Genomic DNA, 121,810 nt, shown 5'->3' on the forward strand with positions numbered 1-121,810 from the left:
TACTAATTCTTCCCGGTTTGTGAGCAGCAGGTCAAGAAGAGCTCTGCCTCTCGGAGATGGATAGCATCCAGATCTCCTGGATGCTATCCCTCCAGATATGACTTCCCCAGGGACCGCTTGTACCTGATACCATGGGGTCCCCCCACAAAAAGTTGACCCCCCCCCACACTTTCTGGCCCTATCAGGGCCCAGGGATCCCTATGGCAGGTGCCCATGACCCGTCCAGGAATTTTACCACACTTCTCCTTTTCTGCACCCACTGGAGCTGTTGGAGGATGAGGATATTGACCTGGATCCTCAGGTACTGATGGGACTCTCATCCTCGTCTCTGGATGAAGCAGTCACTCCTTCCTCTCCATCTCAACTGGACAATCATAGGCAGTACCAGGAGCTACTGCAGAGGATTGCCAATGACTTCCAGTTACGGCTGGAGGAGGTCCAGGATGCTCAACTCCAGCTCCTGGATATTTTGCAACCTGCAGGCCAAAGTAAGGTAGCACTTCCAGTTAACAAGGCCATCATGGAGGTAGCTAGATTGGTCTGGCATACTGCAGCATCCTGCACCCCCACCCATAGAAGAGCTCAGAGGCGCTATTTTAACAACTATTCCAGGCTGATGGACTTTGAAGACAAGCTTCCCCCGAGGCCAGAGCCCAATTTCAGTTCTTCATAAAGTAGGGTAAGTTAATGGCAAGATCATCCTTTCAGGCTGCGGTGGATGCAGCAGATATGGCATCTGGCCACTGGTATAGTCAGAGGAGGGTTTCTTGGCTACAGTCTTTAGATTTCCCCAGGGAGGTACAGAAATACCTCACAGGACCTTCCCTTTGATGAGTCGAATCTCTTCAGTGAGAGAACAGATGAGTCCATACACGCGTTGAAAGACTCGAGATGGACTCAACACTCCCTGAGGATTTACACTTTGGCCCTAAGGAGAAAACATCAGAGACGATATATAGGCCACGGTCACCCCTTCCTCAAGTGTTCTACTACCAGCATCCCGCCGAACATCTGTGGAAACATCAAAGGGTTCAGAGGCCTCACTTCTTGGCCCCCTTTACAAAGATGACCTGTACCCGTTCCCGGCCACCTGCAAAGAGCTACAATCGATGTCTTGGTTGAGACCTGCCTACCAACACTGATGCCACTTACCTCTTTCCCCATTATTTTGAAGGTCCGTTTCCTACTCTTTGATCATCTCAGACAGCTGGGTTTTGGAAATGATCCAACAAGCATACTCCATTGAGTTCCTCCCTCTCCCCTCTCCTAAGTCCCCTTCCCAGTTCCCCTTCAGGAACTACTCTCATGAGTTGATTCTTCATTAAGAGGCAGACTCCCTACTACAATGTGGGGTGATAGAGCATGTCTCATCTCAGTATTAAGGGAAAGGGTTCTTTTCCCCATATTTCCTCGTCCCCAAAAAAGACAGAGGATAGACACTCATTCTGGACCTTCTGCAACTGTGGCTCTTGATATGAAGGATGCATCCTTTCATGTAGAAATTCATCCCTCTCACAGAAGGTTCCTGCAATTTATGGTGGGCCAAGAACAATTCCAGTTCAGAATTCTTCTCTTTGGCTAGCAATAGCATCCAGAGTGTTTACAAAAGTTTTCTCTGTGGTAACAGCCCAAATGAAATGTTCTAGTTACACAGTCGTCCTATAGCTAAACGACTGGCTCTTGGTAAGTTGCTCCTGCTGAGAGGTCAAGTTGGAGTCGGAGTTTCTGCTACATCTTCTAGCAGCCCTGGGTTTCTGCATAAACAAAGAAAAGTCCATTTTATGACCCATGAGGATGATAAACTTCATCAGAGCAACACTGGACTCTGTTTCTGTGAGAATTTTCCTTCTCACAGAAAGATTTCAGATAATGAGCAGCCTGATAGCACGGATTACTCGTAGACCAAGAATTTCAGTCAGAATGTGCCTCTTGCTTTTAGGCCGTATGGCCTTGTGCACTTATATGATACCATACATCATGCTTCATCTATGATGTCTACAGTCCTGGCTCTGGTTGGGCCACTCACCAGACAAAGATCCCATCAACTCTAGAGTGACTGTTCCCAGCAGAGTCACTGTGTCCCTCACCTGGTAGCTGAACCCAGAGAAAGTGAGAGTGGGTGTTGCCTTCAACACTCCCACCCCAATGCCACCATCCTAACAGATGCTTTCCTTCTGGGTTGGGAGTGCTCATCTGAACAACAAGGTACCTGGACCACACGGAAGGCCAGACTGCGCATCAGTATTTTAGAACTGAGAACAATTTGCCAGGGTTGCAAGTGGTGTCAGACAGTATCACCACAGTCATTTACATAAACAATTTGGGTGGAGCCAGATCTCTTCCCCTTTGCCTGGAAGGAGTCAGGCTTTGAAACTGATACCTCCCAGGTGCTCAGAACACTTCAGCAGCCAACCTGAGCAGGTGCTTCTCTGCGGCCCATGAGTGGGAGATTGACATCTCTGTCCTGAGCAAAATATTCACTCAGCGGGGTACACCTCAATTGCCTCTCTTTATGTCCCAAACAGAAAAATTTCCCTGTACTGCTCCAAAAAAGCTATGGGCTATGGCATGCAGGGTGATGCTATCCTGTTGTCATGGACAAATGATCTCAGATATTCCTTTCCTCTCATTCCCCTACTACCACAGGTCCTGAGAAAGATCCGTCATGACAGGACTAGAGGCATTCTCCTAGCACCCAGTTTGGTTCCCAGAGTTCCTGAAAATGTTAGCCCTCTCCCAGTCAGGATCTGCCTCTTCCCGGAACCCCTAACTGTGGAGGCGGGTAGAATCCAGATTTCTCCATCTCATGGCCTGGTGTTTGAATGGGCATTGGAAAACAGAATGCTCCTATTCAGCACCTGTTCATTCTATCCTTACCCAAAGTAGGAAAGATTCAATTAGGACCTGCTACCTAGCAAAATGGAGGTGTTTCTCTACCTGGAGGCAGCATCATCAACCTTCTCCAGGCACTGCAAATATTCTGGTCATTTTAGAGTATATCCTGGCTCTAAAAGAAATTTGGGCCTTTCCATTAGCTCACTGTGAGTCTATCTCACAGGAATTAGTGCCTGCCTTCTGCCGGTAGAATGACGTTCTGTTTTCACCCACCCAGCTACAATAAGATTCATGGGGGGCCTAGTCAGGACCTTTCCACCCGGGGTCAAACCTACACCTCAATGGGACCTCAACTGCATCCTGTCAATATTCACCAGACCACCGTTTGAACCTTTGGCAACATGCTACATGTCGCACCTGTCTATGAAAGTTGTATTTTTAATTACTATTACTTTAGCCAGGAGGGTGAGTGAGTTTGGGAGCCTTCATGGCAGATCCCTTTATCCTTTTGCCTCCATCCAAAGTTCCTCCCCAAAGTTATTTATGAATTCCATGTCCACCAAAGTATCCACTTACTTGTCCTTTTTCTGAAACCCCATGCTTCTGCAGAAGAGAAAAGACTTCATTCCCTTGACATCCGACCTGCCCTGCTGTTCTGCAAAGGACCAAACCTAACAGAAAATCACCAAAACTTTTTCTCGACATGGTAGAAAGATTGTGAGGTCAAGCAAGATCCTCTCAGAGAATCTCTAAGTCGGTTTCTGGGTGCATCAGTAGGTGCTACAGGTTAGAACACATACCTCCTTCTGAAGGCACATCCCATTGGGGCGCAAGTCACATCACAAGCATCCCTGCAGGACATTGCAATACTAGACATATGCAGATTGGCCACCTGGAGCTGCAGCCACATGTTTGCTAGTTCAGCCTTCTGCTGCAGATATAGCAGTGGGAACTGCAATACTGCAAGCATCTTTGCAGCTGGCTTCCTTGTACCCCGCTCCAGCCTGAGCACTGCTTGTAAATCACCCATGTGTGGAATACACATAGCGACCAGCACTTGAAGAAGAACTAGAGGTTATTTACCTGTAACTGGAAGCTCTTCCAGATGTATTGTCCCTATCTGTATTCTACTACCTGCTCTCTGTCCCCTCTGCTTTGGATTTTGTTGGATTTGTGGTAAGAAGAGAAACTACACTGCCTTGTTTGTCCTCAGTTGGGAGCATGAGGAATGCTACTGTACATGTGCAGCCCAATGGACACTGCTTGTTAGAATTTTTGGACTTGGATACATGGCGCACATGTGTATCCGTGTGTGGACTACAGATAGGGACCACACATCTTGAAGAACTACAGGTTACAGGTAAGTAACCTCCATTTCCAATAAAAACGTTAGTACACAATAACATTATGAAGTTTTGGGATGTTCCCTGGAGGATTTTGATTCCAGTCAAAATTGTTTGACATTTTGGGGTTGGCGTAATCCTATTCTCACTTGTCATGTAATATGAACTTTAAGGGAAACTGTACACATTGATCAGATGAGCATGCTGACATTTTGAAAGATAAGCACCTCTCAGCATTAAAAAACTCAGACATACATTTGTTGTTTCCTTTGGTATCATCTTTTGAATTGGCAGATTTCTGGGTTGTGGGTTAAGACTTTGAATTTTTTTGAAGGCCGTGATAGACAGAACAAACTGAATGGAACTTGTTTATCCAAATTATGAAAGGGGCCTGTGGTATATGCATGTATCCAGGCAATAAAGGGCATGTTTTTGGGTGCAACATGTATTTAGATGGATAGACCTTTCATTTGATTGACATGCATGCAGCTTTAATAAAAGCTGTCGTTGCTGTTCACTTTTGCAAACTGACCTCTTTGCAAGAGGTGAACATGAATGGCTGGAGTTTGGAATGTCAATGGAATGGTATGATCTTTGACTAACATATGAGATACGGGGGTCAGATTTTAACTCCCGCTTTGGTCCCTTTGTATGGGGGCTTGGGAGGGTGAGGGAAGAAGTTGTCATCCCCAGCCGACACAGATGGCTCCTACACCATCCTCATTGCAGCCTACAGTATAGGGGATGTGCATGGCCAGAGTGTGGTATACTCTGGCTATCCCTAGCTGGCAGATGGTCCCTTCAGGGGATGGGAGCTGCTCTAACCTGCACGTGGGACCAAGCAGAGAGTCAGGGAACCATAACTAGATCCCTGAGAGTGACCCATGTAAGCTGGATGCATCAGGGAATCTGGTATGAGATTTTTGTTGTTGCTGTGTCTGCACCAGGCCATTACTGACCAATCTTTCAGGTTCAATGTTCCTTTTCAATATACATATACCTAGTGAATAAGTTCTGGAGAAAGGGGTTTGATTAGCCGTGTTAGAAAATTGTCTTATTTATGCGGACTAGGGAGTGATCAAACAATTGCACTCATTTTTGGCTTAACAGAAAATTTTAAAGAAGTGAGGATTGTTGTGATTTAATTTTAACTTAATTATCAGTTTTGCTCCATACCTTACTGCAATGTCACTAAATCAGTAATGCTGACCCAGGAATCACCTTACATAGCCCATCGAATTCTTTTTAAATGTACGATTGATTTAAAATATTCTGTGAACTCACTATTTGTGCACAACCTGTATATTTTGCAGTAGACACAATTCTTCTAGAAAGGACTTCTCATGAGTGTGGATATTTTACTTACTGCTATCCTCCTCCACTGAAAAAACATGGCTAATTTTAATTCCTCCCTTACCTTACCTCTTCTACATCTGGCTGCTCTGCAATAGCTTTTTTTCTTTCTGTAGAAAGTTGGAAAATGATTCTCTGATGCTGTTTTACGTTTGACCAGCAGGGGAGGCTTGTGCACAAAAAGTGAAATTATTCATGTCTGGAAAACGTATAATGTAATATCATCAGATCTGTGACATTTGTAGTGTCTTAAATGAACCGACTTTTTTGACTTAATCTAAAGTTGGCAGACATTTTGTAAAAACAGCCACTACAAAAACTGTTAGACATTTGAGCGCTGGCCTGAGGCTACCATCAGGCCCTTCAGAATGATTAGTACCCTCCTCTGTGAACCCATATAGCATAACTTTGCTGTACAGTATGGAAGCTGTAATTGTTGCACACACTTTTATTTCAGAGAGTTCTGTTTTTCCCCCCTTTCTAATCACAATGTGAGGGCTTGGAGAAGTGAGATAGGTTTTGCAGGTCTTTTAGGCCTGGAGCCACAACAGGATTTAGATGTGCAATGCTCAGTGTTGCAACATGTAACTTTCAGGCTTCCTGTACAATGCATAGGGAGAGTTAGGTGCCTAACCCTCTATCCTTGGAAGCAGTGACTCTGAAAAAGACTTGGGGGTTGTGGTGGATAATCAGCTGAATATGAGATCCCATTTTGATGATGTGGCCTAAAGAACTAATGTGATCCTGGGATGTATAAACAGGGAATCTCAAATAGGAGTAGAAAAGTTATTTTACCTCTGTATTTTGCACTGGTGCAGTTGCTGTTGGAATACTGTATCCACAATTCAAGAAGGATGTTGATAAATTGGAGAGGGTTCAGAGAAGAGCCACGAGAATAATTAAAGGACTAGAAAACATGTCTTATAGAGATAGATTCAAATAACTTAATCTAGTTAGTTTAACAAAGAGAACATCAAAGTGGGGTAATTTGATTACAGTCAATAAGTATCTACATGGGGAACAAATATTTAACAATGGGCTCTTCAATCTAGCAGAGAAAGGTGTAACACAATCCAATGGTTGGAAGTTGAAGCTACACAAATTCAGACAAGAAATAAGGTGTAAATTTTTAACAGTGAGGATAATTAACCATTGGAACAATTTACTATAGATTGTGGTGGATTCTCCATCGCTGACAATTTTTAAATCAAGATTGGATGTTTTACTCCAAGATCTGCTCTAGGAATTATTTTGGGGAAGTTCTGTGGCCTGAGTTATACTGGAGGTCAGACTAGATGATCACAATAGTTCCTTCTGGCTTTGGAATCTATGAGGAAAACAAGAAGTAAGGAACACTCAGAAGCCAGCCAGCAGGCTGAGCAGGAGCTGCCGAAGCTAGCCAGTAGGAGATGCTGAGGAGAGAAGGGTATGGCCTAAGCCCTGCCCCACCAAGGTAGTTGGGCACCCATATCGTCTTGGGTAATCACAGCTGTGAACCCTCTCTGGGAGCTAGGTACCTAAGCCAGGTCAGCCCTTCCTCACAAAGACAGAAAGACACCCCCCCCCCACACACACACCTCCCACCCCCATTCATAGCCAATAACCTGTGACTAGGGCACTCACCTATTTGCAGATCCCCACTCTGCCTTAATTGGAACAGAGACTTGAGTCCAGGTTTCCCCTATCTGGAGGAGAGCCCTAACAATTGGGCTATTGGCTATACTGGGGTGAGTTTCTCTCAGTCTTTCCTGTTGAAGCTCTTCCACTTTGTATATGTTAAATATTCACTGTAGCAGGGATTTGAACTTGCATTTCCCAGGGAGTGCTCTAACCACTGGCATATACAGTTAGTCTCGTCCTGACCCAATGACTTGTTCATGATTTATACAAAGTGGACCAGCTTCAACAGGAGAGACTGAGAGAAGACCTGTGCCAGAATACCCAACAGCCTGGTGGTTTGGGTGCTCACCTGGGATGTAGGAGACCTGGGTCTCTGCTCTGAATGAAGCAGAGTGGGGATTTGCAAACAAGCCTAGACATCCCAGGTGAGTGCCTATCCTGTGGGCTATTGGTTATTCTGGGGGATACACATGCACATGTGATCATGCCAGTAAGCCAGCCCCAAAAATTCCTGAACTGGTCACCTCTGGCTGTCTTGTATGTGAGGTCCAGTCTGGTAGGCATGCTCTGAGAACCCTTGTTGGATTGAACCCCACAGGTGAGGCAAGCAAGGGAACACCTAATCTGAGAACTCTGCTGGGGCCTAGGCATGAGCTAGGATGACACTGAGCTGCTTAGCGTTGTCAGGACTTGGGCAGTTTTGCACGTACTCACCAATTGAAATTTAGTGCGCCTAGGGGACTTCACTGGTAGGAATTTAGGCACCCCCAGGGTTAGATGGCAACTGAGTGGGGGTTTTGAGGATCTCAGTGGCATGTAAACATTGGACGTAGGTGCCTAAATCTCTTTTTGTGGATTTAGTACTTAGTGCCCAATGGAGAAGACTGCAGTCCTGCCGCCCTGGTCTTATGGTGCACCTAAGAGGAGGGCCGCTGACCACAATGACTGTTAAGGGGCTTATTCCTTCATCCACTTACTTCCCTGGTCCTTCTCACATGAACAGAGAGCAACAATACCTGAAGTCCAAAGGTGCAAACAATTCAATGTTTATTGGGGTGAATTTCCAGCAAGCATGATTCCAGTTTCCTTCCTTAATGTCCCCATTCCCAGGTCTGACACCACAGAGCCTTACCTGTGTCCCTGTTCCCATTTCTGCCCTTAGCAAAACATGATTCCAATTTCCCCACCCCCATTCCCTATTCCCATTTCCCCCCTTAGCAAAACATGATTCCCATTTCCCCCACCTACTTCCTGGTTGACTGCAGACTATATAGTAAAACTTGAGTTCTGCTTAGCTATACCTTAACCAATCATTTTCCTGAAATTTAACTAACCAATCCTAACATATTGTAACATGATTATGTAAGGTTTCAGAGTAACAGCCGTGTTAGTCTGTATTCGCAAAAAGAAAAGGAGTACTTGTGGCACCTTAGAGACTAACCAATTTATTTGAGCATGAGCTTTCGTGAGCTACAGCTACAGAAACTGCAGTTTCCACAGTATGCATCCGATGAAGTGAGCTGTAGCTCACGAAAGCTCATGCTCAAATAAATTGGTTAGTCTCTAAGGTGCCACAAGTACTCCTTTTCTTTTTATGATTATGTAACCAATTATATCCCACCACCTTAATTAGTTTACACCCAGCAAAATTAATTATACAGCAGACAGAAACAATCACAGAACCAGACAGAGACCATGCAAATAAACAATAGCAAAGTGGGAACTATAATGACAAAACAATACAGAAGTGAGGATTTCACATCCCAGCTATTGATAAGTGAGTTCTTGCCAGACAGGATACTATCAAACTAAGTTTCCTTTTACATCTTCTAGGCACTTCCCTTTCTCTGGAGGCGATAGGCATTATCAGGACAGGATTGTAGTCCTAACAGCCCAATAGCACCTGATTTCAATGTGACTGGTTTGGAATGTGAGGATGTGACCGTTTGCTTCCCAGCTTATGGCTGCCTCTGCTGCTTAGCCAAAGGCCTTAGCCCAAGAACAAGGCCTCAGACTGTCACAGTAAGAGAAGGCCCTTACGCTGGCAGACAGTGATTTTGATTCTTTCTTTTATACCTCTATAACTAGCTAAGTGACAAGAATACACCTAAATTCTTAGAGTATAGGCCTTTACAGACAGGCCTGAATATCTGTATCCTAACAATGACTTGGGACTTGCAGGTTAATTCCCAGCCAGAGTTAAGGATGATCACAGGGTGGTATTTCTACCTGTGAGCTAATTTGGTCTGCAGGGACAGGATTACTCTCTCTCTCCTCAATCCTGACACTACAGTAAACTCCATTCATCCAAGGAGATTAAAGTAGGATATAAACAAACATTAAGATTCCTCACCCTGTGGAACCATTTTAGTAAATAAGCTAAAGGCCAGCCAGGGTCATTGACTTGCCCAAGTTCAGGGCAGGATTGCCAACCCCTAGCATTCGGGATTCTGCACAATTATCGTATGACCCCACCCAGGTCTTATTCTGACCCTGCTGCCTGCACTCTCCCCACACCACCAATGATCAGCTAGACCCATTGGAGAATGAGCAGGAGGATGTGGGAAAGGAGCTGCCCTCTGAGAGCAAGGATCTTTTTGGGACTCAGGAACCTGTTGACAGCCAAGTGGAGAGGCAGCCCCAGTCCTGCCCTGCTACGACAGACCCTGATTCCTACCCTGAATCAACTGATGCCGAATCCCAGCCAGAAACCCAGGCTGGGAGTGAAAAATCAGATCCCATAGAATGAACTTGGGCATGTAAGTACCTATTATTATTGGCGGATGTGAGCTAGGAGTCCCATTTCCCTTCCCCCTTTCTGCTGCTTCAAAATGGCTTCCCCCAGCGTGGCGCAGGCACAATCTGTGGTCCCTCCTCCTGCCCCGCCCTGTGGCAGATTTGAATAACAAAGCATTCATTTGTGCAAAATTCAACAGTTTATGGAGGCAGAGCTTATAGGGAAAGAAATGTGGTTCGTTTTTGCAGTTTACATGAGGTCTCAATGCACATTGCATGGCTGGTCAAGGCACAGACAATGCTGCTTCCCGTGGGTACAAATGCCCTGTAACGTACACTGTAGTGGACAGTCATTGCAGGGCCCTATCTATTTTCCTCTGCACTTTCTCCGAGTCTGCAGGGGAGATATAGCAAAACTTTTAACACTGAGAAACAGCTTGGTTTTGTTTTGCACATTATAGGGAATAGCCCCCCCCCCATGTCCCCAGTATAGCTTGCAAGCCCTTGCAGCCCTTGGCCCTGCAGCACTTCTGGGGGCCAATCCTGGTGAATAACTTCACAGCGTATCTTGGTGGTCTGTCCTTTGCCTTTTAAATAAGACCACCTCGGCCTCTTAGTTACATGCCTCAGCGTAACATCATTGAGTGTCAAAACAGCTTAAAGATGTAGAGGGGATTACTGGCCCTCTTGCTCCCCATAATCTCCCTCCTTTACGCCTCTGAGGCCATAGTAAGCCAAAATACCCTCCTGCAAAACATGCTGCTGCTAGGCCAGTGGCTCTGCAGTCCCTTAATTTGGGACCCAGTCATGCTCTTCAACCCCCAGACAATGCTAGCTAGTGGGACCAGCTGCACTTGTAACCTCTGTGCCCCTGCAACAGTGCTCTCAGAGGCTCCCATTCACCTCTCAGATCCAACCTCTGGGAACCGGCAACACCAGCACCTGGGAGTCCAGCTCTTTTCAGCCACAGCACTCAACCCCAGAACACATGCAGACGAGAAGTGCCAGAGACGAGGTGTGTACTCACTCTTAACTTCAGAAAGACCCTATCCCACCAATTGTTGTATTTGAAATGTTCACTGTTGTACTCTGAGATTTGTTTGCACTGTTGCAGAAATTAAAGGTTTGCATATAGCTGGTGACTGAAGACGACTGATTAAATATATTTTCAAATACAAAGGTATATTCTTCCATTGTCATTAAAATTTTATTATCTGTTTACAATACATCCACTATAAGTTGTCTTTGCACTTAACACAGAAAATCCTTTAAATAAAGCTGAAATAATTCAGAAGGCTTTACAAAAGCACATAGGGAAGTTTAAACACAATACCCCAGTGCACACAATGTCTGCATCCCAACATGCCCACCACTGGCTGACAGGTTTATGCAGGAGACTCAAACTATGAACAGTAGGCATCCCTGACAGAATACCCCCTGGTGTTTGTTCTCTGTGGGATGTGTTGCTGGCTTCTCAAACCTCCAAGCAAGTCTTTGCACCTCAGCCATCAGCAAAGTTTTCCTCTTTACTATCACAACGATTGTGTAAAACACAACATGCAGTGGAACATTTTTTTCCCTGCTACTTCCAACCTACTCCATTATCAGCGCCATTTGCTTTTCAAATGGCCAAGTGGACACTCGACCACTGTGCTGCAGCTACTCAGGCAATAGTTAAAGTGTTCCTTCCTTCTGTCCAAGCAGCCTGTATGTCTCTTCAAATTAGCCAGGGCATCAGGGGAATAAGTTGGGCCTCCCAGAATAACCAGACCAACCTTCACACCATTAATGTCCACGTTGCTCCTCGGGGCAAACAGTCCTTTCTCCATTAATTTAAATAGTACTGCATTCTGAAGGATCCTAGCATTCTAGACCTCCCAGGTCACGTGCATTTATGTCTGTAAACCTGCCGGGGTGGTCCATCAGTCCTTGGAGCACCATGGAGAAATACCCCTTTCTGTTATACATTCTGTACCCTGGCTCGGGAATGATGGGGACATAGATTCCATCAATTGCCCCACAAGAGTTTGGGAAGCCATGTGTGCAAAGCCATAAGTAATCCTGAGCATTACCCAGCCTCAATACCTCCGTTAGACAGCACCTTATTAATGCCATAGCAGACCCCATGAGAATGGCCTCAGCAGTTGATCTCCCTGCCCAGAATTGGTTGGCTACAGACCAGTAACATTCTGAGGTGGCCAGCTTCCAGATGATAATGGCGACCTGTTTCTCCATGCGTACAGGACACCACGTATTGGTAGTCTGTCACGGAAGCTTCAGGGTCAGTTCTGCACAGATCTCAAAAGAGGTAGCCTTCCCCATCCTGAAGTTCTCTTGCTTCGCCTGGTCTTCCCAGCTTTGCAAACCAATCCTCTCCCACCAGTCTAGGCTGGTTTCCCAGTTCCAGAAACAGTGCTGAATTCTGTGTAGGTGATCCAGAAACCAATCCTCTTGTTCCAGCACCTATTTCACCTGGTGTTGAGTAATATTTAAAGAGGAAAATAACCTGTTAAGTGCTATTATTATTATTACATGCAGTGTAGCTGTAGCTGTGTTGGTCCCAGGATATTAGAGACACAAGGGGGTGAGGTAATATCTTTTATTGGACCAACTTCTGTTCGTGAGAGAACAAGCTTTTGAGCCACACAGAGCTCTTGTCTCGTTGTTACTGTTGTTGAGTTTGCTTGGAGTTCTTACTTATCAAACTCAAAAAATAATTCTTTACTCTTCAAACTTGAGAAAAGGGGGAGGGGAATGGGCTGATAGTGAATGTGCTCGTCTTGCTGTCTGAACAGAGAAGGATTAATTCAAGCAGCCCCTCTTAAACATTTTGTCATATGTGAAGCAGCTCATTATATTCCCTCTACTGGAACTTATAAATGCAGCCACAAAATGGGTGGGCAGAAGGGGAAAGATCACTTCCTTTTGCAAATTTAGAAATCTGATTATCTGGCACTAAAGTCTGAGCTAGAGGAGTCTTTGGGAGAGGAATTGCTCTAGTTGGGGAGACTGTACAAGTCTAGATAAGCAAGTAGGAACAAGAAAGCTCTGGTGTATGTAAAAAGAATCCCCTGCTCCTTAAACACAAGACTGCTGCTGGCTGCTTAGTAATACAGCTGCAGATTGGGCAGGGCAATCCCCCCTTCTCCTTAAGCATGCTTAGGGGAAATCAAGGATGCTTGCCCAACCCCCTCCAAACAAAAGAGAAAGGAATAAGGTATGCAGATCAGTGAAACTCTTGATGGAAGTGTCACAAGAACTGAGCTTATATAAATACAGAAATCTAGGGAATGAAATCCTACTCATTGAAGCTGACTTGCCCAAGATAAAGGAAGATAAGCCTTGCAAAGGAGCCTGAGAATTTTGGTTAATGCAAACAACTGATTTCACCAGAATAGCTCTGAAAAGGAAGCCAACACCTGCAGGCCAAATATTTAATTACTTGGCTGCAGTAACTAACTTCAATGCAAACATTGTCAAGGCAATGTTTCAATGTCTAGGCTGTCTTTAGGGAATTACAGGCTTTCTCAGTAACATCTAATGTATTCAGCGAATGTCCCCATATTGTTAATTGCAGGGAACCTCCTTCTGCCTCTGGTAACAGTCAATTTAGTGCACATATTCTGGCTTCAGTCACTGGAGGCTGTTCTAGTTTAAAGTCAGTGGGAGCTGTGCATGCACACTAGAGAGTGAATTTGCCCTTCAGCATGTAAAAAGGCTCTGACTCACTATTATTAATTATTTGTATTACCGTAGCACCTAGGAGCCCCAGTCATGGACCAGGACCCCATTGTGTTAAGTGCTGTACAAACACAGACCAAAATATAGTCTCTGCCCCAAAGAGCTCACAATCTAAGTAATTACAACCGAAGCATCTATTAATAGGCAAATTGGTGACTTTTGCTGTGTTTGAAACCTTTTCCTCCTCTGTATGGATAACATATGAATTATTCAGATACTATGGTGATAGGAGCTTATAAGAACCTAGCTAGCTAGAATTAATGTAGCTTATATAGTGCCTTTTGATCTGAAGATCTCAAAAGACTTTGTAGATATTAATTGCTTACATTTTAAGCCCACAAAATTTGAAATGAGTTTGGGATGATGTCCCCTCCAGTAGCCCTTTCATTTCATATTGCTGTTCTAGTAATGGCCAGTATTTTGAGTTATTTACATAATGACCTCCACTAGATGGTGAACAATGAGAAATAAGTTTGTTTTCTTCTCATTTCCTTTCCTGTCTGGTCAACGGTGACATCTAGGTCACCAAAGGCAGCTCTGCTTTGCCTAGCAGAGCAGAATCCTACTAGCAATACTGCTTGGGAAAATCAGCCTGCAGACAGTGATGAAGTGAGATAGTTTCAACGCTTTTCCTTGGACTAGAATACGTTGCCTTTGTAATGCACCAGCAATTCCCCCAGCCATAGCTGAAGTCCCAGTGTTGCTGCCAAATCTTTGTCTCATGCTGAGCAACATACTGCTAGCAAGCCACAAGGCCAGATATTATGCTGTTGCTGTAAGATCAATGTAAGTGAGCTTCTCATTTCCATATGTAGTAAGATCTCTGAGCACAAAATCAGGTATCAGTTGTCACCCATTTAAATGCTTGTTTGTGAGCATGCATGTGTAGTGGAGGCTTAGTGACCTTTCTTTTGATAGGTTTCAGAGTAACAGCCGTGTTAGTCTGTAGTCGCAAAAAGAAAAGGAGTACTTGTGGCACCTTAGAGACTAACCAATTTATTTGAGCATAAGCTTCCGATGAAGTGAGCTATAGCTCACGAAAGCTTATGCTCAAATAAATTGGTTAGTCTCTAAGGTGCCACAAGTACTCCTTTTCTGTCTTTTGAGGTTTGCTCAATGTTGCTGCAACCATTCTAATAGTTTAGGGGGAGATATTTAAAAGGTATAAATGATAGTTAGATGCCTAACCCTTATTGACTTTCAATGTAGGGGAGTAGGAGAAGGATTAGATATTTCGCTTCCATTTGTACCTCTGAAAATCACCCTTTTAGATTATATTTTTGGATAAGGGTCACTCTTTCTTGCGGGATGGGAAGGCAGTTGTTCATTCCTTGGTGAAGTCCTGGCTATATATTCCTCACGTCTCCCCCATCTCATTTTAAGCTTCCTTATCTTCAGATCTTTGTGTTGCAGCCAATGTGTCTCCGACTGATGACTCTAGTCTACAGGATTCCCTTCAGAGTCTGTCTACGCTGTTCTTAAATTGGTTTAGAGGTCATTGATGAAAAACAAAAGGCAGCCTGCTCCCAACAAAGTTGAACTTCCAACTCTGCAGCTTCCCTAGTCCCCGCCAGAACAAGGGACAGTAATGAAAGTCTCTTAAGTCAGTGGGCACAACTTCCAGTGACTTTTAGAGTAGTGCCACTTTAATCCAGGGAAGAAGTTGGCCCTAGGGATCAATCACCTTGAGGAGCAGAGCACAGGCATTAGGCCACCAGCTTGGCAACTTTCAGTCTTTTAAGTCATTAACTCCTTCACGGTAGCAGCCTCTACTACGTTGCCTTGTGTGCAGATGAAAAGCAAACTGTCAAAACACAGTGGAGTATAAAATTAACTCTAGTGGCTATTTTTCCTCTAGCACAATCTCTAACTGGCTGAAACCCTGCTATCTCCTTCAAAGATTTCCAAGTGAAGAAGGTCTTCTAAAAATAGCTGTGACTGTTCATTTTTAACATGTACTTTTACTCTTCTGACATCAAGGCAAATTTTATAAAAAAAACCCCAAAGCCAAAAATGAATTACCCTTTTCTGTGCTGTTGTAAAAATATTGATAACAGCGGAAGGGCTGGGACAACAAGTTTGAAATACCCAGACTCTCAAGAGCTTCAGCTTCATATCCCAGTCCTACATCCTTGGAGCTAGGTACCTTGGGCTAGACTTGCTTGTGCACTCTGGCTGCTCTGCACTATTCTAGTGGCTCTACAGCCGGCAAGGCATACGCGTGGAAAGCTTTGCTGGGATAGCTGTATCACTACACTATACTGGCAAATTGCTCCAAACTGTCATTTGGTGGTGCAGCTTTTTCCAGCTTTCCGAGTGAAATAAGCTATTCTGGAATAGTGCATTTTTGCTGGCACAGTTATGTTGGTCATACGTCACACCTCATCACATCTCCGATCGACACAGCTGTGCTAGCAAAAGTTAACAGGAAAGAAATGGCCTAAGCAGCCATAAACCCAGGTTATCTGTCTGGTTAAACTGAGTTTATGGTTGGTTTGTGTCACTGGATTGGTGCAAAACTAGAGCATACTGGTGAATAATCTGGCCACTAGAGTGTGGTGGTCATATGAGGCATTACAAATCAAAGTTTTGTCTGCTTTCTGTGGTCCATACAGATCCTACAGCACGTTCCATAATGGTAGGGGTTTGTCCTGCTGTCCTTGGCCAAAACTCCCTCTTACATCAAACTCTTATGCTGGTTGCTTGCTTCTCTCTACCTTAGAGCTGGCTGTGTTTTGAAAAGAAAGTTATTGTAGACATGCAAACATCATCTTTTAAATTCTTCTAAAAATTGCATTGCGGTGTTCTCCATTTTATTGGGAATAACCTGAGAACATAAACCATCTTTATATCTGATTTTTGTTGGTCACCTTAGCCGGCCTGGTCTGTACTATTTATAAATACTATCTGAACAAATACCCCAAATAATCTTTGACACATGATTTCTGACTAGGGGCTAGAAGGCTTCACTCATTAGGGAGCTAGCAGACAGTATGAGGTTTTAGTTACATTTTTCACAGTAACAGCTAGATTTTTAACACTGCTAGTTAGGACAAAGACTGTAATTCTTCTTCTTCTCCTCGATTGTAAAATGTGTCCAGCATAAGAAGGTAGCTGCCATCTGAATTGAATACACGGCCTTGATAAACGAGGGAGCAAAGGAATGTGGTTTAGCAGCTATTCAGAAGTAGCCAAATGACTTGCAGGAGCTATCAAGTGTGACAAACTATGGTTGCAAACCTGCCAAGATTCATTCACTGGCGAGGAAGCATACTTCTTTTGGAGTAATTTTCATGCAGTGTCTAAAATACTTCACTTTTGTGATGATGATTTTGTAGTGTGAAAGCTTTTCAGTTATAACTTTATTTTGAATAGTTTATTTTCTGTATTTATTTATTTTCTGTAATTATTTACATGGCTGCCGGAAGACAGCCCTGAAATTGAACAGGAGTACGGGTGGCACCTTAGAGACTAACAAATATATTTGAGCATAAGGTTGCGGGGCGGGGCTACAGCTTGAAATTGAGAAATCTCCTGTGTGCGAAGCTTAGGGACCCCACTGGAAGGTAAACATCCAGGTTAGGGACTTTATTGCTATTTGCTTACACTTGTATCCCCGTAATCCCATTTAATACCTTCCAACACACCCTGCAGCCCTAATCCCAGAGGGAGGGCGCATGATCACCCGGGCCCATAGGAAGCAGCATAGGGCCTAGTAGTGATGCAACTGCCTCCCTGTGTCCAGGCCACGAGGGTGGATGGGGTGGAGATGCTGCGGCGCCAGCGGGTCACGTGACAGTGAGCGGCGCAGCCCCGACCTCCTCGTTCCGCCGCCTGCCGGCGAGCCCTGCAGGAGGCGGCGCGGGCCTTTCCCGCTCACTGCCAACGTCAAGCCCCTAATGGCGCCTCGCGCAGCTCTGTTCGCGACGTGCCCTGGGCGGCGCGGGCGTGTTAAAACAGAGGGGCCGCTCCCCGAGGAGGCGGCACGCTAGGCTCCTCCTGGGTTTTAAGCATCCCTGTCGCCCCAGCGCGGCTCCCGGGTGTTGTGTGTGTTCCCACCGAGCCTTGCCCTGGGCCGCGGGTATTCACGTGCGAGGGGCTCTCAGGGGCCCCTCGGTCTTTAAGTGCAGGAATTTCCCCTGGCTCGTCTTGCTCTCGCTGTAAGTGCCATGCCCTTTGCAGGAAGTGATGGCCGCAGGCTCGCTCGCTCGGGCTGGAGCTTCGCGTACCCGCCAAACAAGCAGGTGTCCCAGCGCGCCCGAAATAACTAACGTACGTGGGGAACGTGCAGTGATGTGTCATTTTGGGGGCGCTGGGAAGCCCACCTTCTTTTCCTGCACAGCGGCTGTCCATCACAGTGCCTAGGAGACGGCTTGTCTCTTCCCCAATGCTGCAGAGCCCTCCCGTAACAGCCAATCCCAGCGCAGGAAGTGGGCAGGTTTTACTCTGTCACTATCCCCTGTATGGAAAAACCCTCTGCATCCTTTTTTGCTTGGTGGGGGGAGAGGAGGAAGAAGCGGTTCCCCTGCAGTTTAGAAGCTTTTCGTGCAAGGCGGGGGAGAGAAAAAAAAGATCCTTTAAATCGGTCCTGTGAGAGTTGTGTTTGTGTCCTGACTGCTTTGGTGTTCAGCAAAACCCTTCAATTATCTTACTTAATCAGACAGGATGATAGCTGCCCAGCTGCTGGCCTATTTCTTCACAGAATTGAAGGATGATCAGGTCAAAAAGGTAAGTCAGAAACCGAATATTTGCACCCCAATGGCCAATTTATTTTTCATAAAGATGTCTTTGTGTTGTCAGTGGGCGACCTGTGCTTCCACTTGATGAAAATATTTGTTAGAAAAGCTGAATGTAGCAAAATCGGAAATAGTTGCTTTAATAAAACGAATTATCTTCTCTAGTGCATGTGGGGTGTTTTAGAAAAGCAGTGGAGCCTTGAGTTTGTAAAATGTGAAGGATATAACCCCTAAAAAGCTGTGTAATATGCTGCAGTGTCCTTGAAAGAAGGATGTAGATGTCATTTCTCCACTGAGCAGTCCCTCCAGGGCCTTTGTAGAGTAGTATAAAATACATGAATACAGTCAGTCAGTCTCATAATATGTGACTGTATGAACCGTAAATATGTTTTATTACACTGGGAATTCAAGGCCCAGGCCACTTATTATTTAAAAATTAAGTTATCTTAACTGTAATTTATTCATTTTTAAAGTAGAGTCCTAACCAACAAAATCTGCCTATTTCTTGCTGTTAATCATTGCTAGCTAAAAAGATTACTTTAGAGTGAAAGAACTGAGTTGAATGTAACATTGAAAATGTAGACTGATAATTTATTCACAAATTTGAAGCAATTTATTTATATTCTTATTAAAGTGGAAAAATAGGGTCACAAGAATTTCCGCTAAGGTTATTTTACCCAGTTATGCTTTGTCCCCATGTCTCATAGGTGGTCCCTTAGAGAGACGGGCCTCTATATAGAGGTGAAATATTTTGTTTTTAATATCATCAGAATAATGTCCTTAGGTCTCTTACGGGAGGGGGCCTAACATTTTATTATACTAGGTGTAGCACCACTGCGGGTGTAGGCTATAAACACAGACTTTGCAGAAATATTAAAGAAAAAATATAAAAGTTTCCTTATACTGCTGAATTTGTAATGACTGAAAGATATTTTAACTACATTTGATGTAGTTTTGTTGTCAGTGTGTTATTGCAGCCTCATTTAAAAACAAAAAGAGCTCTAATTATCAGGAAGTCAGTTCCACGTGCATCACTTCAATATGTTTCTTTTTATTTTTTGCTCTTTGTAAACAGCAGCATATATAGAGGCGGTCACTCCTTTTTTTTATTAGTGCTTGCACAGATGTGTCTTTCAAGAATGTGAGTTAAAAATAAATTCAAGTCACAAACAATTTTGGATTTTATGTTGTTGTCACTTATGAATGTATCGGCCAACAGTAATATTTTTATAATGAATTGACAGAGGCTGGAAGTTGTGTTAAAAGCATGATTTTTAAGCACTTAAAGGGGAATATTGTTGTGTGCCAGTTAGTTGCATGGTGTTACTGTTTAACAGCATAGTACAAAATGGGTGTGGAGTTCAGTGTAAATAGATGGTAAAACAATATTTCCTTATTTCTGAGTATTACTGGTTGCATGGGCGTGGTGGTTTAACATGAAAAGGAAAAGCATAGTAGTTTAGTTGAATAGTTAGGAATGCTGGAGATTTTGGTACTAGGCCAAAAAAAAAAAAAGGTTGACTTTCTCTTTCTGAAGAAGCTCAGTGGTCTTTCACAAGCAGGTGCCGTAGCCTGGAAGATTCCGCCAACCTTTTCTGTACAACGTTTGTCCATATTATGTGGATTTGGGGGGAGAAATGGGGAGAAGGAGAGAGGAATATTGTTAAAGGTGCATGTAAGATATTTTGTTAAACTCTGAATAATGTGGACTTGTCCTTTTCTGTTAATGTTACAAATGTGCATTTTTGTAGTAATATCTGAGCTTGTCTGCCTAGACTAGGGAAATTTGCACCTGTGTGACTAGATTAATGTTGCTACATTAGTGTAAATGTTCAGCGTAGATGCACTGGATTTGTGCAATTTACCCCAGTAACTAGCCAAGATGAGTCACATTGGTGCATGCCACATCTTACGCTGGTATATCAGATCCATGCTGGGGTTTTCTCCTATGTAGTTACATCAGTGCACTGGTAACTACACCAGTGAGCAAATAACCCCCCAGAAAGCTATTCTCCCCCCCCAATAAAATAAAATAAAAACCCCAATAAAAACTCCAAACTCGGACAAAAAACCCAGTTAGGCAGGGCCTAAGAATGTGCTTTATTTTTAAAAGTTGCTTCTTGCAGCTTTAGGTCTCTTGTTTGTTCCATTAGGTTTTCCCCATCAAAAATATCTGTAGGAGGTAGAGGATTAGGAATAACTGTTTAGTCTGGAGGAAGATCCTGAATCTGCCTTCTCACTGAATTTTTCTATTACCTGAATCTATGTAACATGTATATTTGTTTTCTTGAAACACTTTTGCACGCCACTTACTGCTCCAGATTTACAAGCCTGTGTAAAGTATAATCTGTTTTTGTTGTTGTTATATTTAACAATCCAAAATAAACAAAAAATCACGACCACAGTGGAGGTGGTTCGTACACAAGATGTCACAAGCTTTACATTTACTGCATCTGAAATGCTTGTTATGATGCATGCTATCGGTGAAGTTCTGTGGTGTTGTCTCACAGATATTGTTATAAAAATATAGACAGTGTGTTTGTAAATTTTGTTACGAGAATCATAATTTTATTTGACTGTACTAGAAACCATTGTGATTGGGTATTTTAGAAATATAGATAGCTATTTTATACATTAAATCCCATTTAGATTGCACACAAATCTAAGCATAGAAGTAAAATATTTCTATATGTGCACCCTAAATCAGAATCTATTGATATTGAAGCTAAGAACAGCGACCCCTCCCCCTTAAATTAATAAAAATCAGTTTGGGAAGGTTTATGAGGGGGCTGGATGGATCAGAATTCTAGTCCTGTTCTGACCCTCAAAATACTGGAGAACTATGCACCATGTTGACCTGTGATAGTGGTACAATTGTACTTATCCTCAGTATATTGCACAGAAGAATACTTGCGTTTCTCATTTTCAGCTCCCTCCTAGCTGTGCTTCCTCCTCCTCAAAAGGGGGAGGTCTCCTTTATTCTACTATAGACTGATGGTTGTTTCCACCCCTCACTCACAACCCCTCTATTATCTGCCTCCCCTGTAACTTCCTACTGCTCCACATCCATATAGTTCCAACCCTGAATATAGGCCTGAATTTTTAATCTTAGTCTCCCCTGCACTGGTTCTTGGCCTGAGGTTTAGGTGACAGCTGGTAGTGCAGGTGGTGAGTCACACTGAGAATGCCACTATAGGGCATGGGGGATAAGGAAGGATTATCAGGAAAGAAGAGACAAGGTAGGCTGGAACTTGTTCAGCTTGAGTCCCACATTGCTCTGTATCTCAGTGACTAGAAATTTTCCCTCCTCCACAGAATCTTTGTGGTCACGTAATAAAGGCAGTATTCTAGTGTCATTCACCTGATAGTTAACCAGTTTCCTCAGAGTCAGTAACTTTAAGGATCTGTACTATAGGAGTTACCTTCGCATAGTGCGATTCGTTGTGGAGATGATATGGTTCTGAGACATGTGCAGTACCTAGGTATAATGAGTTACGAATACTGCCTCCAGCTTAACTTGAATATAGATACAAAATTTGTTTTTCTTTGTTTAAGACAGGCCCTTGAAGGAGAGATCCACTAATTTTGCTTAGTACAGTGTCTGGAAAATTTTAAAGGCAGGAATCACCATAGTGTGGAAAGAATATAGTGTGTGTTTCATGGGCAGAAATAGTATATGTGAACAAAATTTGTGGGGCTGTAATATATGAAAAAGGAGCCACTTCCATATAAAATCATGTGTCAATATATGATCTCATGCAAGTCCAATATGTAAACTAAGCTAAAAGTATACCATAGCATTAATAGGTACATAAGATGCATATAGTTTTGTTCCATGTGGGATAAACTGTGAAATAAATTTGAAAACTCACTTTTTCATTATAATTGGTATTGATGAGCTTTTGCTGATAGCAGTTCTGGTGGCAGTTCTAGGGCAAAATTTTAGGAGACGTATGGTAAGTTTGTCTCAGTGCACACATGCTGATTAAGACCTGATCCTGCAAAGAATTAAGCATAACTTTTTGTACTGTGAAAGACCAGGGGGATGAAGTAATATATTTTATTGGACCGCGTTCTGTTGATGAAAGTGTGGCGAGAGTGTCACTCGAAAGCATCTCTCTTTCACCAACAGAAGGCAGTCCAATTAGGGTGCCAGACGTCCGGTTTTTGACCGGAACGCTTGGTTGAAAAGGGACCCTAGTGGCTCTGGTCAGCATCAGCGACTGGGCTGTTAAAAAGTCAAGTTGGCAGCGCAGCAGGGCTTATGCAGGCTCCCTGCCTGCAGTGGCTCCGCGCAGCTCCTGGAAGCGGCAACGTGTCCCTGCAGCCCCCAGGCACAGGGGCCAGGGAGGCTCCACGTGCTGGCCCTGCCCAAAGTGCTGGCTCTGAAGCTCCCATTGGCCAGAAACTGTGGCTAATGGGAGCTGTGGGGGCGGTGCCAGTGGGTGTGGGCAGCATGCACTGTGCAGAGCCGCCTGCTCGCGTCTCCGTCTGGGGGCCAGACACACTTCCGAGAGCAGCGCGGAGCCAGGGCAGGCAGGGAGCCTGCTTTAGCCCCACTGCACTGCCAACTGGGAGCTGCTTGAAGTAAGCGCTGCCCAGCTGGAGCCCTCACCCCCTGCCCCAACCCAGTGAAAGTGGGTGAAGGTGAGGGAGAACGAGCGATGGAGGGAGTGGGGGCGGGGCCTTGGGGAAGGGTTAGGGTAGGACTGTTAGGTTTTGTGCAGTTAGAAAGTTGTCAACCCTAAGTCCAATAAAAGATATTACCTCATGCATCTTGTCTCTGTAATATCCTGGGGCCACAACAACACTGCAAAGAACTTTATGTACTGTGATCATTCTCATTGACTTTCATGTAACAGCTCACAGTACATAAAGTTGAGCAGGTGTATAAGTCTTTGCAGGATCAGGGCCTGGTCCTTCAAAAGGCTGAGTCCTTTTGTTTTCCATTAGATTTACAAATGCAATGGTAAGCTGTGTGTGAAGTTTAAGATTTTGCCAATTTTCTATCTAGTCAAGGAGTGATTAATTTTTACTCATCGGGTACCTGACAAAATCTCGAAATAGATAATGAAATAAAAAGGAAAAAACTCTGAAAAGTGTTTTGTTTTTTAAAAATGCAGGCAATGTGATGTAAATGGCAATTGTTTGGATATAATAAAATTAATAGAATTAACTACCCGGAATCACTGCTGTATAGGAGCCATTAAAAGGTTACAAACTGAAGCAATATGTAATTGAAAAGGGAAGAGTCTTGCAATGTTTAAACTATTTTCATTAATGCATCTTTTACTCCTGATGAATATTCCTCACATTTAAATGAGCATGGTACATGAACAACTGTATAGTAGGAGCGTTTGCATAAGTTAATGACTTCCCTATAAGGACTGTGTGAATAAAATAGGTGCTAATGATTTTTGGAAATCTGTATAAGAAGGAGGCCTCTCTCTGTCCTTGGGTATGCCTGAGACTCCCATTGGTGTCAGTGCAAACTAGATATGCATCTAAGGGCAGTTATTGGTCTTTAGTAACTGAGTCAGTGTTTACATAGAAATGTGAGCACATACAGTTATATTTATCTACAGATCCACTGCATGATTACTGCAGTTCTTGGAATTCAAGAAGTCTTTTCTAATGTATGAAAATGAATCAGCATTACATGTTTTAGTCAAGAAAAATTACATGTATACTATTTTGTTTATAGCACTCTCCATTTAAAAAAAATAGTTAATATACTTTTAAAATCAAATGCAAACTATTAAGTCTTTTGTAGGGCTCCATGCTTCCATTATCGTGAATTATGTCATTTCTCAGGACATGCCAGCTGTTGGTAAAGGGACAAATTCTGCTGTTTGCATCAGTGCAGCCATTCACTTCAAAACTTCAGATGTACTCTGCTGAACCTTTGGAGGGCTTCTTCCCTTCCCTTCCCTTCCATATAAATTCCTCAGGACCATCTCCCAGTGTGCGCAGGCAGCAGCAGCCAGATCTTCACAGAAGGTCTTCCCTGCTTGAAATCAGGATAAGCTCCACTGGTGCAAGTATGGGCTTTGCCTGTCTGCACTAGGGATTGTACCAGGCAGCTGCACCAATGGGTGTGTGATCTGGGCAAATCCTGTTTCAAGTATTGTATGTTGGGCAATAATGAGAGGATGCCACGCTTGTGAAACTGAACAGGCTCTTTAATGAGAGAACTATGTACAGAGATGCTGCAGCTTCAGTTAGCTGTCAAGCCATGTGCGTACAGACTGACTTGCCGATGCCTCCTCCAAACTTTTCTGCAACCTGAGCTCAGGGCTGGTCCTCAGTGTTTTGCAACTCAGGGCGGAAAACGTTATTGGTGTTCCCCCAACAGCTGAGCTACAAAACCCAAAAAGCCAACAAAAAACTCCCAACCCAAACAAACTAAAATCAGACCAGCATCTCCCCAGGTGATCATTTGGCACCACCCTTAATGTTTGTCCCTGTGGCTGGCCCTGCCTGTGCTCCTGCCTCCTAATTCCACACAGGTTGCTTCATCACCAGTCTAGAGAAGGTCTAAATAGTTTCCAGATGAGCTCTGGTAGGGAACACCTTATTAAATCTCCTATTCAGTAAAGGCACTTTCCTAATTGTGGCCTCTCAGCAAACATTTTCCAAAGTGTCCCTTAACTGGATATTGTGCATGAGCTATATTTGATACTTAACAAGAAAAAGGAGAGTGTGTATTGTTTGTAGTGATTTTTCTTGTAGTTCATGCTTAATTAGTAGCCCTGTAAGGGGAATGACTTCAAGAAAGCAGTGTCCGTCTTCTTCCCCTCCCGCCACACCCTTATACTTGGTAGAATGACTGTAACCATTTTCCGTCAACAGAGAGAGCTGGCTGGTTTGTTAGAAGTGGAATGCATTGGAACAATCTGTTTTGAAGTGAGATTTTCCATGGATTTCAGTGTGCATCTCTGTACACCCAAGATCCCTGCCATAATTGTGTAACTGCGAGAAATGTTGTCACTGGTTTTTCAGAATGAGAAAAATATCCACCTTTTACTGTATATGGTGTTTGTTTAGCTTTATCAAGGAATGGTACATTGTCCCAGAGGTGGTCAGCTCAGGCTAGTTTGATTTTGATTTCCTTTCTTCGAACACCCTCACTAAAGTTTATGCAAATAGTATCGGTGGATCACTTCTTTAGCCTTCAACACGTTATTGTAAACGGGAGGCAGGAGGTGGAGCATCTACAGAGTTTATTTTAGATGCATTACAAGATATTATAAAGCATCTAACAGCCAATTAGATCACTACGTGAGCAAGGAGATTATGGACAGTCAAGACTTAGAATGACGGTGCAGCCTGATGACGGTGCAGCCTGAATTAGTGTCCCCCCCCTTTCGTTTTAAAAAGACAGTACCTCAGGCCTCTTGCATATGGCTGAGTGCTGGAGACTGATGCCTTCTGTTTATTCCCAGAAAACCTGCGGTATGGGTAGCAGCAGTGCAAGGCCCCTCACCCTTTCACCGTTATGCCTTAGCTGTTCTGGAGAGACAGCCTTGAGTAGTGGTAGCATAATTCACTCTCCAGAATCATTGAGTTCTTGGTCTGTTTATTGAAACTGCCCATGAAAGCGACATCTGTGGTGGTTTCGGTGATGAGGATACCCCTCCACTAGGAGGGGGACTGAGCACCAACTCATTCCAATGTTCTGAACGTGAGATTGTAACAGCATCCACCCGCTACTGATCTGGACTGGATTCAGACAGATGATTTCAAAATCAGGTGGCTAGTTTTTAGGTGGAACCCTGGATAAATTAATATAATCTCCCATTTATGGACTCATATATAGTATTATTTCTTGTAATTGCTGTGTCTAATTTTTTTCCCAATTTATCTTTCGGTAACTTTCCAATTTTCTTCTGTTAAGCTGTGTATTAAATGCTTTACAACATATTCAAGGATTGATAATAAAAAAGTTTCAACCTAACTTTGACGCAGAGGGATGAGGATGCAGCCCTATCGATTTAAGATGAGACCAAGTGAGATCTGACAGGCTAAATATGGTCAGACCTGGTCAGTGCAAGAGAAATCTAAGGTGCTGCAGGAAGTGTTGTTTTCGGTGGTTCAATAGTTCAGAGCACTGGTACATGAATGCTTGGTAATTATGTTAGGGTGCCTTGTTCTGTCACATGTGCCATCTGCGGTTGAGATGTCAAACTGAGATTTTGATCACTTGGGATTGAAATACTTTTTGCAAGAGTAATTGCATTGGGACTGGTTTCCTGTCCAAATTCCATTTTGGGCCCTAATTACATTCTGACTGGCTATATTCTCCTTAAGCTGGAGAATAGTAGAGTATTCTTCGTCACTTCCTGCCTTACACCCACACACTAAACAACAGTTTATGTTCATCTGTATATATGATGTGTGAGAGTACGTTATGGTGCTGGTGTGGTAATCAAAGTCAGGTTTTTGAATGATAGATATTAATATTACCTAATCAAATACAAGATTAAAGGAGAGGGTCTTGGTAAAGGACCCTCATGTATCTGACGTGTTTGCGCCACTGCAGGCACATTGATTGTCAGGTACGTGGGTTGCATTTTAATGCTCTGGACCATGTAGTAAGCTGTGGTTAGTACAGAGAGTAAAAGAGGCCATGTGATGTGGAAAGTGTTGCTTCAGGCTGATGAATTTCTAGGCCAATATTTACAAGCCAGACAGTAAACTGGGATAGACTAGAAGCTGATGGTAAACAAGAATGGGACACAGATGTCTTTTAACCAGATCTCTGAAGGTTGAATTGTTTCTCTGAAGTATCATGCTGCTGTTATCCTCTTTGAAGAGGATTTGTGTAATATTGTGAACAAAACAGTGCTGGGCGTCAGGGGAAGCTGGAACTCACTTCTTTCCAGTGGTATAATTTCCTATTTCTAACTATGTAGGGTTGTGAAATAATTAACTGTAAAACTGACATTTTTGTGTACTGAAAGGCTGGCACTGACCCCGGACTGAGTTACCCTTGGCCTTGGGCTGGGGTAATTTTAGAGGGGTGTGTGGGGATGTGGCTCTTTGAAGTTGGTCAGGGGTTAGAATTCTCTAATAAATTCTGGAAACGTGGATTAGTGAGCAAGGACAGATGAGTCAGTCAGAGGGTGCGTGGTAAGCTGCAGATCCATGAAATTAATTTATCATTTTGCCTCCACATATTAGATGTGTTCTTATGCTTTTATATAATATACAATAAATATGTTTATAAAACATTTTTTGGATCCTTTGTGATGAAAGGCACTAAATATGAGAGGATAATATATACAGGAAATAAATCATCCCCCCCTTCCCCCAATCCACTGAGGTGAGAATAGATGTTAAAAAGGGAGATTTTTGTCCTAAACTTTCCGTTCATCAACAGTCCAAAGAGTTAACTTGGGAATGAGCTTTCCTTGCCTCTTCAGATTAATCCAGGTGGTTTCATTAATAATTACAGCTGTTTCTGTTGCTGTTTGGCAATGCGCTCTTGTGATGTGTAGCTGTGTGCAGATGTGGCCAGGAAGTTTTGTAACCCTGAGTCTTGCAGGGTGGATGAAGCTTAGCCAGACTGACTCCTTTATGGTTCCCATAGAAGTCTGAATGTGTTGGTCTTTGATGCTACACGCATTTTGTCTTGTGATCACATGGCAAATGCCTCTAGTTTGTCTAGCTGTCTTGGTTGTTGTTGTCTCCTGACATCTCTTGCTCTGGGGAATGTTTGCACAGATAATATCTTTGGCATACCAGATGGGAGCAGAAGCCCATATAGTGCTGCGTGCTGGACAGTGGACTCAATCCTTCCAGCAGTTGTGTGTGCAGCTGTCATAGACTTGGGGCAGAATTGGGTCTATTATGTTGAAATGCAAGTTTTCCTTATTGTGTGGAAATGCAAAAATTGTGCTATGTCTCTGTCAAAGTTATCACTGCCTTGAATGCTCCTGTAGTTTACTGCACTACTTCATTTTTTCTTGGGAGAGAATCAGAGAAATGAGGACTCCGCTCGCTGGATATTTTCTAATTAAATAAGCTATTGAATAGTTCTTTTGATTATTTTCTTGCTCAGCTTGATAAATATTGTAATTGCTGAATTGTAAAAGAATTAATTTGAAGCCTGTTGGGGATTTATTTCATGCCCTTGGGGCAGTTGCTTTTGTGGACGAGGGAGAAGATTTTTAAAAGACTCAAAGCAGAGAGTTATTCATTAATATTTCTGTGCAGAATAATGTAATACGAAGATATTTGTATTCAGAGAAGTGCGTACCTGAATCTAGAAATGATCCAAATCTGGAATCTTGAATTCAAATCTCTGTACCTCTTTGGTATTGGGTTTGTTTCCATGGTTCTAAATGTGTCCCAGTGGTTTTGGTGCCATTCTGGATTAAAAACCAGACTGGACATGCACTATGGTTGTAGTTTGGATGTGATCAGTGATCTTGCAAGATTTTCTGCATGTTGTTTTTGTAAATGTTAACCAAATTAGTAATGATCTGTTTGAGCCTTCTAACCTTGTTCGGAGCCTGCTGTAGACAGCCCTGCTATGTCAGGTCAGCCTTCTGCAAAATGTGTATAATAGAGTCTATGATCCTGTAGCTTCTGGGGAAGTAGCACTCGGTAGATACTCTGGTGAACTGAAGAGTAGTGTACACTGTACCTTTTGATTCATTCTGAGCTATGCTCCACAAAATTATGAAGAATTCAGATTCGAAAGCTTTTTGGAACTGTTGCTACTACATAATGTATTTAAATGCCTTCGTGTCACTCTCCTCTGGGAGCCCAGATCTGCAAGCCACTGTGTTACCTCACTACCTTAATAAGAGAGCGCTTTGCTGGAGACAGACCAGTCTGTCTGCCTCAAATACCTTGAGACTCTGCCAGTCCTAACTGTGCCTTGCATAAGTGATCCCCAATTCCTGAGTTCTCCAGGGATGTCTGTCTGCAGTGTCCATTCCCTCTCACTGAGCACTCACAGAAATTAAGTTTGCTACCTCCAAAGAGCCAGAGCACACACCCGTCTGTTAGTTTGGCTGAAATCCCTGCACTGGGCTGACTTTGTAATAAAACAAGAATAAGCTTATTAATAAAGAAACAGATTTAGGTGATACCAAGGAAGAATTAAAAAGATAGGAAAGGATTACAAACAATACAAAATAACACACTTTCTGGTGCCTACACCTTAATTTTAGCAAGCAATGTCTTTAGCTAAAATGATTTCTCAATTACATCAAGCTACCAGCATCTCTAGCCTTCCAGGCAAGAGGATCCAGTGCTGCCTCCTTTCCCGCCAGGGGATGGATAGCTCGAATGTATTTTCGCTCCCCTTATATTTCCCAAAATCCATTGTTTTTGTCTCAAGAGCCAGGAAAACCTCCTGAAAATTCAGAATCTGGTGTGTATGTCCCCTCCCTCAGTGTGCTCATCGAGCTGTTTCCTCTGCTACTTGTTAGCTTGATTGCTTTGTTTACCTTATGTGCAATTTTACTTTAATTGTCCTTAACTTGCAGTCAAGCCATGCAGACAAATCTGCATTCCCTTATCTAAGGCAGGCTCGTTTATCCATTGCCTCTAAAATGAAAAGGAGTACTTGTGGCACCTTAGAGACTAACCAATTTATTTGAGCATAAGCTTTCGTGAGCTACAGCTCACTTCATCGGGTGCATAAAGTGGAAAATACAGTGAGGAGATTTATATACACACAGACCATGAAAAAATGGGTGTTTATAATACACATTGTAAGGAGAGTGATCACTTAAGATGAGCTATTACCAGCAGGAGAGTGGGGTGGGGGGAGAGAAAATCTTTTGAAGTGATAATCAAGGTGGGCCATTTCCAGCACATTTCCAGGAGTTAACAAGAACGTCTGAGGAACAGTGGGGGGAGAGGAGAAGAATAAACAAGGGGAAATAGTTTTACTTTGTATAATGACTCAACCACTCCCAGTCTCTATTCAAGCCTAAGTTAATTGTATCCAATTTGCAAATTAATTCCAATTCATCAATCTCTCTTTGGAGTCTGTTTTTGAAGTTTTTTTGTTGAAGAATAGTCACTTTTAGGTCAGAAGTCGAGTGACCAGAGAGATGGAAGTGTTCTCCGACTGGTTTATGAATGTTATAATTCTTGACATCTGATTTGTGTCCATTTATTCTTTTATGTTGAGACCGTCCAGTTTGACCAATGTACATGGCAGAGGGACATTGCTGGCACATGATGGCATATATCACATTGGTAGATGTGCAGGTGAACGAGCCTCTGATAGTGTGGCTGATGTGATTAGGCCCTATGATGGTGTCCCCTGAATAGATATGTGGGCACAGTTAGCAACGGGCTTTGTTGCAAGGATAGGTTCCTGGGTTAGTGGTTCTGTTGTGTGGTGTGTGGTTGCTGATGAGTATTTGCTTCAGGTTGGGGGGCTATCTGTAGGCAAGGACTGGCCTGTCTCCCAAGATCTGTGAGAGTGATGAGTCATCCTTCAGGATAGGTTGTAGATCCTTGATGATGCGTTGGAGAGGTTTTAGTTGGGGGCTGAAGGCAATGGCTAGTGGCGTTCTGTTATTTTCTTTGTTGGGCCTGTCCTGTATTAGGTGACTTCTGGGTACTCTTCTGGCTCTGTCAATCTGTTTCTTCCCTTCAGCAGGTGGGTATTGTAGTTGTAAGAATGCTTGATAGAGATTTTGTAGGTGTTTGTCTCTGTCTGAGGGGTTGGAGCAAATGCGGTTGTATCGTAGAGCTTGGCTATAGACGATGGCTCTTGTGGTGTGGTCTGGGTGAAAGCTGGAGGCATGTAGGTAGGAATAGCGGTCAGTAGGTTTCTGGTATGGGGTGGTGTTTATGTGACCATCACTTATTAGCACTGTAGTGTCCAGGAAGTGGATCTCTTGTGTGGACTGGTCCAGGCTGAGGTTGATGGTGGAATGGAAATTGTTGAAATCATGGTGGAATTCCTCAAGGGCTTCTTTTCCATGCCTCTAAAACATATTTTAAGAACATATTTCTAGCACACATACATAATTCTTTATACACAATCCATATATACATCAGGCAATGAAATTCATGACCAGCATGTCACCAGTTCTTATGATACCTTACAGGGCACTGTTTGACTAAATCAACTGTATGTTGCCAGTGGGCATAAAAGGTACTCTTAGGCTTTGTCTACACTGGAACCTGAACTTTTGTTGTTCAGGGGTGTGAAAAAAACAAAAGTTTTACTGACGAAAAGCACTGGTGTGAACAGCGCTTTGTCAGCAGGAGAGCTCTCCTGCCAACAAAGCTACTGCTGCTCATTGGGGATGGAAGTTTTTTGTCGGCGGGAGAGCGCTCTACAGCTCTCAAACAGCGGCTACACTGCGCACCTTTTAGTGGCATGGATGTAGCGGCACATCTGTGTCGCTAAACAGTGCATAGTGTAGACAGCCTCAGGGTCACAGTCTCCTATCCAAGGATCTCAAAGTATTATCCAGACATTAATTCTTTTTTCCCCAGATCTTTCTCCTTTGGTCCCCATTGTTTACCCAGCCCAGTATTTATGGGCCCTAAATTGCAGTGAAACCTTTTCATAATGAAATTAGAGCCTCTTTGCTCTAAACTACTCCTTGTCCTTAAGCTAGGCTGCTGCTGATGATAAACAAGTCCCAGGCTTCAGGGCATAAGCTGATTACCTTCAGAGAGGAAGGAATTTCCCTTCTCTCCCCAAATGTATAATATTGTGTACTACAAACAAGTGCATTATCGGGGGGGGGGGGGGAGTTTCACCTAGTTTTAAACCTGAGGAAGGATTCAGGGCTAGATGTGCCTCTGCTCTAATTTGGTATGGCAGTTACTGTGTTCTTTTCTTTTTCTTTTCGAGTTAAAAGAATAGAAAACTTGTTGGTATTGGTTGTATTTCTCATTCGCAGAGTCCCAGAATCAAACTCTAAGAATCATGCGTTCAGTATATAAACATATAATCTGCTGGAAAAGTCCAGTTAAAGAAAAAAGAGTGTCTGCATTCACACAAGCAAATGCAGGATTTTAACTTTTATTTTATTTTCTTTTTTTCCAGATTGATAAATATCTTTATTCCATGCGGCTCTCTGATGAAACACTGCTGGATATTATGGCTCGCTTCAAGAGGGAGATGCAAAATGGTCTTTCTAGAGACTTCAATCCAACAGCCACAGTAAAAATGCTTCCTACATTTGTAAGGTCAATTCCTGATGGCTCAGGTAAGGATTAGAATATTGTGTGATGTGTTAATGTAAGATACTGCATGAAAATGTCTTTTTAAACACTACTGAAACCAAACAAAGCATTTTACTTTCTGGAGAGCCTCATATGCATGTATGCATTCCAATGCATGGAACTAACTTGCATAATTTCTTTACAGACCTATGTAAAATGGGTCACATTAAAGCTGGTAGAGATTTTTTTCACTTCTTTCTAGGTATTCTGTCTATCAACACTCCCACACTGTTAGTCGGATTGAAAACCTTGTTTTCATTACAAAATTCTTGTTGGTAAAATTACAGATTTTTTTTTTTTTTTTTACCGATTAGCAGTGGTCTATAATGGACTAGGGGTTTTAAAGGTGGACATATGAGTGAGTGTCTTTTAAAAATACCACGTATCCTTCACAACCCAAGGAGATGGTGCGTTGGTATTTGGTAGCAGATTTTGCCCTTATTTTAATTCTCTGTGATTCATTTTCAGTCTCTGCGTTATTTAATATACATGAGTTAGTAATTACACTGCATTTCTGCAGTAGATTTAAATCTCTGTTTGCAGCATAGTTGTGCAGTCATGTTGGGAGAACCAGTTGGGTTAAAACCAAAAAGTTAATATTAGGCAGTGAAACACTGGGCTGTATTGTGAGTGGAAATCTTTTATGCTTCTGCTCTGCTTTCGCTTCTTGTAGCTTAATACTAATTTTTTATGCTTGAAATTAGAGAACTGTGTTAAGCATATTTTTCAAGTCCCCCAGTTTCACTTTTGTGCTGTTGGCTACTATGTTGAAATTTACTAGTGTGCGGATTGCCAGCCCAAAGCCATTTATCCGCTTAAGCCAGATATAGAAGCTGCTGTGGCAGACCCTTGGTGAAGTGACCATGCATAGTTGCTACGGGAATGGGTTTTGCCAGGGTAGTGGGAGTGATCCTGGGTTGGGGGTCCATGTTTATGTAGATTCAGTAGCCCCAATGCCTCATGCAAGAGATATGGAGAGTACATGGCTGCCATAGAGGGGTGATTCAGGAGTTCTGCACTCTGGCTATGAATGGGATGGAATGGATTTCATTTTTCTACTCTCTCTGCACGCTACCACACTGAACCCAAATACTTTAGACTTTCTACAGAGGGAGTAAATTTCACTCTATGTGCACGTATTGAGTTGTATGTTGGCCTTAGAAGGAAGGAATGACATGGCTGTGACTGGCCATGCGTTCTGTTCTCCTGTTCATTGCTGCAGAGAATGTATGTTCCTGGTGCCCTATGGCAATTCTAACATTTTGCTGACCCTGAGCTTCAGATTTTCCTGCATCTTCACTTCTTCCAGGCAAGCACAAATATATCCCCTATCTCACCAACACTCAGTCGCTAGTAGATAAAAACCATGATACATACTGGTAAGTAAAACAGATAACATTATGAATTATTAAAAGACATAAATACAGAACCAGGAGACCTTTAGGCACAATGCAGCATGCTGCAGGATGGCCTAGGCCTGGAATAGGTGGGAGGTGTTGGGCGTCAAGATTTGGAAACCATCGGGGTTGGACGTGGTGCCACAAACCTGGTTCCAGGCAGTGCTGTTAGCGTCTCACTTTCATAAACAACAGCTTAACTTGCAATAAAAAACAAAATATAATAAAATAGTGACATTAAAATCCAATCCTGAGGCAGAGCTAAGACAGGAAAAATGTAAAATTTAGTGTCTCCCCTCATCAGGAGTACAAATGAATTAAAATATTGGTTTCATCATAAATATTACATGACTTACAAAAAGAAACGGCAAATATTATTCAAGAAGTGCTTTTATTGCTCAACTCTGTTCCCATTTAAATTGGTGATAATAAAACTCCCATTGACTTCATTGGTGCACAAAGAAAGTGGTGATAGTACGTGTGTTGCTGTACAAACATAGAAGATGACACCAGCCTTCTCCAAGGAGCTTGCAGTCTATATCTAGTTCAGACACAGAAGCAGACTGTGCACTCCTGAAGTAGTGTAGGTTTTTAGTATCTATCTTTGGATAATAATTGAAAAATTAAATGATTATGCTGCTCAATATTTGTATAAAATGCATGTCTGACTTAAAATATGAAAAATACAATATTTTCTGTACGTAACTATTGGTGTTTGTGTTCCTGAAATTGCAAATACATTGTTCGTCATGTGTCTTACATTCTCCACAAATGAAAAATCCAGTATTGAACTAATGAGACTAGAGTGCCCCTTTCATTTTTAATAATAGAATGCTGTATGAAGATTTTTGCTCTTACTCTTCTGTACAGAGTCCTTTACCACAGTCATGGAAAAGTGGCTGTTATATCTCTGTTTAGACTCTGGTAAAAGATGTTGGACATAAGAACTCACCCATTGTATGAGCCAATAAAAAGCGGCACCAGGTGAAACTGGAAATGGGAAAATATTGAGCGGTTCATGGATTTCTGGGACCTAGAACCTAATGCACTCAGACTGGAGACACATGTATCTAAGGCCTTGTCTACACTACTGGGATAAGTTGACCTAAGTTACGCTACTCCAGCCACGTGAGTAATGTAACTGGAGTCGATGTAGCTTAGGTCGAGTTACCACGGTGTCTTTACTGCGCTGTGTCAACGGGAGACGCTCTCCCATTGACTTGCCTTACTCCAGCTCCCTGAGAGGATCAGAGTTGACTGGAGAGCGCTCTGCCATTGATTTAGTGAGTCTTCACTAGACCCACTAAATTGACACACGCTGCTGCATCAATTGCAGTAGAGTCGATCTCCCCAGTAGTGAAGACAAACCCTAAGATCAGAATAGAGTCCTGTGGGAACAATCTTGCTAACAAGATTTACAAGATTTAAGTCTTGTAACAACTGTGAAAATAATTTAGTGACAATTTCAGTGCATGAATTAGCTGTAAATCCCAAACCATGAAGGATGAATGAAAGCTGAATATTCTGAAGAAATTCTGTTAATAATAAACCTTTTGAGTAATATCTTTTAAAGACTTTGGAGATGTTCTTAGAATTATTATTATTTTTTAAAATCCTGAAGTCATTAATTTTGAGAATGCAGAAATGTTCTTGGCCATAATGGTCAGGAAAGCATCTGAAGCTATTTAAAATGCTTTACAAAAAGATCTTTCTGAATTAACTTCTGGTATGCTTAATTGCATTTTTGTGTTACAAAACTTAGATTAAAGGCTGTTACTTAGGTTTAAGTTGTGAAATAATCTAAATCTGAAACATTAATATATTCATAGAATGTTTTTTTTGTTTTTTTTTTTAAAACTGAAAAGCCTGAATTTCTTATTAAACTTTTGGTTTGTAAGGAGAGCCAAATATATTTGCAAACAAATGTGTTAATTTGTTACCTATTGCCGGAATAGACGTTTCTGAAGTGCAGTATTTGTTTGAAGTATATTCCAGGGTGCATTTAAGCTTGAAAAAGGACCATCTGTTCTAGTGTTTGTTTATCATTATTTATTGAAGGTAATGGCTTGTACCAGACAAATGATGTTTTCTTATGTTATGACTTATTCAGGTATTTCATTTAATGAGGTGACCGGGATGAATACTTTAACTTCTGATTCTGTGACAGCTGAGACAGCTATGAAAACCCTTTTTACTGTGTTAAATATGATAAAAGAAGCTACATGAAGAATTTTGAGGCTATGTTCAGATTTTAAATTATGTTCATTTGCACAACTTAAAAAATAATTTCTAAAACTGTGTAGTTTTAAAATACATATGAAAGTACTAAGGGAGCTTTCTTCCAGTAAACAAAACAGGATCAGCCCAGTGTTTGAGGCAGCAGAAGAAGAGAGCTTGAAGTTATGTGGTAAAAGTGTTAGAAGAGACTTAGATTATAAATTTTGTCTTTAATATTCAACTTTACCAGTTATAGTTTATTTTTTATATATGAATTGTTTTTGATGTCTCGCATATGGTGGTTTGCTTGATACTAGATGCTGCAACTTGGGAGAACTAGAACAACTTCTGTAGGGAACTTACTTCCCCCTTTAGGAGTTCCTAATTTCCAGGATGGAAAATGACAGCTGGTAGGTGTCTCAGACTGGCCCAGTAACCCCCTGTACAGTCACCAGTCTGTTGCATTGGAAACATGTGGGGCCCAATGACTGGATCCACTTGCAACTGGGTCTGGGTAGAGTCTAGTCACTATTTCTAGCTCCGGGACTCTAGAGAGCATGCTCCCAGGGTCAGCCCTCTTGTCTGACATCCTTCCGTGAGATATGGAAAACTTCTATACAGCCACCCTAGATGCTGAAACCAGCGTGAGACCTCCTGACCTCCCCGAGTCACTTACACATGCTCCCTCCATAGTTCCCTCTAGGCTGTGGGCACTCTGGTTTCACTCACTTAACCCCTTGAGAGACAGTGTGGCAGAAAAGCAAGGAAACCAGGCGTAGCTGAGGAATTGCTTAATCACAGTCGTTTGAGGCCTTGTCTAGAGGGAGAATGTGTGTGGTAGCAGGATCCACATAGCCAGTTAGTGCACAGCATGCTAGTGTGCCGTAGATTTATACCCATGTTGCCGTGTACTAACGCTCAGTGTAGACAAGCCATTACTCTTAAAACACTTGAGAGTTATAGCACTTTGAAAATAACGAGTCCTGACATGCCCCCTCTCCTAGTTTGAGCTCCTCCTTTCACGTGAGTCTGTGGTTCATCAGGGCTTGTCAACATTGCTATGCTGCTGTAGTGCTTCAGTGAAGATGCTACCTCTGCTGATGGGAGAGCTCCACCTCTCCAGGAGGTGGTAGCTATTGCGACAGGAGAAGCACGCCTGTTGACATAGCACTGTCTACACCAGGAGTTCCGTTGGAGCAACACAATTTATACAAAGATGTGCATTTTCCATACCCCTGAGTGACGTGGTTATACCGACATAAATTCGTAATGTAGACCAGGGCTCAGTGTTTCAGATGGGGCAGAGTCCCTCCTGCCCTCTCTCTCCTGCAAGTCTTCCTTATGTGTGGTGATGGTCAGTCCCCACAGAGCAGAATCCCATCTTACATAGGGCCTTGTTTCCGTGCGATGCGCTCAAACTGTGAGGTTCTGTGTTCACCAGTCTTCAGCAAGGTGTCAAATGCCTTTCCTAGGCAGGGCAACTGCCTGGAATGCAGCAGAGTAGGCTGCCCCTGGACAAGTCTGAACTAATGCAGCTATAGTGCCAATATATCAACACAGGTACAAAACAGATTTCACAATTTGATGTAGTCATATCACGCTTTGTCACAGTGGGATCATTCCTTCTTGAAAGTTACACTGCCTTTGGAAGCTTAGTAGGCAGGTTTCTGGAAGACTCTGTGCACATAACATCAAAGCGGGACAGATGAGGAGAGGTGGAAGTATAAATAAGACTGTACTAGTTTTTGCAGAGGAGTGGTCAGAATAATGTCAGATGTAAGTTCTGGTAGCAGTAGGCAAATTACAGACACATGAGTTGTGGGACAAAGATTTGGGGTCAGTCAAATTAGATTCTTGACCATACAGATGGATGCGAGATTTGAGTTGAAGAGAAGCTGGAGATAATGAAGTTTCAGGGATGATACTTAGCAGTTAAAAGTGCATCAGTATTGATTTTAGACAGACACATGGCTGAAACGAGCAATGTCAAGAGAGTTGGGAATTTCCTTCATAGGAATTATACAAGAGGTTGAATTCAAAAGGAAGGTGAGATAGATATTTATATGGATCAAGGATTGAATCCCGTGAGGCACATAGTAATGAGGACAAGTGGTGCAATTGGGTCTGTCCTAACTGCAACGAATGGTATAATATGTGGCAAAAGATTTATTCTGTTACTCTTGATGGGTGAAATCCTGGTCCAGAAGAAGTCAGTGGCAAAACTCTCATTGACTTCAATCGAGCCACATATGTATATGTAGTTTCTGAAGTTTAACCAAAGTGACAAATCAGTGAAGAGGTGGAATTTGGGAGAACACTAGAAAGTGCAGTGTTACCTTAACTGTGCTGCTAAGCTGGAAACAGCCTTCTAAAATCCATTGGCTTTTCTGTGTGTGTGGGTGGGGAGGAGGAGAGCGGCTCAAGGGCTTCAGTGTTCATGTATTGCACATGCTGGCCTGTAGCTCATTGTTATAAAGATTGTGTAAGTGTTTCCCTCATTATCTTGTCTTTAAACTGTTAATGATCACTGTCCTTGTTTGTTTGTTCCATTGTCGGATAAGACAAGACCGTTCAAGTGTCATCACCTGGATCAATCAAGTATATTTACACAGCAGTAAAACAAGCACTGAAAGTGTGACTTTTCAGATATATGCCAGTCTCTGTAGCATGACTGGGTCATGTTCTTAAGGCTTTTTGAACTGCTCTTGAGGTAGATGATCAACTGAATTGGCTTCGAAGTTTTGAAACCCGTCTCCTCTCCTTTTGAGATAGGGACGGAAATGTCCTAATATTTTCTCTGGTTTGCAGGAGGAGATCATTTTAGGTAGCTGTATCTGTGTCAGATTCAGCAGAAGTCACAAATTTTGAACTCGTCTGTTGTGACAGCTATCGGTTTGTCGAGACAGTTTTTAGTATGACTTCTCTCTGTCTGACATCTGTTGCATTATTGTAGTTTTCAGGGAAATTTAGCTCCCATGAATGAAACTCTTGGTTTATAGGTTTCAGAGTAACAGCCATGTTAGTCTGTATTCGCAAAAAGAAAAGGAGTACTTGTGGCACCTTAGAGACTAACCAATTTATTTGAGCATAAGCATTATCATACACATTGTAAGGAGAGTGATCACTTTAGATAAGCTATTATTAGCAGGAGAGTGGGGTGGGGGGGAGAGAAAACCTTTTGTAGTGGTAAACACCCATTTTTTCCATGGTTTATATGTATAAGAACATCTTCTGTATTTTCCACAATATGCATCCGATGAAGTGAGCTGTAGCTCACGAAAGCTTATGCTCAAATAAATTGGTTAGTCTCTAAGGTGCCACAAGTACTCCTTTTCTTTTCTTGGTTTATAGTTAACTGTGTTCCAGTGTAAATTGGAGTGATTTAAGGCTAAATTGTATCCAGATGCACCAAAACTTCAGAGCTCTCCCAGAAATACTTTAGGTCCCCCTGGAAAGACTCTTCCTCTCAGTCTGTGCCCTCCCCCACAGAAACACTCTTTAATCTTCCACACACCATGATTCCATTCCATCCAGAGTTACGATGTTTTCAGCTTGCTCCTCAGATCTTCCTCATTGAGTCTGGTGAGCTTAGTCATGATGCCTGAACCCTGCATCCAGTGGCACTTGCCAGTAGCCCTTTGTAAGATCCATGGTGGTAAGGTATCGAGCTCCTCCCAATTTCTCTAGGAGCTCATCAGGCCTGGGCATGGGGTAGGCATCAGATACAGTGATGGCACTCAGCTTCCGATAGTCCACACAGAACCGGATCGACCCATCCCTGATTGCTGACCACTACTCCATTGCCCTCTCTCTGGATAAGCCACACTATTATATACTTTACATCACTGATGTTCAGTGTTGCTATGGCAGTAATCTTAGGTTGAATTACAGGGAATTAGCTTGACATACTGTGTATAGGCATGCTGGAGATAGAACTTATTTGCCATAAGCATAGTACATGTATTTATGCTTTGTACATAGATTGATGTTTCATAGGTCAGAGCCATTTAACAATTCTGATTACTTGAATCTTGTCTTCCAAATAGAGAAAGGAGATTTCATTGCATTGGATCTTGGTGGATCTTATTTTCGAATTCTGCGAGTGAAGGTCTCTCATGAGAAAAAGCAGACAGTACAAATGGAAACTGAGATTTATAACACACCAGAAGATATCATGCATGGCACTGGAACCCGGGTAGGTTTCTTTTCTCAGGGATACTTATCTAAAATATTAGATGTTTTACATTATCATTTTAAAGAAGTGTAGAAAGAAAAATCTTATTAATGCTTTACTATTCAAAATTATGTACTGAACTCTTTAATTCTTATTGATATTAAGAATAAATAAGCAGCCTTGATAATTATGCAAGGGAACTAGAATGCAGCCTTCACTGCACAAGTCACTTCCTGCTGAGTTTGAATTTACAGTTCTAAACCAATTTCTATGTCTTACCATGTTCTGAAAATGTATGGGAACAGGACTGAAAAACCTCCCAGTCTTTATAAATGATTAGCTCAATCTATCTTGCAATTGAAATGTAGGGCTGTGCCTAGAAGCAGATAAAGATTGGTGACAGGACCAAGTATTCATCCGCCTGGAAGAGGACTCTTGCATGAAAGAGTATGAGGACTGTAGTGTGTTTGAAAAAATTACACCTACCTGGTTTCAAACAGCATTCACCACCAAGTCACATTTATCTGGTGATAAAACACTTTGCCACCTACAGTATATATATACACATTTTTAATCTCCTGTGTTCCTGGAATACCAAATTTGCCTATGGAGAAACATTTACTATATGGTCAGGAAATGGGATTACAGAGAATATTTTACATATATATAAATACTCCTGCTCCACTGTAACACACGTTATGGGATTTTCATTGTTGGGCAAATACAGTTTTTGCCACCTCTCTTTTATTTCTTCATAAGAAGGAGGAGCCATTGAAGAATGTAAAGATTGCCATTTAGAAAATTCAAAGTCCATTTTTTAAAAGTTGAAGAAATGGTGGTTGTAAAGGGATTTCCATCCTCTATTTTTGCAAATCTGATGACAATTGCTATATAGTTATGATATACAGTATCATCTGATAATCACTCAAATTACTGGGATTAATTTGTATAACAGTTATAGTGATATTTGATCTATACTACTACTATTACAAAGGTTTAAAAAGTTGTGTGTTTTATTACTTTGGTTAGATTGAATGGGTCGGGATTTATCTGAAAGCATACATTGATGTTCATGTACATTATTAAATTGATTTATGTTACGATTTTGTGGAGAGGTGGGGTTAAAACTGTTGGGAGGTTTCAGGTGGAAAAGTACCAGGAGAAATGGGTAGTCCCATGGACAGTCTGCAGTATACATTTAACACATACAGCTCTACTCTCTCCTTATCACTTTCCCCAAATTTGATGGTGGCTCTGCCATTCTCCTGACTCCCCAACCCCACATTACACCGGTGGCTGGTTGTATGGTTTTTTTTTGTTTTGTTTTTTAAACAGAACAGTGACAAAAAAACGCTAAAGGGTAATGCTGCTGCCTGTTACTCCCTGTGTGATCAGCTGGGTGGCTTTCCAAATGTGTTGCTCGATAGGGTGACCAGATATCCCAATTTTATAGGGTCAGTCCTGATATTTAGAGCCCTGCAAATCTGCGGATATCCGCAGATGTGGTTGTCCGTGGACTATTTTTGTGGATAGTGGGTTGGATGCGGATACAATCACGCAGGGCTGTGCTCACCAGTGACGCCTGGCCCGCAATGTCCGGCTCTGGCAGCTTGGGGGGCACAACACGCTCAGGGCCAGGAGCCAGTGGCTGGGGCTGGGCAGCAGGCTGAAGTTGGGGACGTCCAGCACCCGCTCGCTGCGCTGCTTCCTGTCCAGCAGCTTGGACCCCTCGGCAGCACCAGCATCCTCATCATGGCCTAGCCCGGCAGCACTGGCTGCGCTCCCGTCTGCCGGCTCCTGGGCAGTGGGGCCTTCCCCCAGCCGTGGGGATTGGAGCAGGTGGGCCCTGGCGCCACACCCCCCTGCCCCGCCAGGAGGCAACACGCACTGCTGCTGCCGTCGTTCACGAGCCCCCGGGAGCAGCATGTGATGCGATGCTCCTTCCCCCCAGCCTCCGCACCGCCTCTTCCCTGCAAGACACACTCTCCCCCGCTTGCTCATCTCCACTCTCTCCTCTCCCCACCCACCAGTCGCTTGTCCTTGTGAGACAGCTTGCTGGTGCGGCTACACGGAAAAGACAGCTAGTGGATTGCAGGTTGGATCATGGGTTGATTCTGGCAGATGCAGATCCACATTTTTGTATCTGCTAGGGCTCTACTGATATTTGGGGCTTTGTCTTACATAGGCACCTATTACCCTTCACCCCCTGTCCTGATTTTTCATACTTGCTATCTGGGCACCCTGTTGCTCCAGGATGTGCTACAGAAGTTGGGGATTTGGGTAGCTTCATGTAATCTATCAACTGCTTTCCTGGCCCCATGGCAGCAGCAGGAGGAGCTTCTGTGGAGGAGTTGGGCAATTGCCAGCTTTTCACAAGACTGCTCATCCTCTGCTCTCCAGCATCCTCTGCTCCTTCCCTTTCTGCCCCTAACTCAGAGGCCAATGAGAGACTGGCCAGAGCATGATTCTTCTCCCTGTTGCCACAGTGGCTACCACATGGCTTTTTGGTCTTGTGGGACTCTTAAGCGTTTCTGGGATGCTTGAGGTGACATTTACATTCGTTGCCTTTTTAGAATCCTGTGGCGGATTGGATGAAGAGAGATGGGAGGAAGAGTGATTCCCACATCCTATCACTTAATCATGCTGATCGAACTAGCACACACTAAAAGTAGGGTGTAGCCACAGTGTCATGAATGGCAGGAGGGTTTCACTGCTCAAGTACATGCTTAGCATCTTGGGTGGGTACGTTCTTGGAGTGACTAGCGCCTCCCGCCCATTGCTCCTCTCCGGCTGCACTCTGTTTTTAGCAAGCTAGCTTGGTCAGATGTCTCCATGATATGAAATTTGCACCTGCAGCTTTAAGGGTATGTGTAGACATATCCTTAGAGAACTCAGTGAGGATTGGAACCCATTGTGCTAGGTGCTGTACAAATACATAGTGAAAGGCTGTCCCTGCCCTAAAGGGAATTAAGTCTAATTTAAGGCAAGATTCCACAAGCAGGTGCTGCAAACAATGGGAAGAAATAGGGGAGAGAGGGCACAGGAAACACTAAATGTGTATTCTTATTACTTGGGCTAGTGGTGTGCGCAGTTAGATGGTTAAGGCCAGTTAAATATGATTTTTAAAAGTAAGTCATAAGATAAACAAATAAGGCAACTATTAGAAGGCCCTACATATATTAAGAGACCAGCTGCCTGGGCTCAAAACTAAAAGGAATTGTCAAGAGGGCTTTAAACTGAGAAGAGGTAGGAACGGTAGCTATAACTGTACTCTAATGACTAGATACTCTCTAGTATCTAGATACTGGTAAAGAAAGAAATAAGCTGGAAAGATCATCAGAATTACATCCATTTCCTTAGTTCTTGTATGACAATGTAAACATGACTAAAATTTTCAGTGGTGGTATGTTAGTGGCAGAATTCGTGCTGTACTTCTACAAGGGCATCTGAGGAAACTGATAAGCACTCAGGTGGTTAATGATTAAATGCTTTTGACTGATTCTTATGCTAGTGGTTCCTTTAAATTTGTGAACCAATTTCACAATTACCTGAATAGCTATTCCATTGACCTTCTGAACAGGATTGGTTACTAGCGCTTGTTAACCTCAAAGATTTATCCTCTTAAATCCCATTCAGATTAGTGGAGGAATTGTGAATGATGACTTCATGTCTAGCTGGCAGAGCTTATTTTGAGATTTTCCATGTGAGTGTATTCAGACTTTTATCCTTCCCCATCTGTCAGATACAGACATATTTCACTTTTATATAAGTAAATTTCATTTCATCTCCTGTTGAAGTCTCGGGCAAAATTCCCATTTACTTTAGTTGTGCAGTACCAGGCCCAAAGTTTCTAGAGATTCTTCCAAGTCAGTCTAAAGAGCTAGAGCTAATTTAAAACCTGATTTCTGTATTGATCTTTATACTCTACATCCTACTGAAATAGTGTTTGAGTCTGAGCAATACACATTTAGCTGTTTTTCAGTGGGTTCCTTATTCCTGAAGTTTACTCTAGTTCCCTAACTCTCTCAGATCTGTAAATTCCTTCCAATTAGACATTAACCCTTAAAAAAATATTGATTTGCAAACTTCCAGCCAAATGAATCCTTCGGAGGACTTGTGTATGAGTCAAAGTGACACTTTGGAAAAAATCATAAAACCAGTAGTAATAAAGATGGTAGCAAAAATTGTAAGCATGTATCTCTCACTTCGTTACTCTGCCTAACAATCCATTTCTCTCTCCTATAGTTCGTTGGTTTAGTTTTATTTTTTAATCTGGTACAGTAATTCCCGTACAATATAAATTAAAGACACTCCTGACTGTGCTTTCATACTCATAAAAGCATAGCTAATAGCTAGTTAATGCACTTGATTTGCCTGTGTAGTTTTTATGTATTAAAATACCTTTTATGCTGTAAAGATGTGCTCTGAGCCATTGGTGCACATTTTGTGGTTTCATCTCACTCAGGCGTTAAGTGAGGGTGGATAGTTTAGCAGTCTAACCATTACATACAATATATCTATACTTCTTGGAACCACAGGTTTAAATCCTGTCAGGTTGCCCTTCATCTTCTCCAAGACAATGCACGGAGTTCCACAAAACTCACCGTGTACAGTAGGGGATCTTTTTGAATTAGAATTTAAAAAGCAGGGCCTGTGTCCTCCTGGTGGCCCTGGCTGTTTGCCTGAGAGCAGGAGTTTGTATAGGGTTGCCAACTTCCAACTTGCACAAAACCAAATACCCTTGCCCCGCCCCCTGCCCCACCCCCTCTGAGAACCCGCTCCTTCTCACTCCATCCTCCCCTCCCTCTGTCACTTGCTCTCCCCACCCTCACTCACTCGCTCATTTTCACCGGGCTGCCTCTGAGGGCTGAGGTGTGGGAGGGGGCTCCGGGCTGGGGCTGAGGGTTTCGGAGTGCGGGAGAGGGCTCTGGGCTGGGGCAAGGGGTTGATGTGCGGGTGTGTCTGAGGGCTCTGGCTGGGGGTGCAGACTCTGGGGTGGGGCTGGAGATGAGGGTTTAGGAGGGTGCTCTGGGCTGGGACTGAGGGGTCAGAGGGCAGGAGGGGGATCAGGGCTGGGGCAGTGGATGGGGGGGGGAAGTGAGGGCTCCTGCTGGGGATGTGGGATCTGAGATGGGGCTGGGTATGAGGGGTTTAGGGTGCAGGAGGGGGCTCTGGGCTGGGATCAAGGGGTTCAGAGGGCAGGAGGGGGATCAGAGCTGGGACGGGGTTGGGGCACGCGGGGGAGCTCAGTGGTTCAGGGTCCGGGCAGCGCTTACCTCAAGCAGCTCCCAGAAGCAGCGGCATGTCCCCACTCCAGCTCCTATGTGGAGGCGTGGCCAGGCAGCTCTGTGCACTGCCCCGTCCGCAGGCGCTGCCCTCACAGCTCCCATTGGCTGTGATTCCCGGCCAATGGGAGCTGCGGGGGTGGTGCTTGGGGTGGGGGCAGTGTGCAGAGCCCCCTGGCTGCCCCTATGGGTAGGAGCCAGAGAGGGGACATGCTGGAGGGGGGATATGCCTGCTGCATCGTGCTGCCAACCAGACAGTCAAAGGCCTAGTCAGCGGTGCTGACCGGAGGTGCCTGGATCCCTTTTCGACCAGGTGTTCTGATTGAAAACCTGGTCACCCTAAATTTGCACCATTGTCCTTGGCTAAAATGTCCTCTTCCTGGACTGTAATTTAATGAGCTCTCTGCTTGTTGTTCACCTGGCTAACCCTAGTGGGGGCAACATTTTAGTGGTGGTATGTGTAGTTTGGAAAGCACTTCCACTTGGAAGACAATATATAGATGTATAATGTATCATTACTGTAACAACTCATTTTATATGAACTGTAATACTCTTTTGTTTAATTATAATTCTTTTTATAACTCTTTATCTCTCATCTGGACAGCTGAGCATGGTGTTACAAAAGTGAAGCCTCTTTGATTTCCTTTGCTTTCTTGTTGTGTATGAGGGTACTGGTGCTCTCAATTGCAAAAGATTATACATTGCAGTGTCCTCTCTGAAATGACCATAGTGATGCTTAATCAGATTAGCTCTTATTTTAGTTATGTGTTTAATGTAGTCTAGTAAGTAGAAATGTCATGCAAACCACTTTTTAGTTCTTCTGAACTGAATAGTCTTGTAAAAAAAATCCCTTTTAAGTTTCATATTTGCTGCTGTCTGTAGTGTTTCCTTTATCATTGTGGGATCTTGTAAATTATTTTGATTACAGCTAGTTAAGTACATGGCAACCTATGAGTGATAAAAGGGCTATTTTGTAGTCTCAGTCAGTAGCCCTTGAGTGCTGGTATTTTTCCAGGTTTGTAGTCTCCAAAGAGTCACAATGTGAAAGAAATATAATCTGCTGGTACAAGGGGAGAGATTTGTTATAGGTCAATTTGAGGCACAGCCAGCCTTTTGTACTGATAGATATGAATATATTTCTTTTGACATTTCAGTCCAAGGAGCTGAGTCAGCTCTATGGTGTGCTCTGTGTATTGCTGTATAGTTAATCACTCTGGCTGGCGCAATGGTCCTCAGTAGACTGTGTGTTTGATGATATAACTGGAGGTTTCATAGTAATTGAAGAGAATGATCACACACACACACTTACACTTTCAATGTGTACAATTTCTGATGTCAGTAAACCGAGAAGTGAATAGCCACAAGAATGAGTGGGTAAAGCCAAGGGGGGATGGAGATGGCAACGACAAGTGTCTCCTGCTGTCTCCTCAAAAAAGCCCAGTGTAAGTTAAAGCTTCCAGAGTCTGCTTTCATTCATGCTAAGCTTCTTAGCTGACCTCTCAACCCATCTACTCCTATTTTTCTGGCTTTTTCTGGGAGAAACAAACCTGAATGTTCATTTATGGTGTCCTGCATCCTGGCTAGCAACCCCAAATGATTGTCATTTTAGCAGCTAAGCCATTGTATTAGATGTAGATTTGTTTGTTGATATCATTGCTGGTGCAGAAAATGACACTCGAACCAATAAAGTTCATAATATCCTCTTTGTAACTGACTGACCACTGATGGGTTCGGCCAGTCATTTCAGCATTCAGATGGAGTTTGGCCACCGATAGTGTTCTGGACTCTCTTGTTAGGTGTCATCTGAAAAGGAGAGATCTGTTAAAAGATGGAGCATCAGTCACTGGCCTGATTTGCAGCACAGGGAGCAGGTGTATGGGTATGCTCAAGCCAGACTGGAGCTCCAGTGCTTCTTATTTTGAAAAGGCTATGAAGTGTTCTGACTGTTACCTGGTTTGAGATCTGAGAGTTGGACTACCAGAGTAAGAACCCCAGTAAGGGGGGAAGAGAGGTTTTCTAGTGTTGCCTGCCCTGGCCATCTTGTCTTGCTGTGCTGTCCTGGCTTTTCTCTTTGGCTTGCAGTAATGCTGTAGTGCTTGTCACATCTAAGGAGCTACAGTACTGGAGATGTCATCAGTTCACAGAATGTACTCTGCCTGCATAGCTTGGCATTTTAAAAATTCTGTTTCCATCACAGTTTGTCCCTTGGAGCATGTACAGTATTTTAAAAATCTGTTTTTTCATTTTTTTTTTTTTTTTAAATGAGATGATGTTACTCAAGGGTTCAGTCCTGCAAGGTTCTGCTCTTTGTGGTCTCAATCTAACAACGCTTCAAGGAATATGAATAGTTTAATTGACTAATATGATTATTTCAGCTGCTTAAAGTTAAGCTTGTGTTGATTTGCTGTGTCAGCTTCTTGTATGATCAAATGCCAAATATAAGCCCTTTCAGGTAACTGCATTTACCTAATAAATGTATTATTAATAATCTCTTAAAAGAAACTGATTTTTTCGTCTCATCAAATTATTAATAGATGTGTTATACTAAAGAGGCACTTTCCATCATTTTAAGTTTTGCATTTTTTAAAGAGTGGTGGGAAAAAAAGTTAAGTAGAATTTGCTAAAAGAATAATTTCTTTTCCTTACTTATTGAATATTGAAATATTTATCTATTTTGCCTTAATTTTAAAGTGTTATCAGTTCTAAATGACACATGGAAAATGTCTTTTTAAATTTATGAATTGGTTGTTTATAATGGTCACTTTAATTCTTTCCAGTGTTTCCTGTGAGGGTCAAGGCATATGTTTTCCTGAAAACTGTCTTTCTGACTATTGTCATTTTATGTTCCTCTTTTTCTTACAGCTCTTTGATCATGTTGCTGAATGCCTGGGAGATTTCATGGAGAAGCAACAAATCAAGGACAAGAAATTGCCAGTTGGGTTTACATTTTCTTTCCCTTGTAGACAATCCAAGCTAGATGAGGTAAGAATATTTCAGAATTTTATTAATGTAAGCAGAAACACTGTGCTATTAACCCTTCCCTCCTCTCCTCCTTGTCAACAAACAAGCAGTATTTCAGCTGGCCTGACTTTCAGTGTAAGAATCAATTATTGCATATTTCATTGTAGTACTTCATCTCAAAATGATTTAAAAATGCTTTTTAACAAATGAACAGTTTCTACTATTTTCTGTTAACCTTTTAGGTTGAATGATGATGTTTTAATTTAAAGTAAAGTACAGTATACGGGTTATAATTTTGACGGCCCAATTCACCAATACTTGCTCATAATGACTAGCACTTACTCATTGTGAGTAAAAATTGCAGAAATTGGTCCTAATTTAGGACCTAAGCTTGAGAGGTGGTGAGCACCCTTAGCTTTCTTTGAGCAAAAATGGGAGTGTAAGAATCAGTCCACTAGATTGAAGGGGGGGTGGAAAGCTATTAGATATGGTTTGAAAACAAACATGGCTACAGAATGAAATCTGTCTGGCTGTGTTGTTACTCTGAATGCATAATGATTGTTATGTGATTCCCTGAACCACAGAGTGCTCTGCAGTATTGTATTTCTGCATTATTTCCCATCTTTTACTTCAGATAAGTAGAATGCCTCAGTGACTTGCTAATACAGTATTGCTGTAGAAACCATGTACTAATGCTAATGTACTAAGAAGCAATGAGAGTGCACATATTGATAGACCTTCAATATTCTAAACATAACATCAGTACTAGTTCTAAGGAGCTAAATGCTATGAAGAATACAACAAATCACACACCTTGTCATATCCCTCTGGACATAGAGGTTCCAGCAGAAGTTTGTAGTGTAGACCTGGTCTCAATGTGTGACCTTGGGCAAGTAATTTACCCTTCCTGTGTGTGTCCCCATCTGTAAAATGGGGATAATATTTATCTCTCAGGTCTGTTGTGAAGGTTATTCACTAATCTTTTTAAGAGATCTTTGGATGGAAGTTGCCCTAGCAGTGCAAGGCATCTACTTTTAATATTCATAGTGCATTTCACATTGCAGAAGGGGGCCTGTGCTGGCAGGCAGAGGGTCATTTAGTTTCTGAGTTTAGGTATAATTAGAAGTTCCAGAAGGAATATACTTTTCCAGACAATGTCCTTGTAATGAGAGCAGTCTTCAGGGAGTTTATAGAGTTCAAACAGCAGCTGGAAGCCTGTTAATAAAAGAAGCAACTGCATCAAGCTGTATCCTATGTCAATCATCAAATGAGAATTAGAACCAGGCATATGACTGAAGAGTCTCATGGATAGTATCTGAGCTTGAGAAATATCAACTGTATATTCAGTGCTTCACCCGGCAAGAGCCTGAATAAAATGGATAGTAGGAATGTATAACCCACAAGACGCAACACAAGGGCAGAGGGCGGTGGAATTATTTACATAGTGTCATACATGTACATGGTACCGTATAACAAGCAAAATGGACTAGTCCAAGAACAGAGTACCTGTACTGAAGAGTTTCAGTGTAGCAGCCGTGTTAGTCTGTATCCGCAAAAAGAACAGGAGTCCTTGTGGCACCTTAGAGACTAACAAATTTATTTGGGCATAAGCTTTTGTGGGCTACAGCTCACTTCATCGGCGTGTATACTTGCAGGCTGTGGTCTTGCATTGAAATATGCAAGGCTGGACCCCTGCACTCACATGGAGGCCTATTGACTTTGGTTCTGAAGGATCTTGTCGCAGGTTGTGATGCTTCTTAGGGTTCTGAGACACCTCGCTACTGATCCCTGTAACACTTATGCATCCCTGTGCCCTCTGCCGGTTGGCACCAACAGGTCCCTAGGTCACACAGGTTCCTTAATGACTTGTGGGCAAGAGCAGTTATTTAGGAGTTAGTGACAGACTATATACATCTTGCTGTGAAACGAGCACTGATGTAAGCAGAGCTGCCATGGCAAACCTTTCTCCTGTATCCACTGAAATAAATACTGTCCAATTTTGAGGGGAGAAAAATTAACCTTCTGAAAGAATGTATAGGAAGAAGTGGTAGCCAGCTTTTAAGAGGAGAACCTTGCAGACATGCAGGAGTATTAGATCATAGACCATTTGTAGATTTGTGTATTAACTCTTTGGAAGGCACTCAGACTCTGCTGTGGTAGGTGCTGCTATAAAAGCCTGGATGGGTGGATAGCTTGGGCATGTGAGAGAGAAAGAGAGGAAATAAATGGTGCTAGTTTGTATCTTCTTTTCTCTTTTGTTGATCAGCAGCTCTTGTCTCCCTTCCTTCCTTCCTTTCATTATTATTTATAATTTATTCACTAAATGCCCCAAAGTGAGCTAGGCGTCATCCAGATACAAAAAATTAGACATGGTCTTTACCCAGGAGAGCTTACAGTCTAATTAACACAATTACAGACCAGGTGATGGGTTAGGAATGCAATACAAGGGAGGGTTTATTATTATTATTACTATTTGATCCTTGCTTCCCACTTTTGTTACTTTATCCCATACTTAGCCATCACTGCCTTGATTATTTAGTGAGCTTAGACAATTGTCCATTGTTAAGTAATTTAAACCTAACATTTATTCAAATGTATCTATTTATTTTATACCTTATTTTTGCTTAATTCTGTTTAATTTTTTATTTTATTTTATTTTTTACCCTTACTTTTTTTCTTATTTTTTATTCCTCTTGAGTTTATTCCTTTTCAGTGTTTAAATTATTTTAACCCTTATTGTTTTAAGGCTTTTCTTTCTAATTAACCCTTGCATATTATGTTTTTAAACGATTTTTTAGCTTAGTCATTTGTGATTTTTAAAAATTTATAATTGATCCTTGCATATTTAGCTTTTTGAAAATATTGTAGCCCATTACCTTTTTAAAAATTGTTTTTAACCCTTGCCACATTTCTAATATTTCAGTTTATTTCAGCCCTTGAACATTTTCTTTACAATTGCAAGATGCCCATCTTCCTCTCTCCCTCCTCATGCAAATCAGTGATGACTGATGCATACCAGTCTGATTCCTGGCACCATCTCCACTGATCAAGTCTTTCTCTTTCCCTCCACATGAGTTTACTGTCATTCTTCTTTCAGTCATGTGAACCCCCTCTGGGAACTGCAGCATCCCAGTGCCTTAACGGGAGAAATGGGAAACTGGAATGGGTCTTAGAGAAGGAAACCATTCAGGAACAATAATAATCAGTGGAGCTTGTAGAAAATTTGAAACTTCAGCCAAGCGCTCTCACTCTTTCACACAAAATCTTTGGTGAAAAACTTTCCCCATTTTTCAACCAACTATAGTAAGAAACAAAGACTGCCAGTCACATCAGATTAAGATGGCATTGTCGGGGAAAAAGATTGACTATCCAAACCCAGGGATTTATAGATTCATTTGGAGTGCTAATGTTTTGTTTTAGAGAAAAAGATAATTTTTTTGTGTTTGGTTTAATATTGTACTTAATGTTACTCTCCTTTTTTGTTAGGGTATTCTGATAACCTGGACAAAACGCTTCAAAGCAAGTGGAGTTGAGGGAGCAGATGTAGTAAAGCTGCTCAACAAGGCAATCAAGAAACGTGGGGTAAATTTGTTTAGTCTTTTACATACATATGTACACACATATACACCCACACACACATGCATATCACATTACGGACTCTAGAAAATCTCTGTGTGTGTGTGTGTGTGTTTACACACACACACAAAAGGCTTGAGAGACAGAGATATTTTCTAGAGCCCATAATGTGATATGCAGTGGGGAAACAAAATAATTTCATAGTTCCTATGTGAAAATTTACAATAACTTTAATAAAATTACACATCTCATCATTACACCATTTGTCCCATGAAGCAAAAATTAAGTTACTGTCTCACAGTAGTTAACCTGAAAGCTCAAGCAATTTTATCACTCTTGTTAAATGTGAAATTACGTGTATCACCATGCTAGTTCTCTAGCAATGTCACCCTGTAGCTCAGCAAATTCTCTTCCTGAGCAACTACTTACACATCATATGACTATTACAATCAGGTGAGCCGAGTGATGTCATAAGTGTGACTTGGTCTGAAAATGGAACTCTGTTGAAACTGGATACTTTTTGTTCTATTTCAGCAGCAGGAAAACCTTTGATAAGTTGATTTTATCTTCACCAAGACATGCCACTATGTAATCAGTTACTTTTTCAGACTTTGAGGAAGATAAATAACACCCCAAATGAACTGATTAATGGAAATGCATTGATTTTTATTATTTTCCGATTACATGCATACATTAATATTAATTGAAAACTTTGAGTAAAGATTATAATTAAAGAAATCTTTACATCAACATTCAATAGGACACTTGGAGACTCATGGACTCCTCAAGAAAAACTTAGCAAAACATTCTGTTGTGAGACAATTTGATCTCTGCATCATGTAACTGTGGGTTTTTTCCCTTTTCAGTTACTAGGGACTTTATATAAAGACAGAATCTTGATTTCTTAGGAATTACTCTGTTACTGTTACTTCTCCTTCACCTGGAACATTAATCTGCTTCTAGTGCTCTTGCAATTTTCTGCAAATAAACTTTATTACCAACACAAGATTGTGACTTCAGATGGACAATAGGCAGGAAGAGTAGGGGTGATTTTCTTAAGAACAATATTCCTGTTTACAAGCAAATACTGTATCTGTAATAATAGAGAAATTGATTGGTATAAGCAGAGTTGTCTTTAAATATAATGTTTTTCAAAGTTCTGTGGGTCAATGACATTTTACATTGACGTATTGATATTAATTTTTTTTTTCAGAAAAGTGTGTGATATAAGTAAAATTCTGTTTTCTCCTTCAGGACTATGATGCAGACATCATGGCTGTTGTAAATGACACAGTAGGAACAATGATGACCTGTGGGTTTGATGACCAGCGTTGTGAAGTTGGCTTGATTATAGGTGACATTCATTCCTCTGCTACAGTGGACATACTGCATTTTGTTTTTTGTTGGCTTGTTTTGTTAATATCTGCTAGTATCTTTTCCTAAAGGTACTGGCACGAATGCCTGCTACATGGAAGAAATGAGGCATATTGATCTGGTAGAAGGTGATGAGGGGAGGATGTGCATTAACACAGAGTGGGGAGCCTTTGGAGATGATGGGTCACTAGAAGACATCAGAACTGAGTTTGACAGGGAGATTGACCGTGGATCCCTCAATCCTGGAAAACAACTGTAAGTGAGACTTTCATTTGCTTATTTGGTAGCACAAAATGATTGAGACTAATCTATAAACTCATAGTAGAGCAATCTCAGGATTAGGCATTTTTAGTGAGGCAGTATAGGAAGCAGCCCTGTGAAGTCTGTTACATTTAAAACTGTTCCACCTTGTGGTCTACAAACCATAGGCCCAAATTCCCACTTCACCACATTCTTAACCTGTTAAAGTTTGGTTTACAGGCCCAAAAACTCAGGCACTTGCTGCTGTGCTTTGACTCCAATGAATTTAAATATCTTGCACTGAGAGATCTCAGTGAAACCAGTGATTTTTTTTTCTTCTCCATCCCCCACACCACCTCTCTTCTCACAGCTATCTGTATGGCTCATCCCATATACCTGTTTTCCCTTTCAAACTTCCTGCACCCTCAGCAGGCTCTCGGATCTTTGTCCCATGTAAATCACCTCTCTGCAGCAGGCTGTGAGAATTTCGGTGAGTCTAAGGTTGGTGAAGGAGAACAAATCAAGTTGTATTTTGGATGGCTCTCAGGTCTTTTAGCTTTTGATGTCTCTCTGATCTTCAGGCTGGATTTACAACTTTCCTGCTGGAATTTATTGCTGCCTGGTGGCTGCTTTAAACTTGCCTAGCTGGTTATGACTCCAAGTAGAGACTGGGTGCAGCAGAGGATTTGGGTCATGGTTCGTAGAACAAATGTGGGCTGTCTGAACTGGGCAGAGGGAAGCAAGATAGCTCTGTTTTACTACCTGGTAATTAATGTGTTAAGATGGGGACTGCAGTAGGTGGAGGCACTGGTGCTAGCTATGCTGATAATATGCCCATAAAGCAGTGGGGCTAAGGGAGGTTTAGTACTGCATGTTTGTGAACCATAGAAAAGGAGGAGGAAACACTCCATCCACTGAACTTTTGTTAGCACTTGTGAAATCACTTCCTGAGATACCATTGTATTCAGCATCATTTTTAGTCAGGAATATCTCTGATTCCCCTGTACTGTAGCCTGGAAACCCTCTACCACACAGCCATGCATTTCCTCCCTTTCATTACTGCATGGTCTCTCTAAGTCTTTTGCTTCTCAGTACTGATCATTGTTTGGTCCAGACAGAATCCTGTTGCCTGAGATTTTTCCTTGTAAACAAGCATGCGTACACCCACCCAAATAGCTTTACTAGACAGGTTGGGTGTGGTTACAGCACCCCGTCTAGCCTGATTGTTTGAGAGTTTATTACCGGTGGAATAGACTTGTCATTCATTTTACTACCACCTTGGTCATAGCAATATTGTCAGGGTTGGTCCTTCATAAATAGTAATGGTTATAGTTCTTTATTTCCGTCTTGGCTTGTTCATTTTCCAGGCTTGTCTCAGTGATCACTGAAGGAGTCCATTTTACTGTATTAAACAGCCCTATTACAGTACAATACATGCTATAGAATGCTGGCTAATGTGCTAAAGTTAACCAGAATGATCTCTGTTATTTGGTTTAATATGGAAGAACGATATTTATAAATTCTTTGATAGTTGGCATTATTCTAGGCTTAAGAGGTTAGAGAAACATTTTGCATACTGCCATGCACTTGGAAGGGTTAAAACAACAGTTAAAAAGGGGAATGAAGAAGCACTTGTCTCTTTGCTAGAAGAGTATGGTGACAGTTCAGTAGATTCTGCTTCTGTCATTTTGTTTAAAGCTACTCAGATCAGTATTTGAACTGGATCACATAAAACCCAGTTAGTTTGCTCTTTACTTCAAAACTATCCTGTAGGCCATTGAAAAGGATAACTTCCCAGTGAGTCTGAGGTGCAGGATTTTGTCTGAGGGCTGGTCTGCTCTGCAAAGTTACATCTCTCATGGCTGTGAAAATCCACACCCCTGAGAGATGTAGTTAAGTCGACCTAACCCCCAGTGTAAATGGTGCTAGGTCAGTGGAAGAATTCTACAGCCTCTTGAAGAGGTAGATTACCTGCAGCAGCAGGAGAACCCCTCCCATCACTGTAGTAAGCATCTACACCAGGGGTGGGCAAACTTTGTGTGGCCTGAGGTACCACGTTGGGGTTGCGAAACTGTATGGAGGGCCAGGTAGGGAAGGCTGTGCCTCCCCAAACATCCTGGCCTCTGCCCCCTCCCACTTCACGCCCCGTGCTCCTTGTCCCCTAACGCCCCTCCTGGGACCCCACCCCCTATCCGACCCCCCCCTGCTCCCTGACTGCGCCGACCCCTATCCATACCCCTGCCCCCTGACAGGCCCCCTGGGACTCCCATGCCTATCCAACCCCCCTGTTCCCCATCCCCTGACCGCCCCCCAGAACCTTCGCCCCATCCAACCGCTCCCTGTCCCCTGATTGCCCCCCGGGACCTCCTGCCACTTATCCAACCCCCCCGCTTCCCGCCCCCTTACCATGCCGCTCAGAGCAGCAGGACTGGCAACGGTGCTTACCACGCAGTGGGACGGGGGACAGCGGGGGAGGAGCCGGGGGCTAGCCTCCCTGGCCGGGAGCTCAGGGGCCTGGCCGGATGTGGCCCGGGGGCCGTAGTTTACCCATCTCTGATCTGCACTGAAGCATTTCAGTGGCACAGCTGCAGCAGTCGTGTTCAAAGTGGAGACATAGCATAAGTTATGGTATCATTGATGCTGATGTTGAATTTACTTGTCAGTTTCAGTTCAGTCTAATTTCCTGCATTCAGCCTGTATTAGCACAACCTTGTGAAATTGTTTGCTCCGCCTCATCTGAGGCAGCTAATGTAAAATAAAATCCTATTAGCTTGTTCATTATCTTAATTATCTTGCTGGTAAGGGTGGATGAGTAGACACTATGCCTGAGCAGGTACCTTTCCGTGATGACTTTGAGGTTCTGTTAGCACCCACTGCTGCTACTTTGCCCTGAATCTCGTCTGAATCCAACACTTGGTTTTGTCGCACCTTTGCTTCCAGTGCTTCTTACCCTCAGTAGTATCAGATGTTATCATGTTGTGCTGACTGTTTCTTGTCAGCTCTAATTTAGTATTATTTCCTGCATTTAGAGTCCATAGTTAGCCAGCCCTGCCTATCCTGAATCCTGATCCTCCTTGTCTGTTCTGTTGATGTGCTATTTTCAGAACTATTACTGTTGACTCAAAAATTCTCATTGTGTCATGCGATGGGGGCATTTATGTACATAACAGTCCAGATTTTCAGCCAGGCCTTAGCCCAGCTTCTCTGCTAGCATGTATTTGCAGTTCTGCTCTTGCATGTATTTGCAGGTGCAGACCATACCACTAAGTATTGTAGATCAAGCAGGTGACTTATAGTTGCAAATCAGGTACTGTACTTAACCATCTAAGTGACAGAATTTCACCCACCATTATTTGCAGATGTGTTTTTGGCCTCTCTAAGGTTTCTCCGTATAATGAGGGCAGTTTCCACTCGTAACCCTTATCCTGTGTCTGTCACATATTTGAATGGTCTTAATTCACTAAATGATATTGCCGGAGTTGTAGCAAATAGCAGCATATGGTTTCTCCTCTTAGTAGAAAAGATGGGAGGTAGAAAAGCATCAAAGGTGACTTACTTCTGAACTTTAGATATAAAGTCTGAATCTGAGAGTTCACTGTGAAAACTTTCAACTTGTGTGTTTTTTTGTTATTGTTACAGGTTCGAGAAGATGGTCAGTGGACTGTACATGGGTGAGCTGGTCAGGCTTATCCTTGTAAAGATGGCCAAAGAGGGGCTACTTTTCGAGGGGCGAATCACTCCAGAGCTTTTAACCAAAGGAAAATTTGAAACAAAACATGTGTCTGCCATAGAAAAGTGAGCAACTCATTTCTTGCTTTCTTTCTTTCTCTTTCTGTGATTTGTAAAAGCATCAGCACGTATGCGATTTTGTGGCCACCTCCACCTCTTTGCTGGCCATTTCTTATTTGGCAGTGGCTAGGGAAGTGGGATATAATAATCTTGGTGGCTGCTGTGTGAACAAGGAGTTTCAGGGCAGGCTCTTGGTTGGGCTGTTGCAAACAGCCGCTTTCTTACTGCAGTGTGAACAAGTAGTGTTTGTCCAATAGCAGTGGACTATAAATATACTTAGTCTTGCCTCCCACAACCTTTTGGCTAATGTTCCTACATTTACAGAGTTCTGGGTCACAATTGCCAGATGCGTAAAGTAAAGCTGGGACATTGATCTCAAATGAACCTAAAACGTAAGTATAAAATTAGATCTAGGATCTGATTCTTATTTACATGAGGGCCCCCTTTACCCTACTCTGGGCAGTGTGAAGGGACCTTAAAATTGGTTTAAAGGTAATTGCATTTGCATCCACTTTAAAGTTCATTTACGTTGCCAGAATTGTGTAAAGGGGGCTTTAGTGTAAATGAGAATCAGACCTCAAATCTGTTCACCAATTTAATATGGGAGCTCCAGTTTAGTAATGTACTTTATTAACTCAGAGTGCATTTATTAATCTCATTGGGAGTTCAAGCACCACTGCCATCAATAGTTATTGTTGCGTGGTGGACTCCACTATTTCCAAACAGAGTCTTTCCCAGAACTGACTACCTGAGTGAGTGGTTTGCTACCCGTGCCTACTCTTGTTCGTGTTGGCATTGTGCATTTTTGACAGCATTTCTGGCAGTTTGCTGACTGTCATCCTTTCAGGAATGAGAGGTCAAAAGTAGAAACTAGAAATACCGATGTGCTGATGCACTTTGCCATTCTAAACCACTGTGCTTTCTGGGGTAGGAATGATAGTGAAGCACAGTCTGTCGGCATGCCTGTGGATGTGTGAATATTTTTTGAAGTGCTATCAAGTCCTGGCAGGTGGTTTAGGTTTCAGTAGAAACACATCTGTACTATCTAGAACATTGCAACTACCATGTATTCCACCATGGTGTACCAGAAACATATTCTCCTAGCATGTAATTAAACCTGCTAAAAGCCTTGCTTAGTGCATCCCAGTAAATGCTTGTGTGACACCCTCTCCCATCTCCATATTACTGTCATATAGAAAATAAATAAATGTGAAAAGTATACAGAGCATCCCATCCAGTAAACAATAATAAATATTACACTGACCTATAAAATATGATGTGTTGAATGTGACAATGTCAACACCTTTTCAGTCAATACTTTTCAGTCACTACCCATTTTTAAAATTTGTGTGACTGTATAATACTCTCCCTGAGCCAAATTTTTAAAAATCTGTTTCTGATTTTTGGGTCTACAATTTTTGGTGTGATATTGTGGGAACAATCAGTAATTTCTGAAACTTCTGTGGAGCCAACTTTCTTTCCCTACACACCTCCCTACATCATATTCCATAAGCAACTCCACATTAAAAGTGAAAATGGATCCAACTTACATTCACATGCATGTATAATCAATAGAAAGCTGAGTGAAGAGAATTAAGATATTTTGGTGGTTAAAAACCATCAGGTGAGAATCACTGTGGAAAATTTCAGCACAAAAGGTTTGACAAAGTTATAAAAGTCTGAAAAACATGCTTTAGAATGAAAAATGCTATAGCCATCTCTGTTCACCCTGGCCCTAATTCAGGAGACATTTAAAGCATGTGAGTATGGAATTACTCATGTGTTCCAAATTAGGCAGATGCTTAAGTAGCTTGCTGAATGGCGGCCTCCGCTTATCATTCAAAATTGTGAATTAGTTTATAATTTAAAAAAGTCAACAAGTCATAAAGAAATTTAATTATTCCTGGCCTGTAGAGGTGTACAGCTGAGATGCTTACTAGTTCCCTGGGGCAATTAACCAAAGGAACTTTAATGGCATTGCTGCTCTCTTTTTGCTTTGGAGGTGACAAACAATTGGCTTCCCCAGGCTTCTCTATGTCTTTTACTATCCTGCTCTTACATGTACATGCCATATTATCAGGTAACACTTGGCAATAGCAATATAAATATGATTGCCATAATTCAGACATGTGTGAAGCCAAACCGAAATGGCTGACAAAGTCACTAGGGAGTAGAATTGCTCATACAACCTGGCACAGTGAACAAACTTGCTCCCTGTTGGAGGTGAATCTTATAAACTCATCTTAATTAAGACGTGATACACTTTCTGTCAAAAAATGTACTCGATGCCCAATGGCAAACAAATTTGGAGGGGATGAATAGCATTTTAAATACATATACGAGAGTAATCCAGCATTTTAAATATATATACATGAGTAGAATAGTATTGACAGAACTGGTGGTAACAGAATTGTTGAAACTACGTTGTACCGCTGATAGAAATAATTTCATAGACTGTATATTTCCATTGGGCTTTACTGAAAAGCTGAATATTCTTAGCAAACATTATTTTGGCTTTACTCTCCCTTGTTTTGTACTTTGTGATTTTGTAGTCCAGTTAATAGAGAGATTGACGTGGGCTGATACGGCCCTCAACTGCTTTTTCTAAGACCCTTCTGAGACTTTCAGAACACTGTCATGTGGCAAAGCACCTGACATCAGATCATATTACTTCATTATGCATTTTATAATTTAATGATAAAGAGTTCACTATTTAAATTCCTGTTTGTAGAAGCAAAGAAGGTCTGAATAAAGCCAAAGAAATTTTGACACGTCTTGGGGTAGAACCATCCCATGAAGACTGCATTGCTGTCCAGCACGTCTGTACAATTGTTTCATTCCGTTCTGCTAATCTGGTGGCTAGTACTTTGGGCGCGATTCTGAATCAATTGCGTGATAATAAAGGAGTAACCAGGCTGCGCACCACGGTGGGTGTGGATGGTTCCCTTTACAAGATGCATCCACAGTAAGTCCTGCTGTTTCTATAATTAACATTTGGCATCTGTTAGGATTCATATTTTGCAAAGGTCAGACATGTAACATGAGGCCAGCATCTTGATGTGGAGTCACGAATGAGATAAGTAAACAGAAGTTATGTGTGTGCATATGTATATTGAGAAATAAACATCTCTATGGAGAAATGTTGTTGCCTTCAACTGTAGGACTATGCTGGTAATTCAAAGGAGCCTAAGGGAAGTAGGTAACCAAATGTCACTGAAAGTAATTGAATGCCTGATTCCCTTATGTGCCTTTGAAAGTCCCAGCTGTAAAGGACAATTTATTTGATCAACAATACAGTTAAATATCCAAAGACTGTACTTTTGTGTCTGTGGACTGGGCTCTGAGGAGGAAACCCCAGTAATAGAATGTTATTCCTTATTACTTGTTTAAACTGAATTGTTTTGAAAATGACTTTGATTACCTCATTTCTCCAGTCTTCCCTTGCTTATATTTGGAAGTTAGAAGGAAAAAATAGCGTCTGCCTTTCCTTGTCCTTATAAAAGCAGCTTATTTGTTTCTCTATTTCTAAGCTGCATTTTTATAATGTACTAGTTCAGATTTATGTAAACTTGATAGAGGAGGCACTTATTTTTTTAATGTGTATCAAAGTTACCATGAGGCTTGTTTACAGTTACTTGAAGATATTCTAGTTCTAACAATTAAACCAGTGACCAAGGCTTTGGTTCTGCAGACACTTACCTGTGAAGTCATTGGGTTAGAGTTAAGCACGTGCATAAGTGTTTGCAGGATCAGCACCAAAACCGCAAAACTGACAGAAATAACAACGGTGCATGCTTGATTTTTTTAGTATTCCTCATGTGCAAAGGCTGGAATGTTTTTCAGAAGGTGATAATCTGTTTCATACATTAGTTAAAAATTAGTCCTAACAAATGGTTTTACTCTAATCTGCAATACCATTGTAGTCAGTATCAGAATTTTGGTGTACACAAAAGCTGGAAGTGTGTACCACCTCTAATGAAAAGTATCTAGTTGGAAAAGTTAATTACTTAAAATATTTTGATACTGCTTAGGGGGTGGAGCATATAGTATAGATACATTGTAGATGGAACATAAAGGAGAAGGATCAGTATTGTGTGTGGAGTATTTTTGGAAGAAACAAAAATGTTTGCATTTCTTAAATCTTTTTGTGGAAATTTTCTGGTATTTTGGTGAATATTTTTTTAAATTTTTTTGTTCAAAATGAAAATATTCCCTGAAAATGTTTGTTATGGAAAAAACTCCATAATTTTTATCACCTCTACTAGATGTAAGGTATCTAGTGCATGCTGTTGGTTTATTTTCTGGTGTTTTTTAGTTTATAAGCTGATATTTTGAGCTTTTTAATTAATTTTTATACGTTTTCCCTTAAGTATTAAAAATAAAAATAAAAAATATTGTGATACCAGCTAAAAGGAATCTGTGTAGTAACATAAGAGATGCCATAGTGGCTCACACCATAGGATGATCCAGTTTGATCCTGATATATCCTCTTAGGAGGATGATATTCTGAGAGTTTTTTTTTTTCCAGGGCTTTTGCTAGGATTTTATCTGAATTCAGGAAAAAAATCTGTCTATGGGATGAATACGTTTCCACTCTACCCTTTCATCATGATGATTCCTTTTACATTGGAAGACATGCTTCAGCTTGTGTGCTATGAGGAAAAAACTGCCCAAGGAGGCTTGGTGCAGGTGCATGCTTGGTTGGGGCACTTGAAAGGAAAACCCCATTGTGCAGCAGAAAGGAGGGATTGGCAAATTTCAAAGACAGAAAAACTAATCTATTTCGCATGCTCCTTTCATGTTTTATAGCCAGTGATGACCAGTGCAGATTTTTGAGCTGACCAGTGAGAGATTATGGTTTTACGATCTTCTCTTACAGATATGCCAGACGCTTGCAGAAAACAACGAGGCGATTAGTTCCTGACTCTGAAGTGCGATTCCTTCTGTCTGAGAGTGGCAGTGGAAAGGGTGCTGCAATGGTCACAGCAGTAGCATACAGGTTGTCTGAGCAGCACAGGCTGATAGATGAGACTCTGGCTGAATTCAAGCTTACTCACGAGCAGCTGTTGCAGATTAAAAACAGGATGCGAATAGAAATAGAAGCTGGGCTGAGGAAGAAAACTCATGAAAATGCAAAAGTAAAAATGCTGCCTACCTTTGTTCGCAGCACACCAGACGGAACAGGTAGTTTCATTATAATTGATGCAAGAGCAGCATGTAAATACTAGGGCTGTCGATTAATTGCAGTTAACTCATGTGATTGACTCAAAAAAAGTAATCGCAATTAAAATTTTTTATCATGATTAAAAAAATCACGATTAATCGCACTGTTAAACAGTTGAATACCAATTGAAATGTATTGCATGTTTTTGATGTTTTTCTACATTTTTAAATATATTGATTTCAATTACTACACGGTATACAAAGTTGACAGTGCTCACTTTATATTATTATTTGCACTGTAAAAATAGCAAACAAAAGAAATCGTATTTTTTTAGTTCAACTCATACAGGTACTGTAGTGCAGTCTCTTTATCGTGTAAATGCAACTCACAAATGTAGATTTTTTTGTTTGTTACATAACTGCACTCAAAAACAAAACAATGTAAAACTTTAGCACCTACAAGTACACTCGGTCCTACTTCTTATTCAGCCAATCACTAAGAGAAACAAGTTTGTTTACATTTACGGGAGATGCTGCTGCCAGCTTCCTATTTACAATGTCACCTGAAAGTGAGAACAGGCATTCACATGGCACTTTTGTTGCTGGCATTGCAAGGTATTTATGTGCCAGATACGCTAAACATTCGTATGCCCCTTCATGCTTCGGCCACCATTCCAGAGGACATGCTTCCATGCTGATGACGCTTGTTAAAAAAATAATGCGTTAATTAAATTTGTAACTGAACTCCTTGGGGGAGAATTGTGTGTCTTCTGCTCTGTTTTACCCGCATTCTGCCATATATTTCATGTTATAGCAGTCTCGGATGATGACCCAGCACGTTGTTCATTTTAAGAACACTTTCACTGAAAATTTGACAAAACACAAAGAAGGTACCAATGCAAGATTTCTAAAGCTATCTACCTCGCTTGACCCAAGGTTTGAGAATCTGAAGTGCCTTCCAAAATCTGAGAGGAATGAGGTGTAGAGCATACTTTCAGAAGTCTTAAAAGAGCAACACTCTGATGCGGAAACTACAGAACCTGAACCACCAAAAAAGAAAATCAACCTTTCTGCTGGTGGCCTGTGACTTAGATGATGAAAATAAACATGCATCAGTCTGCACTGCTTTGGATGGTTATTGAGCAGAACTCATTATCAGCATGAACACATGTCCTCTGGAATGGTGATTGAAGCACAAAGAGACATATGAATCTTTAGTGCATCTGGCACATAAATATCTTGCATCACCAGCTACAATGGTGCCATGTGAACGCCTGTTTTCACTTTCAGGTGTCGTTGTAAACCAGGTGCGGGCAGCATTATCACCTGCAAATGTAAAACAAACTTGTTTGTCTGAGTGATTGGCTGAACGAGAAGTAGGACTGGGTGTACTTGTAGGCTCTAAAGTTTTACATTGTTTTATTTTTTTAATGCAGTTTTTTTGTACATAATTCTACACTTGTAAATTCAACTTTCATGATAAAGAGATTGCTCTACAATACTTGTATGAGGTGAATTAAAAATACTATTTCTTTTGTTTTTTACAGTGCAAATATTTCTAATAAAAATAAATTGAACACTGTACATGTTGTATTCTGTATTGTAATTGAAATCAATATATTTGAAAACATAAAAAATATCCAAAACCATTTAAATGGTATTCTATTATTGTTTAACAATGCGATTAATCCCACATTTAATTGCGATTAATTTTATTAATCACACCATTAATTGTGATTAATTTTTTTAATTGCTTGACAGCCCTAGGAAATACATAGCAGACTGTACTTCCAGCCAAGCAGGACGCTGTGGTGGAAGAAAACAAAAAGCATAAACTTGGAGCTGAAATGCTAGTTTGTAATTTAATGAATTGGATCCAGCTAATGGATTTGTGTCTGGAGTATAGTCTGTGTTCACTACAAAACTCTTAAACCACCAAAAAGAGGAAATTCTGAGTCAAGGCTATAATTCCTCTTTTAACACAACATCTTCTGTAAGTTAGAGTGGCAGTTGAGCCTATACATAAATATAAATGCAGCTCCCTGCCCCACTGCTTTCCGTTAGTTGAGAGCTTGCAGGTACTTTTGCCTCATCTAGTACTTGGTGCAAAATCTGTAAGTCAGTGGGAGTGTTTCAGAGAACTTTTGAATCCAGTCCATGAAAAGTAGCTGGTTCCCTTCTCATCGCTCCTAGATAGCAATTGATACATCAACCAGTAGAGGCAGCCTCATGCTTTCTCTTGTCATCCATACACAGCAGAGAGAAAATGGCCACTCCCTTTTCTTCTTCCCTCACCTCCACTATCCTGTTTCAAGCACATGTACTGCTTAAGAAGACCACACTCTGCAATTGCTGAAGCAGGAACATAGCACCATCTGCTGGCTTCCTGGAGAATTCTTCACTTTTTAGAAAAAAGAAAAGGAGTACTCCTTTTCTTTTTGCGGATACAGACTAACATGGCTGCTACTCTGAAACCTGTCACTTTTTAGAGAATGTGCAGTTGAGCATGTGCAGTGGCAAAGACTACCCAGTTGCTGTTGTCTTTTGAAGGAGCTAAGTGGCAATGTATTTTTTCTGCTCCTTTCAATAAGCAGGGAGAAGGCTTAGAATGAACATGAAAAATCTTTAAAGCCTTCAGACGATTGAGAGAACTTTCAGAGCCTTATGCCAAAACTCCTGCTAAAAACGGATACCTGCTTATGCTTTTTTTCTGTGTTCCTAAAATGTATAAATACTTTGTTACAGAGAATGGAGATTTTCTGGCTCTTGATCTGGGAGGAACAAACTTCAGAGTTTTGCTTGTGAAGATCCGTAGTGGTAAAAGGAGAACGGTTGAAATGCACAATAAAATATATGCTATTCCTATAGAGGTCATGCAGGGTACTGGAGAAGAAGTGAGCATTTCCATTTCTTTTTAGCATTATCACTTATTTTCAAAGAATGTGTAAATATATATTTAAATAAATATGACTAATTGTAATAATGTTTATATATTTCTTTTTAAGCTGTTTGATCACATTGTTAGCTGTATCTCAGACTTCCTGGATTACATGGGAATAAAAGGCGCACGACTTCCCCTTGGCTTTACATTTTCCTTCCCTTGCAAGCAGACCAGTTTAGATGCTGTAAGTTTTATAATATCTTGTATCTTTTGAATCTGTCCTTTAGTGCTTCTTCTGGGCCTGATTCTCCACCCTCACACAGGCTACGTAATGCTTCCTCACAAGAGTAGTTCTATTAAAGGTTGCAGTGGGAATGCTTGTGTGAGTAAGTCTGTGGAAAGAGTTGCAGAATTATGTGCCTTGAATGTAATACTGACTTCTGTAGTAGGTTAACATTATTCTATTCAACACTGTTTTAGAAAGATGGCTTTCTCTACCACATTTTCATCTAGAATTCAACATCTACCACGTGTGGTTACATTCTGGGCAGTAACATTCTTTCCCTGTAATGTGATTTTTCTTTGGCTAAGGTTGTAGCATCTTCAAAGTGCAAATGATCCTTTATCTGGGACAGTGGTACCCCCTATTTCACTTTTTGTCTTGCATTTTCAGTGTTGAGCAGAATATGGAATGATTTAATTATCAGATTGCTTTTTAATTTTTGGAGATTTTGTCATTCAATTAGAATTCGTTGCTTTAGTCCAAATTAAAAAGTCGATGCAAATTTTGAAGAAGCAAAGAGACCTTTTCTCTAAATGTAGCTTCACAGTAAAATATTTGAAATTTGGAGTAAGTAGAAAATATATATAACATTCATATTGAAAATAAGAATAATACTCATATGTAAAGGAGCGCACCAGTAATAGGTGCTTCGTGACTCTGAATCTTTAAGAGGCTTTTTTTTTCCACTGTAAAGTGCTTATTTGTCTATGTCAGGTAGGCATTTTTAAAGTTAAAAACAAAGCCATAACATGGCGAGCTCTGTATAGAACAGGGGTTCTCAAACTGGGGTTGGGCCCCTTCAGGGGATCGTGAGGTTATTACATGGGGGAGAGGGGATCGTGAGCTGTCAGCCTCCACCCCAAACCCTGCTTTGCCTTCAGCATTTATAATGGTGTTAAATACATAAAAAAAGTGTTTTTAATTTATAAGGGGGGGTAGCACTCAGAGGCTTGCTATGTGAAATAGGTCACCAGAACAAAAGTTTGAGAACCACTGGTCTAGAAACTATGGTTGAGGGTGAACCACTTACAGTATCAGGGAACAGAATTAATCACCTTCAGCTTGAAAAATGGTCCTTTTACCAAATCAGTTAAAAGAGCTGTTCCAGCCAGGAGAGAGAACCTGAGCATGACTGAAATACACATTATATGCCGGGGTGGCCAACCTATGGCTGCGGAGCCACACGCGCCTCTTCAGAAATTAATATGCGGCTCCTTGTATAAGCACCGACACTGGGGCTGGAGCTACAGGCGCCAACTTTCTAATGTGCTGGGGGGTGCTCAGTGCTCAACCCCTGGCTCTGCCACAGGCCCTGCCCCCATTCCGCCCCCTCCCCCAAGCCTGCTGTGCCCTAGCTCCCCTCCCCTGTGCCCCCCTTGAGCCTCCTGCATGCCACGAAACAGCTGATTGGGAGATGCAGGGAGGGAGGGGGAAGTGCTGATTAGTGGGGCTGCTGGTAGGTGGGAGGCGCTGGGAGCGGGGTTGGGGAGCTGATGGGGGTGCTGCTGACGTATTACTGTGCCTCTTTGGCAATGTGCATTGGTAAATTCTGGCTCCTTGTCAGGCTCAAGTTGGCCACCCCTGGTATATGCTGTTCCGTAGAGGGTTGTGGTACATTCCTATACTTGTGGTGTATTTTCCCAGAGAACGCTGGAGATGCTCTTCCTTGTTTCAGCGCTCCATATCTGTGGTTCACAGGTGTACAATCCAACAACTGGGTTCCAGTCTGTAAGAGCCATGGTCATGTCTGTGAGATCACCACTGCCATCTGCATATAAAGTGGCATCCGGGTTAGAATATACAACCTCTCACAGTGGAACACTGTTGGTTTTGTCCCATGGGTTTAACTGCAGTTTGCAACAGATATGTTTGATATGTATGTGCTTTTATGTACGTTTATGTATTCAGTCTTTTAAACCTAAGTACGTGTTTCAGAATGATTTTTTAAAAACTCTCTCTCTTAGGTTCTAATGAAAGACATACTCAGAAACTTAGTAATGAATGCCTTTTTCTTCTTTTTAGGGTATCCTCCTCAACTGGACCAAAGGCTTTAAAACTACAGATTGTGAAGGAGAGGATGTAGTATATTTGCTTAGGGAAGGCATTAGAAGGAGAGAGGTGACATTTCAGTCTTTCATTATTTTCTTGAATGTATTTGTTAACTTGATTTTGTGTGATAGAATTCTTATGTCTCTGGCATTCTGTCATTGATGAATTGGGATGCACTTTCCTTTTGTATTTACACAAATGGTACACATCTTACAACGGGGCTAGGAAATACTCAAAAGAGAGATTCTTGCCAAACAAAACCACTTGTTTCTCCATGCTTGGTTGCTTTGTGGGGATAGCGTATGTGGAGTCCAGTTTGTATGTAGGAGCTATGAGGGGATGGGGCATGCTCAATGCAGATGGAATCTTCAGGGAAATTATTTACCAAACTTTAACACATCTCTCTACTGAGCATATGTGAACTGACATTTTTCAGAGGCTTGTAATTTGGCCAAATTTAGGTGAGTTTTCGCTGGGATGACAAAAGGCACATCCCTGACACCAAGGCAATACCCCAGCCAAATTTCAGGTCCCTGCTCCAAAGAATGGAGATACTAGAGTTTCTCAACAAAATGCTTGTAAGAGGGTTTTGTTGTTGTTGTTTTAAAAAATAGGCAAAACATTGTATTTTTCCCTATTGTATTCTTGGAAATGGTAGAACTTTTCTAGGCTAAATTTTCCAGAACAATTCAGCCTGAGACAACCAGCAGGCATGGAAAGTTTCAGCCTGCATGGTTTAAGCTTGACACAGTTTCTTATAATGAAAAGCTTTGAGCAACATTCACTATATGACTGCCTATAGTGTGTGTGTGAATGTGAATGTGAATGAATAGTGAGTGTTCTCTTATCCCTAGATAAGAAGTTAATATTAAAAATGTCCTAACCTAAATTTGTATTTGCATTGCAATAAAGTAGTATACTTTACAGCTCCAGCACAATATACAGTACCAGTAAGTCATGATACCTGCATGCAAATTATATTACTACTTCTGGTTTTAAAAGAAAAAAATCATTTGATTCTTGAATATTAAGTTTATATTTGTATTCATTTGTACGCAACACGTTTTAGACAGCTGGTTAATTCCTTGCAGGCTAACAACCATTGCAAGGGTTGGTTTGATATATTGCAAACAAAGCAATACTTTTTCTATAGAAATATATTTTTTTCTTCAAAGGAATTTGACTTAGATGTTGTGGCAGTGGTGAATGATACAGTTGGCACGATGATGACTTGTGCATATGAAGATCCAAATTGTGAAATAGGACTCATTGTGGGTAGGTATTAGTTACTTTTTTATTTTTATTTCAACTGTAGTATATTTTTCTAAACAAATAATTTTGTTCAATTAAGACTATTAGGACACATGATTGGGTGTGCTTCCTCTAATTCCTATTGTTAACTAAACCTGTATCTGGGTTGTTTGTGGAGTTTTTCAAACCTGACTTAACATTTCTTCTCCTGATGAATAGGATAATAGTTTCCTTGAAAAGTGTAACCTGAATCCATCCGATAATATTATATATCCAGATCTAGGTTTTAAAACTAACAGGAGAAATGTGCTGTTTCCCCCATTGCTATTTTTGCCAGTTTCATTTTAATACAGAAGTGAAATATAGCTTTTGACTAATAGACATTCCCCTGAGCCATCTATTTAAGTCAGTTAGGTGAAAAAAATCAACAAATATATTAGTTCTTTTTTGTTTGATCATTAGAAATATTGGCTAATAAATATGAACCAATACTGACTATTTTAACTTGAAAATCAATCTGTTTCACAGAATTAATGCAAAAGTGACCACATAAAATTGCCAGTACGTGGTTACCCATTAGTTTATTCTGTAATATGTATCCCTAATTCACTAGTATGCTGACCCACATCTTGCTTGGTCATGTGGTCTGCCCAAGACAGACTTGTAAAGCAAAGCACACCAATTCCCAGCAGCTGCGCATTCCGCAAGCCTTGGTAAGCAAAGTGCACTGTACTGCAGCTGTATTCCAAGCAGTAAAACAGCTTTAGAGTTGCCAGCCCTCTAGGAGTGTCCTGGAGTCACCAAGAATTAAAGATTAATCTTTAATTAAAGATTGTGTCGTGATGAAACCTCCAGGAATATGTCCAACAAAAATGACAATCCTACCCGAGATAATGCCACAGGAGATTTTACTAGATTTAGCTAAAATGCCACCCAGGGGATGTAAATAGGTGCATGTGAAATCCCAGAGCTGCTTTTTTTTTTCTTTTTTTTTTTTTTTTTTTTTTTTTATTTAATTTTCTTTGGGCCAAGTTCTGTGAGATCGAGAAGGCCAGTCACCAAGTAGTTTTTCCCATAGGGAAAGGGAATGGAAGTTGGAAGCCTAAACAGAAATTTTAGATTGCAAAACTCATTCTGTCTGTTGTGAACATTTGTGGTAAATTGCCAGGAATTTCACACCCAGATAGGATTTAACAAAATATCAAAAATTAGTCGGTGTCACGCAGTTTGGGCAAGTTTTGTCTGCAAAACTCTGACTGTGTTATATGCTTGAGTACAAGATTGCCAGGATAAAGGGCAAATTGTCTTCGGAGTCATAAAAGTCTACTTGTATGAATATTCAGTGTTGTAGATGCATTGGTCCCAGGATATTAAGGAGATAAGGTGGGTGAGGTAAATCTTTTATTGGACAAACTTCTGTTGGTGAGAGAGACAAGCTTTTGAGCTTACACAGAGCTCATCTTCAGGTCTGAGAAATGTACTCAGTGTCACAGCTGAACAGAAGGTGGAACAGATTCTTTAGCGTAAGTAGTTAACGAACATTTCAAAGAACCATTCAAGTCACTAGAACTCATACAGAAGAATGATAAAAAGACAAAAACATCGTATCACCTCTGGGCGAACACTTTTCACAAAGTGATCGCTCTGTATCTGACCCCTCGGTCCTCATCCTCAAATGAAACCTGCACAACACCTTCAAAAGATGAGCCTGGGAGCTTAAATTCACTTTGCTAGACACTAAAAATCATGGACCGAATAAAGACACTGGAATTATGGTTTATAATAACAGTCTATAACCCACTAACAACCCCTCCGCCCCCCCACAAGCTGTCTTCCCCATCCCCCCCCCTTTCCCTATGACTGGTGGAGTGTTAATGGGCCACTTTACCTTGAAATATGTGTTCTTCGAGTGCTTGCTTATGTCCATCCCATGTAAGGTGTGCGTGCGCCATGTGTACTGTTGCTGGAGATTTTTCCCTCAGTGGTATCTGTTGGGCCAGCTCTAGTGCCTCTGGAGCTGCACACTTATGCGCCAGAATAAAGGGCGCCACTGGCCCCGGATCCTATTAGTTCCTCCTTACCACCCCGGTGGTTGCTGGAACAACCTTTTTTGCTGTGGCAAGACTTCTTCCCAGTGGTTTTTGGATTCCTTCTTCGTCGTCATCGTACTTTAGTGGATATCGTTTTTAAAAGTAGTGTTAATGTATATAGTTAGTCCCTGTCATCGAGGGACTTCTTCACTGCAGGGGCTGGGTATGCCCTGGTCACCAGGCTTCAAGCCTTGTGCCTACAGTGGCAAACCATGAGTAACCCTCACTCCAGCTCCTTAAAGTGCTTTGGGGAAACCCATGTGAGGGACAAGTGCCAGATCTGTCGGGACTTTCAGACCCTGTACTGAAAAGGACAGGGACATTGGGCTGAAGGCTATCCTCATGGAAGCCACCCTCAGAACAGTCTCAGAACCGAGCTGCTGTAATTCGTCACCGAGTACTTTGCCATTGGTGCAAAGTGCTCCCCCAGCATGGAGCTCTTCCAGTGCCAAGGAAGAAGCACAAGAAGCAGCACACCGACAGAGGGCACTCACTGGTGCAGAAGAGAGACAAGCAGGGAAAAGGCAGCATAGTGAGACCTGTGCTCGGCCACTCTTTTTTGCTCCCGGACTGTATCGGCACCATCAACTCTACCTATGGTGTTGAGTCTGGTGCGGAACCCTCCACCGACACCAGGAAGCTACCACAGTGCCAGTGGTCTGACAGTGCCATTGACCATAGAGGCTTTCCAGGCAGCTAGGGACCTTCTTTCTCTACTGATCCCGCCAACCCCAATGGGACACCTGTCAGTTCCAGTATCTGGAAGCAGGATGGAGCAAGGAACATTGGGCGCCTTCCTGGCACTGGGCCCCCTGGCACCTTCTAGGGGCAAACCTTCCCTGATTCCAGCATCCTAATCTCTGTTGCATTACTGGTCCCTGGAACCTTGGCACCATATGGAGGTGGATGCAGGTCAAGTTTAATGCTGTGATTTTGGCAGGCTAACTAGAGAGAAAATGGAAACATTAACACGTGGCGTTCTCTTGTATGGGATTTATGGCAGTTGTGTTCTGTGTGCATCAGGAAAACACTACCACATGTGAAATGGGTTTCTTTTTGTTTCGCTGAGCAGTGGGCTTTTTCTGAAAATTTGGCTTTTTCTCTTCTTTCTCAAATTAGAATTGGACAGCAATATGGAGAGGTTGCAGCTACAGAATAATTCAAGAGTTAGCCATTAACACTGGCAGGTGTACAATCCCTGTAATTTTCTTTCTTTCTTTTTTTTTTTAATTTAGATGGATGTCAGAACTTTGGAAAAATATCCTAATATTAGGCCAAATACTGAGGTCCTTACTCAGGCAAGATTCTTATTGAACCCAGTGGGAGTTTTGGCTTAGTGAGTCAAAGCTAACTAATAACTTCAGGATTGCGATTTTGGCTTCAGATGCACATTAACTAGAGTTGCATGTTAATCTTCTGTCAGATGTTGTGCTGCTTCCCTCTTGTATTAAAAATTCTTAGGAAGCACTAGCCCAATTGGAATTGAAGAGCCCGGGTTCATCTGCTGCTAACTGTGCCCTGTACCACATAAAGCGTGCTCCTCTCCGCCTTCCCGTATGCAGTTCAGCCCTGGCCAGCTGGAGACTTCTTGCAGAGGAGGCACTGCATGGGTAACATCCCTATACCTCACTGTACTAGCGAGGGGAGTATTTAGTTCCATCTCTTTATAAGTACTGAAGATTTATTATTATTACAATATGAAATTATTTTATAAATATGAAAAAAGCAGGTGAAAAAGCTCATAAGGGGTTCTAATGCTTGTTCTGGTATTTAAAAAAAAAAATCTTGTTTTAGGCACTGGCAGCAATGCATGTTACATGGAGGAAATGAGAAACGTAGAGATGGTAGAGGGAGATCAAGGACGAATGTGTGTGAACATGGAATGGGGTGCATTTGGAGACAATGGATGCCTGGACGACATCAGGACAAGTTATGACAAAGCTGTCGATGATTATTCGTTAAATGCTGGAAAACAAAGGTATTTAATGCTGAATTCTAGCAAGAAATATGTTGCAAAATTTATGGAATACTAATGTTCTAGGAATAAGTGATATTGCCTTCAGCTGATTTTAGAAGTGGTGTAATTAGATCTCCATTTACGGAAAATGGAGGGATTAAGAGGACATAATAGTTTGCACCGTCACTGTCCCCTGTTGGATCACCCTTGTTCCTGATTTCTCAGATGGATGACTTTCTCCATCTCTGACAGGTCAAGTGGTTGCAGTTTTTCTCTTATGTCAGCTCTGTGTTGGTCATCCTTGCCTTTGTCACCTCCAAGCTGTTAAACTGTACTGCACTTTGCTTGGGACTACCTTCTCACAGTCATCTGGAAATTTCAGCTACTGCAGAATGCAGCTGTCCGCTTTTTGAATGCGGTGAGCTGTTACGTGCCCAGAACATCTGCTCAGAACTCTGTACTGGCCTTATTTGTGACCAGTTCAAATTAAAGGTTTTGGTGAGAACGTGGAAGCGGGAGTATGTCAGAATAGGCTTTGGAACTCTTAGTGCATGGTAGCAGGGTCTGCACAATGAGTTAACAAGTGGCAAGCTAGTGCGCTCCAGATTCATGCTGCAGCTTGCTGCACACTAACTCGCTGTGTACACAAGCCCTCATATAAATATACAGTAACTTATAAAAATATGATTGAAGTGAAAAAACACATGAGGAATACGGAGAAGGTGGCAGACTGCCTGGGAATCTCCAAAATTTGAAGTCCGTAAAGCTTCAGGCACTGAGGGAGCTGGGAGACGGTTCTTTGCAATGACAGCAAAGTGAGCATGGAACAAACTGCGAAAGGAGTATATAATTTAAAGAGAGTTAGGCACTTGAGAGAGGCCATTTATAGGATACAAAACTGTTCATGGAACTAATTGGACTGTATGGCCCCCTTCCAATGTGAAATGTTACTTTGTACCTAGGTTGGATATAGGATCCAGTAAAATATCAGATTTGCTCAAAGGACTGAGAAAGACACTGTAATGTAGTGAAGTATTGATTAAACAAAAAAAAGCGAAATGTACCTTGCAGTGAATTAACAGATGTGGAGCCTGGAGTACTGTGTATAATTCTGGTCACCGATGTTAAAAGATAAATTCAGACTAGAACAGATGCAGAGAAGGTGATCGTGGGAATGGAGAGTCTATTCTACAAGAGGAGACTGGATGGAATGTTTATAAAGCAAATTTAAATTGTGATTGTAGCACAAGTAAATATACCTGTGCAAATCTAGCTAGCACAGATAACAATCATAGTGAAGACTTGGTGGCACAAGCTTTTGCATGGGCTAGCAACCTGCGTACATATCCAGGGTCCCCAGTGTACTGGTGCTGTGGTAGCTAACCCATGCTGAGGCCTGTGCTGCCATGGCTTCACTACTGTTGTTACTGATAATAGCGCAAGTATACTCTCACCCCATCACACCTTTGTTTGCTCTGTAGACTTACCCTGTAAGAGCTTGGCTTGTTTAGCCAAATACAACAAAGGCTGAAAGAGAGGACATGATTGTTCTCTATGGCCACGTCTACACTACCAGCCGGATTGGCGAGTAGTGATGGATCTATCGGGGATCGATTTATCGCGTCTAGTGTAGACGCGATAGTTCAATCTCCGATTGCTCTGCTGTCGACTCCGGAACTCCACCAGGGCGAGAGGCGGAAGTGGAGTCGACGGGGAAGCGGCGGCCATCGATCCCACTCTGCAAGGACGCGAAGTAGGTGATTCTAAGTTGATCTAAGATACGTCGACTTCAGTTACGCTATTCTCGTAGCTGAAGTTGCATATCTTAGATCGATCCCCCCATAGTGTAGATCAGGCCTATAAATACACAAGGGCAGGGGAGTAAGCACCAAAGGGGCAGAAGAGCTATTTAAGCTAAAAGTCAATGTTGGCACAAAAACAAATGGGTATAAACTGGCCATGAACTAATGCAGACTGAAAATTAGACGGTTTCTAACTATCAGAAGAATGAGATTCTGGAACAGCCTCCTAATAGGACTAGTGGGGACAAATAACCTAACTAATTTTGAGGCAGAGCTTGATAAATTTATGAATGAGATTATATGATAAGATAGCAGGCACGTGGCCTTCATGACCCAGGAGGTCCCATCCAGTGCTGTGCCCTGTGTTCCTATGTTTAGTTTTAATTATTAAAATAATACTTCATTTTCAGCCAGTAAATGTTCATGTAGAAATGTTTATCCATGTCCATCAGCAGAGCACCCGATAGCAATAAAAATGCTGTTACAAATGAAGAGATGTATATCAGATCCCCTGCTTTTTAAAAGAAAAGTTTATTAATATGTGACCTCAGCACTGCATTGTCTGTTACTGTATCTCTGCTGAGAAATGGGAATTGACCACTGGCTTCTGTGTTTGTGTATGAACAAAGTGTGAATTAGCAAAATTCTAACAAATTAGTAATTGTCAAATACGTTAAATGTTTGAGAATCATGTTAGCATTCAACAGTAGTTTGGAGAGCTAACAGGAATTGTAGTACTCACATCTAGGGACAAAACTGACAACTAGTTACAGGAGCAGGGCAAAGAGGGTTGGTAAGCATAGATTCCAATAGTATACAGTAATTGAGTTTGTATAACACCTTTTATCTCAAGAACCTAGCATGACTTGAGTACACCTAATGACACTTCACAACACCCGTGTGAAGGATGAGGATAAATAAAATACTGCTCTGGCTGCGTGTATATCCAAAGAAAGGGGGATCAAATTTAAGACAAAAGAGTTTCCTTAGAGAATTCAGTTATTCCTTTTCAAAGTCTGTCACAACTGTTTATTGTACACAACTATAATATTATTAAAGAGCTAGTTTAGGACAGAGATGCTCAAACTTTGCCCAGATGAGCATGATCTTAGCAACTTGGCCAGAATTCTAAGGAGGCAAAGATAATATGGATAAAATGGAAGACATTGCATTTTCCATAACCTTTAGTATAGAGGCATGTCCTTGAGAAATTGCAAGTCCCGACATGCAATGTTTGGATCAAGATGTGTTGGGGGTTTTTTTAACTCAATGATTTGTTATGCATTTTGGCACATTTGCTGTTGCCTCCACATCTGGACATGTACAACAGATTAAGTGCAGCCAGACATTGAAATGAAATGTTCAGTGATACAATATAAATATCCCTACTCTCTGTACTGATGAATTAATCCACAATGAAATCAGTAAGTAATGGTAAGTAAGCTATACTCCTGGAAATACTCATGAACACGTAATATTACATTTACCACTTTTTTCAGTGCGTTACCCAATAGTTTCTGTTCTTTGCAGAACTCCTCTATGAAAAAAGGTAATGAACTTCCAGGAACTGAAACTCAGCTCTAAACGCACATTGTCTGTGTAACCTACCAACATCGAGGCAGCTCCATTTAATGTTCTAAGACTCCAGTTATATGAGAGTTACCAAACTCTTCACTACTGTTCTGCATATCCATGTAAACTAGCTGGATTATATATAAATAACATTCCTTCTGAACTGTACCATTGTTTGTAATTCCAGGTATGAGAAAATGATTAGTGGAATGTACCTGGGAGAAATCGTTCGCAATATTTTGATTGACTTCACTAAAAGGGGATTCCTGTTTAGAGGTCAAATTTCAGAGTCGTTGAAGACCAGAGGTATCTTTGAAACCAAGTTCCTTTCACAGATTGAGAGGTAAGATTGATACACAGTAGAATTGCTGGAGTTGAAATAGTGCATGTCTAATTTAGTACTGGTGCTTGAGGGGAGGAAACTAGGAGTGCAGTTCAACTCTGCTTGTCATTGGAAGATATCTGTACCATAATCTTCATTAAAGAGCGATGAATATCAGCAGATCGAATTTTTCTAGTATTAAACTGTGATTATACAACATGTGTCCTCATTAACTAAATCTGAACAATTGCTTGGCATTCAATTCTTACTGAAGCACACACTGGTTTGTAAACTGTAAGGCCCTGCTTCTGAAAACATTCATGTATGTGCTTAATTTTATTTGAGTAGCCTTACTGAATTCAATGTCCCCATGTTGCATGAGTAAAGTTGACCCCTAGGCAAATGTTTGCAGGATCAAGGCCTGAATTGAGTAGATCTCAGATTCTTTGTTGTCAAAACTTATACACATTGGTAACTGTTAAATGGCAGATATGTCAGTGATCATGGAAAGCCTTACGTTATTTGACCTATATCTTTTGTGTATATTTACGTAAGATAGGTGTTACTATTTTACTTTTCATACTCTGGTGAGATTTAGGCTAATTGCCTCAGCTTGCAGAATTTTAAACTGTTTAACTTGCCTTTTAACATATGTTTAAAGCTTAATCATGTATTTTTGGCTTCTTTTACCTTTTCTGAAAGTAAGATCCTCTAGCAATTTAGGAATTCTAACATTTATAAAATGCACCATTTTTCCTTTTTAAGTGTCATACAGTAGTTTTACCTGTCCAACTGAATGTGCACATGATAACCTGGAAGGAAAAAAAGATTTATGTCAGATTAGCAAAACTATTTATAGAGCATAATAATGAAATGGGAAGTTCACCTTAGAATTATAGGACTTTTACGTAGGGAAATAGTGGGAGCAGAAATCAGGAGACAGAAAAATGATTTTGTGCTCAAATACTTCTGTAAATACGAGGGAAAATATTTTGTTTTTATTTGTACTAGAGGCCTATAAAGGATGCAAGAAGAATTCTTTAGAAAGTCTTCTCAGTTCATAAGAGTATTTCCAACTAAGGCCATGTCTACACTACAGTAACTCCTGGCTTAATGTTGTAGTTATGTTCCTGAAAAATGTGACTTTAAGTGAATCCAATTTCTCCATAAGATTTAATATAAATGGGGGGAGGGGGTTAGGTTCCAGGGAAATTTTTTTCACCAGACAAAAAACTATATTTTATTTATTTACACACACAGACACACACACACAGTATACGTTTTAAAGAAACAATTTAATACTGTACACAGCAATGATGATTGTGAAGCTTGGTTGAGGTGGTGAAGTTAGAGGGTGGAAGCGTGTAGGATATTTCCCAGGGAATGCCTTACTGCTAAATGATGAACTAGCATTCGGCTGAGCCCTCAAGGGTTAACACATTGTAGCCTCACACTCTACAAGACAGCACGAATGGAGGGAGGGGAGACAGCATGGCAGACAAAGACACACACCCTGTTTGTGGGAGAGAGAGAGAGAGATGCGCATTGCCCCTTTAAGTACGCTGACCCGACTCCAAGTACATTGCCTTTAAAAAGATCAGGAAGTTGAGACAGCAGCTGCAGTCTCTCTGTCCTGAGCCCTGTCCTGTCCTGTACCCACCCTGCTCTATATGGAGAAGGGGTAAGCGGGAGGCAGAAGTAGTGGGGAGGGGGACACCCTGACATTAGTCCCCCGCTTCCCCCCTCCCCTGCACAGCAAGCAGGAGGCTCCCAGGAGCAGCTCAAAGGCAGGAGCAGCACATGGCAGTTGGGGGAGGGACAGCTGAACTGCCAGCAGTTGATAGCCTGCTGTGCGGCTGCTGCACAGGGAACTTAGGGGGGCGGGGAGCTGATGGGGGGGCTGCTGGTTCCAAGCCCCCACCAGATAGCTCCAAGGGGCTGCTCTTCCTGCAAGCAGTGGACAAAGCAGGCGGCTGCCAAACAACCTTATAGAATCATAGACTATCAGGGTTGGAAGGGACCTCAGGAGGTCATCTAGTCCAACCCCCTGCTCAAAGCAGGACCAATCCCCAATTTTTGCTCCATATCCATAAATGGCCCCCTCAAGTATTGAACTCACAACCCTGGGTTTAGCAGGCCAAAGCTCAAACCACTGAGCTATTATAAGGGAGCATTGCACAACTTTAAACAAGCATGTTCCCTAATTGATCAGCAACGTAACCACAAAACATCGTTAACCGGGACGACTTGAAGTGAGGAGTTACTGTACATCTTATGTCAGCAAAACGTACGTTGCTCAGGGGTGTGAAAAAAACACCCTCCTGAGCCATGTAAATTACACCAGCATAAATGGTAGGGTGTACAGCGCTATGTCGGCAGGAGAACTTCTCTTGCTGACATAGCTATTGCTGCTCGTAGGAGATGCTGTAATTATGTTGACGGGATTGCTCTCTAGTTGGCATAGAACGGCTACACGAGAGATCTTACAGTGGCACAGCTGCATTGGTACAGCTGCTGCTGTAAACTCTCTAGTGTAGATATAGCCTGAGTCATAGTGATGGTAATCAAAGATGCTTTTGCTGGTTTTGGTGTTTCATTTTATTGTTTGTAAGTTTTAACACAAAAACAATTTCCTTGTTCTTATTGAATACATACAGTAGTATGTAATAGTAGAGATATAATTATTAATCTAGACTAGCAATAGCTACTCATTGATTATTTGTATTGTACTATTAGTGCCAAGATAGTATGTTGTAAAGTAATTTAAAGGCCACTTGATGTTTCAAGGAAAAGCATAATATAATGGAGACTTATAAATACTTTTTCTCATGGAAATATCCTTTAGAGGAAATGATGAGGGAAGAGACATGCGGAAAAAAATAGTCTATTGAACCAATATTACTTCTAAATAGAATGTGCTGTAATGTTTGCATGACTCTTTATATGATTATTGGTGCTTGAATGCAGCAGCATAGGGTGGAGAAATGAGCTCAAGATTGTGAGACACTCTTGTGAGTTCTAACCTGGCTCCAACAGCAAATACTTGCCAGATGTGCCTATGATGCTTTGGTGGTTCATCCAGACCAATAAGAGGTTCTGTCAGTGCCTGCTCTGTAACCTTGGGGACCTCTGTGTTAATGCAGCTATGGTTCAGAGCCCTGACATCAGGAGCATGCCCACAACACAGTGGTCTCACCCTGGCTTCCACCAGTCCAGTCACTCTTTGCAGGGTGACACCCAACAATTCTTCTAGTCCTGAGTCTCCTCAAAACTGTCTCACCTGCAGTGTCCTGTCCCTCTTATTGGGTGCTCACAGAGGTAACACCAAGTTTTCTAGTACACACAACAGCTTGTTAGCCCAGCTGGGTTTATACCCAGCACTGAGATAGCTTGTAGTAAAACTGAGAATAAGCTTATTGACAAAGAACATGGATTTAAGGGATTTCAAGTAAGAGCAAAAGAGATAGGAAAGGGTTATAAACAAAACAAAAATAACACTTAATTCTAGCAAGAAGAAGCGCAGCTTTATGCAGTTTCTTGCTCACTCCAAACTGCCAGTATTCTCAGACCTGTTTTAACAGGAGGATTCAGCTTTTATAGGTACAAGGCACTGTCTTCTTTGTTCTCTCAGGTGATGGATTATTCCAATGTTTCCTCCCCCACCTTATATTACCCCGAAGTTTCTTGTCTCTGTTTCAAGAGCCAGGAAGGCTTCCTGGGTGTACAGACTCTATCCCCCATTGTCATCACCCCCACTTTTTAGCTGGTGGCTTTGTTTACCTTATATGTAAATGTACTTTTCATTGTCCTCTGTGATCAAGTGGGTCAGACAAGTAAATACATGTTCCTTTGTCTAGGGCAGGCTGGGATTTATGGGCTGCCTGTCAAACGCATTTTAAGGACATTGTTTCATCCTACATTTATAACTCATTCTACTCACCCCATACATACATCACACAATGGTTTTGGGACCAGCGTGTCTCCAGTTTGCATATGATACTTTGCACAACATCTTTCAGATACAGATTATGACAGTAGTGTGTTGGGGCAATGAGTGTGTCAGGCCTAATGTGAGTCATGGTATGGTGTGCCCTCTGCCCATTGGCATTCATGGGCTCCTAAGCTCACCGTGCCTCACAGAGGGATTGTGAGAATTTATTACTTGTAAATTGTTGTATAAATACTAAATATTGTTCTTGTTAAAGGGTTCATTCAGTAACCTGGTCAAACATCTTGTTCTCCTTTCTTTTCAGTGACAGGTTAGCATTGCTTCAGGTACGAACAATCCTCCAGCAGCTGGGCTTGAATGGTACCTGTGATGACAGTATAATTGTAAAGACGGTTTGTGGAGCAGTATCGAGAAGAGCAGCTCAGGTGTGTGGAGCTGGAATGGCTGCGGTTGTAGATAAAATAAGAGAGAACAGAGGATTAGACCACCTGGAAGTAACAGTTGGTGTAGATGGGACTCTGTATAAACTACATCCACAGTAAGTATTATTTTTCTCTGCATCTGTTTGCAATAAGTGCTTCATTGCTGTAGGTTTGGTCTTTCTCTGAAGTGTCAGATACTGGTCTCTGTTAGAGGAAGAATAGTCATTTTAATTAATAGCAAGCAAAAACAGAGCTTGAAAAACAATTATGGTTGGAGCTTTATACGGGGAATAAGAGACTGTAAAAGGAATAATAAAGCACAAATAGTTAGCAGTAGTATGCCAAATAAAAAGTAATAAAACTCATTAAATAAGTTGGTCAGAAATACAGGCGAGAGCAATAGGGCCATTGAATAGGGAAGAAAACAAAGAATTATTGCTTCCTGAAAAAGAAATGACAGAAGAATTAAATGGTTTCTTTGCATCAGAGTTTGATATTGCAACTTTGGAGGGTGTTTGTGTGTAGTAGTGAGGAAGAACTGTAGAGACTGACATTAATGAAACAGTGGTAGGCAAAAATAAAGGAATACAAAACAGATTACTTCCATGAAAGATATGGCATAAGCTATCAAATAGCTGAGCCATGAACTGCTGCTAAGTTAATAATGGTATTGCAGTAGTGTCTAGATGCCCCAGTCAGGGTTTGGAACACCATTGTGCTAGGCACTGTCCACACAGATGGAATGAAGAGACAGTCTAGAGATGATACAGTGTGTAAACTGCTGTGGATCTGTGAAAGGTAAATTATGTTGGAAAATGTCATGACTTTTGCAGGGCTGTGAGGAACCAGTAGATTCAGTATATCTCGACAGTCAAATGTGGACCTGACAGATTATCATATGAAGTATCTAATAGTGGGGGTAGATAATAAATTAGTAAAATGCTAGTGATTCTCAACTCATGCTTTTTGTAAACATGTAGTTTAGGGTCTAGGTCATATATTGCCCATAACTTGCATATTTTTGAAAATATATATATATACATTTATGGGTTCCCAAATCCCCTGCTTGCATCACCCCACTCCCTGCTGTGACATTCTGGGGTGCAGTCAGAGAGGAGAGCTCCTAGGATTACTGTGATATTCCAGGGTGTAGTCCAGACCAATGAGGGGCTGTCAGCCCCGCCCTGCAAACTTGGGTGCCTCACAATGCTTTGTAGCTCCCACCTGAGCCATCCACAACAGCCTTCCAGCATGCAGGTAACACCCTGAGTGTCTGTATATAGCTGCAGCCTGCCAGCCACACATCAGTCACACTCTGGCTTCCACCAGCCTGGGTTACCACTTGCAGGGTGACCTGAACACACTCCCAGTCTGGGTTTTCCCCCAAAATGTCTGTTCTGCACTGTCCTGCCCTCTCCTGGGCAGTCAGACACATTCGGTTCATTGCCTCTCTAAGGGGATCCATATACAACAGTTTGTCTCCCTAAATGGAGTTGCCCATACAGTTCACAACAGTGAATTAGTTTTGATTAAAGAATAAAATAAAACAAGTTTAACTGCAAAGAGAGAGGTTTTAAGGTAGTACGTGTGTAAGGCATTAAAGTCAGAAATGGTTACAAGAGAAATAAAGATAACGCCCTTTCTAGGACTAAAACTTAACAAACTAGACTTGGTTTTAAGGTGAAGTCTAATACCGCATGTTTCCAGTAACATTGCTGACAAAACTCTCAGGCCAGGACCAGTGGCTGTTTCTTTTGTTGTCTTAGGTGAAAGAGGGAGAGATGGATAGGGAGAGATATCTTGGGGAGTTTTTCCGCCCTCTTTTATAGTCCAGTCCTCCTTTGAAATGCATTTTTCCGAGGGTTACTCCTAGATAAATTTCATTCCTGCTGGGAGGTTGGAGTTATGGAGTATTGTAGTGAAAGAGGTTTCATACAGATCTGTTTGTTCCTGCACTCCCCTCCTTGCCAAAAAAATGGCCACTTGATAGGTGATTGCTCATCAACTTCGATGACACCTGGCTAGAGACGTCAGCTTGTTCTTTCTCTTTTAGAGAATGGTTTACTCCGACTTGTCTGTTAAACATATTTCAGACCTAATTTCAGCTTCTGTTTATAACTTTACACATAATGTTACTACACACGTTTCATCATGATATTAATGACCACTGAGTTATAAGTTTTCAAATGATACCTCGCAAGGCATATTTTGTACAAAGATTATTACAGTAGTGTGTAGGGTGTGACTACAGGGGTGCATTTGGTCACAATTACCTCATAGCAGCAGTGGTGGGAGGCAGGAGCAAGCAGCCCAGGTGGTAAAGACAACTCTTCATCAGCTGTGGGGCTTAAGGGAGCTTCCCCATCGACCTCCCAGAGCCAGTGACTGTATGGAGAGGTAGGATCAACTCCTAAGTCTCAGTCTTGCATTAATGATGGTAGGAGGGAAGGGCAGAGGTAGTATATGTTCAGGCAACCATGCTCCCTACAGCTAAGGGGTGGAACTAAATAGTTATCATTTAAACTGCTTTTCCTTTCATAGCTGCCATTGTTATATTGTCTCCCAATCACCTGCACTCTCCAGCAATGTTCTTCATCCCTCTTTATGTGCCTAGCCAGTGTTCAGAATTTTGTTGGACTATGTTCCTCATGGCAGAATCCTGTAGCGATGCTGTCGCCCAGGGATGGATGCTGAATTACACTTACATCCGTATCTGTTTGTTTTGTAGCTTTTCAAGGATCATGCACCAAACAGTAAAGGATCTTGCACCAAAATGCAATGTGACATTCCTCCTTTCGGAAGATGGCAGTGGGAAAGGAGCAGCTCTCATTACTGCTGTGGGATGTAGACTTCGTGATGCTGAGCAAAACTAAACTCCAGAACACTGGCTTTAATTCTGCCTTTCGAGCACTTTCTTATAAAGCAGCGACTCTGTAGTCTGAACTGGTAGAAGACCAGAATTCACTGCTTTATTGAAAAATACAACTAATGACATAAAAAATAGGATACAAACTAGAGTGTGTGCTGTTGATAATATCACCCATCTCTGGACCCCCAATCTGCATGTTTCTTTTCCACCTCGTTGGCACATACATTCCCCATCTCTAGGTCATTAAAACCAGTTTATTATTTATGCAGCTGTCAAAATAAGTTATTGTTTGAGATAAAATTACAGTCAAATGATATACATTAATGAGCTACTTTTACTTCATATGAAATGTATTCGCTCCAGCAGATACTATGTCCATGTTAAATGCACCACTGATATGCTGAACATAAAATCAAGGTGTTTATGCTTATAGAAGCAGAAATAATAATTCCCTCCTGCATTTCTGCCCAATGTTGTTTCACTTAAAATGACTCTGGAAATATTACAGTGTGTCAGCACTGGGTGCTCACGTAACTGTACAGTGGGACTTAGAATATGATTTATTTGCCTCCAGTTTTATTACAGTAAAAGTAAATGGCACCGTCCCACAAATCTGGTATCACTGGCATTTCCCATTGCTTCTGTGAATAGTGTTGTGTTATGAAGTACAATAAGTATTGTTTAAAGAGGAAAATCCTTACTAGTAAAATCAAGTGATTGATTGGGGTAATCCAAATCTCTGGACATAGAAATCTGTGGTCCTTAGCAGATTTTGCTGTATTCTTCAGAGTCTAAGATTTCTTGTAAAAGTTTTCTATCCCTTTTTTACTAAATAAATCAGCACACTGCTGCTGTTTTGCTGAATCTATAGCTAAACAGACTGAAACAGCATAATACAGAAATGTAAAATTCCCCTTCTTACTTTAAAGAGTTTTTTATTTTTTTGTTTTTGTTTTGTTTTGGTTTTTTTTGCTTCAAAGCAAGTTTTAATGTTTAAACACCTTCTCAAAACACAAACACCCAGCTAAAGTTAATGATCCTAAGGAAATACCAGGGTCTGGCTTTGGTTTGGACGTTAAGGAACCACACAAACAGTGCCAGGCCCAGTTATTCTATGGACTGAAACAACAACGACAAAGATTATATACATACTTCGTATCCCTTCCTATGTTGAGTCGATTCTGTCATTGTAAGTAGTTAGCCAGTCTATTTTTTTTAAACCAAGAAGCAAGTTAAGCCAAGCTACATTAAATAACTTTTGCATGTCATACTTTTTTCCTGCCAAAAAAAGGAGAGTCCTCTGTAGTTAATTCCTCCTTTTCTACCAAAAATGAATTGAGGTCTCTGCAGCTTGCTCTTCCCTCTTCCTGTGTCACCCCCAAGATTTGGATTGCCCTAGTTATTGGTAACATTTCACTATGCACTGTGGTTGAATGTTGTAAGGTAACGTGAGTCACAAATAGTACTTGCAGCTTTATGTGTGTGTGTCTACCTGAAGAATTGCATGCCTAACTGGTTTTGCAAAGGTAGAAAGTCTTTTTACTTTGCACACTAGTAATAGTTATACTAGTGTTAAGTGATATTTGTGAAAATATTAAACTTTTTTTGATGTGTGTTAACTGGTGTCCCGTGATTCTTTCTGGAAGAGGCTCTGTTGGATGATGGTTTGGTACTTTGCAAAGTCTGCTGTTTTATAAAGGTATAAAACCTAATCACAGCGATGTCCGAGGTTTTTATATTCCTATGTACTCTATTACTAAGGAGGAGTTCACAGGCATGACAAAGACTTGGCCTATTGTATTAAAGCAAACCTGCTTAGAAATACATTTGGCCAGCTGTTCAGTCCTGGGTATAATAGATGCACCTCTGCAAAACTGCACATACTCTTATGGAGTCCACAACCTCCTTGTTTGTGCACACCATCTGACATTTGCACACCCACATATGTCAGGTAATTACATACATTCACTGGTTTGCATATGCAGTTACCTGATTTGTATGTTGAAATGTCAGTTTGTATGCACAAATGTTGAGCTCTCGCAGGTGTGCCAATTGTGCCTCTAGTTGAAACTATATAACTCATAATCTCTGCACAGCTGTCAGCCTGCCAAGCCCAGGTATGCATCTATAATCCAAAACGATAGACAAAATAAAGTGAGAAGCTTGCTATGCTGAACAAGGTTTTTGTTTGCTTGTTAGTGTAAGTCATTTTAATTTCACAAATCTTATTTATGATATCGGCAATCTTTTGGAGATGGCTTGAGCCATAAAATTAGGATCTGACTTTTGAACACTAGTAAATGTGGGTCTGTTTGAATCTGAGAATTTGGTTCAATATACAGAGACTGAATGGCAGCAAAATTCAAATCTGGATCAAAGGTTAGATTGTGAAACCTCTTCCCCTAAATTTGGAGGTGCTTGGTTATGTGGATTTTTGGTTGGGCCAATCTTCATAATTTATACTAAAAATGGGATGACAATAAGCATGGAGGTGGCTTTGTGTTTATAACAGTGGAACTTTCCTTGTCATGGAGGATAGTTAATATGAGATAAGAAGCCCTAGTTCTTTTCTAAGCAGAAGATGGACGTATGCAGACTTTAATCTCTAAACTGCTTCTTACCCCTGAGAAGTGTGTTAAGAGTGAAGTGCAAGTCTTGACTGTATTTTAAAAAATGTCTTAAATTCCATGTCGACCAAGCACTAATTGAGATGTCTTACAGTGCATTATTTAAAGGTTTGTGGCTTGAAGAATAAAACTATGATCCTTACTTTGTAAGATGTTTGTTATATAAAAATGATCATATAAACCTTATTTCAAGGGAAAAGTGTCATTTACATACCTATGTTATGCTGTCATCTGCTCATACTGCTACAGTTGAAGGTCCTTTAGTGTTTCTCTTACAACGGTCTCATCAGCATTTTAATGTTTTAAAACAAGCAATTTTTGTTCTTTTTAAATTAGCAGAAGGCAAAAATAAAGAGTTTCCTAATTTCTGAAACTGTTTTGTGCTTTTTGTTTCTTCATTTTGTTGGAATGACAAGATTCTTCAGACAATTTTTCCTTAATGAATACAACGGACTCCTTTTTTGGTATTTAAAAACAGAAATAACTTTAAATAGCAGTTCTCAGTAACTGGATATTTTAACTGCAGTTTAATATTTAATCATTTCTATATACATTGTGAAGGATTTTATTTATTATTATGGAGAGCCATCTTCTTCTTACCTCATGAATTGCTATAAATAATGTAACCTGCCTTACACTCTACCGTCTTATTGCTGTGCCTACAGAATGATGGGGAAAGAGTCTCCACTTTCAATGATTGCATCAGTGACGTGACATATCTTACCAGAGATCGTATTCTGATTCCTGCATAGAAATTTAGCGATGTCTTCTAAAACTGAAGAAATTATTCTCCAAATATGAACCAGAAACAGGCTAACAAAAAACTTCAGTGATCTGATCCATCAGAAAATAGCTGCAACCTTCATAGCAATACAGGTCAAGGAAGGATGGTGATGCTAGCTCTGCAACATGCTATCCCAGCCCTTCAAGAAAAAGAGCAACTGACACCCAGAAGGGTAATCTATATCCCACTCTCTCAATACAGCAACCCTTCAGTTCCTTACTAGGGTATTGTAGAGCTGTTTAGTAGGAGGAGAACTCAAGTTAGCCACCTAAAGTGCAAACAATCTGGTTATATGTCAAGAAGAGATGGAAGATGAACTAGCTTTCTGGAAGAATGGACACAGTCATGGTGGATTCTCCATCACTGACCATTTTAAAATCAAGATTGGATGTTTTTCTAAAAGATACATTCTAGGAATTATTTTGGATCACAATGGTCCCTTCTGGCCTTGGAATCTGAAATGGTTGGTAAGTACAGTAAGTGAACTAGTGCTCTCAGTTTAGCTGCTTTTATCAATGCAGGTTAAGGTGTCCTTAACATCCACGTAGAGACAGTTTAACATCATTACAGTTAAGTTAGCTGGGTCATGTTGTAGCTGAGGAAGGGACAACTAACACAATTGTGAAGAGGTTATAGGGTGTTAATGGGGCTTTCCAGTAGTGTTAATCTAACTCAGTTGAAAAAAGCACCTTTTTGCATCATCTAGGGGTAGACCCATAATGATGTGTAACTCAGGCTTGCGATGACTAAGAGCACTGACAAATTTCTTTAGCAGAGAATCTCTCCTAAATTGCTTTTATTTCCTGTAGCAGAAAGAATCATGATGGTTCTTGTTAAACAAAGCTGTCTTCATTTCAGTTTCTTTCAGAAACTGCTAATCAATGTGTGTGTGTATTTAGTAGCATCACTATAGGTGGCTTCTTTTCCAGCTCCCATTCATTTTCTTAAAATAATGGTAAACCCTTGCATGCCCCCCAAAACCAGCTAAATAATGTCCAGATTAAACATCTTGAATGGTAGTGTACTGTTTAAAAACCCTATTTCTTACTGCAGTTACCCATCATGTGCTACAGTCTGCTGGGAATTAGTGCCACCAGAAATAGCCTTGTCTGTCACATGTGGATGAGAAATGCTGTCTCTGGAAAAATCAAGCTGTCTAGTCAAGGGACAGCTGACGAGGAAGAGCTTTTGGGAATTTTTTTAAATCTTTAAAAACAAAAACGAATCTTTGAAAGATGTGGGCAGGAGAGAGACAGTGCCAAACTGCAGTTACAGTGGTGTGAACCCATGGAACAATGGGGTCACACTAGTGTAATTTTTAGCAGAATTTTCTACAGGGTGCATAAGTGGGATTATTAGGCAGATATTGAAGAGGAACCCATCCATTCCCCTACCTAAAACAAAACTGGGAAGGAAAATGATGTCCTTGTCTACTCTTTCAATTTTATTTACAACATGGCTTCATTACTCTTTAGTCATTATGGGCTTGATTATAGCCCACTAAAGTCAATAGAAAGAAATCCCATTGATGCAAATGGGGTTTGGACAAGGCCTTAGTAAATCTATTTTTGCGAATGAAGAGATTCTGAGCCTTTAGGGCTTTTCTCACCTTGGTAAAACTTGGAAGTAACACAAATTAAAGTAGCAAGTGAGATTGCTTTTCCCCTTCCTTATTTTTTATTTTCCAAAGTTCACATCCATCCATTCACATTGCACATGATACAAGCAAACCGAAACAAACAAAACAATATCATGCATGTAACTGGATGTGTGTATATATAAGTATAAACAATATATATCTGTATAACATTCACTCTCAAACTAGTCTTTTGATTAAATGATTGAAACATATAGTCATTTGTTAAAATGTTTGATATTTCACCCAATTTCTAAAATGGTGGTTGGACAAGTAACTGAAAATCTGAACATTCTTCAAGACTGTTGCATATATTGACTTTTATAAACAGGCAATCAAACTACAGATTAATGTACTGTGTAATGAAATGTATAGTGAAGTCTAAGTATTTCACTAGCCTACTGTTTGTGGGTGTGGATTTTCAACTCTCCTCCTGGAACTACCTTGTTTTCAAACTGCTCTTCAAACACTGCTTGCAAGTGAGCATCTATGATGTCACCGTTTATCACTGTGAATGCTGGGGACCTGGCAGTGCATCAGAAGTCTTTTCTTTGCTTCCCACACACTCAGGGACTCCAGCTAGATATGTATCCTATTTCCACTGCTTAGGAAATGGGCCTCAGGAAATGTCTTCATATTTTCAGTTGCACTAAGCCTAGAAGTTTTGTTTCTTTCTCCTCCTTCTTTCTCTTTTCCCATTGCTCCAGATGAGCAGAGGAGGAGGAGGAGGGGGAGGTGCTAGTCCTCTAATCCCCATCCAGCCCAACACTTCATAGCTACCAAGCTTTTAGAGCAAAGGTGGAGTATTTCCAAATGACTGACAAACTGGAGGCTGTAATAGAAAAGAAGGAGCTAAGTCTCACCAGGTGTTCCATTTACAGTCACGGTAAGGCTCTTTAATATTAAAGAACACTGCTTATGATAGAGAAGGTGCGTCTATTCTAAACCCTTATCAGTCACTCACTGTGTTTTGTATGTCTTGAATTTATTGTGCTTAATATCTTAAACTTTTAACATTGCCTCATTCCCCTATTCACCCTTGCTTTTTTATTTTTAATATGGGGGAGGAGAAATGGTGTGGATAACTAACATGGGAAGGGAGCTGAGATGTGTGTAGGAGTGGGAGTAAATGAGTTAGGCAGTCAGGGTGCTTGGATGATCAAAGTGGCTGTGCCAATTCAGGGCAACCACATATGCATTTCCCCTCAGTGGTCCAGGAAGGGAACCCACTCTCAGGCTTCTTGCTCCTGCAGCCGTTGCCTTTCTTGGGTGGAGATACACGTCTTTCTCTCTTCTGACTGGGATATTTCCAGGCCCTACAGGTCCCTGCCTTCACTGTTGTCAAAGTTCCTTCCCCACTCTGAACTCCAGAGTACAAATGTGGGGACCTGCATGAAAGACCCCCTAAGCTTATGCTTACCAGCTTAGGTTAAAAACTTTCCCAAGGTACAAACTTTGCCTTGTCCTTGAACCGTATGCCGCCACCACTAAGCGTTTTAAACAAAGAACAGGGAAAGAACCCACTTGGAGATGTCTTCTCCCACAAAATATCCCCCCAAGCCATACACCCCCTTTCCTGGGGAAGGCTTGATAATAATCCTCACCAATTGGTACAGGTGAACACAGACCAAACCCTTGGATCTTAAGAACAATGAAAAATCAATCAGGTTCTTAAAAGAAGAATTTTAATTAAAGAAAAGGTAAAAGAATCACCTCTGTAAAATCAGGATGGTAAATACCTTAGAGGGTAATCAGATTCAAAACATAGAGAATCCCTCTAGGCAAAACCTTAAGTTACAAAAAGACACACAAACAGGAATATACATTCCCTCCAGCACAGCTTATTTTGCCAGCCATTAAACAAAAGAAAATCTAATGCATTTTCTAGCTAGATTACTTACTAACTTAACAGGAGTTGGAATGCTTCCATTTCTGATCTGTTCCTGGAAAAAGCATCACACAGACAGACAGAACCCTTTGTTTCCCCCCGCCTCCAGATTTGAAAGTATCTTGTCCCCTCATTGGTGATTTTGGGTCAGTTGCCAGCGAGGTTACCTTAGCTTCTTAACCCTTTACAGGTGAGAGGGTTTTGCCTCTGGCCAGGAGGGATTTTATAGCACGGTATACAGAAAGGTGGTTACCCTTCCCTTTATATTTATGACAACTGTTATTCCCAGCAGAGACAGAGTGCCTAGACAAACCTGCTTGTTTTCTCTTCAAAGACAGTTAACAGGTGTAATTGCTACAGTTACAAGTTACCACACAGCACTTCCTATGCAAGCCTACTTTATTCTTGAAGTGGTAAGATTACAGAGAAAATATTAAAAACAGTAAAAGGACCTACACAAATGCTAATAAGCTTACCAGAGATCACCCCAACCCTAACATGGACTCTGGCAGCAGCAGACCTTCAACTCCCCACTCAAGGGGAGTCCTTGTGGTTCCAAGTTCATTACAGCTTGGGATCAGAACAAGCACACAGTCTAACCGGGCCTCAGCTGCCCACGTCGTGCCAAGCCTTCCCTAAGAATTGGGGATCTCTGTGGATAGGGGGTCCTGTCCATTCAGTGGATGAGGAAAAAGCCCCTGAGCCTGTTTAAAACCAGGCTATTTGTCCAAAAATCCTTTGTCTGTTGGTCCCTGGAGAATCAAGTTTAAACTAGTATGTGCAAATCTCTCCAGGGGTCTGGCTTTAAAGGGCTGAAATGTAATTTCTCTGGTTAGTTTCCTCCTCTTACTAGAGCAGGTACATACAATGCCGCAAAAGTACATACACAATTGTATTTTTAATTCAATGGACTCCAAAGGTATGAACCCTAATTCAATAAGGTTTAACCTAATAAAGTTCATTCAGGATATCATAAAAAACTGTCAATCTGTTACAGTGCTTTGTTGGGTTAGAAGGATTAAAACAGTTCTCTGCGTGGACTATTCATTTTATATTAAACCTAGCTTCTAGCAGTGGTTGCATTTGCATGTATGTGTTAACTTGAGGCATGGGCTGGGGACATACCATCCCTACTAAATGTTGTTAGTCATACTAACAAGCAATTCTCAGCCAGTGAATCAGATGAAATACATTTGAAATAACTGCTAGTAAGGAGGGAGATGATCTAGCTGTACAGATTCTGCCTCGAGAGGTTTCTTCCTCCAGTTGTGAAGAACTCGGACAGAACTATTGTGCTCCTGAGAAAGATGAAGCTTGAGTGACATTGGCTGTTATCTTTCAGTTTAATATGTTTCCTTCAGTGCACAAGTACTGTTACAAGCCCATATGACGTTTGAATGGGAGACAGCATGGCCAATACATAGAGCACTGGACTGGGAGTTAGGAGATCTGTGTTCTGCATCCAGCATTGCCAGTGAAACTGGTGTGGGTACATGGGTAAAACCTTCTTGTGCCACCATGTCTTCACCTGTAAATTAGGGATAATTATATTTTCATTTGCAAAATGCTTTGAGATCTGCAGAGGATCTTGGAGGCTCAGGTGCTTTATTCTGTTAACATGGGTGTTAATTAATGTGCACGTTGGTAACTTATGTTTTGCTTGTGTAATAATGGCTATTAAATGTTTAATTTCTGTGATAAGTTTATAAAGCAATGATGTTGAGATTTGGGTCCTACTTCCTATAAATAAGAATTCCAGCAATAAAGATTCTTTAAGGAATGGCTTCCCAATTTATATTGATAAACTATAAGGCCGTATCAAAACAAAGGCCCAAACACCCCAGAACTCTGGAAAAGTTCAAAGCCAAACTTTGCAGCTTGGGTCGAGCTCTAATTTATGGTTTATAATTTGTCTTAGTTACATCTCCTACGGCCCAGTCCGGCAATCTCATCGGAGCGGGTGTACTCCTGATCGGTGTGAGTGAGGGTCCAGCTGAATGGATCTGATTGTGGAACTGGGACCTATAGCAGTATGCTGGTTCTTCTCCATAGAAAAGTTTCTTAAAAAACAGAAAAAGGAAGGACATTTCCATCAGGATTTTTTTTATTTAACCCTTTTGTTCACCCAATTTGGCTATTCCCCCCGCCGCCGCCACTTTTTAAATTGAATTCTTCCCTATTATGATTTTCAATTCTGGAATGGGCTGATATGAAATTCTTAGCTCAGTGATGGTCTTTGGAGAATACGTGGCTGTGCAGCTTACAGACACTGTAGCAGGGTGTGGGTAGAGGTGTGTGAAGAATTGATTTTCCAATTATTTGGGAGTTTATCAACACCAAATTCAGCTTGGGTCAAACCAAGACTGAATTTTTTTAGAATTTTTGGTGAGTGGAAAAATCAGAAAACCCTGTCTTGGGGCAAAGGAAATATTGATTTCAGACATTTTAACCACGTATTTAATTAATTAATTTGGATAAAGGTACAGAAAGCGAGGAGCTAGATTCACAAAAGAGAGGAGGAGATGGCTAGGCCACTTACCTGGGGAACCGCATTTGAATTCCTACTCTGGAGCAGGGACTTGAACCCAGCTTTGTTTTCTCCAAACTAAACACCAGGCAACTGGTTGCCCACTTTGTATGAAATACTTGGCTAGCCAGAGAGAGAGAGAGTGAGAGAACGCAAGAGAATGATTGTATAGCCAGGTAGCTGCTCGCACGTTGGTGGGAGAGACCTGGGTTCAAATCCCTTCTCTAGAGCTGGGATTCAAACATGGGATCTCCCACATCCCAGTTGAGTGCCCGAACTAGTGGGTATAAGGGTACCATTGCTGCTGCCATCATCTCCATTTTGTGCAAGATGCCTAAATCCCCTTTGTTTCACTCTTGCTGAAACACCCCACTTAGACGTTTCCAACGTGTGTTTTGTTTCATCTGAAACAATTTGACAAAATCCACATACATTTGTGATATGTTTTGATTGATTCAAACCTGCATTTTTTGGTGGGGAGGAGGAGGAAAGGGTTGGCTGAAAAAGTCCACCCAGCTCTGAAACTGATAAATAATGACTACTCTTACCCTGTTTTCAATGTTCATGGCACCTGCCACAGCATGGTACAAAAGAATTAATTAAAAATGGATCCCAGGCTTCTAAAATCTACTACACTATCTTTTAGAGACTATATTTTGAACGCTATTCCAGAGCATCTAAATAAAAATCCAAGTGTTAAATGCATGCAGGTTAATGATGTCGTCTTTTTCTCATTTCAGTGTGTCTGTTTTTCAATTAGCTTTGTTTGGCTGGCTGGTTACGGATCAGCTGTGAAGTTGATGGGTAAATAAGTTTGTTTGTCTCCCTCCGTTACTTTTATACATGGGCATCATTGGAAAGCTAATCTGAAACCAGAACGAAACCTGCAAACATGCACAAACACAAAAAGGAAATTAAATGATACAATGATCATGCTAACTGCAAAGAGAGAGAGAGAGAGAGAGTTGGGGCATGCTCCACCCTTGAATGAGCATGGGGATAGGAAAGGCTTCCATTGAAGTCAATAAGAGCCCTGTGCACTTGTCTGAGGGAAGAATTTGGTTGTTGGGGGATTGAATGCATAAAAAGAGAGACATTTTCACTGCTCAGATGGACGAGGCAGTGATCAGGTCTCTTTCTATTTTATGTATTGCACTATCAGAGAGAATGCGCCTTCCTTTCAAACACAAAACATAAAAACCCCTACAAGTTTGGGCTGTGGCAAGACTGTACTGGTTAGCTAGTTTTTTCATTCTGACATTTACAGATGGGATGTTCATGTAGGTCCCTTGTGTGTTTAATATAGTCACTCTTAATAAATGCTAAATGACCGTGAGCTGTATTGAGAAAATTCCAGTTAGAGACAGGACATTAGAGGAGCGGCTTTGAAGAAAGAAGAGTAGTTGTTAATTCATTAGGTCTTTATTTTGCAAACCTGCTTACGTGGATACCTGAATAAGCAATGAGGATGACTACTGCTGCTGTGCTCTTGCCTGCTTTAATTTTAAATGTGCAGAGCTTTATTTTGTTTTTGATTTATGTTCTAGGGCCTAGAGTCTAGGCAGCCATAGCTAGACTCAGCAATGTCAGGTGTTACTGCATCAGGTGGGCAAACAAGAGGCAGATAATACAAATGTCTTTTGTTACTCTATTCTCAGATGATCCTACGCCATGGAAGTGGATGCAAGTTCTGATCACATAGTAACTCTCTGAATTTTACTGAGGGTAAAACATTTTAAAACTGATTTAAAATGGCTAGTAACACACAGCACGTGTTCAGAGAACCCCAGACTAAATTCTCTCTGGGTCTAAATGGGCAAAGCTCCATTGAGTTCAATAGAATTCCTCCCATTCACACCTAAGGAATTTAGCCACTTGCCTATAGGATGGTGGGATTTTTTTGTGTTTTATTTTTTTTGCTATTAACCTTTGGTTAAGGCAGCAGTAAATAATTGGATTGTACATCGTAGAACTCCTAGCAAGCAGAAAGACTGCAAGATAGACTTGCTGAATATACTTTTGCTGATAGATGTCTTCCCTGAAGCTCCCCAGGATGAAGTAGAGGTGATAAAGTAACCAACAGACAGCAAAAGTTATCACAACAATGACCATGGTCCTCACAAACTAGAAAAGTAAAAGGAATACTTTACTTCATTGTCTCTGTGCAATTATCTGAAGTTTCATGTTTATCTGATTTAAAACAATACTGTTCTTCCTCCTGATTTATTAAATCAGTGCATATTTTTATCATATGTTAGGGGTTTTAATGCCTTAGATCAATGAGAACTCCTCCTACACTATTGATGCTGATAGGAGTTCTGAGTGCAAGAAAGCGGAAGGGCATATAGTGACTGTAGATTTTATGTTTCTTTGCATTAATACATTTTAGCATATTAAGGTAGCCTGCTCCATAAGAATTGTTTACAGTCAAATTGGAAATATTAGGGAAAGGTAGATAAAATATTAGGGAAAGGTAACCATCAGTTGAACTAGTGGTGGTGTATAATGGGAAGAGAAATTTCTTCCTGTCTGCAGCATACATAGATCTATTCCTTGAAGCATGAATCCATTGGACACTACCTCCTCCACTCAGTGTAGCCTTGGGCAAATCAGTAAATTCTCCCTGATTGGAAGGTCTCTCTTTTAGAGACTGTCTTATGATAAATTATTGCTTTTCACACTCAGGAGGTCTGTGAAAAGAGCACCTCACCCCCTCTTCTGACACTATTTTGTCACTTTTTCATACATCCTTAATATGCCAATGTGCAATCACACAGCATTGCAAGATTTTGCATGAATGTAAGGTACATTTCACAGCTAGAGTCAGAACTGCTGGCAAGATAAAAGATAATTATTAAGTTTCACTTCTAACCTTTTTTTTGGCAGTAACTTGATGATGATAATAGACTCTATTAGTGAGGTCTCTGGGAACTGTACTACTCCAAAGAGTAATTCCTATAATGCTATATGCGACAAACATCATTATTAAAGGCAGCAGGTAAATCAAGGCAATCACTATGATGTGATACCTGAAAAAGAAAAACAGATACATCTTCACATTTAGCGTGTGTCTCAAAGAGCTTTTGTCCAAGTGTTATACCAATAAAATAAAAACCAGCAGGATCTTCTTAAAGGGGAAAAGGCAAAATGCCACATTTATTGTGGATATAGAAAGAATCAGAGTAAGCAGTTAGTTATAGCTATAACATTCCATTCAATTTCATATTCATTGCCTCTCTCTCTCACACACACACACAGGTTCTGCAAGGTTGTTATCATAGTTACCAGCCTTAGAGTTGCTCATGCCAAGCCACTGTCCAGGTGGCCTGGACATGAGGAGGGAGCAGGACCTTGTCAGATGCTCATCTGATGCTCCTGGAAGTTGGTTTGCAGAATCAGACCCCAAAGTTCTCATTTTCTAGAGTCCATTTTTATAGGAATTTCTTCCTATGCCAGTTTATGGGAATTGCTTCATCAGCAGATGGCACATTCCTGACGGCTCTGTGCTGCCAGATGTTATCTTGTTCTTTGGTTCTCCCATTCTTGAGGCTGTTGGGTGGATTCCAGTCTGCCCTCCGGGAGTCCTCTGGTTATTTCCACTTGATGCCTTCTTCAGCCGATGGACACTGGATTCTTAGGCTGGCACCTCTCTGATCATTCAGTTATTATCCACACCAGGCATCCATCCACATACATCCTCTATCTCTATTTTAATCACAATTGTTAACAAAAGGGCAGGGAGTCTCTGGGTGCTGTTTCTGTTGTTACAGAGTATTGGTTTGAGTCTCTCTCTGTGTGAGTAGTTGTGACAAATAATTGCTTTGAGAACAGACTCTGTCTTAGAATGTACTAACACAATTAGCAGCTTGCAAGTTTCAAACAGAGAGGGAGAGAAACAGTACCAGAAACCAAGAGACCTCTTAATTAGTAATACCCTGGAATTTAAACTATGGGGAATCAAACTCATTTGTGATTTTAATGCAGAACTTCTTTAATATGATCCAACACAAGTGTCTCATACTTCCCACCGATGTGTGTGCACGGTTCCCATTAACTTCCATGGGAGCTGTGCACCTGTATCTGAGAACAGAATTTCACCTTACAGCCTCAATGCAGATGGAAGGAACTTCCACAAACTGTAAAAATGCATTTCTTTCATGTTCCAGTGATCCTTCCTCAAGCTGAAGTCTTGGCTCTTTTTAAGGACAACATTATTTATCTTTTTAACAGTGACTTAGATTTCACGTCAGCTTGTTCAGGGTTCACTGCCTTACTGGGGTCATGACAGAGGGATTTATAGCATTTGTGGCTATAAAAAAAGTTAGCTACAAATTATGGAAGATATAAAATCAAAATTTTATAAAATCATGAAGTACCTTCCAGTACACAAGGACACTGGGCTGAATTCTGAGGTTCTTAATCCTGCAAATTCCTGTTGAAGTCAATGGGAATTTTGCTGGATTAAGTACTTCAAATTTCAATGTATTGGAAGCAAGTGTGGCTGGATTTTTAAGAAAGATAACCGGGAATACTGCTTTGTAAAGTTTTGATAAGCGAATGGCATTCAAACTTAGATTATTATTTATATTGTTTTTTTATTTACAAACAAAAATAAATACTTAAACCAACGGTCAAAGTAGGCGACCTAGCTGTCCCTACTACCGAAACCAATAGCATCTGCTTCAATTGTATATGAGAACACTATTTAATGTTACCCAACAAGTTTCATTTCATGTAAGGAAAATATAAATGTTATGCTTGGTATGATTATTTTAAGCAATCACCATTTATGGGGAGTGAACAACTGATTTAGTCAGTTACAGCAGATGTCATTTTCACATAAACTCTGTAAAAGGATTATGCATTAAGCCTTTAGCACACACTTCTGGCATTAACCACAAAAGGCTATGTATGTGTTTCTTCTCAGAATGATGACATTATGTAGTTATTTGCTACATCAAAGTAGATTACATATTTAGCTAAGTATGTGGTTCCCAGATTATAAAAATATGTGGATTCTTCCTGCCTGAAGTGGGGGGTGAGGGGGATTCACTGGAACCAAGATTTATTGCCTATTTAGCAGACTTTACATTCCGTTTTCTCTTATCACATTCACACAATATAACCCCCATTTCCACCCCTTTGGTTGTCTCCCTCTGCAACATCAGCTGAGTTACAGCACAAATTCTCTGATCAAGGAGATGAACAGCCTTCTCCTAGTTTGCAATGCTGTTTTATTTCTGGCTAACAAGAAGTGCTTAAGGGTACAGTTGTCCTTCCCTTTGCCTCATGGAGGCAGAAGGGTATTACTTCCTTATTGCTCTTGTAACCAAGGGTACTGAAATTAGAAAAACTTCCAGTATACTTTCAAGTGATGCTGCATCGATTTCTCATTTCTATTTTATACAACTGAGAAGTTCTTACATGAGCTGATGCTTCCGTCCAACATCATCTGGCCAGGAGACAATACATTTAGTCTTTCCATTATCAATCATGATCTCAGCATAAAAGCACTGCGGGAAGGCGAGTCCAAAAGCCACCAACTATATTATTCCTATAATTACTTTGGTGCTCACAGCAGAAAATTTGGGCTTAAAGGGATAAATTATAGCCATGTATTTAGGAGAAAAATGGGGTAACATCATTTTTATTGTTGTACCAATAAACTAGTCAAAAATTATAATGAGGGCAAAATATCCCAAATCATGTTTCAATACATAATCAAAACTACATATTTCAATTGGTGCACGTTTTTTGTTTGTTTGTTTTTGGTTTAGTAACTTCCACTGGAAGGAAAAATTACAACATTTTATAACAAGTCACTGCTAGTTTATCCTAAGGGAATGCACTATTGTGTGTGAAACTTATTATACCTTGTATCAACAGTTCCTTGCTCTCTTGGTTAGTATAATAACATCCATAAAGAGAGAACAATCCTTTTGTGTAAGAGTACATGCATAATAGGTTTGCAGTGATCCTCCTTCTTTCTAATCTTAATTGCTGCCTCCTCGCTGTATCTTATAATTTACTAATTTGGAAAGCTTGAATGAACTAAGCTAAACGAAACTTTCTGCAAATACCAACACAAACTACTGTCCATGAACGAACACAGTCCACCTTAAATAACGAAGACAGCTGAATGTGCTGCTGGTGTGGAACTGATGTTAGGCCCAGCTGAATAATTGCAAAGCCAGCTCAGTCCACAAGAATGATTTGCTCCATCATTGCAGCTGTCTCTCACTGAAGCCAGAAAAAAGTACTGAAACTGTGATATGTGTTTGGTCTGAATCTTGGTAGCATGAATTGCATTCACATTTTTAGTAGCAGATGTGTGTATATATATATATATTAAAGCTTTGAGTTACATACTGCTTTGTTGCATGGAATCTATTTCCTGCTAACAGGGAAGATTAAATTAAAGCAAGGTCTCCGCCAAAGCCTCTTATTTTATTCTCAACAGCAGTTCGTGGTCTTGCAAGTCATTTGCCATGTATCTGAACTGTTGATTTTTAGCAGTGGAAACCCCTTGTGTCACCTGCCTCCTCTTTCTGTAACCACTCTCGCACTTGTGTTAGCAGTTTAAGTGGTGTACTGTTGATTCTTTTCTCCCACACCTGTTCAGAACAATCATGTCACATATCTGACTGTAAAATTACTTGGAGGAGTAATGCCTTGTTTTTAACGTCTCTGTGTAAAAACGCAGTTGTATCTTAGAGAATATGTAATCAATTATTCACATCTGCCTTACTCTTTATCATGGTTATGTCAAAGTCCAGCTAGAGTGGAAAACTGCAATTACTTCCTTGATTTCATAGCAAAGGAAGATTGTGGCTATTGAAGAGAATTCTGTGCAGGTCTTCATACAATATAGACATGATAAAGAATACATGAACACAAGCACCATATGTATTGCATATCTGTCAGAGCCTTATTTAGAGAGAAGTAATGTACAATTCCTGTGATACTTTTTGTTTCTTTAGCCTACAGTATATTAAGTTATACTTTGCTAGAACCCGGCCAGGAAAGAGTCAAACAGTAAACAGTCCCCTAAGTGTTAGATTCATAAACTTTTGCAAGCAATCTGTGCTCTATTCCGTTTCTCATGATGAAAAGCAACTCTGAAATAGAACGGTCAACTATGACACTGACTGAGCTGTCAGTGAGGAATTGAACCAAGTGCTGGAGCTAAAGAAGGTATTACAGCAATGCAGAGCAGATTAGTGAGATGATGGTTTTAGATAAACACCGACAAGTTTGGACACTCATCCAAATCTAGAGATTTCTTTTCCCTCCCTCCCTCCTTGCTATGTCCCTGAGCTTCCCTTCTCTTTCTCTTCCCCCACTCCCTACAGGCTTCCATCATGCCCCACTCTACGTGACTTCCTCCCTACTCAGACAAAACAACTGGATCAACTGCACAAACTGTAAGTTTGAACATTATGTGCTTATGAACTTTTCCAAGGGAGCCTGGTGGGGTTTGTTATTTGGAACTTGAATCTCCAGCTACTGATACACCTCTGCCTGGAGGCCTAGGTGTAGCTTGTCTGCATTAGCCATACTGTGCAGGTTCTACAGGTATTGTAATATACAGTGCAGCTGGAAATATTAGCAGATCCTTTGGCTGGCAAGAAAGAAACAGCTCAATGCTAAACATTGTGACAAAGGCAAAATGACTGGAGTCCTTCCCACAGTGATGACTAACAGTACGGTAAGTGACTTTTAGATATGCCACTTTTAGGATAAACTATTTTAAATTACAGTGTTTCATCAAGGTCAGACAACCGAGCTTGAGCAGACATTAACATCTATAACAATAAAAGGAAACAGAATCTTTCAGTTTCCAGGAGACAGTGTCAGGATCTATTTAAGGTCAAGTAAAGGATAGCTAAACATGGTTAGGCAGAGCTGCCAAGTTTTCTTTTTGAACCTTAGCATATGACTACAAAGGTTTTAGTTTTATATTTTTAACAAGAATCCCTAAGAAGTAAAAGTAGATACAGATGAGAATGGGTTGAGGTGGAATGGATTTTTTAAAGTGTTCTTTGGTCAGCTCTAAGGATATACATAAAAGAGTTATCAAAAATCTTTGATTTAAAACCAGAAAAGCAACCTGTCTGAATTCTAAAATCAAAATACTGTTCCCTCTTAAAACATATTTACTTCTATTTGTACTAGCTATGGGCTAATTATCAAGAGCACCAGTCTGTGTGATGATATTATATTAATGTCCGTTAAAATTTGGTAACTCTGTTAATCAGGACATGTTTCTATTTTCAAGTATAATTTTCAGCATATGTTGCATGTGTAATGTTCTGCAAGGGCACAATGACTTATTTTGCAGGATATTATGTAAGCAAATTTGTTTATCCTGAACTTGATTTTTCTATCACAAGGTTGGCAGGGACTGAGTGTGTCACAACAGTTAGTCTCACTTCTGAACAGGACTACTAACTGCAGAAGCTGCTATGATAGCAGCTCCTGATGATTAATTAAATAATGCGTTGGAAGGGTTCCAGAGGGAAGCATGCCTTACCCTTGTAGATAAAGGATGTCATAGAATCATAGAATATCAGAGTTGGAAGGGACCTCAGGAGATCATCTAGTTCAACCCCCTCCTCAAAGCAGGACCAATCCCCAATTTTTGCCCTAGATCCCTAAATGGCCCCCTCAAGAATTGAACTCACAATTTGGTTTAGCAGGCCAAAGCTCAAACCACTCAGCTATCCTTCCCAGGTTCCACTGAGCTATCCCTCCCAGGTTTCTGACAGAGACAGGTGGCAGGAGACTTATATGTTACCCTTATTTGATAGGAGGAAAAATGATCAGACATTGCAATCCCATTGAGAAGACTCAGTGAAACCCAGATATTTCCTGAACTGTGGACACTGAGTCACTGCCTTGAGATGACTTGGGGAAGATAGGAGACTCAGAGAAGGTAGGAGGGGAAAGATTAAAGGTGTTTCTGGTGCTTGGTGGAGAGTGGAGGAGACTGGGGAGACGATTGATCAAAAAAGGATCAAGGAGAAGATCAAATAGGTCTGGAGAACGCCTGGAGGGCACTGGAGAGTTTGGGAGTCAGTTTAGCTTCATTTCACTCCTTTTCCTTTCTTACAGACCATGAAAAATGACTTCCATTGAATTTAGACTACTTCCCAGTAAAGAAAAATGTTTACTCATTGAACATGTGGACCATAAATGTACCCAAACCTTGCAGGTTTCTCCCATTGTGAAATAAATTTTGCAAATCTAATAGAGCATTTTGAAAATATTAAATTGCCTCTTACTTATCAGAGACATTCAAAATCACAATGAATATAATCTAAGTTTTGTTCTTGAATAATAAATCCTAACAACTTGTGGATGCTAAGTCTAGTATCTGAAGCACATTTCTTTGCCTTTTCTTTGTAGTTGCATCTTGATTCAGAAATAACATTGTGGATTATGACCTTTTCAATAAGAGATCATATAAATTCCACCTCCAACCAAATGATGGGTCTTTCTGGGGTGAAAAAAGCATTTGTATTTACATGAAGATTTAGGAATCTCCTATGATATTTAACTTTTTAAAACAAAGCAAAACTCAGAAATGCAAGCCACTTTCGTCCATTACAGTAACCCAGGCTTGAGTCAGATCAGTAACCTAGAGCTGAAAGGGTCTATATCCCGTTACCAATCTCCTAAACTGTCCAATCCCTCAGTAAATATGCAGATATTAATCCTTTTTGTTAATAAACCACTGAAGTGGCAGGCTGTGAAACTGTTCCATAATCCAAGTCTTGCAATAAAATAATCTTCCTTTATCTTTAATTTTTTTATTTACCTTTCCATTGCATCTCTTACCTGTCAGCAGCAATTGCAGTCAGAGAGTAAATACGCACAAACATTGCAGTTATAAGGAAAAAAAGTTCTGAACCTGCAGAATATTTTGCCAAAATACCCGATGTTCTGGCTGGCATAAATAAAATTGAAAAGTGTATTGAAAGCAGCTATAAGTAGATCAGAAAGAGCCATATTAACAATAAAATAATTGGTAACACTCCTCATTCTTTTGTGTGCTAAAATAATCCAGGTGACAGTCACATTGCCAATAATTGATGCAGTAACTATGAAAGAATAAGTGGTAGCCCAAAGAGCTATTTGCCATCCAGGCTGGGTAAACGTTGTTGCAGTCCAGTTGTCGTCATCCTCAGGAGAGTCAGCCAGCGAAATATTGTTAAAGTTTAAAAAGGAAGCTGTGCTCATTTCTTTATTCAGCTAAATTTGGCATTTGATGATTTCTTACAATAAACATTGGTGTTATGAATTCCTCATTTAGATAATAATTAGAAGTAATTAACAAAATGTATCAGAATTCAGTGTATAACATCCTTTTGCCCTGTTTTTCAAGTAATATAATATAGTTCCAAGAGGAAATGTTATATATGAAATACCTCCTACCCAGCCCTTTAATTTATGACATGTTTGAATAGATGAAGGGGGTGGGGGGAGGAAGTCCACGGTGATTTAAGATCCTTTTGTATTTTTTTTTAACAATTCCAGACCTGTGGTGGTTGATCTCTTTCTTTAGATTTTCAGAGGTAAAAAAAAGTAAAGTGTCAAATCATAAAAAGTTCTAATCCAAATGGAAATCCTTCTGGTTCTGAAAAGTGAATCCTTGATATTACAGAATGATAGAAATACAAAGACGTTGTGGTAGGAGTGATGGTATTTTGTTGTCATCTCTTTGTGTTATAAATTTTCTACAGGGGCTTAAAGGGACTTTTGAGAGGAGATGGAGACTACTGCATACAAGAGCTAAACAAACAATTTGACATCATATGAAATTTCATGAGGTGGTGCTTAAACTTTTCTGTGTGGGTTCTTCAAATAATCTCTGAGACTAGTCTATTCCTCTCAAGTTTTATAACCCTAGATGTAGATGGTAGCATTTTACTAATCCCGCATTCCTTTTGCTTCCAAAACTCTCATTGACGTCAGTGCGCATTTCAAGTGTTCAAGGAGTGCAGAAATGGGCCAGTGGAATACTACAGATGTAAATGGAAGTGAACAATACTAAAACAAAAATCCACAGAACACACTAGAATAGTTTTGTAGCAAAATAGAAAGTTAAAAGTTATGGGAAGTTAATTCAATACTATTAGCCAAGGGGAACACTAATTTGAGAAGGGTATTCTCTATCTCTGATGGACACTAACCTGGAATGTGAGAGACCTGGGTTCAGTTCTTTACTACATCAGGGACATCATGTGTGACTGAGCCTCTCTGTGCCTCAGCTCACCATCTGTAAAACAGGAGTCCCAGAATGAACACAGACACTGCTGGAATAAAACTCTGTCCATTATTGCCTAATATGGCGTGATCTTGATCTTAATGTGCATTACTTTATATTTTTTAAATGATTTATACTTTACATTACTTTACAAAAATGTCGCACTCTATGTGATGTCGTTGAATCGACCTAACTCTCCCACTGTAGATGCAGCTAGGGCGATGGAAAAAATCTTCCGTTGACCTAGCTATCCCCTCTTGCAGGGGTGCATTTACTACAAGAATGGAAAAACACTTTCTGTCAGTGTAGTGTCTACACCGCAGTGGTTGTGCCGCTGTAGTGCTAGTAGTGTAGACATACCCTGAGTCAATATGCTTATTGTGTTTTATAGGTCCTGCTTCAAAAAACTTTAATCATAAGGCACAACATGTATAGGATGGGATTTTAAAGAGGGCTCACCTTTTGGCCTAACTTTGCTCCGCTTGATGTAAATAGACCTTCAGGTAGAAATAGTTGTCCTTCTGTCCCTCCATAGCATACACGTTCCTTGGATAATCATTTACGATGGGGAAATGGAAAGAAAAACTCTCCATTTTAGTTCCACATTGTCATAATGATAATATCCAAGCAATAATAGTTTGTGAGGTTCCATACATGCCCCTTTAAGGCTCCTCTGCAATGGAGCAGTTGGTATTATTTCATGATCTTTTTTACCAGCAGATCCAACCATATAGAATCAAATGATCTTTCTCTTACTGCATTAAGATGTGAAGAAAGCCTCCATTTAACTCATTGCATGATCACAGCAAATATTTAAACCAGGTGTTCTGTGAGACAGTATGAAGGAAAAGTATAATTATGTATAAATAAATGCATACAGAACTATGCATACCAGGCCTTGTGCTGTTACGGTAGAACCTTACAGTTATGAATATCTCAGGAATGGAGGCTATTCATAACTCTGAAATGTTCATAATGCTGAACAAAACGTTATGGTTGTTCTTTCAAAAGTTTACAACTGAACATTGACTTAATACAGCTTTGAAACTTTACTATGCAGAAGAAAAATGCTGTTTTCCCTTTATTTTTTTAGTAGTTTATGTTTAATACAGTACTGTACTGTATTTTTGTTTGTTTTTTTGGTCTCTGCTACTGCCTGATTGTGTACTACCAGTTCCAAATGAAGTGTGTGGTTGACTGGTCAGGTCGTAACTCTGGTGTTTGTCTGTATCTGTTATACTCCCAAGAAAATATCACCCTCTCTTCATCTTGAAATCTACCCTAATTCACTCCTTCCATTTCCTTCTCTAGGAACACGTATACAACAATACATTTTTAGATGTCCTGTCATACAGTTTTACACACCCTTCCCAGGCTCTTCAAAACTCTGTTCCACTCAAACATCACCAAACAACTTACAAACCCACAACTCTCTGCACACCTACAGGTTTCAGAGTAACAGCCATGTTAGTCTGTATTCGCAAAAAGAAAAGGAGTACTTGTGGCACCTTAGAGACTATCCAATTTATTTGAGCATGAGCTTTCGTGAGCTACAGCTCACTTCATCGGATGCATACTGTGGAAACTGCAGAAGACATTATATATACAGAGATCATGAAACAATACCTCCTCCCGCCCCACTCTCCTGCTGGTAATAGCTTATCTAAAGTGATCATCAAGTTGGGCCATTTCCAGCACAAATCCAGGTTTTCTCACCCTCCGCCCCCCCCCCCCCCCAAACTCACTCTCCGGCTGGTAATAGCCCATCCAAAGTGACCACTCTCTTCACAATGTGTATGATAATCAAGGTGGGCCATTTCCTGCACAAATCCAGGTTTTCTCATCCCCCCTTTCCCAAAAAACACACACACACAAACTCACTCTCCTGCTGGTAATAGCTGTAGGGAGAGTGGTCACTTTGGATGAGCTATTACCAGCAGGAGAGTGAGTTTGTGTGTGTATGGGGGTGGGGGTGTGAGAAAACCTGGATTTGTGCTGGAAATGGCCCACCTTGATTATCATGCACATTGTAGGGAGAGTGGTCACTTTGGATAAGCTATTACCAGCAGGAAAGTGAGTTTGTGTGTGTGTGTTTTTTGGGAAGGGGGGGGGGTGAGAAAACCTGTATTTGTGCTGGAAATGGCCCACCTTGATTTTCATGCACGTTGTAAGGAGAGTGGTCACTTTGGATAGGTTATTACCAGCAGGAGAGTGAGTTTGTGTGTGTGGTTTTTGGAGGGGGGTGAGAGAACCTGGATTTGTGCACGAAATGCCCCACCTTGATTATCATACACATTGTGAAGAGAGTGGTCACTTTGGATGGGCTATTACCAGCAGGAGAGTAAGTTTGTGTGTGGGGGGGGGCGGAGGGTGAGAAAACCTGGATTTGTGCTGGAAATGGCCCAACTTGATGATCACTTTAGATAAGCTATTACCAGCAGGAGAGTGGGGTGGAAGGAGGTATTGTTTCATGGTCTCTGTGTATATAATGTCTTCTGCAGTTTCCACAGTATGCATCCGATGAAGTGAGCTGTAGCTCACGAAAGCTCATGCTCAAATAAATTGGTTAGTCTCTAAGGTGCCACAAGTACTCCTTTTCTCTGCACACCATACAGGATAACTTTGGTCTATTCTGCAAGATAGTTTCAACTGTTAATAATAATCCTCAAGGTTTTTCATGGCCTGGTTGTAGTCTCATTAAATTCCAAAGATAATCTGAGCAAGATTCTCCTCATTTAAAAAAAAAAGAAAAAAGAAAACAGAAAAGTGCTGTGTTAATTGTACTTACCGATTGCAGAATACAATAAAAGATTAGAAAAGAAAGTGCAATTTCAAGATGAAACTAAATCCATATGGATTACTTGAAATTCTAAGGTGACCAGGGTGTCAGTCTCTTTCATTAATCTCCACAAACAGGATAAAAGACTTCTCCCACCCACATAGTGCTCCATTACAAAACTTTTTAATCTGATCACAACTATCCTTGTGTCAACACTTCCGCATATTAGCCACTTCATATCTTCACTCTCATTAGTACATTCCCACCTTCCCATTCATTTTCTATTTGTATAGTGCCTGTATCATCATACCAGAGTCCTGCCAGTTACATAGATTGTGGTTTTTTTTTTTTTTTTATGGGCCAAATGTTCTCATGGCTTGTGCATTGAAAATGGAAGTAATTAATTTAAAACATGCCTCTAAATTCTTCACAGAAGCCAAAACCTCCTGGTTAGTATATTATTTATAACACAAAGATGGTCCCTCTCAGAAGAACTGAAATTTTACTGTAAAATGAGGTTAATGATCCTTCCTTCCTTTGTAAAGCACTTTGTGATCTACTAATGAAAAGAGCCATAACAGTTGGGTAGTATTAGTATTTATTTATTTATTTATTTTCATTGCAAAAATGTTTAAATCTTGAACAGTATTAAATAAGTAACCAATTCTAGAGGTTATTATCTCAAGAAAAAGATCTGCAAGCTTGTAAAAATGTTAGTGGTTGAACAGTGAAGCATGTGTCTTATATGTTTGCTATTTTGGAAACATAATACAAGATATTACAAGAAGTAGAGCCCGTTCCTATAGCTGTTACACTCATTGAACTCTTGTTGACTTCAGTGAGGATTTTGTATACGTAACAGCTACAAAAGCAGGACTTAAGCAACATTAACCTCCTAGCAGCTGAAATACACCTTGGGTGTGGCAAAATAGAGTTTGATTGTGGCTGTATGAGTCAGAGCTATGCTGCGGGAAAGACCGTAGAAGATCCACTGCACTACTGGTAGTTCCTGAGGACAGGCAGAGTACTTTTGCTAGCAGGGGGATGTGTGTGCATGTGTGTTTTTGTGTGATGCTTTCCACGGATACCCAGGGCTGTGAGGCACCTCACTATTACTTGCCCTTGGCATGAGGAAGCCTTGTCTGCATGCCAGGGATCAGTTCCCTGACTATATCAACTACAAGCAACACAAGCACTGCCCATGCAGCTTTGCAGTTAAGCAATTGGCACACTCCAACACCCGAGTTCTCTGAGTGTCTCCCTAAAGTGCCCAGTCCTGTTGCGCTAGACACTCAGAATTTCCAGATTCTCTGTTCCCAAAGGAACAGTACACCACAGCTTACCAGTTACACTGACGGACACAGCTCCGCTTAACACACAGCACTTAGATTTGTTTATAGCAAAAATAAGTTTATTGAACAAAGTTCAGAGATACTAGTGATAGTGTCAAGGTTCCTTCCCCACTCTGAACTCTAGGGTACAGATGTGGGGACCTGCATGAAAACCTCCTAAGCTTACTTTTACCAGCTTAGGTTAAAACTTCCCCAAACTATTTTACCTTTTGCCCTTGGACTTTATTGCTGCCACCACCAAACATCGAACAGGGATATAATTGGGAAAGAGCCTGTTTGGAAATGTCGTTCCCCCCAAAATCCTCCCAAAATCTTACACCCCCCCTTCCTGGGGAAGGTTTGATAAAAATCCTCACCAATTTACATAGGTGACCACAGACCCAAACCCTTAGATCTTAAGAACAATGAAAAAGCATTCAGATTCTTAAAAGAAGAATTTTAATAGAAGAAAAAGTAAAAAGAATCACCTCTGTAAAATCAGGATGGTAAATACTTTACAGGGTAATTAGATTAAAAACATAGAGAATCCCTCTAGGCAAAACCTTAAGTTACAAAAAGACACAAAAACAGGAATCTACATTCCATTCAGCACAGCTTATTTTCTCAGCCATTTAAAGGAATCCGAATCTAACGCATATCTAGCTAGATTACTTACTAAGTTCTAAGACTCCATTCCTGTTCTGTCCCCGGCAAAAGCACCACACATACAGAGAGAGAGAGGCTTTGTTTCTCCCTCCTCCCAGCTTTTGAAAGTATCTTGTCACCTCATGGGTCATTTTGGTCAGGTGCCAGTGAGGTTATCCTAGCTTCTTAACCCTTTACAGGTAAAAGGGTTTTTCCTCTGGCCAGGAGGGATTTTAAAGGTGTTTACCCTTCCCTTTATATTTATGACAGATAGCAAGTAGAAATACTGGAAAAAATGGTTACATATAAAACAAAATCATAACGTTCACTCTAGAATATAAACTTATCTAAAAGATGCCCTTTTGCCTAATAAAGTACTGCTTACAAACGCCATCTCATAATGTTTTCAACAAGATGCCTGAGACCATCCTTTCATCAGACCAAGCCCACTAGCAGATTGTCTCCCCAGAAGAAGGATGCCGAGGCATTGCTCTGCACCCCCTAGCTATATTAGACCAGTCCTTTTTTTCTTCACCTATAAACTTCCCCCCTCCCATCCTGGCTGGGTCACCTCTTCCTGTTAATTTATTCTCATGGAGTCCCCGCAATCTCTTCATTTGCATTTGACTCACTATGCAAATAGACTTCCACTCTAAGACACATACTATATGTGTCTCCTTCCCCCTGTTTGGTGGAACCTCTGGGTGACCTGCCTTTAACTTCAAGGATTTAAGAACATAATTTCATATATATATGACAGAGAGGCCGTTCCACTGCTCCTTCATATTGACCCTGCAGTGTGTCCCGGTCACACACCAGTGACCGGGACACACTGCAGTGCAGGGTCAATGTGAAGGAGCTGCGGAACGCCTACCACAAGGCGCGGGAGGTAAACCACCTCTCCGGTGCTGTGCCCATGAGCTGCCAGTTCTACAAAGAGCTGGACGCAATACTCAGTGGCAATCCCACCACCATGGCAAAGACCACTGTGGATACTTCGGTGGCTTGCATGCCAGTTGAGAGTGGATCAAGCCAGGAGGAGGAAATCTTGGACAAGGATGTGGAAGGGGAGGGGGACCCAGAGGCAGAGGATGACTTGGAGGTCAGAGATGCATGCAGCCAGGAGCTCTTTTCTACCACAGAGGAGGCTAGCCAGTCACAGCTGTCAGAGCTTGGTGAAGCACAAACAGGAGAGGAGGCCGCTGGCAAGTGGATTTGATTTTGGGAATAGCTGAAGTGAGTTATTGGGTTCAGGAGGGTTGCAGAAAGCAGTCTTGTCTTCCACCGCATGCCTAGTCTGAGCAGTGGAACAGGCTGTTGATCGACCCCCTCACTTCATGAGACTCTCCCTCAGAAATCTCCAGGAAATTGTCCTGGAGATACTGGGCAATCCGCTGCCGCAGGTTCTTTAGCAGAGCTGCTTTGTTTCTTGCCCCATTAACAGTAACTTTCCCGCACTACTGTGGTGGTGGTGGGAGGCCATTGCTGCACACAGGTGAGCTGCATAGGGGCCAGGGAGGAAGCTGCAGGTTTGGAGAAGACCCTCCCTTGATTCCCTGCTCACCCTCAGGAGTGGGATATCTTCTATAATGATCACATCCTGTGGAAAGTGTGGGGACAGGAATGATTATCAGGCCGCCCCTACAGTGCTGGCTCTCCCCAACAGCCACATGCCCAGTGTACAGCAGGGTCTGGGAAGAGTGATTTTCCCTCCCGCTGCGGCTACTCACCATTTTGGGGGTCTTGTGGCTCATGTGTGCTTGCCTGGGGTCAGCCAGTTAGTGACAGGTGTGTGAGTACTGGCTGTGTTTTAAATCACTGAATCGCTGTTCTCTGTGTTGCAAACAATGCTGCTTCTGTAAAATGTTGTGTTTAAACTTCACAGAGATGACCTTGGGAGCCCAGCCTCCCTCTTTATCAGTGGCAGAAAGGCTGCGCAGAATTAGAAAGTGGCCAAGAAGAACTAAGGAGGACTTTCTGTGTGGTGTTATGATGCACTCCGCCACCAAGAAACAGGATTTGAAGGAGTGGCTGGACAACGAGAAGAGGGACTGAAAGGAGAACATGGCATGCCAGAATGAAGCCACGGAGTGGCGCTGAAAGGTTATGGAGCGCCAAGCAGACATGCTCTGGGCGATACTAGCTCTGCAAACCGAGGAGCTCCGCGCCCACCCTCCCCTGCAACCACTGTCGCAAAACTCTTTCCCATGCTCCCGCCCCCCCCCCGACAACACCAAAACACTCTTATCAACCTCCTGACTCCAGTCTATACCCACAGCATTCCACTCCTCCCCGCTCACAGTTCAGCACTGTGGATTCCCACTACCCACTGCACTCAACATCCATCCCTCTAAAGTTTGGCCCTGCTGAAGTACAGCACCCGCTGCACTGTACTCCAAAGGAGAAGGTTGGAAATGATACCTGGACATACACAAATCTTTAGATGTCCCAGGACCCCACCTCCTCCTGGGACCTTCCCTTCCCCCACCCCCGTCACTGCTGATGGTTTTTTTTTTTTTGTTTGACGGTCTCCTCGAGGAGTTGTTTTTTAATAAAAGAATGGCATGGGTTTGAAAGCAATCTTTATTCTACTAATTGAAAGCAAACAGAGCCCTGCAAAGCAACAGACAATTATGTTAAACCTTCATATTGCATCGTCTGCACCAACCACAATAACCTCCTAGCATTACAAGCACTGCACTCCTGAACATAGCAACAAATATTAGTGGCTTTCAGCGCAAACAGGAGATCAAATGGCTGCCTCAAGGCATCCCTGATCCTTATGGCCCCATGTTGTGCCCCTCTAATAGCCCTGGTCTCTGGCTGTTCAAACTCAGCCTCCAGGCGCTGAGCCTCAGCGGTCCAGGCCTGAGTGAAGATTTCACCCTTCCCTTCACAAATATTATGGAGTGTACAGCATGTGGCTATAAGCATAGGAATATTGTCATTGGCCAGGTCCAGCTTCCCATAGAGGCAGGGTCACAGGGCCTTTAAATGGCCAAAAGCACACTCAACAGTCGTTCTGCACTTGCTCAGCCTGTTGTTGAACTGCTCCTTGCTGCTATCAAGTTGACCCATGTAAGCCATCGCATTAAGGGGTAGGCGGGGTCTCCCAGGATCACAGTGGGCATTTTGACTTCCCCTACACTGATCTTCTGGTCCGGGAAGAAAGTCCCTGCTTGTAGCTTCCTGAACAGGCCTGTGTTCCAAAAGATGCATGTGTCACGCACCTTTCCGGACCAGCTTGAGTTAATGTCTGTGAAACGCCCAGGGTGATCCACAAGCACCTGGAGAGCCATTGAGAAATACCCCTTGTGATTAACGTACTCGGTGGCTAGGTGGTCTGGTGCTAGAATTGGAATGTGCGAGCCATCTATCGCCCTTCCGCAGTTAGGGAAGCCCATTTGTGCAAAGCCATCCACAATGTCACGCATGTTGCCCAGAGTCATGGCCTTCTGGAGCAGGATGCGATTAATAGCCCTGCACACTTCCATCAACAGAAGTCCAACTGTCGACTTTTCCACTCCGAACTGGTCAGCGACCGATCGGTAGCTGTCTGGAGTAGCCAGCTTCCGCAGTACAATCGCCACGTGCTTCTCCAGTGGCAGGGCAGCTCTCGTTCTTGTGTCCTTGCGCCACAGGGCTGGGGCGAGCTCATCACAAAGGCCCATGAATGTGGCTTTCCTCATCCAAAAGTTCTGCAGCCACTGCTTGTCATCCCAGATGTGCATCACGATGTGATCCCACCACTCAGTGCTTGTTTCCCGAGCCCAAAAGCAGCATTCCACTGTGGTCAGCACCTCCATGAATGCCACAAGCAATCTCGTGTCGTAGCTACTGTGTGTGGCAAGATCAATGTCGCACTTCTCTTGCCTTTGTAGTTTAAGGAATAACTGTGTTGCTCAGAGCGAGCAGCACACTGGTCAGCAGTTGGAGATCCATTCCTGCAGCCCAAAGAGGCAGGGCGCGCAGTACACAAACTGTTGAAAGATGGCATCAAATGTGGATGGACGCACAGGAATTGTTGGGATGTGAAGCAATGCATCTTGGGACAGGACCCAGGATGCCCCGCGACCCCCCCTCCATCTTCCCACAACTCTTAGTGGCAGGAGAGGAAGAAATGCTCTGTGGGATAGCTCCCCAGAGCACACCGCTCCGAATACCACTGCACATGCCACAAGTGTGAACACGCTATTGTGCAGGCAGCTGACAGCATGAACGCACAACAGCAGTTTCCCTTCAGTGCTTTCTGAGCGGCGCTGTAACTGCTGGCGTTGTAACTCTGCCAGTGTAGACATGCCCTAAGACTAACCTATTTGTGTGTCTGCTTGCTTTAACCTTGTCAATAACTCTTTAATTTCCTTTTCCTATTTAAAACGTTTTCATGTTATTTACTATAGGATTGGCTACCGCAGTCGTCTTTGGTGTGAGACTAAAACTAAAACTAAAACCTCTCGATTTAAAGGGCCCCGGGCTCCGGCTGCGGTAGTGGTGGCTGGGAGCCTGGGGCCCTTTAAATCACTGCTGGAGCTACCAGTTGCAGAGGCAGCTGGGAGCCCCTGGGCTCTGGGGCCATTTAAAGGGCCCAGGGCCCTAGCTGCCACTACCGCAGCAGAGCCCTGGGCCCTTTAAATCACCGCCTGATCCCTGCTTCCAGAGCCCTGGGGTAGCGGCGGTGGGGCTCCGGCAGTGATTTAAAGGACCAGGGCCTCCCAGCTGCCGCTACCGCAGCGCAGCCCTGAGCCCTTTAAATTGCTGACGGAGTCTCAGGGGTCCTGGCTGCCGCTGCTAGCCCAGGGCTCTGGCAGTGGGGCTCTGGCAGCAATTTAAAGGTCCCGGGGCTCCAGCCGCTGCTGGGAGCCCCAGGCCCTTTAAATTGCAGCCTGGGGAAGCCAGTCTGGTATGATGTACCGGCTCTTGCCGGCTTACTTTCACCTCTGCAGATAGGGTTATCATACATCTGGGTTTTCCCAGACACAGCCTCTTTTTGTAGCCACCTTTCTCTGTCCAGGGTGGGGGTGAGTGGCGGTGGGATGGGTGGAGATGGGAGGGATTTTAAAAATAACAGGCAAAGTCCAGTGTTTTTGCAGACCAGACAAACTGGCCCCAATTGGTCTGCTTCCTGATTGGTCGCTCCCCTGCATCTGCAGCTGATTGGTCCATTCCCCTGCAAGCCACAGGTGCTGGATCCCGCCCCCCACCCTGCCCCAGCTCTCAGCCCTGAGGAAGGGGTCCCACGGGGGGTGCTGACTGACAGGGAGCGACACCGTGACAGGGAGCGACACTGCCCCCCCACCTCCAGTAAGCACCCTGTGGCAAGTACTCCCTCCAGCACGCCAACTGTCATCATCCCCCTGATCCCCCCTATTTCTCCCCTCCTCCAGCAGTGTCCTCTTTTGGGGAACCTGAAATATGGTAACCCTAGTCACAGAGAGATGCTCAGCTGGGTGGCAAGACAAATCAGAGTATCCAAGGGGACTGTTTGTGACTTTATGTTAAGGTGGTTAAAGTGACTGAGGAGTTTGCTCTTGGTGCAATTGGTTAGTGAAATCTAAGTTTAGAACTCATGACCAATTAGGGGTTTGTGCCCTGGTTTTTAACAGTCTACCCTGAGGTTGGTACTCATACTCTTGTGTCACCACTGGGAGCTTCACCAAGTTTATACTCCTTCCTCTCTGTTACCTAAGTGTAGGGCTGGCCTACACAGTTTTTGTGTGAGTATAACTATGTTGGTTAGGGATGTGATTTTATTAACAATATAGTTATTTATATCAGTACAACCCCTGGTGAAAATGGAGTTATACTGGTGGAAGTGTGCTTATACAGTGTAGTGTATTCCTCTTTTTGTAGAAGAATAAACTAAACTGTTATAAGCACTTCTATACTGATATAAGTATGTCCGCGCTGGAGGGATTGTATTACTTTAAATTTACTGGTATAGTTAAAGCAGTAGAACTTTTGTTTATAGACAGGGCCCTACACATTATGATCCATGCCTTTATTACTTCTAGGCGGTCGTACTGCAATGCCTTGTACCTAAGGCTAAAATAGGAAAGGCTACTTTAACACTTAAGCCATCATGTTAGTAGTGTTCCCTGTTACACCATACCCTTCTAACCCTGCAGCATGTAACTTACACCAATTTAAATTTACTTATTCCACTATTTACATCACCTCTGTGTTATATTTGCTCATTAATATAATTATGTTTACTGTGAATTATATATACGTTGTTCACATATGGCCTTTGGGCATGGATTACTCTATTATTTTCAAGCAGAAACACAGGGCATGTCTACACTACCCGCCAGATCGGCGGGCAGCGATCGATCCATTGGGGATCGAGATGCGATAAATCGATCCCCGAGCGCTGTCCCGTTGACTCCTGTACTCCACCGCGGTGAGAGGTGCAGGTGGAGTTGACGGGGGAGCGGCAGCGGTCAACTCACCATGGTGAAGACACCACGGTAAGTAGATCTAAGTACGTCTACTTCAGCTATGTTATTCACGTGGCTGAAGTTGCGTAACTTAGATCAATTCCCCACCCCACCACCCCCAGTGTAGACCAGGGCACAGTTTATCAGAAACCTGTTTTGTAAAATTGGGTCTGCTCCTTTTCCCACTAAAGACAACAGGAGCAGGGGTGGGCCCATTGTGCCAATTTCTCCCCCTTCCAGCATGTCATACTTTGAAGTTTCATTTGCAAAAATCAGAAGTTATATGAAAGATGAGATGAGGGCAGGCTTTGAAAGTAGTAAAACTAAAACTGTTAATTTATTTAAAAAAAAAAAAACTAAGGAAAAAATTATATAAAAAAGAAATGTGTGTCCAGATTTGGATGAAGTATATAATAGAGTAGACTTTAATGTAAAGGATATAAAATGCAATGTAATTTTATTGAACAGCATCTGACTGGCAGATTTCAGGCATAATAATTAAATAAAAGATTAAGAATGTGATCTGGAAGCCTTATTTTTTGCGGGGTGTGTGTGTGTGTTTGTATAAATACTAGAACTTTAACATACATACATACCAATGCTACATTTCACACATTCTTCCATAAATGTATGGGAGATTTCAAAGTGTAATTTCCACTAACAATAATTGGAGAAATACAGGTAAATCTTTTGTGCATTAGTTTGAAAATTATTGTTCTTCACATTTTAGGAGATGAATACTTATAAAAAAGCTGTATTACATCTTATTGATAGATCTGTATAAATGGATGACATATTCTTTGGCTGGCACGCAGGCTGGGCCGTTCTTCTTCCAGAAGCAAACATGGTTCAGTATTGTATATAGGACCAAAGGATTCCAGGGAAATTATTGAGATTTTACATAATTGATTAATCTATAAATATACAGCGTAATACATAGCTAATGATTTTATAGTGTTTAAAAGCTAAGGTCTTTAATACTACCAGTTTGTCATAAGTATACGACAAAGTGATAATGATTGACATGCAAATCCTGATGAAAAGGGCAAGAGATTATGAAAATATTGAACCCTTTTAATTTCAGAAGGATGCCTATTGTATAACTATTACTGCTTGCTGTTTCTCACATTAGTAAGACTTGGGAGAAGCATCTGCTTAGTCCAGAATGCTAGAGCACATGACCAATACGATTGCTGTGGCTCCAAACTAGTAACTTTGGCACCAATCCTTCAATTTACAATGTGTTGGTGGACTGCTGCGCTCACATGTTGTAAATTATAGGATTGGTGCCTTTTATTATGTAGAATAGCAAACATTATTACATATTATAATGCACAATAATAGTGAAAGACAAATGATTAATTGCAATAGTGCTTAGAGATCCATTGTAGCAAGCATTTTACACACACCTAACAAAAGAACAGTCTCTCCTCCAAAGAACTTACAATCAAAGTTTCCTATTTTACAAAGACTTAGGTATATGCTTAGCATTATGCACTGAGTGGTACCATTAAAGCAAATTTCTTGTGCTTACAAGATTTAAATATGTGGGGCCATGTTCAGTTCAAGCTGACCCATAATTTTTAGATCACAAAAATACATTTATGTTCTAAATGTTTATATTCACTAAATTGGATATGTATCTGTGTTTGTGTAAGTAGTTTTTAGGTTCAAACATTAATGTATATATTTTTGGTGGGAAAAGCAGAGCGTATAGCTGAAAATTTGGCCTTAAATATTTGTGTTGACAGTGTCTTAAAACAGCTAATTGTCAACTGCACAGGATATATTGCTAAACACGTGAAACACTGCTGTATAGTTACTAAAGCTCTGTGGATGATGCACGTTCTAATTTGTGATGGATTTTGACACTTTGAAATCTGGCTTGGTTCTGAATTGGAATGAAAACTAAAAATTTTGAGATTTCCTGAAGGAAATTCTGAAAAAAAAATTTGTTTCAGGTCAAACAATATGTTTTGTTTTAACAAGTTTCATTTCGAGTTTGACTTTTTTACATAATATTATTTATACAAGATAAAAAATTTGAAAAGTTGTTTCAAAACAAAATATCAAAGTATTTAATGAATAAAAAATGTCAAGTTGAGATGTTTCAACATGGTTGGAACTATTTTTTTTTGTTTCTTCTGAAATGAAATTCCAGCAAAATTAGGTCAATTTCACAAAGCATTTTGATTTAGACAGACCTGCATATTCTGACAGAATATGGTTCTACTGAAGTTTCTCCAACCAACTCAGTTGTTGTTTTTATGTCTTTTAGGCTTAATATTTGGATAGTCAGCTTTATATTTGAGAACAGGGTTCTTGTAAATAGTAATATTCTGTTTGCTTTGGAGAATAGAGAAAGCTGGCAAAATGGAGGAATAATGCAGTTTGTGTATTCGTGTACCCATGACTGGAAATAATTGTTATTGTTGGGCTGCTCAGCTGAGAAGCTTTGTTTTCTTTTGTTTTCCAGTTTTGTTTTGAAACGCTGATAAATTTCTTAGGAGTAAGAATATTTAGCACATATGTAGGACTTTAATTGTTCAAATATTTTATAAAGAATAACTAAATGGAACAGTAGGGGATTAAGAAAACAATAACAGTGGGCCAAGTTTCCCGTGACTTCAACTCAACCTATAGCTTTGTGGATGAATAGGGTTACCATCTTTGGTTATACAAATTCCTCGAGGTTTCATCACATGACATTATCTTTAATTAAAGATAGGTTTCAGAGTAGCAGCCATGATAGTCTGTATCCGCAAAAAGAACAGGAGTGCCTGCCATCTTGATTATCACTACAAAAGTTTTTTTCTCCTGCAGATAATAGCTCATCTTAATTAATTAGCCTCTTACAGTTTGTATGGCAACTTCCACCTTCCTGTATGTATATGTGTATATCTTCTTACTATATGTTCCATTCTATGCATCCGATGAACTGGGCTGTAGCCCATGAAAGCTTATGCTCTAATAAATTTGTTAGTCTCTAAGGTGCCACAAGTACTTCTGTTCTTTTTTAAATTAAAGATTAATTTTTAATTCCTGGAGACTCCAGGAGAATCCTGGAGGGTTGGCAACCCTATGTATGCAGCATTGCATGCACCAAAGTTCCTGTGTGCAGAATATGGAGATGCAAAACTCCCATTACCCAGAGTGATGAATGCTCAGAAGAAATAAGTGGAAGCTTTGGTTGGGTAAGGTGAGTATTCCAGCAGAGGATAGGTCCATCAATGGCTATTAGCCAGGATGGGCACGGATGGTGTCCCTAACCTCTGTTTGCCAGAAGCTGGGAATGGGCGACAGGGGACGGATCACTTGATGATTCCATTCTGTTCATTCCCTCTGGGGCACCTGGCATTGGCCACTGTCAGAATGTGGGATACTGGGCTAGATTGACCTTTGGTCTGACCCAGTGTGATGTTGCACTCCATATGCTTTATGAAAATATGTTTATGAATGTGAATATAATGCAACTGGAATACGCTTTATGCAAAAGGTCTCTTGTAAGGTATCATTACAAAGCTTATGATCTACTGAGTGTGTTCATCCTATTTGTTTGCACGTATTATTTCTATGTCTGGAGTTAGGAGAATAAGATATAAACTTTTATTACTGATGTAAACGTATTAAGTGGAAGCCATTAAGGGTGCTTCAAAATCAATGAACAGTGAATGGCTCTTTTCAGAGTAACAGCCGTGTTAGTCTGTATTTGCAAAAAGAAAGGGAGTACTTGTGGCACCTTAGAGACTAACCAATTTATTTGAGCATAAACTTTCGTGAGCTACAGCTCACTTCATCAGATGCATACTGTGGAAAATACAGAAGATATTTTTATACACCCAGACCATGAAAAAATGGGTGTTTATCACTACAAAAGGTTTTCTCTGGCCCCACCCCACTCTTCTGCTGGTAATAGCTTATCTAAAGTGATCACTCTCCTTACAATGTGTATGATAATCAAGGTGGGCCATTTCCAGCACAAATCCAGGGTTTAACAAGAACGTCTGAGGAACGGTGAGGGGGGGGGGGGGAAGGAATAAACAAGGGGAAATAGGTTACTTTTTATAATGAATCAACCATTCCCAGTCACCTACTACAGGACAGGCCTAACAAAGAAAATAACAGAACGCCACTAGCCATCACCTTCAGCCCCCAACTAAAACCCCTCCAACGCATTATCAAGGATCTACAACCTATCCTGAAGGATGACCCAACACTCTCATAAATCTTGGGAGACAGGCCAGTCCTTGCCTACAGACAGCCCCCCAACCTGAAGCGAATACTCACCAGCAACCACATACCACACAACAGAACCACTAACCCAGGAACCTATCCTTGTAACAAAGCCCGTTGCCAACAGTGCCCTCATATCTATTCAGGGGACACCATAACAGGGCCTAATAACATCAGCCACACTATCAGAGGCTCATTCACCTGCACATCTGCCAATGTGATATATGCCATCATGTGCCAGCAATGCCCCTTTGCCTTGTATATTGGTCAAACTGGACAGTCTCTACGTAAAAGAATAAATGGACACAAATCAGATGTCAAGAATTATAACATTCATAAACCAGTCAGAGAACACTTCAATCTCCCTGGTCATGCGATTACAGACATGAAAATTGCGATATTACAACAGAAAAATTTCAGAAACAGACTCCAAAGAGAGATTGCTGAATTGGAATTAATTTGCAAATTGGATACAATTAACTTAGGCTTGAATAGAGACTGGGAATGGTTGATTCATTATAAAAAGTAACCTATTTCCCCTTGTTTATTCCTTCCTCCCCCCCCCCCCCCACTGTTCCTCAGACATTCTTATTAAACCCTGGATTTGTGCTGGAAATGGCCCACCTTGATTATCATACACATTGTAAGGAGAGTGATCACTTCAGATAAGCTATTACCAGCAGGAGAGTGGGGTGGGGGGAGAGAAAATCTTTGGTAGTGATAAACACCCATTTTTTCATGGTCTGTGTGTATAAAAATATCTTCTGTATTTTCTACAGTATGCATCCGAAGTGAGCTGTAGCTCATGAAAGCTTATACTCAAATAAATTGGTTAGTCTCTAAGGTGCCACAAGTACTCCTTTTCTTTTTAGTGAATGGCTCTGTTTACTTGCAAACCTTCCTGTGTATGTGTGGGCCAACCCAGGAAGAATGGAGGCTGCGGTCCCACAGGACATGTGACCATGTCACATGATACTGGAATCCATCTTAAATCTGATACTTTTCCATTTAGGAGGGGTGGGGACCCAGGGAGACAAAAGATTCCCGCCTGGTTCTAAAGCTATAAAAGGGGGTGGAACAGGACAAAAGGAGGCCAGTCATGAGAAAGCCCCTGCTTACCATCTAAGATGTCTGCTGGAACTAACAAGGACTGTACCAGGGGAAAGGATTGGGTCCAGACTAGGAAGGAGTCTAGTCTATGAAAGAAGCTTATTGGAACATCTCTGAGGGTGAGATATTACCTGTAATCAGTTTCTTAATGTATTAGGCTTAGACTTGCATGTTTTTTTTATTTTGTTTGATGACTTACTTTGTTATGTCTGTTATTACTTGAAACCACTTAAATCCTAGGTTTTATACTTAATAAAATTACTTTTGCTTATTAATAAACCCAGAGTAAGTGATTAATACCCAGGGGAGCAAACAGCTGTGCCTATCTCTCTGTCAGTGT

At 41.4% G+C, this 121,810-nt stretch overlaps 2 protein-coding genes across 3 annotated transcripts; one reads left to right on the forward strand and one right to left on the reverse strand.

Annotated features, from left to right (window-relative positions):
* The first annotated feature begins 17,433 nt into the window (after positions 1 to 17,433).
* On the forward strand, positions 17,434 to 85,823 carry LOC102934001 (hexokinase-1). 2 transcript variants are annotated; one of them, XM_027834907.3, is made up of 19 exons: positions 17,463 to 17,788; positions 18,289 to 18,356; positions 32,403 to 32,565; positions 40,242 to 40,390; positions 48,517 to 48,636; positions 52,102 to 52,197; positions 53,446 to 53,545; positions 53,637 to 53,820; positions 57,445 to 57,600; positions 60,326 to 60,559; positions 62,474 to 62,778; positions 65,503 to 65,651; positions 65,763 to 65,882; positions 67,944 to 68,039; positions 69,146 to 69,245; positions 73,106 to 73,289; positions 76,830 to 76,985; positions 81,218 to 81,451; positions 84,064 to 85,823. In XM_027834907.3, the coding sequence occupies exons 2-19, from the start codon at positions 18,294 to 18,296 to the stop codon at positions 84,206 to 84,208; spliced, it is 2,754 nt and encodes a 917-aa protein (XP_027690708.2). In that variant the 5' UTR covers positions 17,463 to 17,788; positions 18,289 to 18,293; the 3' UTR covers positions 84,209 to 85,823. The 2 variants fall into 2 exon arrangements, with proteins under 2 accessions (XP_007054716.2, XP_027690708.2); XM_007054654.4 differs by having other exon boundaries at positions 17,434 to 18,356.
* Positions 85,824 to 94,444: 8,621 nt separating this feature from the next.
* Positions 94,445 to 103,908, reverse strand: TACR2 (tachykinin receptor 2). Its single transcript, XM_037905362.1, is given in 6 exon segments — positions 94,445 to 94,550; positions 95,594 to 95,790; positions 96,539 to 96,695; positions 99,091 to 99,285; positions 103,507 to 103,559; positions 103,561 to 103,908. Coding segments are annotated over 6 exon segments (1,056 nt in total).
* Positions 103,909 to 121,810: the final 17,902 nt, after the last annotated feature.

Source organism: Chelonia mydas, chromosome 7 (assembly GCF_015237465.2).
Source record: "Chelonia mydas isolate rCheMyd1 chromosome 7, rCheMyd1.pri.v2, whole genome shotgun sequence".
In the NCBI taxonomy this organism is placed as follows: Eukaryota; Metazoa; Chordata; order Testudines; family Cheloniidae; genus Chelonia; species Chelonia mydas.

Excerpts from the sequence above, each read along its gene's own strand:
- LOC102934001 (XM_007054654.4), top strand. The coding sequence starts at position 18,294 with ATGATAGCTGCCCAGCTGCTGGCCTATTTCTTCACAGAATTGAAGGAT. Across the intron at positions 60,560-62,473 it reads CTTTACAAGATGCATCCACA|ATATGCCAGACGCTTGCAGA; the intron begins GTAAGTCCTGCT and ends CTTCTCTTACAG. Across the intron at positions 65,652-65,762 it reads TGCAGGGTACTGGAGAAGAA|CTGTTTGATCACATTGTTAG; the intron begins GTGAGCATTTCC and ends TTTCTTTTTAAG.